Source organism: Sceloporus occidentalis, unplaced genomic scaffold (assembly GCF_023333645.1).
Source record: "Sceloporus occidentalis isolate IW3139 unplaced genomic scaffold, rSceOcc1.0.p SCAF_5, whole genome shotgun sequence".
NCBI lineage: Eukaryota > Metazoa > Chordata > Lepidosauria > Squamata > Phrynosomatidae > Sceloporus > Sceloporus occidentalis.
The window spans coordinates 115,464,988-115,609,166 of record NW_028316985.1 but is presented as its reverse complement, the minus strand read 5'-3'; the positions used below and the strand labels follow the sequence as shown (position 1 = coordinate 115,609,166).

General features: G+C 40.5%; 1 protein-coding gene across 1 annotated transcript; it reads left to right on the top strand.

Annotated features, from left to right (window-relative positions):
* Positions 1-34,806: 34,806 nt before the first annotated feature.
* Positions 34,807-104,381, top strand: LOC149312691 (BTB/POZ domain-containing protein KCTD8-like). Its single transcript, XM_089525184.1, has 2 exons — positions 34,807-35,876; positions 101,069-104,381. The coding sequence occupies exons 1-2, from the start codon at positions 34,886-34,888 to the stop codon at positions 101,527-101,529; spliced, it is 1,452 nt and encodes a 483-aa protein (XP_089381310.1). The 5' UTR covers positions 34,807-34,885; the 3' UTR covers positions 101,530-104,381.
* The last annotated feature ends 39,798 nt before the right edge of the window (positions 104,382-144,179 follow it).

The following is a 144,179-nucleotide window of genomic DNA, read 5'->3' as shown; positions in this document are numbered from 1 at the left end:
TGTAAGGGTAACTGTTTGCAGAAAATACATACGTTAATCAATACTGCATATAAAAATGTCTATATTAGGAGAGATGTGCCTGAAAAGTTAAACACATCTTCATGCAGATTTTAAAAGAAATTACAGTACAAGACAGAAATGGGACAAAACACCCAAGCCTGGAAAAATGGGAGAAGATAAGAAAGCAAAATAGATAAATCCGTCCATTTCCAGTTAAGGGCAATTCAGCAAAAAGGATGAGGTGAAAAGTGAGAACTGTGTCATATGATAGGGCCAGGACTTACCACTGTATCATATCTAAAACCTGAAGGTAAAACTCTATTTTCAGGTCCATGTTCTGGCCTGGACTGTGAGATACTTACAGAAAATTAAACTGTATTTTTTTCTTTTTAAAGTTTGGCAGGAAAAAGGATAAAGCATGATAGGAACACAGATGGTTTGGTTTGGTTCTCACAGATGTTTCTTTTACAAATGAAAATGAATATGGCTTGGCACAAAAGAGTGCAATCACATGAAGGAAGCACAATGGTCATTTTTGCAACCATGACCACATCCAGCCTCAGAGATTATAGCATCTGAGGCAGAGGAGCTAATGCTGGCTCTTGATCAAGATATATTGTACATAGAGCTGTGTGGCCCATTCCCACTACAGAATTATAGTGCTATTATTCCACTGTAACTGCCATAGTTCCATCCCATGGAATCCTGGAACTGGCATTTAGACTTCTCAGACAGAGTGCTCATGTGTCTCACCAGACAACTAGTCCCAGGATTCCATAGGATTGAACCATGGCAATTACGGTGGGGTAATAGCTCTACAATTCTGTAATGTGAATAAGCCCCAGGGTCAACATATTTTGGCACCTGAAATATGGAATGCTACAGATGCCTCTCCAACTTTCACTGAAATGAAAAATGTAGTTACAATGCACTAAATAACTAAACACTACTATTACTGCATTTTGATGATACCCAAAATCAACTAGCTATCTCAGTCCACCTCAGCCCTGCTGGCTGGCTTCAACAGCTGCTCTGAAAGACAAAAGAGATCTTTATGTTTTAAGATTGTCCTCTTAACAAGAAGAAATATGGCAGGTGAAGCCAGACTGGTCACCGGCTCTTCAAGGTTTGACACCAGTTCTCAAAGCTCTTCACTGGCTGCCGATTAGCTTCTGGGCGCAATACAAGGTGTTGGTTATTGTCTTTAAAGCCCTACATGGCTTGGGCCCAAGTTACTTGTGGGAACACCTCTCCCTACATAATCCACCTCGCACTCTCAGAACATCTGGGAAGAATTTGCTAGAACTACAAACGACTATATTACTCTCAACCTCCCCCAAGAACTTTCACTGTATCTGCTCCGAAATTGTGGAACAGTCTCCCAGAAGAGATCCGTCTTATCACCTCCTTGGATGCTTTTAAGAGGGCAGTTAAGACGAATCTCTTCCAGTGAGCTTACCCACCTGACCTAGTATAAGAAATATTGTTCCATTCTTGACTAAGATTTGAATATCTCTATTCCTCCCTCGCTTTTTGATAGAACCTGTTTTAAAGGAACTATTTGTAAGCTGTTATTGGCGGGTTACAGACCGCCATTTAGGCAACCGTGTAAATCAAGGGAACCTGTAATCTTATACACACGGACCTGGGATTAAATCCCAATGAATCTAATGGAATTTAACTTTTGAGTAGGCTTGTCTGTAGTTGTCCTGCTGAATTTGAGGTGGGTTCAGGCAATGTTTTCTGTGTTTCCCACAGAATGGCTTTATGAATGCTGTAGAGTGACCATAAAGCAAAGATTGTTTCACAATAGTGACCATTTTTTTGTTGTAGCCACTAGCAACTAAAGAGCATACTGTATGTTAACAGAAAACCAAATGGATTGTTTGCTGCTGTTCACTCCTAGCAGAGAGTAATGATTAAACTAAAGGCAACTATATTGCAAAACATGATAATCATACCAATATCCTTGCAACCTCCCTGATGTTTCTCAAATCTTCACAAGAAAGAAGCATTAAGGTTCTAGCCTACTCCTGTTGATTTTCCTCAAATTTACATTACTGCGATTAAAAAGATAATCACAAGAACAAAACCTGAGTGTGCTGAAGTGTGCCTGTGATAGGATTGTTGTTAGTTATCAATAGTGATGAAGTACACCAGGAAATAAAAGTTATAGATTTCTATAAATCCACCTCACAGAGCATACATGGGGCGGGGAAAAGAGAGACCTATTTGAAGTTACAGTGAGAAGTGGAAAATAAAGACCAATTTCTTACCTTTGTAATGGAAATTGATGGAAAGTAGACTCACAGGGGATAATGAGATTGATGTGAGTGTTTCATTTTAAATGGGCTAGACAGTTGTTTTCTGGGGAAAATGATTGCAGTAATTATAGGGAAACGTGACAGGCTAGCATCAGAAGGTGCTATTATAAGCAGGATAAACTAAAAAATAAAATGGGAGAGTTGAATAAACTGTGAATTACGTTCTATGTAAAAAATAGTTTGAGCACTGAGATGTGTTGTGTGTTTAGTTTTTTCCTCCTCTTTGCTACAATCTCTGGATGGAATTCTTTTCATTCCTTTAACAATATATGGAGTTTATCAGACAAGGGAAATTGGAAGTATAATCCAATGGCAATCCGAACGCAATCATGGGGTTTAGCGTTATTGCGTGATAGACTACCACACGCCTTTTTGGGCAATGGGAAGTCAGTCTGAACGCAATCATGGGGTTTCACGTTATTGTGTGAGAGGTGATCACACGCAATTTCGGGCAATGGCAAGCTATTTTCGGGCAATGGGAAGTCAGTTCAAACACAATTTGAATTCACGTAAATTCGTTGAACTAGCGAATTCACATGAATGTGTTTTGGCCCCACTTTCTTTTCATTCAAAATTAAGATAAATTCCTCCTGTGTGATAAACTCCATATGTTTAAATTCAAAACTTATGGAGGCAGAAAGAGTGAGCTGAACAGATATCAACCACTCAAGGCATCAATTTCTCTAGCAATAGGGCATTCAGCTCAACCAGATACAGCTTAAAGAGGAATCCTATGAAGCTTCTCCTATACATGTTTAACTCTATGCATTATGGAAACAAAGATCTAGGATGAAGTTGTTGAACTTTTGTCATAGGTGGCTTGTTGGATCACTTTTTAATTATTGTTTGTGCAATACAATGAGATACACTATTATTCAGTACTGGGAAGGGGGCAAAGAACATTTTCCCCACCTTGCAAGGTTTTTCCAACAAAATAGTGTTAAAGTGTGTGTTAATTAGTATTCAATCATCTATAAATTTTCATCTGTAAAACAGGAACAGTTTTTTTGTGGAGTTGTGTTTTTTTTTTTTTGGGGGGGGGCTATTTGGCCATGTTCTAGAAGAGTTTATTCCTGACATTTCACCAGCATCGGTGGCTGGCATCTTCAGAGAATGCTAACCTGGAAGAGAGTGGGTAAATATATATTCTCTGAAGATGCCAGTCACAGTTGCTGGCAAAACGTCAGGAAGAAACTCTTCTAGAACATGGCCACATAGCCTGAAAAACCCACACAAAAACTATGGATGTCATCCATGAAAGTAATTTTTCCACACTCTAAATGTTGGTTTCTTGTCAGAAGGAGGATGCATGTATTAACCTGCAGCCATTTTGTGGGGCAGGGCCAGCAGTGGAACTTGGACAACCATCTATGGTCATAAGCCAGTGTTGTCTTCTCAGGGGGCCATGCCAATGAGGTTTGAGTAGTGCCCAAACCACATTGGCTGTCTTGTGCAGCTGATTACAGTCAATGGGATTCAAATCCTTGCTAAAGCCCCATTGGCTGCTCTGTCCCGCCAGAGGAACTGCTTGCAGTCTCCACTCCGGCCAGGCAAAAAGGGATTTCTTTCCTGCTACCCTAACCACATGAGGCTTGTTCCTTGTTAGCTCCCCCACTCCACGCACACTGTTGCATTGTATTGGCTGTGTATGTCTGTAGCAGCTGTTATTATTCCATGTCTCTATCACACTTTGTAACAACTATTCATGGGATCTGGATCCAGGAATGTTGATAGGACCCTGGAAAGGGTTTGGATGGAAATCCCCTTAAGGAACCCAGGATGGGGAGCACATTTGAAATGGATTGCCCAGTCAGGGGCTGATGTATTTCCAACACTCCCTCAAGAGGAAGGCAAGGGATTCTCACTGAGCAGGGGCTCCTACCTGGTGGTTCCCCACTGCCCTACTTCTGTTTTCCTGGGGAGGTTGGGAATTGGTCACATCTAGCAGCATGTGGGCTGGCTGATTCCTGGATCTGATCCCATGAACATGCCAACATAACTGCAGCTGTAATCAGCAAATAGTTGTAGCCTTTTTCATTCCAACCATACATTATGTGTTTTGTTGGTAGAGTGGGGCTCGCTCTGGCCATGCAAGGGTAAATAAGTTGAGAGAAAGCCTGAACAAATCAAGACTACCAGGCTAGAAGAGATACTGTAATCTTCCCTGAGTCATGCTGAAAGTCACACCCCTCAACTTCTGCGAGTTGCATCAGGAGGAAAGTTCACTTTGTGCTAGTAGAGCAATGTTTCTATTGCTCAGGCTGTGCAACTACTGTTCAGATAACCAAAATAAATAAATAAGAAGGTGCATTGATTGCATCTGTCCAACTAACATCAAATCCAGTTTAAGCCTTTGGAGAGGTGGTTAGAGATGCTGTTGAGGCTATCTTTATCCAATAGCAAACCACTCTCTGGAGGAATGGTCAGCTACAAATGTGATAAATATATTTTTAACAAATGCTGGCGTGGAGAGAATCATGGCCTATCTCTGCAGGACTGGCTTTTTTTAAAAAATAAATTTTGTTCATTGCCCACTGCCCTAATCAATAAGATCACTTTTTACATTCTGTGTAACCTTTCCAGTCCTCTGTATGCTAATGCCTCTCTGGATGTAATGTGATACAGCTGAAATGTAATATGAGTAAAATACATGAATGACTGTAACATAATTCTCACTCAGCAATTCCTAATATATTTGCAGTTCCTAATATACATTAAAATATGATTTCTCTTTTAGATTGTACCGTATGTGCAGCATTATAAGGGAGACATATAGGGAGGCAAATATATTTGTATATTATTGGAAGACACCATCTAATTTCTCAGACTTTTCAAATGCAGGATACATCCTTACTTTCAACCTGCAACAAGTAAAATTTTTCTCTCTGTATTTCTCCTCTTTTTTCTCTCTCATTTCTTTCCCCTTCATCTTCCGGGGTGCCAACCATTGTCACTTTGACAATGGCAGCAGCTTAATACCTAGATGGTATGGAAGATTTAATCTCATTCTGGGTGGATTGGAGGCTACTTCTCTGAAAGATCTGTCCTTGGCCAAAACTAGTTACAACAACAGCCCCCCATCTATGCATATCTATGCAGATGCTATTTTCTTCTTCACACTTATTTTCAGTCACAGTCTTAGCAACTGATGTGGACTTGGCAATGGTAGCATGGTCAAAAACAGAACATCTGGAAGCATGAAACAGATGCTGTCTCACTCTCTAGGTCTGAAGTGAGCTGGGGTTGACCCTTCTTCCCTTATAGGTCTTTATACTGGTCCAAAGATTTGAATGCCAAGCAGGCAAAAGATGAAATCCAAGTAATTTTCTCCTCAATATCTGGTAATACTGTTCCTGAATACGTTGATTCTATATTTAGCCATGGAATGGATGTGGGGGTGGGATTTTTTTTTAAAGAACATAAAATAGTAACCTTCACAATCCTAAATATTTAAAGCAGCAGTAATAAAAGTAGTACAAACTCTGATGTTTGTATGAGTGCCATCTCTGAATAAAGAACATCTCCCTAAAATTAACAGAAAAATTGCACTATTTCCAGAATTTCTGTATGTAACTGAGATTTTAAGCATGTGTGGCTTTTGTTAGTCTTCTCTGCTACTGGTTTCTCTTCTTTCTTGTGAAGGCAAAAAGGATCTACTGCCAGTGATAGAAGAATTGATCTGGTGTGAGAGTGTAGAATTGGAGGTGGGTTAGTGGGGGACAGAGGCACTTCAAGTTTTAACTGAGGATTCATCAAGAAGGCTGTGAAAGTGACACCACACTAAAATGGATGGGTTTCAGCCATCATTAATAGGCGCACACACACACGCATGCACACACACACACAGAAAACACTATGCTTGGGAAAAGAGTGGACGGAAGATAAAATCCACAAGTGAATAATATTTTACAATAATCAATAAAAATGTTACAAAAAGTGTGCAAGCTTTGGAGTTCTCCAGGATGATTTGTTAATCAAAACAGTTCAAAAATTAAAGAATAGAAAAAGACAGGAAAGTCTAAAAATTTGCCTGATGTCATAGACATGAGGTCAGCCTTTGAACTCTGCCTTTGGGTGATGATTATAGACTGAAAAAGTTACTGGTCAGAGTGCTAGTGTCAGATTAAACAGAGCAATGCACTGGTGGTATAAAGAGGCCATGATGAATCTCCATTTCTGAGAATGTAAGGCTTGTTGCAACTTAAAATATCTGTTTCTTGCAAAACATGGAAGTCCCTCAGTTGCCATAGAGTAGAAGTACAGTGAAACACAATAGTGAGCAAAACTGGGGATTTAGTTTTAGCTGATGCATTAGGTTAAAATCAAGCCAAGGTCCAGCAATGATGCCTAGGCCTTCTTCCATCCTAATGGTCATGGCTGTGGCCTTGGAAGAGAGGAACAGGCAGGTACAGCTCCATCATGCCTAGGCCCAAAGGGAAAGGAAAGCCCCCCCCCCTTCATCCCAATTGCCACTTCTGTGGCGTTGGAGGGAGGAGAGAAGAGCAGGTAGGCAGAGCTCCATCATGACTGGGCCCAGCTGCTAATGAAAGCCCCTCCATCCATCCCACCTTTGACCATGCTGGATTCTGAAGGAGAGAACAGCAGGCAGTATCTGCTGGAATAAATCCCCTTTCCCACTGCCATGCCCTTTTCCTTATGTGTCTTGTCTTTTTAGATTGTAAGCATGAAGGCAGGGAACTGTCAAATTAACAATTGTAAACCACTCATGTAAAGTACTATGTACTCTGACGGTATTATATAAAATCATCATAATCATTGCCATCATCAGTTGAGCTTGAATTGTTACTGAGTTATTGGAGGGTACAGAACCCTCAGTGCAGTCCAATTTCAGGAGGTAAAAATATTCTTTGTGGAGGCTCTCCTGAATTGTTAAGATAAGTATTTATGGACTTGTCAGCTTGCAAATGTTTGTATAGGCTGCTTGACACAGCAGCCAAAACCCCCAATGCAATTCTATACTGCATCAACAAGAATATAGTGTCCAGATTGAGGGAAGTAATAGTGAAAATTTATTCCACTCTCATCAGAGTTATAAATACCATGTCCAGTTCTAGGCACCACAGTTCAAGAAGGATAAGGACAAGCTGGAACGTGTCCAGAGAAGAGCAACCAAGATAAACAAAGGTCTGGAAACCAAGCCTTATGAGGAATGACTGGGGGAGCTGCGTATGTTAATCTCAGAAAAGAGACGATTTAGGGGCTAAACAGACCATTGTTGAATGCCAGCCTCAGGACAGAGTGGAGGCATGGCATCTGCATGTTGCATGCCCCAAAGCCATGCTGTGCGTCCGCCTGTACAATGGGGGACATCACAGCACTACTTTGGTGCAGTGTTTAGACATGCTGTGCCAAAAGAGTGCCAAAAGCCACCGGTGCCATGGCCAGGGCCCCTTTTTGCTGGCACTAAAAGGAGAGGCATTTTGCCATTCTTTTTAGTGCCAGCAAAGCACTGGATTGAGGCAGTGGCATGCAGTTGCTGTGGCCCTAATCCAGCAGTGAAAGGGGTGGTGGGAAGCCGCTCCTTTGGGCCCATTTGTTGAGCTCTTTTGATTTTAACATGATAGCTATTTTTAAGTATCTGAAGGGATGTCATGTAGAATATGGAGCAAGCTTGTTTTATGCTGCTCCAGAGACCAGAACACAAACCAACAAGAAAACCAACAGAACACAAACCAACAAGAACAAAATTTCATTTAAACATCAGGAATATAAAATAATAATAATAATAATACTTAAATTTATATCCCGCTTTTTGTTTCCACAATCAAAGTGGTGTACAACCTTTAAAAAATACAATATATACAATTCCCCCCCCCCCCCCTTAAAAAAGGATCAAACAATTCCATCCGGATGATAAAAATCTAAAAACAATACTACAATAATAAAACAACGGTGGGCAGTCTTTGGTTATATATGTCTGTGGGGGGAGCATTACATGGCCAGGATCTATTCCGGGAAGACTTGCCAGAAGAGATCCGTCTTGACAGCTTTCTTGAAGCTCTCAAGGTTGGAATTTGACGGATCTCATCTGGCAGGCCATTCCATAAAGTGGGAGCGATCTACACACACATACACACACACTCTAAGAGCTGTTTGACAGTGGAATAGATTACCTCAGGGAGTGGTAGACTCCACATCTTTGAAGATCTTTAAACAGGTTAGATGGTCATTTCACATGAGTATATTCCTGCATGGCAGGAGGTTGGACTAGGTGGCCCTTGTGGATCCTTCTTACGCTGTGATCCTGTAGTAACATTTGTGGACTTGTTCACAACTGCTGCATACCACATTTAAGATGAGAAACATTTTGCACTGATTCACAGAGATCTGGCTAGCAACCACTTGTGAGCAGGTCTAGGTGGTGAGAATAATCTTTTGAAGAGGCTTTGCTAGGATTTCTAATGGGGCGAATTTAACTCACAAGGCATATTTATGGGTTTGTTCTAAAAGGTGGCTTATAAATCCTTTAAATGAATAAATTAGATTCCACTTAAACTTGGCACAGTGAGCCAGTTTAATGGGAAGTGGCAAGGCCCAGAAGAGAAGTGAATTTGCATTTACTGGACACAAAGATGTATTTGAGAATGACTGCTTGGAAAGCACATGATAAAAATGAGCTCACAGGTACAGTCTGTGATTCATGCATTTCATAAAGGCTCTAAGGCGTAGACTAGCAAAGCTGGGGGTGGGGAAGGAAACTGCATCACAGTGCTTGGGTTAGATTACATGCAACCTAATGCAAAAGGAGCCTGCATGAATTGTATGAAGCTAGAAACAAAATGCAGGTTAAGACCCTATGAGAAGATCAGATATTACATAGAGTGGGCTAGAACAAAGGATATTTTTTGTTTCTCATTAAAAGGCATCACGGGGAATGGATGGCCCACGATTTCTCCAAGAATTCTCAGAGCTCCAAAGGTGGTATATGTGTAATTCAAGTTTATATCATCCTACCTATACATGGAAAGCTAATACATCTTGAAGAATAATTGTTGTTGTTAACTGCCCTTGAGTTGACCTTGACTAGTGGCAACCCTGTGGATGAGACATCTCCAAGATCCCCTGTCCTCCGTTGCCCTGCTCAGGTCCTGAAGGCTCAAGCCCATGGCCGCCCTGATCAAATCTAACCATCAGATGTGCAGTCTTCCTCCTTTCCTATTCTCCTCTATGTTTCCCAGCATCATAGTCTTTTTAAATGAATCATGACTTCTCATGATGTGACCAAAATACAACAGTCTCAATTAAGTCACCCTGGCCTCTAGGGAGAGTTCAGGCTTGATCTATTCTAGAATACATTTTTTGTCTTCTTGGCCATCAATAGTATCCTCAGCGCTCTCCTCCAGCACTACATCACAATGAGTTGATTTTCTTTCTATCCGCTTTTTTCACTGTTCAATTCTCACATCTGGACATTGTGGTGGGGAATACAATGGCTTGGACTACCCTCACTTTAGTGTTCAGAATTATATCTTTGCAGTTTAGGATTTCGTGCAGTTCTTCCCAATCCTAGTCTTCTGATTTCTTGACTGCAGTCTCTTTTCTGCTCAAGAATTATTCTTGAATCAAGAAAAAGTATTTCCTAGTATTTCCTCAATGTGTGTTAGCTTTCTAAGGACAATGCACAGTTAACATGAAAGAATGTGGATATAACATTTCCCTTATTTGCATTCAGAAATAGTACCATCTAGGAGAACTAAATAATTTTCTCCAAATGTTTGCTGATATCCCAACCCTAGCATGACTGCTGCTTCCCACGCTGCTGAGATAAAGTTGGAAGTACAATGTCCTGTAGGAAGTATCACTGAAGAGGCATTTCTTTTACCAGTATGGTTCTTTCTCCCAAAAGAGGCAAGGGAACTAGACACAGTAGTAGACCATGCCATGTAAATGCAGACTAATTTTTAAGGGAACACACAGTGACATATTTATTCTATATCATAGGTGTACCATCAGGAGTGGAGGGGGGGGGGCAAAAACAAGATGTACTACAACATAATTTGGGTTAGTATAGCTCTTAAATTCCAAGAATGAGAGTTAAAAAAGGCTGAGCAGAAGCCTCACTTGTTGTTGTTGTTGTTGTTGTTGTTGTTGTTGTTGTGTGCCTTCAAGTAGTGTCCTATCTATGGCAACTGTATCTTTTAATGAGATATGACATTTCACACAGTTTGGAAAGGATTCCTTACATAAAAGTAGAGCCTGGAAAAGAACTGTGTTTTGTACTACAACTCCCAGAATCTCCCAGCCAGTGTGGGTACCAGTCATGATGGCGGGGGGATTCTGTGAACTACCGTCCAGAAAGTAACTGTTTATAAGCACTGACTAAATTATATTCCCATGTGTATCAGAATTCACACCATCTGTAGTATGAAATAATATCAGCCAAACAGCAGATAGGCATCATGTGGCAGATCTTAGAAACATACTGGTTATGCTGGCTGGGGGAGTGGAGTGGATTATGGGGGTTGTGGTCCGAAACAGTAACCTTTCTGAGTCATATGGGTATCTGCTCATCTGTTTTAGCTCTGAGTGCACATTTCCAACAGTTATATGCTGAGCTGAATTCTTATCAGATTCACATTGATAAAGTGCCCACATTGGCATGCCTTCCTACTCCTGAAACAATCACCACTTTCCAGCATTATCATTCATAGAACATCTATAAAACCGCTTTTCCTGCAAGTGCAATGTGTCATCAAGTCCACAGCTGTGCCTCCACACAGATCTCTTTTGATCTCCTTCCGCCTTTTCCCAGCCTTTCAATCACTATCAATTAGGTCCATCATTTTTCTCAGCTGAAAAGGCAATCTGTTGAAGACTGGAAGAAATCTTTTCAACCTCAGGCAAAATACTGGCAGCCAACATATTTCCTTTCAGAAGACATTATGTAAGTTATTGAGTCATTGATTGCAAATTTTAAATGGAGTTTTTACTAAGAAGCTGTCAGCTTGAGGGGTTTTTGGCAAGTGATACTGTGCTGTTCCATATTATTCCTGAATTATGTATGGGGACTTAGTTGTCTTCCTAGCATTTGAATTTGTAGGGTTTGAATGTAGGAGCTAATGGAGTGCTGAAGAATGAGGCAGTACTTTCCATCTATCCCTACCAAAAGCACTGTCTACTGTATGCTATCTATATCTTAATAGGCCAAAGATAAATTAATGATTATGTGAGTAAACTACATAGTATGGACCAGGCCAAATAAGGAACTTTGTGATGTTGCGAACCAGGGCCTGGATTACACTTGCCCTCTTTCAGCAATATTTCAAAACTCAGTAACTTCTGACTCAGTAACTTTTGACCATTTCCCATTTTGGCACCCCTAGCACTGCATAACATTATTCAGAAAGTGATTGACCAACTACCTGTTTCACTGTCCACGCTGACAGGGACCAATAGGAATTGGATGAGAATATCTGGAGGGTACCAGGTTGAGGCAGGCTGACCTAATGCAATTTAGCTGCCCTGCATTCAAATTCCGTGGGCACTCTCCATGGTCCTGATATCTCATCTCAGTCTTGGAAGTGTTTGTTTAGTCCTCTTGGGGGGTGTTCTCACTTGCTTATACTCCGTGTTACAAATCGAATCCAAGGTACATTGTTCCTATTAGAAATCAAATTACATCTAGAACAGTTCTAGAGCAACCCGCAATCGTCCCCACTAGAAATCGAATCGTACAGCAGTTTATAAATTTGATTCGTGTTTTTGTCATTTAATGCGGGTTAAAAAAATAGAAGGGTCTAACCTACATTTTTCCCTTGAATCGGGATAGGAACTAGAGCATTTAAATAGGAACGACAGCCTTTGAAATCGGGTTAACTGGATGGGAGGAGCGGAGTGCGATGGGGCTGGCCTTGGGGGAATTGCCCTTTCTGTCCCCATCCGTCGTGGCTGTCTCCATTTTTGCTACCCTCACCCCATTGTCCGCTGTGGTCTTTCAATAAGAGATAAGGATTTTTTTAAATTTTATTTTAATGGTTTACAGGTGCTTAATCTCTTCAGCGCTTTAAGCGCCTGAAGTCCCGGCTGCTCAAGCGCCTGCATCTGCCAAAGAACTACAAGGCTTCCCATGGTGGATTGCAACCTCCCCTCTGTGTGGGGAGAGCCCATGTCTAACGGAGGAGAGGCAGGAAGGGAAGCCTCCTCTCGAAGAGGCATTCCCTGCCCGCTTGGGCACTGATCTCGCCCAGGCAGGGAAGGGAAGCCTCCTCGCGAGGAGGCATCTGATCTCGCCCAGGCAGGGAAGGGAAGCCTCCTCGCGAGGAGGCATCTGATCTCGCCCAGGCAGGGAAGGGAAGCCTCCTTGCGAGGAGGCATCTGATCTCGCCCAGGCAGGGAAGGGAAGCCTCCTTGCGAGGAGGCATCTGATCTCGCCCAGGCAGGGAAGGGCTCTGATCAATGGGGGGGAATAGAGCCTTTCTCCCTCTCTTTCTCAAACGGAATCTGCCTTCTCCTCCAACCCTGGAAAGAGAATCTTTGGGAAGAGTGCTCCCTCCCTGCTTTGCCAGAAGCCTCTCCCATTGATCTCTGGGCTCTCTGAAGGGATTCTCCCTGGCTGTCTTGGGAGACATGAAGAGGGGATGCTGTCCTGCAAAACCCATCCCCATAGTTTCTCTGGAAACAGCTTGGGCTCCCCAAATTCGCTTTGCCAGCAGCCTCCTTCATTGATCTCTGGGCTCTCTGAAGGGATTCTCCCTGGCTGTCTTGGGAGACATCAAGAGAGGATGCTGTCCTGCAATACCCATCCCCATAGTTTCTCTGGAAACAGCTTGGGCTCCCCAAATTCGCTTTGCCAGAAGCCTCCCCCAGCCTGGGGTCTTTCTTCCAAGGCAGCAAAAGTGCTTTGGGCAGTTTTCTCTCCCTCAACCATCCTTCCCCACGAATAATTGCAGGACTCATAGGCACTTTAAGCGCCTCCTCATTGGTTCTTCTATAACAAACCGTGAAATTTAAAAGTGACGTTATGATGACATTGCTTTGATTGACAGCCCCAAAATGGTGAGTGGGAACAAAATAAGGCTAAAACCGATTTATATATACACCGTTTTATTTGAATAGGAACGAAAGCGGATCACTTAAAGCGAATCAATTGGTAAATGAGAACGAAGAAAAAAAAGCGATTCGGAACGTGGGATAAGACCAGGGTTATTTTGAATCGATTTAACTGATACCGGTGTATTTTAAAGCATTGTAAATCGCAAGTGGGAACAGGCTCTTGGACTCTGCCAGATTAATTCGAGATACCTTATAGATACCTTTCAGTATCCTGAGAAGTCTGTAGGACAGGATATATATTTGAAATACATGCATACCTGGACCTACCTAGTTCCTGGGCTTTAGTTTCTCCCTGACTTGCCATCCTGGGCAACAGTTTCTCTATGGTTCAACTCTTGTATCTAAAATAAGATACATGCAGATACGTGTACATCCAGTTCACATAGGATACAAAAAGAAAGATAGATGAAAAAGTAAAGATACATAAGAAGTAAAAAACTTTACTATACATTACAAGTCCTCAATGATGAGATGTTCTTAAAACCTGATAATTGTTGTTGGGATCACATCTCAGCTTTGTGATGGTAGTGCTGCAAACATCTATTCATTTTCCATACAGTTGGTGTAGAGTGGTGGGACAATAACAGAGGCACTTTCTACCCGGCAGAAATATTTTTGCATTTGTTATGTACAGGGACACATTTTATTTTAACTCTCTTCTATCCTATTTTCAGCTACATTTGTATAGTAACTCCTTATCTCTTTGTTAAACTAATTTGCACCACAATTTCCTCAGCTACTGCAGGTTGTCATAACTATATAGGTGAATATTTGAAGAACCCTTTTCCTCCCCAGTCTTAAAAAGTGCTCTAATAATTTACTGCCTCATTTACATTTGTTAAGCAAAGGATTTTATTGTGCAGCTTGGCTGCCCTTTGCAACTTGTTCTCCAGGGCTTACGCTCCATGAAACAGTCATGGGTAATTGTATAAAGACCTTCCTTCTTTTGTTTTGTGCAGATGTAGTGGCATTCATGTGAAGAAATGGCTTTTTAAAGACTGCTCTCTAGGAGATCAGGCAAAGTGGGACAATTAGGATTCTCAGATTACATACCCCTGGAAACTCATTACTTCAGTTTCATTTAGCAGATCTTTGTACTGATATCAGTGTATAAAATTTCCCTTTTTGGATGTTGTTTCAGATGCCATAGCTTAAAGTGTTCAGGGCTAATCCTTAGTGCAGCTCCAACTTTCTTTTATTTTCTCTTTTGACGTATGATCTAGATCGGTTTCCAGGAAAATGGAAAGAGGCTCAATTGTTTCCTCCTCCTTAAGCAGCTGCCCTCCTAGCTGGGTTGTTTATTTCAAATCAAAATTATGACTTTAATTTTTTATTTTATTTTATTTATTTTTTTGCATGATGACCAAGGCTGGCACTGAAATCAGCTTCTGGATGTTACAAAAAGACAAAAGTTGTTAAACCATAACAATACATCCCTAATCAGAGTATTCAGCACTACCAGAGGATCTCTTAAGTCAATCATAACTTGCTCATTTGAATTCAGGGGCAGCCTATCTTAGATAAACCACTTCATCATGAGAACATATTTGCCACATGCAGTTTAAAAAAGAAAAGAATAAAGATCAATTTCTGAAATGCAGATGATGACCGACAGTGGAGCACTGTTTGAAGTAGACTGTGTTAGAATGGTGATGACAATCCTTTGCATCTTCTCAAGATGAGATATACATTAATTGGGAATATTAGAAGGGGCCTTCGTAGGATGCCCAGAAATTTCCTCCAAGGGAGATTTTTAAGCATCCTGTCTGATGGCTCAGTGATGACAGGAAAAGTCTTTCCTCTCTGATTATGATTTCTTTTTGCTGAATGCTCTTCTATTTAGCTAGTAGCTTTTTATACATATATATAAAAAAGCAATTCCTACTTTTATCTTCTTGATTATGTATTTTGATACTTACTTTATCTTCTGTTATATTGGTACTAACACTGTAAAGGCACCAGATCCCGACTGACCTTGGAAGCTAAGCACGGTTAGCTGTGGTTAGTATTTAGGTGGGAGACTCCCAATGAATACCAGGTGCTGTAGGCTATATTGCAGAGGAAGGAACTGAACCACCTCTTGAGTATTCCTTGCTTCAGAAAAGCCTGTGAAATGCATGGGGTCACCATAAGTCAACAGACAACTTGAAGGCACACAACACTAAAGGCACCATTCTGTGAAAATGAGTTAAATAATCAGTAAATCACCATCAACCAATATTAGGCATTTAACATAGTCTTAGGGTTGCAGGAAAAGTGAATTTGTTGAATTGTGCTGAAAAAACAGTTGTACTGTTATTCTTTACTTCGATACAAGCTCTGTTCAGTTCAATCGGACTTTTTCTCCTTCCTCCCTGCTACATCAAAACAAATACCAACATTCACATTTTTGTAGCAAGATTTTTTTAAAAAAACACCTTGCAATATAACATACAAAATAGAAGACAGATGGACAAAGGTCATGACCACTCAAAGTATGTATCCGCATATATTCATGAGAATTTAAGAGATTGGATTTATTTCAGAGTAAACATATGTTGGCCCAAGCCTTAAAGTTGCAACTTGATGCACACCTCAAGAAAACGTAACCCCTCTGAAATCTAGGACTTACATTTCTAACATACTTATGACAGTGTTGCAGTTTTGAGAATTTTGACTAAAGCCTGTCATTAATAGTGCTTTGTATTCAGGGCTTATAATAAAATTCACAAGTGTACTTGTGGCCTCTCTCTCGCTCTCATCAAAGCATTTGCATATGGTCCCATTGAACACTGCCTTGAGATTTTAAGAGCAACTTAAAACCCCAAACCCTGTTTCTAATTATCATCACACAGGTGTGTATTTCACTCAGGAGACTAGTTTACAATCCCTCTTTTACCAAGGGAGATACAGTGAGGCTGATTATTTCCAACTCTTCCGGTAGAGTTGATTTGTACAAAGCTGGGAAGGGTTTTGCAGGTGAGATTTTCATTTCAGTTTCTGTTGTGAATACATTCCACTTTCTCATCTGAGCCTTTCTTTTGTATTTTAGTCAACATGTGGCAGCCGTAATCACAATCCTCTGAAAAGCTGCTCTCCCTCTTTCATGCCTTTTCCCCACTTGCTATCTCTTTTCTTTGTGTTTTCACAGAACCTTTTAAAAATATAGTTTCAAACATCTCCCTGAACCCTTTTAAAGTAGCGCATGGTTATACAGACATCCAGCTGGAGATCACTAATCATTCAAAGCCATCAAATATTCATTCATCTCCCCCATCCTTACCCCTTTGTATGCACTATAATCTTCTAGGAATCTATTTTGATCTAATGTGACTGAGTTGGAAAGAAAATGAACTGGATGAGAGATAAATTTCTCTTAATGCTACTACTTTTCCAATATCATGTACTACCTCAGGCAGCAGATCTTAAGAGACACAGAATTTTTAGAGCTCTCTGTGCCACATGATCAGTTCTACCCTCTTCCTCATTGACTCTGCTGGTGGCACAGGTTTGGTCATTTTTCCTTCCCGCTGCTTCATTCCTGCTTTTAAACATGACATCATCACTCAATGTGAAGAAGTACAACTGCCTTTACTTTGTAAGAATGTTGCTTCAAAGCAGTGTTAGAGTAAGGAGAAAAGTCATTGCTTGATTTTCTTTGTACAGAAATATAGATGAGTCCAGAAGGAATGACAAGAGACAAGATGGAAGGTGTGGGCAGTATCTTAGATGAGCAGAATGTAGTTAAAGCCTTCCCCAGACCCACAGTGCTTGTCACTTTGGACACTCCCAAAGGGTAACAAGGGACTAGCTAGATAAAAATTATATCCACCAAATCTTCATGGGGACTAAAATGGTGGGCAGAAGATAGGAAACGTTAATCCTTGCCCACCCCTCTGTAATGCTTCCAGGGCCCTTCCACACCTCACAATCACAGCACTACAATACTACTTTAAATGCCACAGCTGCTGCCTATGGTATGCCGGATGTGTACTTTGCTGAGGCACTGGAGTTACTGTCTGGTTCGAAATACCCATCCCTAAACTGCTAATTCCAATGTATAGGATGGAATATTGACAGTTATGTTGAATCATAGAGCTGTAACTGTGTAGTATGAAAGTGTCCCCAATTTAGACTAGAACTGTGCACACTTATTTGAATACACTGAGTTTAGTTCTAATCCTAAATACATATAACTGAAATATATCACAACATGTACCACATATTTCCCCTTGCCTAGTTAGTCAAGCCTCAATTTCCTTCCCCTGCTTCTATTGTGTTCTGTCTAAGATTGCAGGGACCTCCAGGGCAGGGACCTATCAAACCATTTTTAGTCAACGTGTTGTACATAGATGGTACTACTGTCAACCCTCCTTATCCACGAATATTTTTTATCCATGGATTCAATCATCCACAGCTTGAAAATATTCCAAAACATGTAAAATCCAAATAGCAAACTTTGATTTTTCCATTTTATATAAGGGACACCATTTTACTATGCCATTTTATTTAATGGGTCTCAAGCATCCATGGATTTTGTTATCCACGGGGGGGCCTAGAACCAAAGCCCAGCTGATAACAAGGGCCCACTGTATTTTAAATTGTCATATACATGGTTGAAACTTTATAAATTAGCAACATAATACAGTGCCATCCCTGTACCAGGTGTCACCTGGAATGGGGTGGGGCTTTTGGGGGCAGCACTCCCTCCCTCCCCCCATCCCGCCCCATCCTTTTCCTGATGAGGAAAAGAAAGGGCAGTACAGGGGAGAGCATGCGGTGGGAGACAGGGAAGGAGCACATGTGGGGATGGCATGCGGGGGGGGGGGGGAATGTCATCTTCCTTCTGAGGTGTCACCCAGCATGGGCCACACCACCGCCCTTTGTATAAGTGCATTTCACTTTTTCCTCACCTCTGCCCTATGAGAGGCTTATTCCTCCTGTTCCTAGCTTCAGTGGATGCCCCTTTCTCTCATTTATTTGAAAATATTCAAAATCCATCTGAAATTACCAAGATTAAAACCACCTACCTAAAAGAGATGGAGGGGGGTTAAAAGTAACAAATGGGTTTTTGAGACATCTGTGTCCCATATGAATGATTATACCTTAGGTCAAGAGCAACCTCCAGATTGGGCTATCACTCTCATCTGTCCCAGTTTAGCAATGATACGTTTTGTTTTCTTACATGCTAAGGGGTTGAATTTAGAGAAATAGCTGTGTTTGCCTGGAATATTAGTATGCAAAGGGACCTTGACAGTCTTAAAGGTGCTACAAGATCCCTTTGCATAATACTAAGTGATTGTTGGAGTTACCATGCAGCAACATCTGGAAGGGCATAAACTACCCATGCCAGTTTAGGTCCAATGTGCATTCTATTACAGGCAAATGTTCATACTGGAGGCTCATTGGTTAATTTAGAGGCCAATGGCTGTTTTTAGTGCATGCATCCCAGACAGAGAAATTACATTAGTCATTAACCCTTTCTCTCTTTTCCTGCCATCCTTCTCCACTCTAAGCTCAAAATGCTACCTGCCACAGGATTTTAAATTATATGAAGAAAAACAGGAGCCACTTGAGAGGTAACTTGAGGAACTGGCAGGCAAGGAAAGATGCTCACCATCCCCTGTTGTTTGCCACCTGTGCTGGGTTTTATACTTTAAAGGAGACTGAGTCTGACATGCCACACTTGTAGAGGCATTTCATGTAATGTAGTTTGGGTCTTAATGTATCCACAGCCATTTACCAGTTTTATAGATTGCAGAATCATATTCACATTCAACTCCTTTCCGTTTTGGTTGTTGTTGTGTTGTTAGCTGCCCTTGAGACAATCCTGACTAATGAAGAACCTGTGGATGAGGCATCTCCAAGTCCTGCTGTCCTCCACTGCTCTGCTTAGGTCTTGCAGACTCAGGTCTGTGACCTCCCTAACTGAGTCTCTCCGTCTAGCTTGCAGTCTTCCTCTTATTCTACTGCCTTTGATCTTTCCTAGCATTATTGTCTTTTATAATGAGTCAAGCCTTCTTGTAATGTGGCCAAAGTATGACAGCCTGAGTTTCGTCATCTTGGTTTCCAGGGAGAGTTCAGGCTTATTAGGTTACCTTTTAAACTGTGAAACTTAAATCTTGTGTATTTTATTTATTTCTATTTATTTCCCATTCTGAATGTTAGACCAAATGAATCTTATATTCTACCATCTAGGGATGTAAATCTTAGCTATTTCCTCCTCGCATGAGAAAAGAAATAATTACAGGAGAGGAATATCCCTCTGCTATATTCTTCTCACAATTGAAGGCCCTTGTGTTGTGGAGGAACTATTTTGTGTAAAAAAAAACCCCAACCCACAATGATGTGTGGGCGCATGTGTGCAAGCACGCACGCATGCAAAAAAGCTGTTTTCTGTGTAAAAAAACACTACTGCATAGGAAACTGTGTTTTCTGTGCAGAAATGTATTTGTGTGTGTGTGTGTGTGTGTGCTTTCGGCACAGAAAATAGGTTTTTGCAGAGGGGGGATGTGCTTCTCTATGCAGAACATTTCCCCTACAAAACTTTGGGATGTTCAAATAAGAAATAAGAACTCAAAATTGCAAGGTTCCTGCAAATTTATTGTTCTTCGTGGCAGGGTTTCCCAGCTGTTGGAGATCTATTTCCTAGACTTTGGAAAGAATAATAATTACCCCCACCCCAACCCCAATACCTTGTGTACACATGCATTTTTGTTAGTAGAATTTGTCACTCTCTTGACCATTATTCATGCTGAGAATTATTATGGGAATGAACCCTGTCCTGAAATGCAGTTTTGTGTTCTGTCTTGATACAACCATACACAGCTACCTTCATTCCTGCCACTTAACATTTGCACAGCTATCACCAGGTTAAGAAATGCACCCGTTACTATTGTGACATCTCTGACCTTTTCCTCTGCCTTTTTCATTTATTTCACAGTTCACCTGCTCTTTTTGAAGAATATGGGATGATTTCCCCCCCCCCCTTATATTAAGAAATTCCTTTTCAGTCCATTATAGAACATTACAATAAGCAATTATTGCTTTTTCCATCATCCTTCCCTAGCAAAGAAAGCTCATGTTTGCTCACACAGCTTAACCCAAAGCTTGGAACCCAAACACTACTGTAGCACTGTACAGGTTTGCAATATTAAGGTTGTCCCTGGGTATGTGTATTGAGACTCAACATGGCATAGTGGTTTGAGTGTTGGACTATGACTCTGGAGACCAAGATTTGAATTCCACCTCAGCCATGAAACCCACTGGGAGACCTTTAGCAAGTCACATGTTTTCAGCCTCAGGGGAAGGCACTGGCAAACTTCTGAATAAATCTTGCTAAGAAAACTCCATGATAGGTTTGCCTTGAGGTTGCAATTAGTCGGAAATGGCTTGAAGGCTACCAACAACAACAAGATTTGTTTTGGTTTCTTTTAAAACATAATTTGATGGCAGTAACATTCATGCATGAGTGAACGCACCAGACAGGGCTTTCTCTGTAATGGCACCCTGGCTGTGGACTTTTTTCCCCAAGGAAAGTCAGGCTGACTCCATCATTCTTGGACTTCTATCAGGCAGATGAAATGGTATTGTTTCATACTGGTCCTTAAAATCAGGGTGGCTTTTCTGATTGTTTTAATTATGTGTGCTTTTAAAAAAAATTAAAATAATATAGTGTAGTGTTATGTTACAGTAGAATACAATATAATAAACAAGTTGTTATTAACAGTTATATTCATTCTTCCAAAACAGGAAATTATTTTCTATTTCACATTCCCAATAATGGTTGCTTATAGCGAAATGATGCTTCACCAATTAAACACCATAGAATATAAATTGCAAGTGAAATGCTTTTGAATGGATACATGCCTATGCATGTAAGTTGTCATCAAACATATTTCCATGTATTAACTCGTATTATTACTTTCTGACTTCATAGATCAAGGAAAGCTTCCCATAATGGTGCTTGTCCTCAAGCCCATGTTTTCCAAACATGGGACATTGTCATGTTTTAACACTGTTATTGTTACACTATGATTTTATTGTTATTCCATATTATAACATTTTGGAGGAAGCTTGGGGTATAAAAACAAAAATAAATACTCATCAAGCAATTGTTCTCATATCTTGATTAAATTTTGTTGCCTAGAACGTTTGTCTTTCAGTACTTTTATCATTTTAATATAATTCACCATCCAATTTCAGATGTTATCCCTCTGCCTGGCTCTTTTATTTTTATTTCCCCTTTTTATTTTACTAAATTCATCAGGCCCTTCTCTGAGACATATTATCAAATGACAGCATAGGGACTGCTTTACAACTTGTCAGATTTCATTACCATTATTACTTACATTTTTGGCTGACAATGCTTTGCTTTTACAGTAGTCTTTTTTCCTTCTCAAACCTATTTAAGAAAACCATCTCATTCGTCACATTGTTTTCTGCCTCCAAACAATGTGAATCGTTTTGCACACACTAAGGAGTGATAGGCATTACTCTGTTCTTTCACATCACTCCAGGTGTCTAATGCATAATCTCTTGATACATTCTGTGTTTTTCTCTATAATCTGGACTACCTATAATCATTTTTGTTTAATAGCCCAATTTATATAATCTTTGAGTATGTTTAAGTTATAACCATATTACCTCACCTTTTATAACAAAGTCTCTCTTACGTCTACTTACTTCTAACTATTTTTCTGCTGGCATTTTAACAGCATCCTGTTATATAACTTAGATTCCTGGATATTAATGCCTATAAATCCCATCTTAATCCATAATATGGCACATTTTCACTTTAATATTGCCTTTCCCATTAATGTCCTTCACGGGCTCTTTTAGATTTTCATCATTTTATGTATGTATTTATAGAGCTACCATTCCATAAAAATTTGGGGATCCTTGAAATGTCTTATTATACCAATACACAGGCAAACGGTCTTATTTATCATGAAATGAGTTAGTTTTCTAAAAATGATCTCAATAGCACAGAAAAATGCTGAGCTGCTCATTGATTGATGTAGATTCTAAAAATACATTTCCCCCACTAAATATGCCAAGGGCTGGCAAGAATCAAAGAAGTTATTCACCAAACACATACACACATTCTTCAGTGACTGGCAATGCCTAATGTTTCTCTTTCTCCTCACTTACGATAGTTTTCCAGAGTTAATTTCTTGTAAACATGAGCTGCACTGTTACAGAGGTTAATGACAAATGTCACTAGAAATTTAAAACAAACATAAAACTTTAATGGCTTGCATTTCTTCCAGTCCAGAATTTGAGGTGAGCATCATCTTCTGGATAATACAGTGCACCCATGCCATATGTGGGCGCACTATACATGGCTTCAAGCTTACGCTGAAGCTACGCGACTATAATATATATGGCGGCGCAACCATGTGCCCCAAATCCTGTTGCTATGGTCACAATCTACCTCTGTTGTGTACAATTCGGGCTATAGTTCATAGCTGTTATTTTTTATGGGAGTACATAACAGGGAACTGAATCAAGACAGCAGTAAACCCTGGCTTCTGCCTCAGTATCATACAGAGGTATAAGAAGCTGCCTTATAGCAGGTCAGGCAATAAATCAGTCCAACCCAGTATTATCTACCTAAACTGACTGTCAATTACTGTCCAGGATCTCAGATATCTTTCTAATCACCAATGACCAAATTCCTTCAAGGGGAGATATAAATTAAAATTTCACCCCAAGCTTGTTCTTTACTACTAACCTGTGATCCCTTCTATACAAGCATATGAAAATGAAAGGCAAATCTGACTTCTCTCTCTCTTTCTATGCTAGCATCAATAACTCTAAGGCAGGCAATAGATCAACATCAGGACATATATTTTGCATGTAAGGATATCATAAAGGAGATGGTTTCCAATGGTTACTAGGCCTACGGCTATGTATTACATCCCAGTATCAGGCATCAATATGTCTCTCAATGATGGAGAAGACAGATGGGAGGATTTGGGAATATTTGAGTTCAGTTTGTGAATGACCCATAGGCATCTGATTGGTCACTGTGGATTCAGAATGGTGGATTAAATAGGCCATTGGTCTGGTCCAACAGGATTCTTGTAATGTTGTTAAGGTTCCAGTATTAATCCTGGGCATCATTCTGAGTGTTATATAGCCATAGGACTCTAGGGCAAAACTACTTTTGTAAAATTCGCCATTTTCTCCTTTCATATTTGCTAATGCTATAGTTTTCTCATTGCCAATCATATACTTGAAAATACACTTATATTGGCATTATTATGATGAAGACACCACTGGGTACCGTATTTACATATATTAGCTTATTAGATTGCTCTGTAATGCTTGTCACCTTTCACCTTACTCATGTATTGCTGTGCTATCATTAATTTATACTTATGATGCATTTGGGAGACTGCTGCTTTGAAATGCAGCCTCTTGCAAGGTGAAGATGTACTAGTTTTACATTTTGATTACATTGCTTCATGCAGTATCATGAGGAAAAGTCATTGCTTGCCATCTCTTTTCATATGTAAATGAACTTGCGCAAAGCTTATTTTTTTCTTGTTTACAAAATGTTTTTCTCCATGCACACATTCTGCATATTCTTAAGGCAAATTATATGTATCATTCTTAATAATGATGTCAATGAGATCTCGCTGCCAGGAACACTTAATCTTTCACCATGAAGCTGTATATAACACTGGGCAAATTATTCCATCAAGTAAGTATCCAACAATATTATTCTACTCCTGTAAGCAACATTGCATTTTTGCAGGTCTAGTTTTGGACCCTGAGCAAAAGAGGAACAGCACAGATGCCATCTGATGAACATTGTTGGGTAGTGCTGATTTTTTAAGGTTAACTAGATTAAACAATCTAGTAAACAATCAAAATCAAAATAATGTACAATCAAAATAAGACACTGGAGGAGGAAACAAGAAGAGAAAAATAAGAAACTAAATAAAATACATTCTTTTAAGATTAATTTTTATTAGTTTTTAGTATGAACAGTCTAATCTACAATCAGAATAATATATCAAAGATAAAGAAACAGAAGGAAGAAAAAGAGAAGAAGAAAAGAAGAAAAGGGAGGAACATACAACTAATATGCATGCATCTGAGGAGCTAGACCAAGTCTATGGGATGAAACCCAAGAGCAAAATAAAGTGGTTTCCAGTCACTTTGAAGATGGGGCATTTAGATGACACACAAGGCAAAAGTGCGTGGAAAGCTAAACAAAGCCATGCTCTGGGGTTAAGAACCAGAGCAAATAAAAGCTAGGATACTCAGACTCAAGAGAGAAAATTTACATTTCACATTAGTGTATAAACAGTCCGGCACGAGTGCAGGACTGCAGCAAAACAAAAAGGCGATCGCCAATAATTCCATGGATGTAATTACACCATACACAAACCAAATAGTCCAAATGGGAGTTATGGGGTGAAGGGGGCATGTATAGGGATCCTCCATGATTGAGATTTGCTACTGGGCACACTGGTTTCCAATCTTTCAAAAAGTTTTCACCTGGTTTATCACACAAAGTGAATTCTATATCTTTGGACCACATTTTCTTCCCATATGGAAATTATGTCCAAAATTTTGATCCCACTTTATCATGTGCAGCTCGCCCTCCATATTCGCAGGGGTTTGGGCACAAGAAAGTGTGGGAAAATGCAACATCTCTAATCCTCCACAACTCTTAATATTTAATACCAGCCACCCACTTCTGCCTTTGAAACAAATGAGCACAAGTACCTTTGAGACACTGCTGCAGCACTTGTGTTTTCTCATTCCTCGGGCAGAAGTGGATGGCTGTTGGCTACACTTCCTCTGGGGAACATGGCTGCCTCCACTTCTGCATTTGGAACAAGCAAGGAGAACAGAAAGATTTGATTGAGACTTCCTGCATGGCAGGGGATTGGACTGGATGGCCCTTTTGGTCTCTTCCAGCTCTACAATTCTATGATTGTGGTGGTCCATAGTTAGCTATATTCTTAAAAAATCCAGAACACACGTATCTATTATAGAAATGGATTAATACAATGTACTCTGTATGTTTTTAAAAGGTTCTAGATAGTCCCCCTTTGATCTTCCTTAATACCTTTATTGGAACCATTAGCTTTATTAGGATCAGCAACTCCTTTCCAATCATTCATGTAAATCAGATTTTTAAAGTCTTCTACAGATGTCTTTCTTAACAAATTTTCATGAACACTGATTTCTCATTATTGGGACCATAAATACCCATTCAATGAAATATCTTACTATTCCAGCTGAATTCCGACATTATAGAATCATAGAATCATAGAGTTGGAAGAGATCACAAGGGTCATCCAGTCCAACGCCATTCTGCCATGCAGGAACTCTCATTCAAAGCATCCCCGACAGATGGCCATCCAGGCTCTGTTTAAAGACCTCCAAGGAAGGAATCTCCACTACACTGCGAGAGAGTTTGTTCCACTGTTGAACAGCCCTCACTGTTAGGAAGTTCCTCTGAATGTTGAGGTGGAATCTCTTTTCCTGGAGCTTGCATCCATTGCTCCGTGTTCTCTTCTCTGGAACAGCAGAAACCAAGCTTGCTCCCTCCTCAATATGACATTCCTTCAAATATTTAAGCAGGGCTATCATATCACCACTTAACCTTCTCTTCTCCAGGCTAAACATCCCCAGCTCCCTAAGTCGTTTCTCATAGGGCATGGTTTCCAGGCCTTTCACCATTTTAATCGCCCTCCTTTGGACACACTCCAGTTTCTCAATGTCCTTTTTGAATTGTGGTGCCCAGAACTGGACACAATATTCCAGGTGGGGTCTGATCAAAGCAGAATAGAGTGGCACTATGACTTCCCTTGATCGAGACACTATACTTCTATTGATGCAGTCTAAAATCGCATTGGCCTTGTTAGCTGCCACATCACACTGTTGACTCATGTTCAACTTGTGGTCTACTTGGACTCCTAGATCCCTTTCACACGTATAAATCTCTCGTTCAGCCAGGTGTCACCCATCCTATATCTGTGCATTTCATTTTTCTGCCCTAAGTGCAGTACCTTACATTTCTGCGTGTTGAATTTCATTGTGTTAGCTTTGGCCCAGCTTTCTAGTCTATTCAGGTCATTTTGAATGTTGATCCTGTCCTCTGGAGTATTAGCTACTCCCCCTAATTTGGTGTCATCTGCAAATTTGATAGGTATGCCCCCAATTCTGTCATCCAAGTCATTGATAAAGAGGTTGAATAGCACTGGGCCCAGGACAGACCCCTTTGGGACCCCACTGGTCACTTCTCTCCAGGCTGAAAAAGAGCCATTGTTGAGCACCCTTTGGGTTCGTCTGGTCAACCAATTACAAATCCATTTAACAGTTACCTTGTCTAACCCACATTTGACTAGCTTGTTTGCAAGAACACATCTGCCTTGTCCATCTTCAAAAATCACTTTAGGTTTTAATGTTTGATTTATATAAGAGGCCACTCAATTTCTTCTATTCCTGTTTGCAGACACAAACTATAGGCCAATACTTCTTATTCTGGAAAAGTCTACACTCTCTTTTTCTTACATAAGTCTCTTGAAGACAAATAATTTTATATTTAGGATTTTTAAAAATGCCCTTTTTGCTTTCTTTTCTAGGACAAGTTCAGTCCATTTACTTTCTATATCATTATTTTCAGTTTTATTTTAATTGTTTTATTAAAATATCTTATTGTGTTATTATTAGTAGTAATAGTAGCAGTACTATTTCTTCTTAAAACTTTTTAACTGTTTAAATGTCTCCTTTTGGGGCCTCTGTCTTCAACATTTTAAACATCTCCCCCCCCCCCCATAGTTTGTTGTGTTGTTTTTTTTACCTGCATAAATGTTTATCAAACTATCTAGTGAAAAGGTATATCTTTTTTTCTGAGCACCTCCACCAACAATTTGTATGCTTTACATTTTTCCAGCACACTTTTAGAAATTTCTTTAAGCACAGTTACTTCATTCTCATTAATTTTAAATATTTTCTTAAAATGTGATCTCAATATTTCTTCTCTGATGTTCTTATATATGAAGCAAATTATCACATCTTTTGCAAGGTTTTATCCTCTGTGCACAAGTACTTTGCCCATATACTGTATGCTTCTATTTTCTTGTCTAATTTTTCATGAGAGATCTTTGTTAGGTGCACCTAACTGTCTGTTTTAAGTCAGGTGGCTCTTCTGGACCAGCACTTATTTTAATCTGTATTTCCTTTGATTTTAACTCAGTCATCTTAATTCTATTCTGTGCATTTTAAAATCCTGCTGTAAAATGTCCATTCCTTTTGAATTATCAGAGTTCTCCTGTTGTGTGTGTGTGTAACTATTGTGAAATTCTGAAATGATGCTGTGATCTCTTAGAACTGTTTTTCAGCAAGCTCTTTAAAATGATTTACTTGTCCTGTAATTTCTAATCTCCACAAGCTCATCTTCTTCTCTACATTCCCATTATTTTCTGTTAAACATGTATTCAAATATAAAATCTGGTTAAACATTTCAGTTATTATGGCTTGAATTTTTACCAGCACAGGATCACTTTTGTCTAGCCCAGCTCTGGACCTTTTTCTGGTGGCAGGTTTATGATGTCATGTAAATCCCTCTCTGTTTCAATTCCAGCATCAGAAGCCATATTTATTTCTCCTTTTCTCAATTTAGCTTCTCTATAGACCTTTTAATTGTTTATGTCTTGGAGACACTGATTCTGTTTCTTATTTCCATTCCAAATTGCCACTTAGTTTAATCTATGGTTTTTGAGAACTCTGCTATCAGTCTGTCTCAACTGTTAGCTTCACTTACTTTCACTTTCAAATACTTCTTAATGGAGATTGCACTTTGAATATTTATGATCCAAATTGTTTGTACTTACTTCATCAAAATAAATCACCAACTGAAAGAGGGTTTCTCTATGCCTGTTCAGCATGGGCCATCCAAGATTTTCCAGTAATGTGATAAATCTTTGTTTGGAGAAGTTTCCATCTGGCCAACTTTAATGAATCCTTGTGATTCTTCAGGTTCGCAGTGTGGAATATGGTAATTTCCAGGGCAGGCATCTCTACCAAACTTGGGAGGTTAACTGTGTTTCTGCCATTGTGAAATCCTTCCATATCTTTATACACTTAAATAATAAATACTGTAAAGCATATAAATCATGCTACTAACAGTCAGCCATCTTGAGCCACCTGAAGACCATTGTTGACAGTTTCCAACTGCACAACTGAGTCACTCAACACCTGTTGCTCAGATCATGAGGTGTTGCTGTCCACAAGCAGAAACAGGCTAGGACTGTAACATGTTGGAAAAGTGCCCATGGGGAGCATCAGCATATTCCTGGAGAACTACATACTCCTGTTTTTACAATCGGATTCCTTCACCCTCCCCATAAAAGGCACAATGGGCCATTTTTACCACATATTCAGACATTTAGTTACAGGTAACTGTCCTGTTATGCTGTTATGACCTTTGAAGCTGTACATAGCTGAGGTCCAGATTGTCTGAAAGACTGTGGCTGAAAACAGGTGGCCCTAAAGGGGTGGTGTCATGCCACCCCTTTGTGCGCCAGATGAGGCCTGTAGCAACTGCATGCTATGGCCCAAATCTAACCCTTTCCTGGTGCAAAGAGGAGTGGCAAAAAGCTGCCTCTTTTTGCGCCGGGGAAGGGTCTCTCCTTTCACTGCCGCCATGGCTCTTCTCCACTTCTGCAGTGTGCAGCATCTAATTGCTTTGCCGCAGGAAAGTTCCCACACTGCCAGCCTTCTGGTTGTCATGCCCTCACACCACCCCCAAATTGGCTCTTACTGCTGGTCTGTTTTGCCTCTGTATCTCCTTATACAAGACTGGCAAAATGCAATATCGCAATTAAGATTTTCACACACATCACTATTAAACAGCCAATAAACAGGCAATAAACAGCAAAAAAACATTTTCTGGATTTCCCCGTGAATGATTTGTTGCTGTTTATTGCCTGTTTATTAGTGGTGTTTTGTGAAAATCTTAATTGCGATATTGTGTTTTGCATGAGGCAATAGCTGTTTAAATCCCCCTTTTGCCCAATTTCCCCCGTGTGATAAGGTCCATAGCTATCTTTTAAATTATGGCCTGGAACAAATGGCCCAAGTGAAGCAGCTTTTGGGTGCTTCAGGGGCATGCTGTTTACATGATGATGCATGCCCTGAAAGCAGCCTGAAGCTGCTTCGACCCCATGCTCCGGACCTTTGGACTGGAGCAAAGAGGAGCTGGGATAATCCTGCTCCTGGCAGCATGGCCTGGTCTTGCAGCAGTGGCCCACTTGGGAGTGGACTGTGTGGTCCTTCCTGCCTGTCTGCTCAAGCCCAAAGTTTTAAATGTGCTTACAACTGTCTTACCTGTGTACAGTTGGCCCTTCTTATACAGTGATTTTTATACATGGATTCAAGCATCCACGGTTTGAAAATGTTCACAAATATCAAATTTCAAATATCAAACCTTGATTTTCCATTTTTTATAAGGAACACCATTTTGCTATGTTATTATATTTAATGGGATTTGAGCATCCACGGATTTGTTATCCACGGGAGATCTTGAACCAAACCCCAGCGTATAACAAGGGTCCGCTGTAATTTCAAAAAAAAATTGTTGTAAGCTGTCTTGGGTTTTGTAATGCAAAAAAGGCAGACAATATACACAATAAAATAAAATAGGTTTGAGGAATCCATGGCATTTGTTCAGCTTGGATATTGTTGTTTCTATTTTGAAACATGAAACGTTTTACCTTGGGAAGCATATTTTAGCCAAATTGCCCAACTTTGGTCAACAAGTGAGCAAGTGCACTTACATTTGCATTACTGGAAAACCAATGGAATTCTGCTGGCGCACTATTTTGCCCCAATTATGCTTCCTTGGATTCAGGACTCAGTTTGAGGCCCATGCTACTCTCTCCTGTGCGTGAATCAAGATGGAAATAAGCAAGTGAGATGATGTAGGGAAAGACTCTTCCAAAGACTTTCTGCAGCAGTGTGCAGAAGGTTGGTGAGTGTTTTACCTGTATCTTACCTGTCTGACTATAATCTCTGAAATCAATGAGCTGGTTTATATATAATTTCTGTACCAAACTGGTATGGTTCATAGAAAAGAAACAGAGTTTGAAGGCAAACCAAGGGCCATCTAATGCAATCCCTGTGCATGACTAAGAGTAAATAAATATTTTTAAAGATTGTGATATTCATTGTGATACTCATTGACTATATGCAATTGTTAACAAGTAGGCAGTTGCACTGACCTTCTGAAGCTGTGATTGTTCATTCTAGCAGTAAAGTTGCACAAAACCAAACAGGGATAATTTTACACCCCTTAGCATTGGGTTTATGGAGTATAGAAAAGAAGTCTTTTACTGATCAACAACTGTTGTTTGGCTGTGATGTGTGAATGCCATTTCCCCAGACAGAGTCAGAGTATCATTCAGAGATGCAGGAAAACATTGTAGCCTGTCTCTGCATTGAGAGAGCAGACTTAGGAAAACATTGTAGCTCTCCCCTGAAGCTTAATCTCTTCTCATCCATAAAAACTCAACAGACATTAAAGAAAGGTTGCCCTTTTCCACAACTCCGAGCTGAGTTTTTCAATGGAGCATGTTAATCTCTCACTGCTTCTTATGCTCCTGCTAGTTCTGGCCCTTCAGTTGATATACTGATTAATTCATTAAGATGATCAAGCAGAAGGCAACTTCTGGCTCAGCTTCCTACAGTCATAAAAAGTGTTTCCCTACACATGCATCCATTAGATGCCCTGCCACAATGGAAAAGAGAAAATACAGTCCATGGGCTGGATGTTTCTCAGGGAGGGGGCACATTTTGGGCCTCCAAGCCCCCCCCCCTTCTAAATCCCTGGTTTGGGTCTCCTGATCTTCATAAATTCTTCCTACTCTGAGATATGCTGGGAACTCCCTGTATTTTGAAAGAATTTTACCCATATAAGCCCCACCTGGCATTTGGCACATCAGTCCTGTGGAGGAAACTGCAAAGGTCCCTTCCTCTTGCAAAGCACACTCAGGAAAGGGGGATTTTTGCATGAGAAAATGTGAAATGGCATACATTCATGTTTCTCTAGTTGTTCTGCCACCAAGATTCTCATCTGAATCAGGACAAAACTAGGTTTCAGAGTTTCAATCCTTTTTAAAATATATTATTGTTATTATTATTATTATTATTATTATTATTATTATTATTAAACTACTGACATAACTTGACACAAACAGACAAACCAAAAAAATAAAACAACCGCCCCCCCCCCGAAACTATAATATACTCTATTGTACACTATCTTGCCTAACAAACAAACAAAACAAACAACTAGTATAACATGTGCTTCCTACTCTATCTTATCCCTTATTCTGGTATATTTATTTATATATTACTTCACCCAATAGTACTAATAAACTATCATCCCCATAATTATTGTTCATTTGCTGTGGTTATTTCTATTCTTATAAGTGTAATCTAATCTATATCTCTATTGGTACCTCCATGTTTAATATCATACCAATATTATAAGCATCTATAAGAAAACCTGTTAAGTCTTTATACACCGTCATTTTCATCAATCAATTCCTAATGTATATATGCCACCCTGGCTACTCTGTATATCAGATAATAGAGGATATTGCAATCCTAAACATGCCGATTAGTAAGTAAGCCCCGTGAGCCAGTGTGCGGTGAACTGGTTGGAGTGCTGGACTAGGACTCTGGGGTTGTATCCACTTTGCAGGATTAAAGGAGTTTGACACTCCTTGAATGACCATGACTTTATCCTACAGAATCGTGGGATTTGTAATCTGGTGAGGCATTCTGCCAGGCCTGTCAGAGAACTTTAGTGCTGGGTTCGAATCTCTGCTCAGCCATGGAAACCTAATGGGTGGCCTTTCAAACTATAATGGGAGCCAGCATGGTATAGTAGTTTGAGTGTTGGACTAAGACTATGGTGACCAGGGTTCAAATCTCCACTGGGCCATGGAAACCTATAGCCCAGCACTCAAACCACACAGTGGCTCTCCTTTAAAATACCCCCATTAAAGAGAGAGAGAAAGAGAGAGAGTCAGTGTCAGCCTTCCATATCCACGGATTCCTTATCCACAGACTCAATCATCCACGGTTTGGAAAAAAAATCTTAATATCTTCTCATCATTGAATCTCTTTATCATCCTGGGAAGGCACCGCCTTTCTTGCTTTTGGAGGGAAAGTCAGGCCTTTCTGGACTGACTCTTCTGCGTATAACATTGTGAGCCTAATATTGAGGACTGCCCTGAGTATATCCCATGAAGCCCTACTATGACTGTTTTAATGGTTTTTCTGGATTTCAGTGTTGTTATTGTGTGAGTTTTGTTATGTTTAAGGTTTTGGATTTTTAAGGGGACTTTAAAAGGGATTTAAATTTAGATGATTTTGTTTATTAAGGTCATAATATGTTGTGTTATATGTGTATCTATGTAAGCCGCCTCAATCTCTTGGGAGGGGTGGGGCATATATTATTATTATTAATATATATTCCAGAAACTAAACCTTGATTTTGCCATTTTATAGAAGGAGCATCATTTGACTATACCAAATGAATGTAACGGGACTTGAGCATCCAAGGAGTTAGATGTCCATGGAGGGGGCCTGGAACCACACCACACTGTTCCTACAAGGAGCATCTTCTATTTTCACCATTGACTCTCTTTCTCATCCCAGGAAGGAACTGCCTTTCCTGCTTTTGGAGTGAAAGAAAGTTAAGAGGTGACACGATAGCCCTGTTTAAATACTTGAAGGGATGTCATACTGAGGAGGGAGCTGACTTGTTTTCTGCTGCTCCAGAGACTAGAACATGGAGCAATGGATGCACGCTCCAGGAAAAGAGATTCCACCTCAACATTAGGAGGAACTTCCTGAAAGTAAGGGCTGTTCAACAGTGGAATACACTCCCTCAGAGTGTAGTGGAATCTCCCTCCTTGGAGGTCTTTAAACAGAGGCTGGATAGCTATCTGTCAAAGGGGATGCTTTGACTGAGAGTTCCTGCATGGCAGAATGGGGCTGGACTGGATGACCCTTGGGGTCCCTTCCAACTCTAACAGGGCGGACGCTGGCTTCCAAGGTCCTTTCGCTGGCGGAGAGCCTGACGTCAGCGCGGCTTTCCCGAGTTGGGTCCGGAGCTTGGTTGGTTGGTTGGTTGGAGGCAGCAGAGCGAAAGCGGTGCCCAGGCAGCCGGGCTGCTGCAGGAAGAGCCGAAGCAGCGGCGGGAAGACTGCGCCCTCCCAGGCCCCCGTTGCTCAAGGGGCCCGGTCAGGCCAGAGGGAAGAGGAAGAAAGGAAGGAAGGACCTCAGGACGAAGGAGCAGGAAGAATAAACTTGAAGGGGAAAAGGAGCTCAGGAAGAAGGACCATCCCTGAGGGGGGAAAGGACCCCAGGAAATTTGAGGGGTGGGGGGGAAAGGTCCTCAGGCAGGAGTATCCTCGAAGAGAAAAGGGGGCCTCAGGAGGAGCAGCTTTGAGAAGAAAAAGGGGGCCTCAGGAGGACCATCCTTGAGTGGGAAAAGGACCTCAGAAGAATAAATCTGAGGGGGGAGGAAAGGAGCTCAGGAAGGACCCTTGAGGAGAAAAAGGGGCCTCCGGGGGAGCAGCTTTGAGGGGAGAAGGGACCCCAGGAAGAACAGTAAACTTGAGGTGTGGGGGGAAGGACCCCAGGAAGGAGGGAAAAAGACTCCAGGAAGGAGCCGGGGCGATTAGTATGGGAGGCGAGCCCTCTGAGTCGGGGGCTCCAGAGCGAGAAAGGGGCTCCCCGCTGAAGCGCCCGCTAAAGCGAAGCCGCTCTTGACAAGAAGAGAGAGAAAGCGCCCACCGAGGGCAGCCCCAGGGAAAGAGAGGGAAAAGGGTCCGTGGGGCGCAGAGCCAGGGGCGCCTGTGGGGCGGGAAAGGGCGGGAGGAGCGGAGGGAAGGCGCGCTCGGCGGGGACTGAGAAGAAGGAGCGGCGCAGAGGGAAAGAGGAGGAGAGGAGCAGCTCTGGGGCGGGCTGAGGAGCAAAGAAAGGGGGCCTCAGGAAGAAGGAGCATCACTTGAGGAGGAGGAGGAGGAGGAAAAGGGGCCTTTGTCGAGGAGGAAGAGGAGAGGGAGAGGAGAGGAAGAGGAGAAGGAGAGGAGAGGAGAGGAGAGGAGGAAGAGAGGAGGAAGACGAGAAGGAGAGAGAAGAAGAGGAGGAAGAGGAGAGGAGGAGGAGAAGGAGAGGAGGAGGAGAGGAGGAAGACGAGAAGGAGAGAGGAGGAGAGGAAGAGGAGAGGAGAAAGAGAGAGGAGGAGAGGAAGGAGAGGAGGAAGAGTAGAAGGAGAGGAGGAGGAAGAGGAGGAGGAGGAGAAAGCGGAGAGGAAGAGGAGAGAAGGAGGAGGGAGAGGAAGGGAGAGGAGGAAGAGAGGAGGAGGAGGAGGAGGAGGAGGAGGAGGAGGAAGGGCTGCCTGGGAAGCCAGTGTCGGGGCCGCCGTCGGGTTTGGCTGAGCCGAGGCAAAGCTGCCCATCATGGCTCTGAAGGACAGCGGCCCTTCTTGCAGCCCGGCCGCTGCCCCCGCGGCCAGCATCCTGCCCATCAGCGCCGTGGTCTCCTCTTCCTCCTCCTCGCCGTGCTCCTCCTTGCCTGCCTCGGCTCCGTTCCCGGAGGTGGTGGAGCTGAACGTGGGCGGCCAGGTGTACGTGACCCGGCACTCGACGCTGCTCAGCGTCCCGGAGAGCACCTTGGCCCGGATGTTCTCGCCGCGGCGGAGGGCTTCTTCGCAGCCTCGGGAGCTGCCCCGGGACAGCCGCTCCCGCTTCTTCATCGACCGCGACGGCTTCCTCTTCAGGTACGTGCTGGACTACCTGCGGGACAAGACGCTGGCGCTGCCGGAGCACTTCCCGGAGAAGGAGCGGCTGCTGCGGGAGGCCGAGCACTTCCAGCTGGCGGAGCTGGCCAAGCTGCTGGCGGCCAAGGGCCCCCCGAAGCAGAGCTCCCTCCACGACGAGGGCTGCCAGAGCGACCTGGAGGAAGAAGAAGAAGAAGAAGAAGAAGAAGAAGCCAACTCTCCCGGGGGCAGCAACCACCAGGAGCAGCAGCAGCAGCAGCAGCAGCTCCTCCTCCTCCCGCAGCAGCAGCCTCCCCTGCAGAAGAGGGCCGGCTTCATCACCGTCGGCTACCGGGGCTCCTACACCGCCCTGCGGGACAACCAAGCCGCCGCCTCCGACGCCGCCAAGTTCCGCCGCGTGGCCCGCATCATGGTCTGCGGCCGGATCGCCCTGGCCAAGGAGATCTTCGGCGAGAGCCTCAACGAGAGCCGCGACCCGGACCGAGCCCCCGAAAAGTACACCTCCCGCTTCTACCTGAAGTTCACCTACCTGGAGCAAGCCTTCGACCGCCTCTCCGAAGCCGGCTTCCACATGGTGGCCTGCAACTCCACCGGCACCGCCGCCTCCGTCAACCTCAACCACTACAGGGAGGACAGGGTCTGGAGCAGCTACACCGAGTACATCTTCTACCGTGAGTCTCATTCCCAAATGATGCATTCAACCCAATGGAGTGTTAGGGACGAGTCGCAGCTGCTTTTCACACGACGCTGCAATGCAACCCGAAGAGAATCCAAAGAGAATGCGAGGTCAATCGGGGAATAAGTACATCAGCAAACTTAGTTTTTTGGAAAGGGAGCAGGAGCTGAAGGCGAGGAGGGCTTGGCTTTCAGGCCCTCAAAGGAGGGAGGGACTGTAGCGCTTACAGCTTGGCAATTCCATGTAGCAGTGGGTTCAGAACAAAGCATGCTTTCTAAACCTGCAGAGCTTTGGTATTATTATTATTATTACTGTTACTGTTATTATATATGTGGAGAGGTCTTGCACCCCTTTGAGATTCACTGGGGGAAAAAGAGGTTGGCAGCATGAGCTTTCCTAGACTTCAGTCTACTTCCTCAGATGTAGTTGGATATAATAATAATAATAATAATAATAATAATAATAATAATAATAATAATAATAATATAGAAAGAAAGAAGTTGGCAGCATGAGCTTTCCTAGGCTTTACTTCCTCAGCTGTATTTGGTATTATTATTATTATTAGATATGTAGAGAGATCTTGCAGCCCCTTTGAGACTCACTGAGGAAAGAAATTGGCAGCATGAGCTTTCCTAGACTTCAGTCCACTTCTTCAGATGCATTTCCTCCAAATGCATGACGTTTTGCTGTTTATTGCCTGGTTACTCACAGGATAATGGCTCTTGTGTTAATCTTATTTTAATCACATTGTAATGCCAATTTTCTTGGGTTAATGACAGTTTAAAGTCCCAGCCCCCAGTGATAAACTCCTCCTTGCTTCACCACTAAGCTTCCCAGCCAGGATAGATCTTCACTTTGAGTCCAGGTTTTGGGGGGAAATTGTGTTTGTTGTTACCTATCCTCGAACCCAGCCCACCCCTGGAGTCCCTCTGGATGAGACATTTGTCCTCCAATGCTCTGCAAATTCAGTGCAGTGTCTTCTCTGAAAGGAGTTGATTTTCTTCTTATATGGGGGAAAAGGCAGGGTATAAAGTTAATCCTCATTGCCAGCATGGGTAGAAAGCCTGCCTGATACAGAAGAATACTGCAGTCTTGTGCTCCGTTGTATCGTTCCCTGAAGAGGCTAGCCAGATGTCTAGGGGAACCCTGTAAACTTGGGTGTAACAACTAGGCAAGCTTCACTAGCCATATTTATTTTACTATTAATAGCTTCTGAGGAGCTTAAAGTGACATGAAAGTTTCCCTTTACAGTTTAGTTTGAGGATGCTATTGCCAGGTCGGTTAGACTGAGAGGTGAGATTGATCTAGGCCAGCAATGTCCAAGCTCTGGCCCTCCAGTTGTTTTGGACTTCAGCTCCCAGAAACCTCAGCCACTTTGGCCAATGGTTTGGGATTCTGGGAGCTGAACTCCAAAACACCTGGAGGACCAGAGTTTGGACATCACTGATCTGGGCCTTTGTGGTTGAGAGGGGACTTGACTCTGGATCAGGGAGCAGGATGTACTGTGCCAGTAAGGTTCCTATTTTCATTATTCAGCTTCTTTAATATATATGGTTCCAGGGCTGCAGGCATTTCTGTACAAAAAATGCACTTGTAAAATCCATTTAAGCTCATGCACAATGCAGAGTAAAGGAAGTCCTGCAATCTCTCTGTGTGAAAAGCAGCTATCCTACCAAATTGTGTACTGTCTAATAATGTCTTTTTGAAATGTTCAAAGGATCACACACACACACACACACACGCATATCTCCAAACCATCCATTTCAAATTTGCAATCTCATTTTAGCTCAGTTGGAATGTCCTTCTGGCCAAGCATTCAGTATTGAGGTGGATTCATACTGTAGAGTGAATGAAATCAATAGGATTTATTAGCCAGGACTAGCTTAAGTCCCATTGATTTCTATCAGTGTACTGTAAGTATGACTAAGTCTGAACCACAGCTGTTTTCAAAATACTCCTTGGAAGCATGTTCTGGGCAAATGTGTGAGATTTATGGGCAAGTAATGCTTTTTTTGGGGGGGCGGGGGCTAAATCCCCTAAAGGCCTCAGATCCTTTCTGATCTTGGAAGCTAAGCAGGATCAGCACTGGTTAGACTTGGATGGAAGACCATCAACAAATATCAGGTGCTGTGGGCTATATTTCAGAGGAAGGAACTGGCCAAACCACCTCTGAGTCTTCTTTCCTTGACTTGACCTTGGTTTATACAAAAGTTTGCTTTCTGCTGGTGCAAGTTATCACTCCGTGTTGGAGCAAAATGGGCATGTGTATGAGCATTCATCCGTATGTATCTTGTATACCCTAAAGACCTCATTGTTTGTTTGGTTTTGGCATCAAGAACTTAAATCTAGAGGAGTAAGTTGACATTTTCTGCTAGGGCACAAGGTCAGTAACCATTTGCTAGTGTGTAATTGTGAATCACGAGGAACTGGAAAGACGACTTTGAAGTTCAGTGATTTTCTAATTTTGAAATGTGGAGTTTCCTCTATTTCCCCTATTAAAATAATTGAAGGCCTGCAGACCTTTGCTTTGGCGTGAAGCACTTTTTTAAAGGTTTAGGAAGTGATGTGGTTTGACTCGGGTGTTACATGGGTTTTGCTGAACTGAATCTTTGCACAAGATTAAAAGAGGCAATGCTAGAAGTAAGGGTTTTTAATATTTTAGCACTACATTTCCTTCCGTTCTCATTAACTACAAAGTAAACAGACTCCATCTGGACACATTTCAGAGAAGGACAGAACAGCAAGAAGAGTCTCAATTTCCCAATGACTTGGAGAAGATCTGTTGTTGTTTTAAACTTCACAGTAGGTGAAGTTCTTTAAATAACTCTCTTTTTAGGTTAGGTATCCATGGATTTGCTGGCTTCACATTGTTCACAAGCGGAGAAATAAACTAGGCATGTGTTGCTAGACAGCATTCTTAAATCTCGCAAAATACACACTATGTTGGATGATAAGTAAAAAGTAATTTGGACTAATGAAAACACAGCTGGATTCAAATGGAAACATCATTTGGCAGAGATTTTTCTTTGCAAGATCTGGAATGCTTTAAATCTGTTTTTAATGTGTTTGGAAAGGTTCGAGTTCAGCTCTGTATGAGAGTATTTTTTCCTATTCACTTGAGGAGGGCTTCTGTTTGAGTCTAATTGGGTGGTATCTGTATTTTCCCTCCTTTCTTTCTTTTAAAATAACCAACATATAACAGAAAGTACTTTATGGATTTTCACAGAGTAGCATTTTAAGCAATATCTGAGGATAACTTGTACACATTAAGTTGCTGAGCTTTTGAAACTGTTGCAGGTCTGCTATCCATCTGTGGACTTGGAGTGTATCCACACTGCAGAATTAAAGCAGTTTGGCACCACTTTAACTGCCATGACTCTGTCCTACAGAATCTTGGGATTTGTAGTCTGGTGAGGTCTTCAGCCTGGGATGTCAGATCGCTCTGGTGCCTCACCAAACTACAAATCTATAAACTAAGAAGGTAAGCATAACCTTTTGTCATAGTTGTTTGCCTTCAAGTCATTTCTGACTTATGGTGATCCTACAAAGAACCGATTACAGGGTTGTCTTTGCACAATTTGTTCACAGGAGGTTTGCTTTTGCCTTCCTTTAAAGGTGAGAGAATATGACTTCCCCAGCCACTTTCCAGGGCTGAATGAAGAACCCATTGAGCATAGTCCAATGCTCAAACCACACTCTCATAGTGTTTTTCAAGGTTTTAAGAGAGTATATATATATTCTAGGCCTCCAGAGTCCATTCCAAATCATAGAGACTATGATGAGCTTAGAATATGTATCCACTACAAATGTAAATTTCAGGAGTAAAGTTAGAGCCATTTACATCAAGCTTCTCCCTCAGCAGTTAACTGGCCACAACCACTCCATCAGATTGCAACAGAGGGAGGGAAGAGAAGAGAAGCAGAAACATTACTCCAACTGTACAGGAATACCAACCCCATTGGAATCCCTCCTTTAACTGTCACCTGGAAGCTGCCCTTCTATCAAAAGAGAGAAAACCCATTCTACCACTTCTGTTTGGTTCCTCTTCTCTCTGAATTGTTTCAAGTTCATTGCTCATGATGAAAATACCTACCTTAACTTTTAGTAACAATTTTGGATTTACTTTGTTCCTCTTCCCTTCCCTTTCCATCCATCTCTTTTTCTTTTTCTGTCATATTGTTATGGATGCACATTTGTTTTATTGATTGTATGTGAACAGATCTAGCACTTTTCAGTTCAATACACTCATGAAAATGCTTTAAATAATAAATTTACTTTATTGCAATCAATATACACACACAATTTCAGGTTACCTTCACCTTTTCAGGGCTTCATGGGATTGAAGTGTGATGCTAGCAATGTCCTTTTGCATTCCATTCCTGTATTGGCTTCAGTTTTGTGCCTTTTTCTTTCAGCTTTCCTTTGATCAAATGTTCAGTCCTAATCCTGACCCCTCCATACCCAGACATGAGAGGAAATCTAGGTTTCCTGTCATCAGCTTGACCACAATCCAATAAAGCATTTGCCATGAGAAGTGTGGTAAAAATGATGACCTTCTCTTACCACTAATACAATTTAGAATGTTGGACATTTTCAGATAGCAAAATATTTTCATGATTTAGGAAGAATTGTCTAACTCTAAATATTTTAGTACCATTACAATTAATAATAAAGTAACTTTTTATAACATGGTGATTGTATCTATTGAGCACCCTCCTTTTAGAGGAAAACATTTTGCATATTGCTAGTGCTGGATGAAGAAATTATACATCAATGTGCCATTGTCTCTTTGTTCAGACTGGCAAATCAATGTGATTGGATTTGTGGAAATTACATAGCTTTCTCTTTATGTGTGACTCACCAAAGTGCCTAGCTTCCTCTGAGTTAGACCTTATTCATTTCACCCATACCATTAAGCTCTTTTCCTTATGTCCCACCCTCACACTTTGTCACTACGATGTCCCCACCCTGGTACCTGTTCAGTCTCTAGCACCTTTGCCTGGATTGGAAACTCTCTATAGTCTCCCCACAACTGCTGCTTCTTTTCTTTCTTCCACCACTCTTTCTTGATAGTCTCTGCCCCTCACACCCCAGACACAGTCAGCTTTTTCCTCTTCTAACTCTTCTCCCTTCCCTTACCAGGCTCCATAAATTTCTCTCCCACCATGCATTGGGGTTGTTACAATTCTAGGTCTCTAAGACCAGACAAGCTGAAGATGAGTTAACAGTGTGATTCAGCAGCTAAAGACCCAATTTGATTCTAATCTTCATCAAAAGGAGTATAGTGTCTAAATCGAGGTAATAGTACCATTCTATTCTGCTTTGGGCAGCCCCCAGCTGAAATACTATGTCCAGTTCTGGGCACCACAGTTCCAGAAGGATATTGACCAGTTGGATTGTGTCCAAAGGAGAGTCACCCAAATGGTGAAAGGTCTGAAAGCCATATGACGAGCAAGTTAAGGAGTACCAGGTAAGTTTAACCTGGGGAAGAGAAAGTTAAGAGGTGACATGGCAGCCTTGTTTCAGTAAACATTATGAAGAATTTCCTGGCAGTAAGAGCTGTTCAGCAGTGGAATATGCTCTTTGGAGGTTTATAAACAGAGGCTGGATGGCCATCTGTCAGGAGTGCTTTGACTATGTATTCCTGTACGGCAGGGGGTTGGATTGGGTGGCCCTTATAGTCTCTTCCTACTCTAGAATTCTATGACAGCCATATTTACATGTTATTAAAATTATTTCATGGGTGATGAAATATATGATCAGTAGAGACACACAAATACACACTCAACATTGCTTTCTTAGATACTTTGCATATAATGCAGTGATGCACACTTTTGTGACTCAAAAGTGTTTTGTGTACCCTCATGACCCCTTTTAAGAATTTTCTCTTCTCAAAGAACTCTTGTACTTTTAAGAGTTGCAGATGTTCAACTAGTATAGCTTTTTTAAGAGATTAAACAGAAAATTGTTAGATCAGAGAACCATAGATGTCCTATGCACAAACGGAGTGTATGTGCAGTTCAACTAAGAAAGAGTTGCTAAAATGCATTAACCGCTACCCACATTGATATTAAGTACAGAGTCTAAAATTACCCATTGTAGAAAAAGTGCTTTGAATATTAAAGACTCTTTTTAAATGACAACAATTCTTATTAGAAATGCTGTTGCATAACTATAGTAATGAAAGAATTAAAGAATGCCTTTCCACAGTAGTGGTTCTCTGAAAACAGAACTGGTTTCTATTTTCAAAAATTGGCCTGAGTGCAGAAAACTTTGCACGTGTTACATGAAATTACTTTATTTTTAGAAGGAGAGTTACCTGTGCTATCCTATATATGTCTATTGAGACGTTACTGCTACTGACTATAATGGGGCTTATTTCTGGGTTAGTAGATACAGGTGGACTTGCAGCCTGAAAGGTGGAGTCATAAAATACAGCATGCTCGCCATCTTCCATGCATACAGCTGAAAACTGTATACCTTAACCCTCTAATAAAGACACTGTTTAATAAGGCTGTACATTATGGATGTATAAGAAGGGCAGAAATTCTATAGTTTTAAATTTTTAGTGCCCTAAAATGTGATGTCAGTTCCAATTGTGCTTTCACTCATTGGCAAAGCATATTCAAAGGCAGCAGGAAGTTCATTTCCCACCCAAAAGAATTGGAGAGAATAGTAAGTGCAGAGTGAAGTCGAAAGCTTTCACGGCTGGTGTCCATAGTTTTCTGTGGGTTTTCCAGGCTATGTGGCCACATTCTGTAATAATTTATCCCTGGTGTTTTACCTGCATCTGTGGCTGGCATCTTCAGAGGGTGGTGGCATGGAGGTGAGTGGTGTGTGTGTGTGAATACACACACACACACACTTGTGACCCTTGGTTGGGAGGAAGTGATTTACATATTAATCTATATGTTGGTCTGTTCAACAATAGACCAACATATAGATTAACATGAAAATCACTTCCTCTCAACCAAGGGTTGCACAAGTATATATATTGCCCACACACTTCCATGCCACCACCTTCTGAAGATGCCAGACACAGATGTAAGCGAAACATTAGGAATACATTCTTCCAGAATGTGGCCTCATAGCCTGGAAAACCCTTAGAAAACTATAATAAGTGCAGACTTTGCCTCATAACTAGTTTCTATAGGATTAGAGACTTAGAGGCTGTACAGACCGCTCCATTAGAGCAGCTCCGTGCCACCCCTGGGAGCACTGGATTGGGCCCACAGCCTGCCCAATCTGGCACTCAATCCAGCGCCCAATCTGATGCTTTGTCAGTCCAAAAAGGGCTGGCAAAATGCCGCTCTTTCTTAAAGCAGCGAAAAGCTGCCTTTGCTGCTGCAGCGATGGCTTTTTGCCAATTCTTTAGTGCAACATGTTTAAATGCTGCGGCGAAGAAGGGGCATGACACCGCCCACCGTGTGGCTGGGTGGGCGGCATGATGCTGGCATTGGGGCAGAATTGGGGCATGCGATGTGCAACTGCCACGCCCCCACTCCACCCCGATGCCGATGTTTCTTGCCAGTCTGTACAGTCCCTTACTGAAGCAGAAAAAAAGCGGGCAATTGTGGCCAGCTAACAGGCACCAGATGATAACGCTAAAATTTAAGTTAAAAACCAAACTATTTTGGCATCTGTATTTTCCACTCTTGCTTTCTCACTATGTAGTTCTTCCTCTCCACTCCTCTGTCCTACCTCACTAGTCTTTTAGTTTTTCTGTCCCCTTATTCTCCAGTCCCACAATCAAGGAAACCTCTCATTCGGTCAAAAAGGCATGTTACTTCTTCCTTCCTACTACAAAGCCATAGAGAGTTATAAATTTCAGTGATACAGCTGAAAATGGAAATGGTGGTATCCACTGAGCAGTGGGTCATATGACTGTATTTAGGCCCTGAAAAATACAGTCATGGCAAACTTTGTTGCCAGTTGAGCATACCTAGAAATATAATAAATGTAATCATCAGTACATGAAGTCTAATCTATGTAAAAGCTTTGATTCAAAGTAACCTATTAGGGAATAAATCCTACTTGGCTCAGTGGGACTTGCCTTGAATTAAACATGCGTGCAATTGTACTGCATATATTTTGATTTTAGTTTCATTTTCCTAAGTTAATATAAGATTTTGCTGTTTTTGCTACCTACTCCATAGATGTTCTGGTTGAAGTGGGAAAAATTGTGGACCTTACTCACACAGAATTCATTTTTTGGTATTGTGCTTAACACAATCAAGCTTTACTCTTTGCATATGCTATTGCCATAAAAGAAGCTATAGCACCACTGTAATGAGCTTTTTAGAGAGCTCTGAATAGATGGAATGCACTTCTTGATACTGCTATATAATGACTTCTGAATTTATGCTGTAGTGTTTTCTCCAGTGAGAAAAAGCTACAGGGCTTATATCATCATTGTAAGAAAGGTCTTTGCTCGACAAGAAGCAGATGCTGCATGGTAAACAGCATCATACATAGTAATAAGGTTTCACTGCTGGAAAAATCAACAACTGATACTAAACTTATATGTTGGCACCTCAGATCTCTCTCTATTGCTCACTTCATAGAGAATATTTTGGCACCTTAGATCTCTCTCTCTCTGTGCTCACTTCATAGGGAATATACTGATAAGAAGGTGCACTGGGTGAGACAATAGATATATTTGAAATATGGGGACCCCTTTTGCAACTTGGAGCAGCCTGCAAGTAGAGAGAAAAATATCTACACAGCAAAGGCTATATCTATGTATCAGGTCCAACATTACAGTGGCAATGCAAACCCAGATGTATTTTTCTTATTTCAAACTTTATTGAGCTGGTTGTAAGCAATTAGTGACAAATTTGACTGAAGGAAGGAAGAGGTGTAGCTGGAACATAAGACTTCTTCCATGAACTGCCAGAGTGTCTTAATGGATTGGCAAAGAGTGGTTGAATTTTGTTGGCTGTGGCTGAGGCAAATATTTGGACCAAACTTTAGGAGGGGACCCTGCGATACAAGAAACCTGTTTGTGCCCATGGGCAGGCAGACTGAAATTAGTAATTGACTGCACTGTTACATAATCTGCCCTACTTATGGTTTTGGAGACTCACCATGAATAGCCCTAAACAAGCTGCTGTCTTTGCCTCAGCCCATATTTCTTTTCCACCTTTCTGAAATTTTGCTTCCTTATTTATTATTTATTTATGGTATTTATTCTCTGCCCTTCATCCCTGAAGGCTCTCAGAGTGGCTTACAATTATTATTATTATTTTTAATTAGACAGTTCCCTGCCCTCAGGCTTACAATCTAAAAAGACATGGCACGAAAGGAGAAGGGAATGGTGGTGGGGAAGGGGATCAGGTCCAGCAGTTCTTCTCTCCCTCTGAGGCCTGGACCAAGGCAAATGGACTGGTGGGAGGGCTTTTCTTCTTAGTTCAGGTCAGGCCCCATGGAGCTGGGCCTGCATCTCTCCCTCCATGGCTGGATGGCACCAGATGAACTGGAGGGAGGGCTCTGCTTCTTAGAAGACCCTTGGAAAGCAGAGGCCCAAGTAGCAGTATTTTTGGTGTTCAGTATTGCTGAACACCAATAACGTAATCAGGCTGGGGGCACAGTACCAGTGATGACTATTCATCCTGAAACTATGTGCAACTAAAACAGAGAAGATTGGGTTTGGGGGAGTTGTTATTGTTGTTTTTAGCATCATGGCCCAAACCCCTTCCATCCTAACTTTCCTTCTATATTTCTTTCCCATTTCCTCTTTTATTTTCTCTACTGCTTGACACTAATATTCTGTGGCTCAATTGGCAGTAGCACAGAGTTGGGTTTTTGTTCTCTACCTGCAGAAGGTCCTGGGTTCATACTATGGTTCCTGCATATAGGGTTAGATAACACCCTGCTTCAAAAAGTCACGGGGAAAAAAAATACTGGGGTGGACCATGGTCTGCTTCATAGATCCCTATATTTCCAAAACTTCATAGATTCTCGTAGATCCTTGTCAGGTTTTTTTTTTTTACAGTAATGTATTAAACCTACACATTTGCATACTTTTCTGGAAATGAGAGGAGTGATAGTTGGCTTTTTGAACTTTCTGACCTATTAGATATGGTACATTTTTATAAAGCTTAATTTTTCTAGTTTTCCTCCTAAATTTTAATGTTCTGAAAACAACACAGAAAATAAATTTGTACGTATAGTGAGAATTTATCACACCATTAAACATTGTCAACATAGTAGTACAGGTATTAGCAGATTCTAACTTGATTCAATTTAATTTGATTTCTCTTTTGACATGGGAAGTTATAGCTGACATCAATCTAGAAACAGATTTTTGACAGCTCAGTCCACTGAACAAAGGATTGTTTTTGTTGTTTTTAATAACCTTTTAGCATAATAAACACATACTATGCATTGGATATTGCTTAATAATCAACATTTTAAAAAACAACCCTATTAATTATATATTCTATCTTGCAGAAACTTTACCATAGTGGCTTGCACAGTCAAGTAAAATCCACAACATAGTCATTAGGAATGTGCACTAGTTGCAAGATTAAGTTCAGATCCCAGTTCCATAGTTTGGAAAACAGCTCTGTTCAACTTGATTTGAATAATGTCTGATTTGATTTGGTTTTAATTCTGAATCTCAGTTCAAAAATCCCCACCAAAACATTTTACTTCCCATAAATTATCATTAGAAATCAACCTGTATCCTTTTCTCAGAATTGTATGACATTTGTAGGCATCATACTGCTTTAGGAGGGGATCATATCTGTCAGATTTCAAACACACAAGCGTGTGACTATGTGGTTGTGCTACATGGCTTTGAAATTATGAGTTATTTTGTTTTTAAAGGGAACCCCTGATAACTTGTTTGATTTATTGGAAGAAACTAGATGCTCTTTTCAGGGTTAGTTACACTTTTGGAGGCCTGCCAACTATGGGTTTTAATCTGAAGTTCTGCCAGAAATATCTAAATCTTCCTAATTATGTTCTAGATTCAATATTCATTGAAATTTAAAACAGAAATGGTAATAATTAAAGACAAATTAAAAACAAGTTTCACAACTAAACTAGCAGTAGAAAATCAGAATAAGCTTCTCTATAATAGAGATAGGCAGTAAGAATGGCCTGTTACAGACTGCCAAAATAAAGCTGCTTCAGGTCTCTTTGGAGGTATGCTATTTAAATGATGCATGGGTCCTAGGTCGCACCAAAGCCACATTCTATTCCTAAGCACCGGAGTGCAGCTTTTGGTGCAGCTTCCGGATTCTTAGGATGCATGCATCATTAAAACAGCATAGCTCCAAAGAGACCCGAAGCAGCTTTATTTTGGCAGTCTGTAACAGGCCAATATGTTTTTTTCTCTTCCATTCCATGCAGAAATGTTTTGGAAGAGCTGTTTCATGATTTGTTTTTAACTAAACTCTAAATATTTGGCAGAGCTGTATTAACTAAACTAAATGATTTGGCATGAACTAAATTCTTTTTATCTAATGTGTGAGGTGGCTAATGCAAAAACTGACATTGATAATAGTCACATAGTGGAAATGGAAATAATGTGTTTCTACCATGTTTGTCCATAGTTGGTTAATTTCTTTAAAAGTGCTTTGGAGCTAGTGGCATCACTAGGGGGATGCAGGAAGTATGGCCTACACTGGCTGACACTCCAGAAGTTTTTTTTAAACTTGCAGAATAAGTTTTTGTATGAAAAATATACAGTGCGCCCTTCTTTTATGTGGGGATCCATTGCGCCCCCCCATAAAAGAAATAACGTGTATGATTGAGCCCCATTACATGTAATGGGGCTTGTGCTTGCGGCAGTGAGGGGCAGCGGCGGTGCATGCGTGCCATGGGCATGCGCTCTATTGTTTCTTTCGGCGTGTGCCACCACTCCTTCCGGCGCTGCTTTCAGCGTATAATGTGCCTGCGTAGGACGCAGGTGCACTGTAAATAGCAAAATTCCCAAATCTGCACTGGCCTGATACATTCTTATGAATCAAAAGCTATTACTTATATTATTTCATTTTATCCATTCATCTCTGAGTGGGACATCACCATGGAGGACCGTTGGATGAAACAGAAACTGCCTAGTACTTCTCTTGTGTAAACTCATGGTTTTCCTTCTCCACCTTTATGTTTTGCCAGTGTCTTGTACTGAAATTTCAGTTGTTTTAAAATATGTCTGAAGATTAATAAAACAGAGTTAATACAAAAGATAGGGCTGCCATGTTGACAGTTTCCGGCACAGATCATCATTTTTAAGCTCTTTCTTTTGTGCTGAGTTATAGAGATTGCTTTTGTCTACTCTAGATGGCAGTACACCAGTGTATGTGTATACCTTTACTAGAATGAAAGAAATAATCTCATTTACACTTTTCCCTTTGCATACAGGGAATGAAAGAACTGAAGTTTGTTTTTTACTATAATGAAACCAAATAAACTGGAAATAAGCTGCAATAGATCTCTTTCTCTTTCTTGCCTCTTCTCACTTTTTATTTATGGGCTAGCCAAGTATCCCCTGAAAAGAGTAGCTCCTATTAACAGTTAGCACTTAAATCCAAGCAGGATGTAGGTGAATCAGTTTTTGTTCTGAGAATTCTTGATCTCTATTGCCAAGCATCAGTTAAAAGGCATTAAATTGCTTCACTTCTGATGTGTTGCCTTCTTAATCACATATAAATGTTGTTGGATCAGACTGGGGGCATCTAGTCTAGGCTTGCCATATCCCGCCTGGGGGCGGGACTTTCCCGGTTTGGGGCGGGTCCACACAGTCCCACCCCGGTTTGGCCCCGCCCCCGGGACACCCGCCTCTCAGCGTGGGCCTGGAGGCTGGGGCTTGGGAGAAGCTCTCCCCAGGCCCCTTTGGAGGCCTTGGAAGAGGCTCCGTGGTTGGAGCTCCAGCTGTGGGGTCCTCCAAGGCCTCTGTGAGGCCGAGGAGAAGGCCGCTTGCCACAGCGGCGATGGCCGTGATGACAGGCGGCCCCCACGCTCCTTCCCGGCCTGGGAGCAGCCCAAGGCTTCCTCCCAAGCCAGGAAGGAGAAGGAGGACAAGGTTCAAAAATGTAGGACCTTTTTTTTTTAATTTCCTGGCCAGGAAATTAAAAAAAAAAGTCCTACATTTTTGAACCTTGTCCTACATTTGTCCCGGTTTGGAGGTCCTCAGCTATGGCAACCCTAATCTAGTCTTGCATCCTTTTGCAATTGTGGCAAATAAAAATGTAACTGGATCATTCTTATTCTGATCAAAAGATAGAGCTGGTGAACAGTAGGCTCTTGAGACCTTGAAATTAAATTGCTATGTGGGGTTGCCCTTGAAGACTACCTGGAAGCTTCAGTCAGTGTGGAATGCACTCCTGAGAATTGTAACTGATACAGCGATAAGGAATTGCATTTCACTAATTCTGAATGAGTTGCACTGATTCTTGTTTTTGCTTCTGAACCCAGATTAGAAAAAAGAAAACATCATTAAAGGGCAGTGATGATACAATAGTATAGACTGGCCAGATTAGACTATCTGGGTAAATACAGTGGAACCTCAGTATCGGCGGACTTACCATCCATGGATTTGAACATCCACGGACAGCAAGCCCATGCTTTCCCCAATGGTGGCATGTGCATACAGCTGTGTTGCCACTGAGGACAATGGGATTAAAGTCCTCCCTCCTTCCTTTCTTTCCTCCTTTTCTCCCATTTTCCTTTCTTCCTTCCTCCCCCTCCCTCCCACTCCAAGGCCTCTGTCCCAGGCTTGGCTTCAGGGGAGCTTTGGAGGCAGAGGCTGGAGCTCTGCTGGCTGGAGGGAGCCAGGGCCGGGGCTTGAGGCTGGGAACTCCCTGGCCCAGGCCCAACACTCAGGACAGAACCTCCAGGCTTTGGCTCCTTCCAAACAACAGGGCTCTAGTCTCTGCCTCTGAACCACCCCCGAAGCCAAGCTGGGGCAGAAGCCTTGAAGAGGAAGGGAGGGAGGGAGGGAGGACTTCAGTCCCATTGTCCCCAATGGTGGCATGGCTGCATGGCCATACTGCTATTTGGATCAATGGGATGTGAGCACCTGCGGATTTTGATATCCATGAAGGGAAGATCTGGAACATATCCCCTCAGATATGTTTTGGTCTGGTGGTGCCAAAATTATACACTTCTACAGCCACATTCCCAGAATAGAACAGGGTCTTTTCCTAGTTTGTCAACATAATGAATAGAAAATACATATAAAAGCACCAAAGCAAGACATAAATACATCAGCTTCCCCTGAGCTCCGATGATATTTGTCTTTAGCTCTTCCATAGCAAACAATAAACTATGCTTTTCACACATTCTGCTTTGCCCTGACCAGTTTATTTTTTTTTTCCCACCATGAATTTTTCTGGTTGTCAGTTTTGTTTTTCCATATGCTGCTGCCTTATCAACATAGACTGCTGTCTAATGCCTGAACTGGGTGCTGTTCCAAGCCTCTGCAAGGGTTCTTTTATTGTTGGACAGTGACACACTTTACTGCTATAGCATAAGTTTTATTGGTGGTAAATGATGCACTAGATAGAACACAGGAGAGAAGAATTCCAGCCCTTTCACAGACAAGGTCTAAGATCCCTTCACAGCCAAAATTGCTCCCCCACACAAATTCTTCATGAACTTATCCCTTGGCTGGCAAGCAAATAAAATCCCCATTGCTGGACATACAGAGCACCCAGGGAAGATGAGCTCTCAAGGGTTATAAAGTGAAGAAGCAAAGAAAATCAGAGTGTAAAAGCATAACTCTAATAGCTTTGAGAACTGTACAAGCAGCTTAGAAAGAGAGCAAATCACTTCCAAAGTTGGTTCTCAACTTTCATATCTTTTCCTGGCCCCAAACTGCAAAACCAGTGCAAAAAGTATCCAACAAGGTAATTAATTCAGGTTAATGCTTCCACACCACTGGACAGCTGTCATCTCTTGACCATGATGCTAACAAGGACTACAGAACACATTTACCATGTATACTCATGTATAAGCTGACCTCATGTATAAGTGAAGGGCAAGTTTTGGGACCAAATTTATGGATTTTGATATGACCCATGGATAAGTTAGGGGTAAAGCCTAGGACAGGCATCGGCAACCTACGGCCCGCGGGCCGGATCAGGCCCGCGGAGACCGTCAGAGCAGCCCCAGGCTGTCCCTGCCGCCGATTGCCGCCGCCGGCGCCCTCCTTCCCCCGCCCTGTGAGAAGGCTTCGGCCTTCCGAGGGGGCGGGGGAACCTCTGGGGCCGCCGGCAAACCCGCCAATCAGCGGCGTTTGCCGCCGGCGCCCTCCTTCCCCCCCACCCTGTGAGAAGGCTTCGGGCTTCCCAGGGGGCAGGGAGAGGCTGTGGGGCCGCGGGCTTCGCAAGAGGGAGGCGGGGGTCCCCCTCGTCCTTTTCCCCAAGCCTGCGGTTGCTGCAGAGCCGCGGGCCTGGCAAGAAGGAGGCGGGGTTCCCCTTGTCCTTTTCCCCAAGCCCGCAGTTGCTCCACAGCCACGGGCCTGAGGAGAAGGAGGCAGGGGTCCCCCTCGTCCTTTTCCCCAAAGCAAGAGGCAAAGCAAGGTGGGAAATCACCCTCCTCAGGGACTTGGGTGCAAAAGGCACGCTTCTTCTTTGCTGCTGCTGCTGCAGGCGCCTTTTTTCCCCTCTCAGAAGCTCCCGCGGGCGCGGGAGGAAGAGGAGAAAGGCAGAGAAAAAACGGAGGAGAAAGAAGGAAGGGAAACCCCTGCCTTTCCCTTCCTTCCTTGTCCTCTTTCTCCTCTGGTTTTTTCTGCTTTCCTCTTCCTCCAGCCTCCTTTACCCTTCTCTCCCGAGAGTTTGCTTACAACTCTCTCCTTCTCTCTCTCTGTCTCACACACACAAAACTCTGGCCCCACTTTTCTTCCCCTCCCTGCTTCCCCTCCTTTGAGTAAGAGTAGGAGAGAGAAGGCAGCCACGTGGTTGTTGTTGCTGTTGTTGTTGTGTGCCTCCATTTGCAACTTATGGAGACCTTGAGGCAAAACTATCATGGGGCTTTTAGGTCCAAAACACACTTTGCAGAAATAACCCACTCTGAGGCCGCTTTAACTGCCTTAGCTCAGTGCTAAGGAATCCTGGAAATTGTAGTTTATTGTGGCACCAGAGCTCTCTGCCAGAGGCTAAATGTCTCATGAAACTACAGTTCCCAGAATTCCCTAGCATTGATCCAGGGCAGTTAAAGCAAGCTCAAACTGGATTATTTCTGCTTTATGTTTTGGGCCTCAGAGGGGATTTTTTTCTCCCTTTGCCACTGTCTTCTCCTGAGGCCGAGAGAGTCTGATTTTCCCAAGAGGGAACCCAGTGGAGATTCAAACTTTCGAGGGCAGAGAGATTTGTTGTGTGCCTTCAAGTCATTTCGGACAATGGCATCTCTAAGGTGAACCTATCATGGAGGTTCCTTGGCAAAGTTTTTCAGAGTAGGTTTATCATGATTCCTCCTGAGGCTGAGAGAGTGTGGCTTGACCAAGAGCACCAAGTGGGTTTCCATGGATGAGCAAGGCTTCAAACTCTGGTCTCCAGGCACACAACTCAAACCACTGAACCATGCTGCCTCTCTGTATCTTCTGTGCTTTTAAAATGCTTGTTGTTGTATGCCTGCAAGTCGTTTCCAGTTTATATGTATATATCTGTGTGTGTGTGTGTGTGTGTGTATTATATATAAATAGATGTGTTGGTGTATATATGTGTATGTGTGGGATATATATATATATGGGTGTGGATGTATGCATGTGTGTTTCTGTGTATATATGTGTGGGTGGGCATGAATGTGTGAGTGTATATATCAGTGAGTAGGTGTGGATGTGTGTATGTATGTATATATGAGACAGACTCTGCATGCTAAGTCTAAGGGGGAGCTGTAAAGGGTTGTTGTTGTTATGTAGTTGTGTGCCTCCACTCTCCTCCCCCTCCAGCTCTCTGTTGGTGGTGAGGGGGTTGTTGTTGTTGTTGTTGCTGCTGCTGCTGCTGCTGTACACCTTCAGTCTATTTCCAACCCTGGCACCAAGTTTTTGGTGAGTTTCTCCAAAGGAGGTTTGCCAGTGTTTCTCTGAGGCTGAGAGAGTGTGATTTTCCCAAGGTCTCCCAGTGGGTTTCATGGGGTTTCCTTGGAGAGAGTTATATACAAAGAGATGTGTGGGTGTATAAGTGTGTGTGTGTGGGTGGGTGGGTATAAATGTGTGTGTGTAAATAGTGGCTGGGTATATATATGTCTATGTGTGTGTATGTATGTATTTGTGTGTGTGTGTGTATATATATATATATTGGGGCAGACTGTGCCCCACTACGTCCAAGGGGGAGTTATAGGGTTGTTGTTGTTATATAGTTGTGTGCCTTCAAGTCCTTTCTGACCTATGTGGCAACCCTATAGTGGGGTTTTCTTGGCCATTAACTTTAGAGGAGGTTTGCCCTTGCCATCCCTTGAGGCTGAGAGAGTGTGAGCCAGTGGGTTTCCATGACCAAGCTGGGATGAGAACCCCAGTCTACAAAGTTGGTTCCTTTTTATCATCCTCTATTCTACATTGTAGAACTAATCCAGTGTGACACCCATTTTTAAGTCCTGTAGTTCCATTCTTTGGAGTGCTGGGATTTGTAGTTTTACTTTGGCCTTCTTTGCAAAAGAGTGCTGGTGCCTCATAGAACTACTAATCTCAGGATTCTGTAGGATAGAGCCTTGGCAGTTAAAGTGGTCTCAAACAACGCTACTTCTACAGTGTAGTTGCAGCCTACATTAGAGCCACTGAATTGATGGAATCCTACTTGTTTATTCACTATTCATTCAGCAATTGATTGAATGTTTTTTTTCTTAGTTGGGAATAACCAACAGGAATTTATTTATTTGTTTGTATTTTATTTATTTTATTTGGTTTATATGTGGCTTTTCTGTCCAGGAAGCTGTCCAAAAGATGCCCGATTTTGAGCAGGATTGTGGTTGTTTCTGACTTACTGTGACCTAAGGGTTTTCTTGACAAGGCTTTATAAGTATTTTTCCTTTTTGTTATGGCATCCTCTGAGGCTGAGAGAGTGTGGCTTGCCTCTATTTTTGTGTGCTTTCAAGTCTTTCTCAACTTAGGGCAACCCTGATTTTCTTCACATGAGGTTTGGGTTTGCTGAAGGCTGAGAGAGTGTGACTTGTGTGTGTGGTGCCTACAAGTTGCTTCCAACTTATGGTGACCCTAAGCAGAAAATATTATGTGGTTTTCCTGGCAAATTTCATCAGGGGGATTTATTATTGCTAGTCTGAGGCTGAGAGCGTGTGCCTTGGGTTTTTACCTGGAAGTCCCACCCCCAGAAGGCAGAGGTCCTGCTCCCTAGAGGGCAGATGCCCCTCCCCAGAAGCCTTGCCCCCAGAGGGAGGAAGTCCCAGAGGGAGGAGGTCCCGCCCCTAGAGGGAGGAAGTCCCGCCCCCAGAGGGAGGAAGTCCCGCCCCTGGCACTCAGTGCCACCCAGTGAAGAGATACCTTTGAGTTTGGGCACTCAGCTTCAAAAAGGTTCGCTATCACTGGGCTAGAATAACTCTCTATTTATTTATTTATTTATTTATTTATTTGAAATTATTAAATTATTTATTTTTTTGCTTCGGCCCCCCAGTTGTCTGAGGGACAGGAACCCGGCCCCCGGCTCAAAAAGGTTGCCTACCCCTGGCCTAGGAGCATGCAACAAAGGATGTAAAGGATAAAATACATGCAAATGATGCCAAAGAATTTACAAAATTCTGGAAGGCATAACTGTTTGTGTTCACGCTACGGCTGGATGGATGAGGAGGGAACTACAGTGAATGGTCTTCATGCAATGTGTTGGGAAGGTGACCAGGTGCGAGTAGGGCTAAGAAAACATGCACGTCACAAAAAGGATGTAATGGCAAGAGTTAAGATACAGTATTATATATAAAAGGGGAACCGTTCCCTTCTTTGAGGTGAAAGGTGACAGCTTAGTCTGTCCTGGGAGTGAAAACTGAGACACATGGGGCTTTGCAATATCAGAGTGTGTGAAAAGGTTATCCAGGCAAAAGTTATTTATGAGAAAGATCAGCCCAAATGACTAATTTACAATCAGAGACATTGGAATTTTATGTACTGATTTTAGGAAAATCTGAAAAAGAGGAGAAAACCTAAATCAATAAATACAGTACCTCTATGTGTGCACATAATTAACAATAAAATACAGGCAATATAGAAAATTTTACTGTAAAATCAATTTTTTTTCTCAGACCTGCTGAAAATTACAGCTTTCTCTTAGCTCCATGATCACTGCATGAACTCTGGTCACACTCACCCCTCCGCTCAATGTGCATTACAGATCAAGTCAAATCCCAGCTTTCCCATAAGATAACACTAATGTGGTTAACTTGAGCCATCCATAGCTTTCCAGATTAACCTATTTCACAGGGTTGCTTTTAGGATAAAAATGTAGGTGGGGAGATAGATGGGGAAAAATAATGTGCATTACTTTTTGCTCCAGCAGATAAATGGAATGAAATTAATTAAGAAAGGTATAGTTAGAAAAACATGATTGTGACAAAGAAATGTGTGCTTTCAAATGACCCTTTAGAATGTCTCGTGTAAAAGTCCTGTATATATTTATCTAGGAGTAAGTTCCACTGAACTCATTTGGGTTCACATCTGATTTGGCTATGATTGCATTATTAATGTGAATAGAATATTTTTCTTCAGAAAGCCCAATTAAGCAGTCAATAAATCTTTCCCAGTTCTGGACATCTAATGTGCAGCCCCACATATGGAATATTACCAAATCAAAAGGAAAGGGGATAGCAAGAAGAAAGCCAGTAAAACTATGGTAGGCTTTAAAATGTGAAGTTTTATAGAAATGAAAATCAGAATTGAAAAAAGGAGAAATAATAATTTCTAATCAGGAATGCTTCTCTGTAACATTGATTCTGACTTTGGAAAATTAGAGTTGAGTGGGAAATCACTTTGTCTGTGACAGAGCCTGAGGGCTTGAGCAGAAACACAGAAAAGCATGGACCAAGCCCATGCTATCTTGTTCCTGGTTCTGACCTGAGTCAGTCCTTGGGCTGATAAAGCAACAGCTCAGTCTTGGCACCATGGAGCTGCTAATTACCTGCAGCCGATGTTGCATCTTCTCTAAAGGCCCCCATTCAGCCCTGTAAGGGTGGAAAAGTGACACCTGGCTAGAAAGAAGGAAGAAAAGGAATAATGAGCTGCAGCAGCATGATGGAGGAGGGAAGGGGAAGAGGAGAAAGGTGGAGAAGGTGAGGGAAGAGGATGAGGAGAAGGAAGAGTTGCAGCTGTGGTGACAGGGAAGAAGAGGAAGAGGAGAAAGAGTGAAAGAGGCGGGAAAGAGAAGGAGGAGGAGGAGAAAGAGCCATGGTAGTGGTGATGGGGGAAGAAGAGGAGGAGGAGGAGAGGGGGAAGAGGTGGAGAAGAGGAGGAAAAAGAGCCTGCTGCAGTGAAAACAGCGAGGCTGGCATTGGAGAGGGGGTGGTGGCAAAGTGCCATTGTCCTCAATTGTGGTGCGGGACTTGAACATCCGCAGATTTGGGTATCCATGGGGGTGTGTGGTAGAATGGATCCCCCATGGATACCGATGGTCCACTGTATTACCTTAAAGTAACAAACGTATGCAACATCTCAATAAGCAAAATACTGTTTAAACCCTCTTGTAAATAAAGTTTTATTCCTGTTTCAAATAGAGGCTTGTTTGGCACTTGAGTAATTTACCATGCTGCTGACATTTACAAATGAGGAAACAGTTTTACACCCATAAGTTGATGTTCAGAAATAAAGTAAAGTGACTGTCACAGACGGTGCCAGTAGTGGGATAATAAACCCCATTGTGCAGTCACTTGAATAAAAGAGTGGGGTGAGTGGGACTCATTGTGACAAGAGGTGACACCTCAAACATCTGCATTTTGTCAGAAACAGGCTGTGACATTTGCCTGTATCTCTTTAAAATGCTAAAGGAATGGTGTGAGTGGCGTGAGGGTGAGTGGGAGGAGAAAAAGAAGCCCCAGGTTTTTTTTAAAAAATGTTTTCAAATTTCACCTTTTTTAAAAAAAAAATTAAAAATTATTTTTAATTTAAATAAAATCTTTAAAAACATCACATTTTACCAAATTTTCACTTTAATCACATGAAACCATGTATATGTTAACACATTTATTCTGTGCATATGGTATTGTAATTTAAAGATCATTTTAATTTTGCCAGTTGTTTATGTCACCACTATTACCATTAGATTCAGTGATATATGGGAATTAAGATTTATGAGTAAATTAGTACAAAAACATTACTAAGGATTATGTATAGGTGTAGTATTGGAGGAGGTCAGTGGGGGAGGGAGGGTGTGAAACCATGAGTTACTGCATCGGATGACACCAACCCTAGGGACGCCATGGTGTGTGTGCATGTGTGTATGAGAGAGGGAGGGAGGGAGGGAAAGAAACATATGCTAAGTGGATTACTGTATATACTTGTGCATTAGTTTAGAAATTTTTGGCAAAAGATGAACCCCAAAAATCTGCATCAGGTCAATGTAAATAATGTACCTTAACTCTTATAAAAAAAAACCCCAGCCACCCTTTTGCTACCCATTTCTCTAAATAGAGTAGTGAAAGGTGAGAGCTTAGACCATCCTGGGAGAACATAAAAGAAGCACCAACCCCCTCTACTCTCTCCGCTGTGGCACCGCTTTTGGCCTTGTTGAACACCCAGGTGGGAAAATGGTGGTGGCTCTTTGATGCTTCCCATTAAAGGAGTGCTGAAAGGAATCAGGCTCTCAAGAATATGATTAAGATATTTGTGTAAGTTTGTCAGCTTTTCTGTGTTCAAATCAGGCAAAGGTATCAAATTAAAGTTAAAAGTTATAAACACTGCTAACATAGTTGCTATTTGCTTTGCTTTGCCGTTACATCATTTTTGACATATGCACATTTTCTTAGCACTACCCATGCCAGGTCACTTTTCCCACACATTGCACAGTCACCATTTACTGTTGTTTCCTCCTCATCCATCCAGCCTTTAGTGTGCCACAAAACAGTTATGCCTGTTTGTAAATTTTGTAAAATCTTTGGCATCATTTTTCTTTGCTTCATCCTTCACAGCCTTTGTTACATGCCCCTAAGTTTTACCCTCTCTTAACTTGTAGTGTAGAACGTTTTACCCTCTCTTGACTTGTAGTGTAGAACTGAAGGACTCCTTGATGGAGCTATTTAGGATTTTTTTTAAGTGAATAGAATTTTACCTCTTAAGTCTTAGGGCAAAACTAGACTTAGGGGCTGAACAGACCGACAAAAAGAGCTGGTGTCTTGGCGGCTTGGGCATGCCATATGCATGACACATGCCCCCAGGCTGCTGCTTTGTGCCACTTCTTTTTGTGCCAGAAAAATGCTGGATCGGGGCAGTAGCATGTGGTTGTTGTGGCCTCGATCTAGTGATCAAAGGGGCGGCCAGAAGTTGCTCCTTCGAGGCAGTCTGTTTTGCCCCTTACTGTTATAAAACAGACAGCAATTAAGAACATAACATCAGCTGGTGTGGGGACTTTTAACAATTGTCCTTCCGTTGTTTTCCTTCTCATGCATAGACACAGTTCAGCAAGTTGTGTTTCTTACCATGGGAGAAAAGAAAGAGGGTCCCCATATTTTCTCACCTGCAAATGGAAAAGCTAGTGGATTATACATGATTTTTTTTTTAATTTGACAAGTAGCAGGAAGTGAAAAGGAGTCATCAGCCCTTCCACCCATGTCTGTTCCAGTCTGCAGCCTTCCCAGGTTGCTTTTCATGAAACAGCAGTAGCAGCATTCTGGAGGACACAAAACTTGGTTTCACATTTAATTTGGGCCCCAGTTAACCTTACCATCTGTGTTGGCAAAGTACCTTACATAATTCTGGAATGAATCCCATGCTGTCTTGGCAATTAGTGACCATGTTGCTCAGATGGCATTTTTAATCTTGTGTCTGCCATAAACTGGAGAATATCCCAGTTGACCAGTCTTGGCACACACCAGGTGCCATAATTTTATAATTAAAGGGATTTTCAATCTTTCCTCATAGATGTCTTATGTATATTTATTTTGCTTATTCTAGCCTTCAAGTCTGTGCTTCTTTATAATGCCTAGTTTCTTTTTTATATTATATATGCAAACATATGTATGCACATCTATTGTTGTTTCAGTCTGTTGATACTCCTTTTCACCCTGATAGAATTTTACTGAATTTTAAAGCATGTTGTACTGTAAAAAGCACAAGTACCGTGCACAGAGCTTGTAGTTTGACATCTAGTTAGCATTTACTAATAAACAGTAAAGGTTTATGAAGTGTTTTTTATTCAAAATGTCAATGCAGATAAAAATTTATATTTGGATGTCATAGATTCCACCTGTCGGCCATCCTTTGCCTGTCTAATCAGAAGTAAAATTCTTTGAATCTGAAGGGGATAATGGCAGGCAAATGTGTAAGAAAAATGTAGATTCAGAGACTGCATGTGAGAGACACACCTCTCAGCACACTCTCTATTTTATTTCTTATTTAACAATTAAGCCTACAGCCTCTAGTGCCCATGAGATGAGGGAATGTTGTAATGATTAGGGAATACTACCAGTTTTAGGCCCAAAATAGGCCCCCCCCCCCCAAAAAAAAAAAAAAAAGTTTTGGGAATGCAACCAAGCTGAAATGGCATTTCAAGCATTTCCCAAGTCAATTGGAATAGAAAACCTTTAACTTACTGTTTCTGCTTCTGTTGCTACTGTGTCTGTTACTCATCCATGTTACTCAGCTTAATATAAAGTTCATGGTTTCCCACACTGATATGAAATAAAATGAAAATGAGTTTATAATTGAAATAAAATCACTCTATAATGAGTTTGCTTATAATGATTTTAATTCTAAATGAATTGTAATTAATGTAATAATATTTAATGCATTAAAATAAGTTGATTTGCTCAAAATCACTTAATTTTAGTGTGTGTGTGTGTGTGTGTGGGTTTATGTTCATTATAATGAAGCAAATATATTTTATGTTTACATTAAAATAAACATATATTTATTTTTGCATATTTATCTAAATTTATCATTTTTTCCTATTAAATAAAGCTGAGACAGTAGTATGACCTGACTATTTTGGGGGGAAAGTATATTTCATATATGTACATTGATATTGTAAAATATTCCTTCTTTCATTTAAATAAAAACTGAAACACTTTTGGTGAAAAATTAATCAGAGAGGATGGGTTTAATGGCAAGTAACATTTAAATGTTTATGCTTTTTATCATAAAAATAATAAAGTTGTTGCATGATCTGTATTTCCTTGAACTTAATTTCAGTCTTTCTGGTATATTCTAGATTTGATTTGTTCTTTAGTTATTAGCGCTCAGCAATATCCATTTATAAAGAAAAGTGAATTTCTAAACAAAATAGAACTACAATTTCAGTACCTGCTGTGAGTTTTCAGAGAACTGGATCTCCGCTGTGCTTATTAATATTGCATTGTTTATTAAGGAAAGTAACTGGGTGACCCCCCCCCCCAAAAAAAAAAACCCAACAAAAAAACCAAACCTAAAGACAAAGTCATGTCCCATTGAGATTGTGATGGAATATTTCCTTCTATAAATGTATTGGCATAATTATTTTTAACTAAATTAAGGAAATCAATATGGTTGCATATATTACAAGTTGTAGTGTTTTTAGACATTTTTGCTTATTTCTGATTCTCTGGTTTTATATATTATAACATTTATTTTTTATATTTCTGGTTTATATTGGATAAAACATCAATACTGTATTAGTATAATTTTCTGTGAGCATTTCATTATGCTTTAATTTTAACAACAAGAAGAATAGCCATCAGAATAAAATAATAAAAGAAAAATTAATGTTTCTCACAATGTATGTGTCAGGTATTTAAAGTGTTAAATATTTAATGTGTAATCCCTTTTAAGTGTAAATTGTAGACAGGCTTACTAATTGATTTAGCTTATTTATCATATGTAATGTCACTTGGGAATGAGAATACATAGACGTTATTTTAAAGTCCATAATTATGTGTGACTAGCTCTTGAAATTGCATTTGCTGGATCAGACTTTATAGGTTGCATGTAATCTGCATAAATTGGAAAGTATACACAGTAGTATAGTATATAAGTAGATACATTAGTGTACACTATATACAAATAATGTGGTATGCCTTAGATTATATTCAGTAAAACATGAACCAGAGTCTAAGAGCTTAGAGAGAAAGAGAGTAAAAGCTTTTTTCCCCTCATCGCCACATTTGCCTCTTTCACTAAGGACTGGAACAATAGCAGGGAAAAGTGGCTCAATCCTGGCTTTTCTGAAAGTGGGTCAAAACCCTGCTGTCTGGATGGTCCAATCCCAAGGCAGACCAAACACCCACGGGTGGTACACACCACATGGCATCAAGCTGCATGGTTTTTGTTGCCTCCCTAGAGTACATGCACACCATCACACAAACACACTGCCTGAAACCTCCAGTTACCTCCCTCTTCCTGCCCAGATGCTATTCCATTCCCGGATGTGCTTGAAGATAAAACTTTAAAACAGGAATGCAGTTTTTGAAGAAAGCTTGAATATTTTTTTCCAGAAATAGGACAGCTGTTTTGTTACAAAAAAGTTACTTTTATAGCTATCTTGGAATTTTTCTTTGCCTTCAGGCTTTTGGAGCAAAGTGAATTTAAATTATTACTGTAAAGTAATTCTGCAGAAAATTGATAAGGCCGTGTATTTCAGAATGTCATGCAGAGTAACTTCGCTTTGCAGTGCACAAGAAGAAGCATGAGATTTGGATTTCACACATTTTTACAAGGTACCTTCCTCAGCTAACTATTAATGGATGCTATAAAATGATGCTAGCAAGCTGGAAGTTCTGAGAAGTTGTTCTGAACAGATAATCCTTGTATCATAAACTTCATATGACTGGCTGCATCTAGTTATTAAAATGGCTGCACCAAGAATAGCCAGACACTCATCAAGTGAGTTTCATACATGTTCTCTCTTGGAATCTATTATTCCTCATACCTATAAAGCTATCTAAACTCTAGTGATATCTTTCATCTCTCTTTCTCCCTCCTTCCCTGTATTAGTAGCTCTAACTGCTTCACTGGGTTATGTGGCCATCTCTTGGAGAAGCATTGTTATGCTGATGGGCTCCATTTGTTCTCATTACATGGCACCACACAGCTCTGTTTATGTAGATTTTCAAATCATCCCCATGCCTACATTCCCATTCAGCATTAGTTCTGTAATGATTCCCTGCTTAACCTCTTTTTCATCTTCTTTCAATTTACAGTCTTAATAGTATACACACATTATTTCCCCCCCAAAGTAAATTGGAAAAGATTAACTGTGGTGTGATTACTACCTCGCTTGCCATTTCCCAGAGTCAGGCAGTATCTTCTACTCTGCTCTGTCCATTACTTGAAATGAAGTGGCTTTCCTTGGTGTCATTTAATTAGTTTCACAGTGTCCTACATTTCTTAGATGAAAAACAGGATGTATGTGGCTGGGCAACATAGGAGTATGGTCAAGACAAGTTAGGAAAGGCATTTGGTTGAGCCTGCTGGAAAATACAAATACTGTGTGGAAAATTATATTTCAATTAAAAATATTAATTTTTGCTCCCAAAATGCTGTTTTATGTACAGAAAATGCTATTTTTGTGTGCAAAACAACCACATGTAAATTTTGCAAAGAATAAGTCCTGAATTGCAAATAGCCTTTGAAAACTGTGGTTTTCAAAGGCTTTCTAGCAATGGGACATGTTTCTACTTTTGAGGAGAAAGTTAGTGTGGAGTTATGTCCCTAGAAGTGAATTTTTACTTGGAAAACAATTTCTTTAATTGTTGCTTAGGAATTTCAGCCACTTTTTCTCAGGAGGGTTTACTGGATCACAGATGGGCCTGAGTAGTTGAGAGACAGTGTGATAAAGTGGTTTGAGTGCAGAACTTGGACTGGGCTTTCTAACCCAACTTTTTTTCTAAAATCCATAGGACACTTTGGGTTAGATATTTTGTTTTAGCCTGCAAAATTGTTATGAGAATGATGGGTGGTAAGAGAGAGATCACCTCAAATATGGTGCCCTGGCTTCCTGCAGAAACAGTGGGATATGGATTTAGTAGCTATGTTACTTTGTCCCATTTCCAGTGTAGCTGTTACATTTACCAACACAATAGAATAGGCCTGTGTGATTTTAAAACTCAGTAGTAGAGTACAGATGTGTGATTTTAGAACTCTGCATCCAGAAATGTAGATGATTTAATAGTTGGTTCTCCCTAGAAACAGTTAATCAAGGACTTCAGGAGTATGAAAGCTAGCAAGATGTAGTGGTTTGAATATTGAATTACAGCTCTGGAGATTAGGGTTCGAATTCCCATGGGACATGGAAATCCAGTGAGTTACCTTGGGCAAATCATATACTCTTTAGGAGCTGTTCAGACAGGCCTGAAGGGGCTTCATCTTTCTAGGGCGCAAAAAGGAGCTGCAAAAAGCAGTTTCTTTTTGTGCCCTGAAAAGGGTGCCATAGCTGCATTGCCACAGCTTGCTGATGCTCCTTTGATGCTGCGCCATATGGCCACAGCAGCCAAGGAGTGCAATGATGTCACACACCATATAGAGTGGTGCACAGTGTCATGGTGCCCTGGGGCGGAGTCGGGGCGTGCATCATCTGGACGCATTACCCCGACTCCTCCCCCAGGCCAGTCTTAATGGCCGGTCTGAACAGGGCCTCAGCTTCAGAGGAAGGCAAAGGCAAACCCCTCTGAACAAATTGTGGCATAATAGGTTCATCTTAGGGTCACATAAGTCAGAAATGAAAGCACACAACAACTGTCAGGATTAGTGTTTAGCTGTACTTAGGGCGGAAAAATAAAATGCACAGATATAGGATGGGTGACACCTGGCTGAATGAAACTACGTGTGAAAGGGATCTAGGAGTCCAAGTAGACCACAAGTTGAACATGAGTGAACAGTGTGATGCGGCAGCTAAAAAGGCCAATGCTATTTTAGGCTGCATCAATAGAAGTATAGTGTCTAGATCAAGAGAAGTAATAGTGCCACTGTATTCTGCTCTGGTCAGGCCCCACCTAGAATATTGTGTCCAGTTCTGGGCACCACAATTCAGAAAGGACATTGAGAAACTGGAGCGTGTCCAAAGGAGGGCGACAAAAATGGTGAAGGGTCTGGAAACCATGCCCTATGAGGAACGACTTAGGGAGCTGGGGATGTTTAGCCTGGAGAAAAGAAGGTTAAGAGGTGATATGATAGCCCTGTTTAAATATTTGAAAGGATGTCATATTGAAGAGGGAGCAAGCTTGTTCTCTGCTGCTCCAGAGAACAGGACCCGGAACAATGGATGCAAGCTACAGGAAAAGAGATTCCACCTGAACATTAGGAGGAACTTCCTGACAGTAAGGGCTGTTCGACAGTGGAATGCACTCCCTCGGAGGGTGATAGAGTCTCCTTCCTTGGAGGTCTTTAAACAGAGGCTGGATGGCCATCTGTCAGGGATGCTTTGAATTGGATTTCCTGCATGGCAGGGAGTTGGACTGGATGGCCCTAGTGGTCTCTTCCAACTCTATGATTCTATGATTCTATGATTCTATGTAGGTTTTTCTGTTTAAGAGCACTGTTTTTAAAGAATACTTTTGATGTGTCTGGAAATAACTCTGAATCTCCTGGTGAAAAATTCAACACATTACATCTTGATTTAATTAAAAGCAAAGCATGACAGTCAAAGCTTCCCAAAAGTAAAACCAAGACTGCTGCATCCAGTTTTATAATACAAAATAGCCTGACACATTAACAATTCACTATGCCTAAAACATAGAAATAATGCACCTCTCAAAAGCAGAAGTCTAAGTTATATTTACATGAAAATGAAACCATTTGGGAAGGTAGGTCCCACAGATAAAATAAAAGACAGAAGGGAAGAAACCAGGATGGAGCAGGAAATCAACTGTTGTTAATCAATTATTTATACCTTTCTTTCTTGAAATTTGAAACGTTCTGGTTGAAAAAAAAAAAAACACTGACAGTTTGAGGTAGCTGGTAAGACATCAAAGGTAAAGAAATATTAACATCCAACAGGTTCATGTATTAGATCTTTAAATAAATCTCTATTCAGCATTTCATAGCATATGTTTTAAAACAGACACTGTAAGGTTTGTATAAAAGTACATATTTATTCTGTAGTAACTATCTGGAATAGTAGTGAACAAAGTGTGTCCCTCCAGGTGCTTTTGGATTGCAGTTCCCAGCAGCCCTCACTACTGTGTAGGTGAAATAGATATGGTTCATCCCCAATATCTCTTTACTTACAGGATTTGCAGTTTCATTGCACATTGTCAGTTCACCTGTATCTGTTAAGAGCTCTTTAGAGTCCTCCAGCTTGGTCAACTGAGCTTCCAAATTTGTGCACATAGTATTATCCTAACAGACAGGTGAAACATCAACATTCCCCTTAGGAAATATTAATCATTGGAGTTTCAGAATTTCAGGTATGGCAAAATACACACCCAGATTTATATATATATATATATATATATGTGTGTGTGTGTGTGTGTGTGTGTGTGTGTGTAACACACACACACACACATATAAAATCAAGGTATTTATAAATATAAACAAATCAGTATATGACAAATCAGGATGGATGGACATACAGTCAGATAGACAGATAGACATACAGAACAAGCACACACACAGAACAAACACACATACAGAACAAACACAGACGTGTGTGCGCGCGCACACACACACACACAGACATCCTCCTTCAGAAGGAATACAGACTTCTCATAATCTCATAACTTAGATTGACTTTTCATGTAAGGAGTCAAACATCTTACATCATATTGGAGCATAATCATCTGTTGAAAAACAGGCACCCATGAAGAAAATCATATTTTTCCATAAACATCTCAAGAGAGGCATCTGTTAGCTCTTTTTCATAGCAGTCATTGCACCAAAGTGCAGTCTTCAATAGTCTAACTGTACAGAATTGTCAGGTATGCTGCTTATCTTAGGAAAAACATAGCCAGTAGCTGTTAGAAACAGCTGTAGCTGCCATGGTAGAAGTAGTCAGTCATAGTTCTTCCTGACTTATCTGTCCAAGATGTTTTTGTATTATCTCAAACTCCTCATATTAGCTCCTATCTTCCTCTCAGGAGTGACTGTTAAATGGTCTTCTGTTTTTCACTAATTAGTGACATTTTATCGGTCTTTTGTTCTGATTTAATTAGATAATATTTGTAATAGTTGGTTTGTTCAAAGTTACACATCATCCAATTGGAAATGAAATTTTCCTGGTAATGTATAGAAAGTTACTGTTCACACAATCACAACAAAGTCTAACTGGTCCTTTCACAAGCCACAATCATATACATTTTATTTATTTATATCCTGCTTTTCTTCCAATATAGGCACTCAAAAATGAATAAAAACAAATTTTAAACAGTGGAAGTTAAAAATAATACAAAAGCTTTAAAATGTAGATACAAAGTATAAAATAACACACACACACACACATCTTTACTGGCTATTGTTATTCTCACTACCTGTAATGAGATGATTGCATCACAGTATTTATAAATATAAACAAATCAATATATGACAATTCAGGATGGATGGATAGACAGACAGCTAGATTCTCCTACACTTTTTCTTATATTATTATGAGTTAAGTGGCTGAATACCCATAACGGGCTTCATAGGTATTAAGGCCCTAGTCTCTCTTATCCAGAATTCTATAATTCAAAATATTCCAAAATCTGCAACATTTTTTAGTGTTGACATGAGAGGGCAGCAGTGGAGGTAAGGAGGGAGATGGCATGGCCTAGTTCCCAGCCAAACTTCCCACAAAGGACAGTTACAGTGGCTGCTGCTTCTTCTTCACTGCCACCTCCCAGCCAAAGTGAGGTCTAGAGTAGGATGTGGCAGCAGTGGCTGCTGGAAACTGTTGTCACCCTTGGGCCAGAAGAGAGACCCACACCAAAAAAGCCCCCCCCCCTCATCTCTCTGCTGCTTCTACCACTGGAGCCCAGAGTTCAGCCAACTACCCTGGTGGTGGTGATGGGGCTTCTCTCTCCTGCCTTCCTTCCCTGTGAGCATGTCCACCCACTCAATAACTGTAGGATGATGAAGCAGCTCTGAGGAGTGCCCTGCCACCACCTCTGGCATGTGGTGCCACAGCTGCTCCTATGTGGTCATCTGCCCCAGACACAATAGTGGCCATTAGCCACTGGTTGTGAGAGATGGATACCTCTTTCTCTGGAAACTAGCTCATTATGCCCTCGGGGAGCCAGAAGTGACATGGGCATCTTCAGGACACTTCTCAGAGCTGCTTACTCATCCCAAAGTTGCCAGGTGGTCAGATATAATAATAACAATAATAATAATAATAATAATAATAATAATAAAAAATTTTATTTATATCCCATCTCTCTACAAAATGCAATTGGGGCATCTTACAAGGTTAAAATATACACTCCAAAGTCTCAACCCACCCCCCACACCCTTAAAATAGAATTAAACAATGTGGCATTTAAAACAAAGCATACTTAAAAACAATTCAATAAACTGTGGGGTGAAGTCAGAGGTCAGCAATTAGATTTTCTTTCTGATGGCTAAGGGACTATTCAGGAAAGGCCTGCCGGAAGAGATCCCTTTTTATAGCTTTTTTATAGCTCTGCCCCCACTGTGGGAGGGATTTCAACTTACATTTCCATTTTTTCTTCATATCTTTTACTACTGCAAGATAAGCAGCAACAAATTTAAAATTAAAGCCTGTTGCACAGTGTGTTCATAATGTTCAAGAAAACATAAGCTGCTGTAATCAAAATGTTTACACAAGAACACAAAGGCTACAGGGACCAAAAATATTCTAGTTAAGACTACTAATCTGGATTTTTTTCTCCTCTTTTTTCTCCTCTCATATTTTCTATAATGTGTATATAGGAGAGGAAAGTCAAGGCTTCAGGGATCGATGGCAGGCCACAACCTGGCAGATATGTTTGTCAGCTCAGGATTCCTGAGTTCCAGAGGCAGTCAGTGGATCTGCTGTTTCAGGGGCAGTGAATCCAGCTCTGGTGTTCTTCCTGAAACTGCTCCTAGCTGCATGGGAACTCTCCTTGTACTGGCCTCCATCCCTATAGAGGAATAGCACTGGGAGAGCCATGTATCTCCTAGCTGTGGGAGAGAGAGATGATGAACATAAGAGTGGATTCCTTGCTCCATGCAACAGAGCCAACAGCTGCCTCTGCTGAGTTCAGTTGACAAAGCAGAAATATTTGAATTTAACCACAGGTGGAGCTTGATTGTTTTGTAGTGGTCAAATGGTTAGAATGAGTCATAACAGTTCTAGGTTCTACTACTTATGGGTGACCAGTTTGTCCTGATTCACAGGGTTGTAGTGAGGATAATATGTATGGTGAAGGGCCATATATGCTATCCTGAACTCATCAAGGGATAAAAGAGAAAAGACAGAGTCTGAATAAATGGCTAATCATGAAGTGCATCAGGTGGAAGTCTTTATGTATCAGACAAGTGCAGAAAGTCAAACCTCTGTACCTTCATTAGGTCTGTCCAATCTTGAGGCTTTTCATATTGTCAGTGTTGCATATCCCTCTTGCCTTCTGGGCCTGAAAGGGACTTGCTAGTCTACTGTTTGGCCTCACCTCATGCCAAACCTTAGTGGCCTAGGCAAGTGCAGTAGATGAGGTTGAAATCCAGGTCCATATCAGAGGCCTGGGCAGGAGATCGCTTTTGTTGTTCAGGTAGAAACTTTGCAAAGTGCCTGTTGACTCTATCCTTTGATTTTTAAATCTTTGGATAAAGCAGTACCAGTGAAATTATCTGGGATGTATACATTAAGGGAAATTTAACAACCGAATGAATAGATTTATTTAGTGCATTTTAGTAGGCATATCACAGATAACTTGTGCATAGTAAGCATTAAATGAACAAGGCTTTTTCTCCACACATATATTGGAAAGGCTATCATAATATGCCTTTAACACTAAAAGCTCAGCAAGTGAAATTTCAATGCATATGAAAAATTCATACTGCTCATATTTTTCTTTTAAGATAATAATACATTTTTCCTGATGTAGGTATTTGATAATTCAACCTTAGATATCAATGACAAACTTCCATTTGACTCATTATGTGTTACATGTACCTAAAATCCTCCCGTTTCAGCAGTATGGTATAAATAATTTATGATGATGATGTTATTCATACTTATGCAGGTGCAGAATTTGAATTTAAAATTCTGAAGCTCTATAGCAGCAGTTTTAATGTGAACATTATGTCCAATATAAGGTTAGTCATTTCAGTAAGGCATATGCACTATTTTGCCACAGTAATGAAAAAAAGAAAAAATGATGAATTAGGCAAACTTAAAATAGAATTTGATGTGAGTTAAAATAAATCTACTAATTTTTTGGTATACAACACATTTTCTAAACATATATACTGTTGTAGCATAGAACATTTTATAGTATCTTGTTATTAACATGGGAGATTTTAAGGCCAGTCAGAACTTATTCTACATTTTAGGTCTCTATCACTGCTTAATATGCTAAAGTGACCCTTCCTACTTCTTTATATTCAGTCACCTAACTGATGTGACTAGTTAACTGTTTCTGACTTGATGTGTGTAGGGTTGTACTGTGAACATGCTATGAAGATCAGTGGCACCAAAAATAATAAAAAGTGCTGAATTGCTACTTTCCCCTCATTAATTCCATAGGCAGCATTTATTTTTGCTCTATTGAAAAGCCTGAGCAAATCTTGCACTTTACCATCCCAGGATTTAATTTTTTCCTTCATGTGAATTTTTTCCACTTACATCTGTAGGAATTATTATGTATATGAATTGAAAGGTGTGTGTGTATTGCGTGCGTGTATGTGCATGTGTTTGAATGTGGGAGTTAATACAAGCCAGTTCACACGGTACAGTGCAGCTGCAAACAAAGCCGAAATCCTTTACTTTTACATTCTTCTTTCCTAGTTTAATCAGATCTGTATTACTCATTTATTCATTCGTGAGTAATGAATGCTTAATTACCTATAATTGGTGAAGATATAAAGGCAGTGCATAAAGCATGATTAAAACCATGGGGAAATAAATACAACTAAAAATGCTAGAACAACACAATAGTACATGGCAGGGGGTTGGACTGGATGGCCCTTGCGGTAACTTTCAGCTCTATGATTCTATGATTCCAAGGTAGCAAATGCAATCATATCAGCCCATTTGAATCAGGGCTGGGGAGTAATGATGGTTTTGGAGTTACTCCTTGTCCTACTCCGGAGTAGGATATTTTTTCTTAATGTTACTCCTACTCCTGTAAATACCTTTTACTCCTTTACTCCTTAATCCTACTCCTACTCCCCAGCCCAGAGGAAAAGCCTTGGTTGCTTTGCAAGGGGTGTGTGTGTGTGTAAGTGTCTGTATTTTCCTCCCGGTTCCTTCCCCAGTGCAATATAAAATTGTTTTTTTGGTGTTTGTATGTACAGTATAATAAAACAAATAAGAAATAACAAATATATTTTGTAACTCCTTATTCCTATTCTTACTCCTGTAAAAACCTCTTACTCCTTTACTCCCCAACCTTGGTTAGATTCAAGATTCCTGGCCAAACAAAAAGGTTTTGACTTCATCCCAAAAGTATGGTGACATTTATGCCAAATGCATCTCCACCGAGAAGTTATTCATAACTGAGGCACTAATAACAGAAATAGTTCCCCTCCTTGCTACATACTGTACTGGAGTTATGGGCGGTGAGACTTGGGTAGGCTGATACAGGGGGAGATATTTCTGCAAATAAGGTTTCAGTTTAAGAATTGACCTCAAATGCATAGATCTAAAAGTGCCTGTTGCAGTACTATGAAATGACATAGAAGTAGACTAGAGTAAGGCAGCAGAGGTAGGGAGGTTTGGTGCAGTGCCCAGTCCAGCCATGCCCAAACTAACCTCCACAGTTTCCAACATTCCCTATCAACATGATAAATAGAATGGTGAAAGGTGAGAACTTACTCTGTCCTGGAAGAACCTAAAAGAAGCACCAAACCCCTCTCTACCACAGTTCCATCTCTGGACTTTATGAATGCCTGAGTGGGAAAACAGCAGTAGTGGTGATGTCTCTTTGGTGCTTCCCCTCAAAGAAGCACTAAGAGAGTAGTGGGATTGGTTCTTCTTTTCAGTTCTCCTGGAATGGACTAAGCAGTAAGAGTTAATACTGTACCTTAACTCTTACCTTTGGCATCTTACCTTGTCTCATTTCCTTAGTCTCACCAACACCTGGTCGTATCTCACACACATTGCACAGCCACCATTTACTGTAGTTCCCTCCTTATCTATCTAGCCTTTAGGGTGAACACAAACAATTGTGTTCAAATGATGAAAATATAAGAACTGTGCATAATAATTAAGATGGCAACTTTAAAGCCAATTATAGATTTTTAAAAATCCAAGATGGTAGTTATAACATAATAGGTGTATGATGAAAAAACCATTTTTAATATTGTAGTTGTTTTTAATTTATTTTTAGGTGCTGAATTTGAAAAACAGAATAAAAATGTTGTACCATGCACAGTTCTTTCACAAACTCAGTATTTTTATCAATTCAGTTGTTATGCAGCTTTGATTAAGTATGGACAATGATCTTCCAGTGCAATTTATTTTACTGCTTTTGAATGGATTTTTGTGTTTTATATCAGCTAATTAAAGTGTTTTGGAAAGTCTATTAGAAGATTTTAACCTTTTTTTTTACTATTTGTATAAGTCTTTGCAGGATCATTTTGTTCGGTCATATATTACAGCACAGAAATGTCAAAGCCAGTTGTGAACAAACTGTGGACGACGAAGCAAGTCTTAGGGGCTTTTTTGGATTTAGAACACAAAATTCCTATGACACTAATATACTTACTTTTAAAAGTTTTGCAGGCTTGTGAAACAAAACAACAACACAACAACAATGCACATATAAAATATAAAATGCCTGCTACAATGTGTTCAAAGATATATCTGATACAGCACTCTTTCTGATTTTAAGAGCTAAGAAAAGAAAAAGAACCACTTGATAGTTCATATACGGGAGTGCATCTGCAGTAAATAGTTGATATATTCTTCTGAATGCCTCCGATAAATGAAAGAGTTTTGCCACTTAGGGAAGACAGGGAAAGAGTATCCTTAATGCTTTTCTTTAAGCTATTTTGGTGAGTATAAAAATTGTGTCCATATCTCTGAAATAGTTATTCTTTCTGTGAAGACATTATCTTGCATTTGAAACCTAGCTGAATGCTTTTCATTTTCTCCTTACATATTTACACATTTGTATCTCTCTGAAAAATTACAATTATTAAGTAAACCAATTCTGGTTTTAGTTTTAATTTTAAATTGGTTCCTGTTGACATAAATATTGATGGGTGTGTGTCTTACTGGACATCTCTGTGAATGAATAATTTCCCACTCTTCTTTTGTTTAATATGTGAAATTAGGTAATAATACAAGGAAGGGAAACCAGTCAAGGCAGCTGGAAAATGATTCCCCTTTGGTGGCCTATAATAAATTAGAGACACAATTTGACCAGAGTTAATAAAATCTAGAGACAGATAAGTGCATATTTAGCTTGGCCATTTAAATTAATAGACCTTAAAAGTGCTTACCTTTGGCTGGATTGTGCTAAATATGTATACAGAAGTAAATCTTCCTCTTGTAGTAGACCTGAATGAAATGTATATAATTAGGAGTTTGGTGTCTATACTTGACAAAAGACAAAGCTGTTTCATAATTTATAACTTCACTCTATTTAGTTCAAGCCTTTCAAAAATACATAGTAAATATGTAGTCTACAAACATCCCATCTTCTTCCATTTCAGTAAGTTGTAAAAACTGTTGGCTCTAAATGGATGTGTGCACAAAATCACCTTTCACAGGAAAAGAGGACAGTCAGCCTACATACCATTACAGGGCTCAGTTCAGGCCCATTTCATGCTAGATGTTCTGAACACAGTAAGGGGTAGTCCAAAGCTATTTAAATTAGATGGTACTATCTCTCAGTGGCTTTTAGTGGTGTTATCATGGATCTGTGGTTTTTTTCTACCAGTAAAAAGGTAATGGCAAAAAATTACCATGATCTGATAAGAATACCACTGTGTGTGCCTATGCATGAGAAAGTCATCACTGTTGTTATTGTTTTATTCCTACTTTACCAGGAATGTCTATGCTCACTTTACATGGTTCCTTTCTCTCTAGTGATCCTCATAGCAATTTTTAAAGTAAGGTAGGTTTGTTGTGATATAGTGATGGTTCAAGGTCACATGACAAATTCCATAGCCAAGCAAGAGACTAAACGTCTAATTATGTACCAACTGCTTTTCAAACTGTTCTAACGTTGTGTTTTAACACAATAGTTCTTAAACATCTGTATTAATAAGATTTTAGCTGTATGTTCTTTTAATTTGTTTAATTTATTCTAATCTACTTTAAGACCTGTGTCAGGGGAAAGTCGGGATATAGATTAAATATATAAGTAATAAATATAAATTTGGCTCTCCCTCTTCCAAGTTCTTCAGTTTAAACATTATAATAGATCTCTCAAATTAGTGGCAACTGTCAAAAATGGTTCCAGTGCTGATCCATAGTAGAAGAAAGAAATGCAAGAATTAATATACTAAATTTTCAAAGATACAGCTATGATTAGTCTGTGGAATCAGTATGTAGAGAGATATTGTAGCACCTTTGAGACTGAGAGAAAGAAATTGGCAGTATGAGCTTTCGTAAACTTCTGTCTACTTTCTCAGATGCATTTGGTGGAGTGGAAGCTAGGCAGACATATATATGTTATTGGTATGTGAGGATGTCAATTAAAATTACAAATCCTTTGTGTATGGAAATGAAGTTCAGTTTTAACAATGATTGTTAGTGCACAAAGACATTGGAAACTAGTCTTTGTTCATGTAGATCAGGAGATCCCAACCTGGGGGTTGTGACCCCTTTGGGGGTCGCTCGACCCTTTCTCGGGGGTCGCCAGGCTGGAATTAACCCCCCTCCTTCTCCTCCTCCTCCACCATGTGGCCAGGCCTCCTTTGGCCTGCCGCTTCCTCCTCCTCCATGTGGCTGCTTCCGCAGCCACCACTGTGTGGGGATGGGGCTGCCTCCTCCTCCTGCCCGCAGGCACCGCAACAGCTGGAAGTCCCGCCCCTTCTTCTGGCTGGCGGCCTCCTTGATTGGTTGGGAGGCTGGAAAGGGGCTGGACTTCTGACCGCAAAGGCCGCTGGGGCTTGTAGGTGGCTGGAAGCCCCACCCCTTCCTGGCCTTCCAACCAATCAGGGAGGCCACCGGGCGGCACCTTAGACCACAGTGGGGGTCACGACCCAGTTTGGCAATGGGACTAGCCTGTGAAGAAGACAATAGATGAATGTAGGGATCATGAGGATAGGGTCAGATAGTATTGAAGTTTGTGTAGTGAGTCAGGAAAGGTTGTGATATTAATTGATCCAAGCAGACTAGATGTAGGTGCTTGGCTTGATTATGTTCACACACAATTGGAGCATTACATCACAGTAGCTCTTCACATAAATATGTAGGCCATATATAAAGATAAACTTTGTGATTAAATCTACAAGTACATATTGATTCAGCTCAGTTCCTCGTATTACATGAACATCAGTTTGGCTTTTTAAAGGCATTTTTAAAATCACATTTGATTTCAAAAAAAGCTGAAAGCCTTAGGATTTTATCTGTTACAACATGGAATTCAGATTTATAACAAAATCTAGTGGTAAAAATGTACTACAAACCTTTTATTAAAGGGCAGTGCATTTCCCCACATTAGAGTGCTGATTCCACAAGATATATGGAAAATGTTGTAAATTACCATACCCAAAAAAAGAAAACAATATAGAAAAGGAAAAGAAATAAAAGAGAAAGGCAACACTGCACCTTCTAAGGACAGCCAGGTGCAGACATTGTCTTCTCAGGGCTGGGAGCAAGGAAGGGATGGGAAAATGCTGGTCAGAGCAGGTAAGTATAAATAAATCAAATAAATTAATAAATCAAGGTTATCATTTAGGTGTGAGAAGACTTCTAGATGGTTCAATCTGACAACAATAAAACTGAATCTGAAACAGATTGGTTTTACACAGAACTGCTCAGGAAGCAGATTATTCCCTAGTCCTGACATCATTACTGCCCTATTTAGTAGCAAAATATTAAAAGACATAATTCTTTGGAGGACACTGTGACTAATACAGAGGTCTCTAGGGCTTTTCTCATTTTTCTTTGTACCTTACAAGAAAATGACACCTTCTGTATTAAAAAGTATATATGTTTTTTATTTTATTTTTTGATTATTTTTTAAAGGATTCTGAGGCATTGGTTTCTTTGCACATAGAATTGGCTTGGTAGTAGTGGAACAACACAAGCATTGTGCACCACAAAAGGTGCCACCTTGTGCTGCAAAAAGTAAGATAACACTACAAAACTCTCTGAAACAATACACCATCACATTTAGTACTGGGAGGGACACCGCCAAGTGACAGTTTTCAAAACACTGGTCAGAGTAGCCATTTTCAGTCTGGAGAAAAGCCGAAAGAGAAGAAGTGACACCAACAATATAAATAAGTATAAAGAAAGCAAATAAAATAATAAATCAAGTTTATCATTTAGGCATGAGATGACATTGGTAAAATATGTAGATGATTCAGTTTAAAATGACCAGCAACAATAAAATTGAGTGGAAAATATTAGAGTTAATACAGGAGATATATTAGAGATTATATGACTGTTAATTCAGGAGACATATGATCCGAAGGTACTTCTTAGTAAGTAACAGTAAGGAAGACCTCATCATACCCCAAGGTTCATTTCAAGGCCCTTGAGATGTCAGCAGCTCTCTCCTTCTGTCATTTACAAAGAGGAAAGTTTGCATCATTTGCAGATGGGTCAAGATAAAATTGTCTACTAAATCTTACTAAGGATTTTGGCAACTTGGGGGGTATCCCACTGTTATTCCAGTTTACTTGGCTAATAGCCAAAATTATGTCACATCAGAAGTATAGCAATAAAAACTTTGGAGTATGATACTCCAAAACAGGAATACTCTAACCACACTGTGCTATATAATGCCCAGGAAAAGGTACAGTATCCATAGCAAAAAACAATATGTCAACTATACTAATGATATACCAAGATGTCTATTGTTCTAGTCTAATTATTACATCACAAAGAGTGGATGATATATTTTACCAATGGTTACTTTGCAGGAACAGACCAATATGTTAATGCAAGACAAATGAGTGACACTACCTTTCTCATAGACAAATAAGATTAGTGATCTGTTAACAACACACAAACAATGATTACAGTCATCCCTCAACATTTGTGGCTTTGACACTGGCGGTTTCAATTATTCACAAAGTCAAGGCCGCTGTGCAAGCATTCCTCCTCCCTCCCTCCCAGGCTTTTCCACTGGGGAGGAAAAAAGCCTAGGAAGGGTGCAAGCGAGCGCCAATCCTGGCCCTTCCCAGGACAGAGAGCTGCCTCTTTGCCCAAGCAGGTCTCTTCCTTGGGAAGGGGTTGGGGAAAACCATCCTTTTCTAGGACAGGGAGTTGCCTGGGAAAGGACAGCTCTCTTGCTTTGGGAAGGGGTTTGTGGAAAGTGAACATGCCCAACTTCCTGCTATTCCAAGACTTCAGAGAGCTCCCTGGAGCTCCCTGAAGCTTTGGAAGGGAAAGAAGGAGCAGTGAATGTGTGCTCCCCTGCCCTTCCAGTACCTCAGAGAACTTGCTAGAGCTGTTTGAGGCTTCAGAAGGGAGATGAGGGTGTGCATGCATGCACTGCTCTTACCCCTACTTTATTAACAAATTTTTACTTTCATGGGGAGTTTTGTGCCCCTAACCCCTGTGAATATCAAGGGTCGACTGTGTATTGAAGTCCAATATTATTTCCCTTTTTAAAAAATCACAAATTCCATACAATTGTGTTTAAAAACCATACACAATCTTCATATACAGGTCTTCAAAAAGGTCAGTCAATTTTTTTACTCAGAAGTGATCATACTTGACTCAGATGTAATCAAGCAGAGACATCAATAAAGCAGGTTGAAACTTTACTCAGGAATGGTCATAGTGTGAAAATGTGATTCAGGAGTAATCAAGCAGAGATAGTTCACTCGGAATGTTTTCAGCTGTTTTGTTACAGATTTCTTCAGTCTCAATCTTCAACATGTTGAATTCTTATATTAACATACATCTGGTAAGCATAATAATTTCACATGTTGATTAAAATTAAATTGTGATTTGTTGTGTTGAGTCATTTCTGGTAAAATTACAAAATCTAGCTTTAAATTTTTTTGGATTAATATCTGAATCTTAGACCAGTAACTTCTTGCCTTCTACAAGTTCATCACATATGAAAAAAGGAGACCTCCTTATTTTACCACACCCAATACTGATTTGAAACTTTCTGGACCATTTTTGACAACTTATTTGGGACAAGATACCATCCATACATCTTATACAGGTTTTCTTTTAAAATACTGTCCAAAGTAATTTTTATATCTTTGGGCCGTATTTTTTCTCTTATATCCATGTGGATTTTTATGACCACATTATCATGTACAGGTTCATATTCTGTCTCTAGTTTCAGATGCCACTTGTACACTTTTAAAAATGTGTCAGTAAGAGCCAGGAGCCAAACGTTGAGGTCAAACAGCCTCAAACCCTGAGCAGTGTGGGATGCTGTGGTCCTGAGGCTGACCATTACCACAGTCTGGAATGGATTGCCAGCAAGGAGCGGTTTCCCACCACTCCTTTTGTGGCTGGGTTTGGGCTGCATTCGCTGGCTTCAGCGTGGCTTTAGGCCAATCCAGGGGTGTGTTTCATCTGCACTCCACATCCTTGGATCGGCCCGAAGGTGATGCTTTTTGCCCATCTGTTTCAGACCTTAGTGTCATACTTGGCTGTGAGAACCCCAGGCATGCAAGACTTCACTACAAAAAGAGCATTAATAATAAATAATAATAAACTGTTTATTTATAGCTTGCTTTTCCTTTGCAGATCAAAGCGGGTTACACAGAAGTACAACAAATGTACAATTTTGCAAACAGTATGCATAAAAAACCCGAACATTACAATAATACAGATTAAAAACAAGATAAAAAGCTTACAGATTAAAATCACAACAATAGCTAGCATAAAGTGCAGGTGCAACGATGCAATGGGGAGAATTGAATTCAGCAATTCCCCTTCTCAGTGCCAAGTTGGGACTCACCAAGAGCAATGTGTTCAGCATGTGTCTTTCAGCCACACTTTACAGTTTGTTAACCAATTATGGCTTCAAGCATGCCAAATACTGTATGACATTAAGTCTGCTTTCTGGCTTTTGTTGATACACCCAGATGACATCTGCCTTTTAGGTTTCAAATTCAATGGTGCCAGGAATGTGGACAAGGTCATGCCTATGATCTGCTTTGTCTCATGTGAATCCTGTGATATCTTCAACTCTTTCTTGGAGTGGGCAATCAAGCAGAGAGTTGGCACTTGATCAGCCACCTGCTAACTAGATGATTCCCTGTTTGTGCAACTGGAAGATGTCAACAGCTGCTAGAACCTTTTGAACACTTCTCAGATGAACTAAGCACCCACAGGTCCAGGGTAAGATGGGGGAGTTTCCCAATTTGTCTACCTCAACATTAATCTTGACTCAGAGAAGCGATTTCCCTGCTGACAAGGGAGATGTTAGCCGTGCTCATATATGAATATAGATCAAATTGTCTCCAGAAAGGAATGCACTTGTAGGGAGCTATAGGCATTGCTGAGGCATCCAACATTTCATGCAGGGTAGGGCCTTTTGTGCTCATTTGATTACTGAAGGTATTTCTTCCCCTCACTAGGTGTATTCCCCATTGACAAGGTTGTCAAGCCGTGTCCGACCATAGGGAGCAGTGCTCATCTCTGTTACTAAGCTGAAGAACCAGTGTTGTCAGAGACTACTCTGTGATCATGTGGCCTGCATGATTGCACACAATGCTGTTTACCTTCCCTGTTTATCTACTTGCATTTGCATGCTTTTGATCTGCTAAGTTGGCAGAAGCTGGGACTAGTGATGGGAGCTTACCCCATCATGTGGTACCCGAGCCTCGAACTGCCAACCTGACGATCTTGCAATCAAGAGTCAGCATCTTCACCACTTGAGCCACTGCATACCTCACTGCCATGTGTTTAATATAAATGGTGTGAAAGAAGATCTTCAGACTTGGGAAATATTTTTGCATGATTTTAATGGCCCATCCATCTGGGCAGCAGCTCTTGGAGATAGATACAGAACTCTGATGCCTTGGCTAGTACTGGTATTGGAGACAGGAAATGCATAGCCTTCAGCAAAACATCTTCCAAATAACTTAGTTCAGCTGTCTCTTGCTTAGTAACACTCTTTAAAAAATTGCTATGCAAACTCTCACTAAATCTAAAGCCATTAGTGCCCCACCCCAAACTCTCATATCATGGCTTTCTGTCAGGTACTGCCAATGGGAGTCCTGCCAGCAGCAATTTTCCTCCCACATTGCCTTCTAAGCTCCCCTGAGCTGGCTTCAGAGTTTAGGATTATATTCTAATTTTGTCTGGATCCAACCCATTTTTGTTTGTCTGTTTGTTTTAGCTATCTCTATTGCTTGAAACTGTTCATTCAGCTAGCAGCTGCAAGAAATCTTAATTTTAATAGTGATATGCACAAAAACCAAGGGTTATTTAGTTCAAAGTGCACTTCATGAATGTTCCAAATCTCTTCACATGGCAGCTGGATTATTATAAGAAGGACAATATTTCTCCCAGCTACTTAAGAGTCTGTGATTTACATCTGGCCTTTAGTTATTGATGTTCTTTTCATACATGGTAAGGACATTTTTAAAAGGCCCTCTCTTGAAAGTGAGATCTATAATATTACTGTTTGCACAAAAGTTAGAGCATTGAGTTTGGATGTGGAAAACCTTAGAAACCTTTTAACCACTGATACTTTGTTGTCTTCCAGCCTGAATTACCCCATAGGGTGCTATTAGGGATGAGAGGATTAATGGATATAAATATTATAAATAAATTCTAGACACTCTCTATTCAATCAATACAGCTTTAATGATAAATACAATTAACAGGCAACCTGTAACAGAAGTTCTATCTGTTGTTTGCAAGATAAATTCAGTGGGGGAGGAAAATAAAATAATAATTATTGTAACATATATACAGTACTAGGGACCCAGTGGCTCAGTGGTTAAGGTGCTGACTGATGATTGTAATATGAGCAGGTTGGCAATTTGAAGCCCAAGGGCTGTGTGACAGAGTGAGCTTCCATCACTAGTCCCAGCTTCTGCCAACCTAGCAGTTCAGGAGCATATATTTGCAAGTAGATAAATAGGTACCACTTCAGTGGGAAGGTAACTGTGTTCTGTGCAGTCATACTGGCTTTTCCTTTTGACAAGGTTGTCAAGTCATGTCTGACAACTAGCAATGATAAGTGGATCAAGGAAAAATCAATGTTGGAAGTGTGATAAAAAAGAAGATACATTTTATCATATTTGGTGGACCTGTTGCTCAGCAATTGAATATTGGAAGAAAATACATGACTCAATACAAAAAAAATTTCAAATCCACATCAAATTTAAATTGGAAACCTTCTTGTTAAATATTATTGAAGAAGCAGAAGAAAGAAAACAATTAAAATATTATTATATTTAATTACTGCTGCAAGAGTAGTATATGCCAGAAAATGGAAACAAAAAGAAACTCCGACTAGAAGAATGGTTACAGAAGAGTCTTAAGATGACAGAAATAGGTAGATTGACGATGCTAATGAGAGGAAGATGGAAACAGGGATGGAAAAGAGATTGGTAACTATTAACAGATTTTTACAAAAAACACTCACAAATATGATCGCAATAACTATAAGGCATTAAGAAAACAAACAAGTCTGCCATGTTTTTAAGGATTATTGCAATATGCTATGAATTAGACACAATTGGGTTTGAAGAAAAGAAATCTTTCTAAGACTAAACTAATGTTATACTAATATAAATATACAGAATAATATAAGAAAAAATACTTATATGTGCCTATAGAAACAGGGTGTAGTTATAGAAGGAATGCAAATCAAAATTGAAAATCAGACCAAATCAAATATATATATATACACACACACACACACACACATATATATATACACACACATATATATATATTACTCTTAAGCAATCATTCTTCCATACAACCATGGGTACATATTAGAATGAAGGTTGCATTTTATTGTATATATGTTATAAAAGGTAAAGCTTTTCCTTTTGACAAGGTTGTCAAGTCATGTCTGACTAGAGAGCGGTGCTCATCTCCACTACTAAGCCAAACAGGCTGTCTTCTCAAAGACAACTTTAATATGTACCCATGGTTGTATGGAAGAATGATTGCTTAAGGGTGAGATTTGAACAGAAATTGTTCTGACTAGGATAAAATAAAAGAATTTTCAGATCACATTTCTCCTGCTAGCAGAAAAATTAAAATGTGTGTTTTGGGTCAATGTCATGTTGCTCACAGGATTTTCATAGTGGCTGTAGAATCCTTTGTCTTTCCCCCCAAAAATTTAGGGCATAGATGAGAAGTAATAATTCTTCAATGATCAGTCCAGATTCTCTACCTAGTTCTTCAAATATGTGACTATTATTTCAGTGACAGAATACCCTGGCCTTGAGCAAATGGGGCAAAAGAAGTAGCCAGAGGCTCCACCTGGAATACTGTGTCCAGTTCTGGGCACCACAATTCAAAAAGGATGTTGAGAAACTGGAGCATGTCCAAAGGAGGGTGACTAAAATAGTGAAGGGTCTGGAAACCATGTCCTATGAGGAATGATTTATGGAGCTGGGGATGTTTAGCCTGGAAAAGAGAAGGTTAAGAGGTGATATAATAGTCCTGTTTAAATATTTGAAGGGATGTCATATTGAGGGAGCAAGCTTGTTTTCTGCTGCTCCAGAGAACAGGACCCAGAACAATGGATGCAAGCTACATGAAAAGAGATTCCACCTCAACATTAGGAGGAACTTCCTGACAATAAGGGCTGTTCGACAGTGGAACACACTCCCTCAGAGTGTGGTGGAGTCTCCCTCCTTGGAAGTCTTTAAACAGAGGCTGGATGGCCATTTTTTGGGTGTGCTTTGATTGGGAGTTCCTGCATGGGAGGGGGTTGGACTGGATGGCCCTTGTGGTCACTTCCAACTCTATGATTCTATGCTCCTGCCCCAATTTCTCCCTGTTTCGCACAGGACCACGACAACCAGATGTCACAGTCCTGAAGCCGGCCACCGCTGTGGTCTGCAACAGACCACCAGTAAGGAGTACCTTTTTTGCTTTCCTTTTTGGATTTGGCTTTGAGCTGTCTTAGGCGGCTGCGGCGCAACTTTGACCTGATCCAGGGACATACCTCATCTGAACACTTGGATCGGTCCGAAGTTGGTGCCTTTGGCCCATCTGTTTCAGGCCCCTATGAAAATTGTATAATATGTCATACATATGAGACACAAGAAAAAGCAGATTTCAGTTGAAAAACCACTGGCATATTTGCTTTTCAAACATATACACTGTGGTTACCTGAGAAAAATTGATTTAAACAAGCCAAGTTAAAACTGTAATTTCTGATCTTGATTTATTTAAACTGACAAATTAGTTGCCTGATAGCAGACATAACACAGATCTGTGGTTTTTCGCCCCTCTCTTATTCTCATGCACAAGAAAGAAGTAAAGAGAAGGGTGGAAGCTCAGTATTCACCACAATTCATTTCTTATCAGAAAAAACATGCTTTGAGATATTCATTTGAGCTACACCCCAGAGATGAGTTAAAAATATTGGTGTTGTTGTTATTGTTATTATTATTGTTGTTATTATTAAATAGCAGATAGCTCACATTTAAGGGGATGTGGCATTAGGAGTCATTCATAAGTATTTACAGTGTTTAAAGAACACCACCAAAGCAGTATCCTGTTAGAGGCTACATTTTCATTTCAAGGATTAAGAGATTCCATTTCAGGCCATCTGCTCCTTGTCTCACTGATTTTCATTGTACATATCAAGATTTGTCTGTCCCCTTGTAATTAGGCTTCTATAACCAATTTTGTTTTCTGCATATAAAGACAAAGTCAGTCTAGAAATAATTTTGCTTTTTCAAGGACTGTTTATACATTTTCTTTGTAAAATGTGAAGGGTTTTTAATGTCAGCTTGTTGGGCTTTTATATATCAGCTGTTTCTAAAATCAAGATGCCTTTTTCTCTTGATCTGTTGTTCTAAAAATACTCTGCTGACATCCTAGCAGAAGCAGTTCTTGCTTTCACATTTAAGAAACTATTGAGGAATTTGTTTAAATTGGAGCAGCAGTTACTTAGCTTTTGAGAGTTTAGTAAATCGACGGATACTTGAAATGTTTAATTTCCATGCATGGAAATTTTACTTGCATGCTTGGACTGAAATTAGTTGCTCTCAGTGAAATATATTTATAGGTGGAAAATCTAGTCACAGTCAAATCTTCCAGACTTAGGGGGAAAAGGCAAAAAGGGCAATGGATATTTTCCTGCAAAATCCAAATGTTTTCAAGCTTGAAGGGCTATTTCTGATGAATTTCATGTTCTCATAGTCCTCTATGCCTTTAATAACGACTGGAGGATATATTAGTATTGGATGCTGTCTCCCATACAGCAGGAAATGTTTGCTAGAAATGTTTACAGAAAACCTGCCAAAAAGAGAGAGGCAGATCATATATAATTAATGTCCCATTTTAACATATTAATATTAAAGTTAAAAGCTATGGCCAGGACATGAATGCTCCCCTACACTGTAGCTCAGTGAGAGAGCACATGCTCCACTGGGAGGAGATCCTGGACTCAGATCCCAGCATTTCCAGTTAGAACTAGAGAAGAATTTTGCTTGAAACCTTGTAGAGCTGCTGCTGCCAGTCAGTCTCAATAGTACTTGGATTGAATAATCCCATGATCTATTTACAGACATGAAAATAAACAGCCATTATGTTGAAAAGGAGAATCTAAATTTGCAAGCCCTTTTAAGCATCTCCCTTAAAAAAACTTTTAAGTTGCAATATCAGATAATTCAATGAAGACTCCCTTGTGTAGTGTGAAGCCCATGTGGATTGACTTTATAAAGCTTGCATGTTCCCATAGCTGGGTCAGCCATGTAGCAAATATGAAGGTGACTTCTTAGGTTGCCATTTTTGTTCCTGGGCTTTTCTGCATTGTTATGGCTGTCAACAGCCCCAAGAGCAAGAGTAGGGAAAAGGTCCATTTTTGCTTCTTCCATTATTGTTGCACCCAGCTGTGGTTCTCTCTGTTCTTAAGGCAGTCCACCATGCTTTGAACTCCACACAGCCTCTTTAAAATGCTTTTAGTGCACTTTGAATGACTTCCATTGTAAAAATACAATTTGTTCTCAAGAAGATACCGTCGATACAGGAAGCTGTTTACCATAGCAATATTATAACTTGGTTGCCACTATCTAATTTACTTTTGAAAAAAGGTGGTACCATATTAAGTCAAGTGTCTGATCTTCCATGTGTATGTTACTCAGATTTTACAACAGCCTTTGAAGCAGTTTGCTGTACATGTAAATACACCCAATGCTTACCGTACCAGTTCAAAATCTAACTGCAGTGTAAAAAACAAAACAAAACAAAACCCTTTATGAAATGAATATAAATAAGGCTGCAAGCTTTAATCAGTAGATTAAGAAACTAAATCTCTAACTGAAAGATCAGTAAGGGCATATTCATGTACATAAAGAAGCCAAAGAGAGGAATAAGTCCTTGTTATTTCTAAGAAATTCACCTTTCTTGATAACATCCTAAAGGACAAGTGCTGTTTGTTTTCCGTCATGCAACACATTCTTCTTTTGGGTCTGGGTTAAATAATGCCTAGATATTGATACTTTTCTCCAGAAAACACAGATGATCAGCATCAATTGTTGCAAAGAAAAGTGGATTAGAAGATACAGCTAGGGATAATTGAAACATATTCAGTAATGCATACATACAATATTAGATAAGAAAAGACAAGGAGTAGCTAAGCAAATTTAAGACGTGTCACCAGCTATACGAATTTTGCAATGTTTGTATATGGTATATGCACAACAGTTTTGCTGGGTGATACTGAGAAGAAGCAGTGAAAGCAGAAAAGATGTACTTTATTTTTGTTACTACCTCTACCTCTGCCTCAGGGTAAGATTAATAATGAGGTCATTCACACTACGTTATAAACCGATTTGCATTCTGGTTTAAAATGGAGTAATTCACACTTGAATTGATTTGCAAACCAGTTTAAACGTGGGTCATTCACACTTGAATCAGGTTTTTCCAACCCGTATAGGGCTCAGCCCATGTCAAATCCCCTTTAGCACAAGTATTCCGATACTTAATTTTTCCCTGTTTCTTTTTCAAAAAGATGGGTTTTATCAGGATGTCTCCCTACTCATTTCTCCCACCCCCTACCAGGGTGCTAACTGGGCTCTGCTCAGTGAGAGAGGGCACTTAGGTGCACTCATAACCCTAAAGAACAGGCAGGGTTTCAACTGTAGCCATACAAGCTTCAAAATACCATAGAGTCCTCAGAAATACAACTGGATCAATTGGCTTTTTAATAAATCTCTGACCTTGGCACAAGGGAAATCTGTTGGTAGTGTAAAACTTCAACTGAAAAGGGTGATACCATGGCAAAGATCTAGTTACAAAGATCTGTATCTTTCACATCATTATCCCCTTGGCTCAACAGTATGGGAGTTAAATGCTGTAAGTGTCCGATAGTTGTCATGGTATATATAGACCTGAGCTCCCCGGAGGAAATATGCTGAAATCCTCCCAGAACAACTGTCCCTGGAGTTCTCATCCAACTCTAGGACCACTGCCATCAGTTCAAACCAAGATAATATTTTCCTAGCATGATGATGCACCAGAAATCCCAGTCATTCCTGAGTATCCAATACAATATATAATCAAGATTCACCCTTGAATGGATAGGAACCCTGAAGTGGGAGATAGTATCTGCACAGAGTACAGCAACCTTTGCCGTGACCCTGGCTTCTATGCTTATGCTATGCCAAGTACCCAGGAGGCTATAACAGGGAAAGATTTATTCCCCACAGCTTACCTAAGCAGGTTTCAGTTGAACTATCTGAGTGCTCAACTCATCCGTGATTAAATTGTGAATGATAAAAAACATTGACTTCGGATCTTCCTGGCAAAAACAGCAGCACCAAAAGCCTTGAGGTCAGAACAGTAAAGCAATCGTGTCTGTTTAATTAAAAAGAAGAAGTGTGGAAAGGCATGAGATAACTGTTCTTCTCTTGAATCGTCTTGTAAACCTACCTGCATCATACTTGTATGCATCTTCTCTGTGTCAGCCAGGCATATTACTTAATAAAGTACACATCCATAAAACAGACAGAGAAGAAAGCAAAGAGAAGCAAAAACAATTGAAAAACCAAGCCACCATATTAATGGTGTTTAAATATGTGTAAAGCTGACTTTCCCCTTGCATAACTCCTACACTCATATTTGGTGTATTCCCTTCAATGGCAACCCACCTCCAGTAATGGTCTTTGAAAGAACCTTTGTCTATTTCCATTTCCTCCATGTGTTCCCAGCTGTCTAATTTAAATTCCATAGTTAGTAGGAAAGTATGACACTTTGCCACCGAACCAATAAGCCAATTTATTTTTCACTTTTGTGTTCAGTTTCTCTTCAAAAACAATTTAATATTGACTTTGAGGGGAGGGGGTAAATTAACCAATATTATACTTTACAATCATATCTAAAGGCAGCATGTGCATTATCATTGAACTCTAGGAACAGACCATAGCGGAAAGTGAAATAAGTAAATAAGGTGAATGGATAAATTATATTAAATATCATTCTACTAGCAGATCAAGATGTTTATCATATTTTCTATACCTTTCCTCAGGAAATTATTCATTGTTTCCTCTTTAGTTTTGGAAAACTAGTATGTGATTGTTTCACAGCTGTCAGATTATTTATTTTGCAATTTCTCTTTTTCTTCAGTTACAGCTTCCAGTGTGTGTGTAGGGCGGGGGAGAGCCTAATTAAATCTAATTGACTTCTGGTGCACATTTATTGGAATATTGACATTTTATCACCAATTAGACTGTGGTCCTTAGCTCATTATCCTGTTAGCTTTGCTTTTTAAATCACTTTACTTTGTTGGGTGAGGAAAGGTTTCCTCCTTCTCCTCCTTCATTGTAGCTATGGTTATGAGGGAGGGAGGTAGCATAAAAAGAGATAAGAAGCCAGGTTGAGAATATATGGGTCATTTAAAATATAGGATCAGAAAATACTAAACATGCTGCATGAGAAAACTTTTGTAATGGAAGAGATAATGTTTACTTTTTGTCAGAAAATGTGTATTACGGTACTCACATAAATCCCTGTTTGTAATGGGATTGTTTGTATTATATCAACACAGTACTTGAATATGAGGCTGTTTAGGGCCAGGTTACACAAACAGCATATCACATATGAAAGCTGTATATGGGTCATACCTCTTCAGACTGCAAGTGAGGCATTGTGCAATCAGCCTTCTGTGTCCATGGATTCTGCATCTGGAGATTCATCCAACCAGTTTTAAAACATTCACACACACACACATCCAAAAAGCAAACCTTGATTTTACAATTTCATATAAATTTTAATCTGTATTGTTTTTAATACAGGTATAAGCTACCTTGCATCCCATTATGAGGAGAAAAGCAACATATAAATGAATAAATATTACTATTAATACTACTGCTGCTGCTGCTGCTACTAAATTCTGCCTCATATAGAAAGCGAGATACAAGTGAGAAGGATTTGAGTATATCCATCTCCTTAAAACTTGCTATATTACCATTTTGAATCTCTTTGATTTTCAATTGGCAAATGTTCAGATTGCAGTTCCCCACTACTGGTATCAAGTTGTGCAGTCCCAGAATAGTCTACTGTATGATGAGCTGTTTTGTGTATACCAGGTTTGATGATGAATGGAACTTGAAATGTCTTGTGAGAATTACTTCTTCATTCACATGGGTTCAGAGATGGAATATTAACCGCAGAAGGAGATAAGAATACACTAAAGGTCTCATTGATTTGGTATAAAATTATAAATATTAATGCATCCAGCAAAGCAGATGAATGCATGATGAACTCAGTATGCAGGTTTAGTCTACCTTATCTGGAATTCCAAAATCCAAAATATTCCAAAAAACCAAAACTTTTTTATGGGTTGCTGAGAATAGTGACATTGTTGGTTTCTGGTGGTTCAGTGTACTCAAACTCTGTTTCATGTACAAAATTAGTATAAATATTGTATAAAGTTACCTTAAGGCTATGTATATAAGGTGTATAAAACATAAATGAATTTGTGTTTAGACTTGTGTTTCATCTCCAAGTTGTCTCATTATGCAAACACAGGTATTCCGAAATCCTCCCAAAATATCCAAAAACCCAAACACTTCTGGTTTCAAGCATTTCCACTAAGGGAGATTCAACCTGTATTAGCAATAGAACATCTGAGCCCTTCCTTGCTATCGGGGTTATGAAGTTTCCACAAACTTTCATAAAACTATATTAGGATGCCCCTGTTAGCATTAACCCACTGTTTAGCCATTTCTTTGCCAAAAAGGCTATTAAGGCTTCGCTATAATCATTACAAATTTATTTATTTAATTAATTATCTACTTACTTCAGATAACTTACAGCCCACTTACCAGGTAATCTACAAGAGTCCTGGAATACTGTCTTGACAGAATACCAAACTCTAGCATAAGCTTTAACCAGCACCAGCATTAAAATTACTGATTGATTTCCATAGAGTAAACTGTCAATCAATCAAAAAGTGAGTAAGAGGAAGACTTAGGAGACTTAGGAGGAGGAATGCTCTAACAATCTAATCAGAATTCTGTCTGTTTTGATGATGAAGACTTTGGTGCATGCATTGGTGATATCACAACTGGATTATTGCAACTCATTGCTAATGATTCTATGACTGGTGACAGTGGTGGATGGACCAGGTGGCTCAGTGGGATGCCCATGCAGACAGCTGTTCCAACTTGGAAATGGGCTCTGGATTATGCCAGAAGATTTGAAGTAAGAGCTAGGTTATTTTTAACCAGTGTAAGGGTGTTATACCCTATTTCTGGTGCTGAATCTACCAGATGTGATCCAGAATGTTCACAGCATAATTGAGATTTGGGCTATAGATAATCCAAACAGGCTGATACCAGAACAGTGAGGTGTGGGGGAAGGAAAGGCCTTTGGGCCCATACAGACAAGGCCTTAGATTCTCTCAATTTGGTCATTTTTGGCTGCTATGCAAAGTGCAGGCTTCAATTGCTCTTGGGCCTTTAATAGTCATTTTGACAATTCATGATATCCACAGAAATCTCTCCAACACCACATTTCAAACGAGTTGATTCCCTTCCTTTTAGATTTCTTCATTGTTGTACTTTCATTACCATGCAGTGATATCAGAAATACTATGGTGTGAATGATGATCCTGATATATACCTTTGCACTTCAGGATCTTGTCTAATGCTTTTATAGTTGCCCTTCCAAGTCCCAGCCTTACTCTGATTTCTAGACTACAGTTTCCATTTTGACTTTTGATAGAACCAATGTATAGATTAAACGTCTTTGCTGATGTCTCATCATTCGCTTTTAAGTTACGTAAATCATCAGTAATTATTTTTGTTTTCTCGTAATTCCCAAGTTCAGTTGTAACTATGATTTTACTTTGTTCCTTAACTTTCCTCAATAGATGTTGCAAGTCCTTGCTGTTTTCTGCTAATAGCATGGTGTCATCTGGATATCCTAAACTGTTGATGTTCTTCCATTTCCTCCTTCCTCTTATAATATGTTCTATGGCCCTATCTTTCTGCGGTGGTGGGATTACATGTTCCGATGTGGCAAGATGCTATGCTTTTGGTAACACTGCTGCTGGTACAGTCTCCCAGATCCAACAGTCTTTTGCTGAGGAGCCAGACTAAATATGCCAAACAGCTACTGGGCAGCAATAGGCAGTGGCACACTGGCAGAGGATTTCCCAGAGAAAATGGCAGTAGCACTTTAGTATGAATGTAATTCTTCACTAATTTTCTTCTCAAAGGAAGCAGTGAGTAATTTTAGCAGATTTCTTCCCACTGTGATAAAGCCCTTGAAAATCACCTAGTTTCAAAGACAGTTCACAATTCTGGACTTAACTTTACACAGCATTCATATGTGGTTGTTTTGCACAGAAAGCAGCATTTTTCTGTGTTGCTCCTGGCAAAGAAAATTCTGTTTTCTCTGAATAATAACCATGTGTGAATTTGGCACAGAATAAATCCCCCATTAGAGCATTTTCTACGTAGGAAATATTTTTTTTCTGTGCAGAAGATGTTGTTTCTTGTTTAGAAAATGCTGTTTTCTGCACTAAAAATGTACTACTTTTCTGCAGAGTAAGAGTAAGTCCCAAATTGCAAAGATTCCCATCAGTCGAGAATTCTTCTTACCGGGGTTTCTTGATACTTTTTTTGACCATTTCCCCACTATTTTTGAACATTCTTTCCATCCCTGCACTAATTATTGTTAGCACTGAGCAGCAGACTGAACCAGCTAACCATTTCTGGATGTCTTTTACCATGAAAACAATATGATAACAGTATGATAACACAGAGGAAAACAGGTCAGCCGATTTTGGCTTCCATACCACCAAAAATTGCTGGGGAAAGCTCGGCTGGGGGACGAGTAATGGTCAGGCAGCAGCGCAGCAGCAATTTTATGTGCAATAAAACCTGTTTTCCCCCATTCTAGCCCGATCAGGCTGAAAAGTGCATGTGATAAACTCCATAGTGTGAAAAGTGGAAACTCCCAGGTTAGAAGACACTCACCTATCTAGTAGGGAAAAGCAGACAACATCTACAAGTGGCACTGTGTCTTATAGTGCAGCTGGCCCAAGGCAAAATGATGTTCAACTGTTCAGATACTCAGATGTGACAGGAACCTATAAAGCTGCACAACCCAGCCATTGCTAGAAAGTAAGAAATTTATCTAAAATTTTCCCTTTTCTGTTTTTCTAGTCTTCTTTTTTTCTGTTTCCCCTCTTGTTTCTTTTGTTTGTATTTTTTTTTTAAAAAAATTAATCTATTGGAAATATTTTAATATTTTTTTTAACATAACTTAAAGTTAAAGCATAAAGGCTTGGTCTCTAGATTAGGAATAGGAATAAAAATAAACAGAAGCCTGCATACAGAAATCTATACTGGGATCTTGCACTTACAGATAGAACCATCCGTGTGTTCTTTGTTAGACCAGGGTGATCTTATTCATTGTTTCTTTGTGGGCTTCATTGTTTCTTTAGGTTATTCTGTAAATCCCTATTCTTTATTGCAACACACATAACTTTTTAATATTTTTTAAATCAAGATCAGGTTACTTTCTTTAAACATTCTGTCTGTTTTAGGATTTTCACCTTATCATACAGCTAAAACTTTGGTGAAAAAGCGTTCTCAGATTATATGAAATCAGTGTTCTAATGAGAAGGAGGAGGGTATTACCATAAAAGAGCTTTCCTTAACTCTGAGCGGCTGCTTATAAATATGCAGTCAGGCAATACTGCTGTAGTATGCTGTCAATCTCTCCATGGCAATGTTCCCAGGCAATTATGTCTTACTGCAGGTCATACTTCCATTGTGCCTTTCTTGGTTGGGAGGGGAAAATAAGGCAAAATAAATTAGATTTGACATAACAAAATTATAGTAAAGTCAGTTGCTTGATATTTCTTTGGGCCAAATTTGCTTGGGATAGTTAGAATAGCAATAACGCAATTTATTTTAATTAACGGAAGGACTAAATGTGGTTATTGCAAATTGCTGGGATGCAAACATTCAGTTGTCTTCTTACACACAAGAAAAAGAAAAAAAGGAAAATATTTCTCTCGGTTGAACAGGTTACAAGAGTTTTTGCAAATTATTGAATAATATTTCTGTTTAAGGACTTTCTCTGCAAAGTTTACCTTTTTGTAAAAAATGTATTTTCACAAAGTACAGTGTTTAAAATACAACAAACTAAAATAATAGCAGAGGGAAAACACTGGCATTTTCTTCCTTGTGCAAGGCATTTTTTTGGTAGCAGGAGCTAATAATTTATTGTTTTTAGTGAGATGTCACTGAACAACTAAATAACAGTACGTGCAGTTTCAGTGATATTGATATCACTGTGTGATCCATCTGGGATTTTCATATGCATCTTCCCATATAATTCTCTTTAACAATTCCAAACACTCTTCCTCTTTTGCCATATTTTTTTTAGTCAGTGTTCATGGAGGCTTCTGCTATAAATAATGTCTGTGATTTGTCATGCCTTATTAAATATCTCCAGCCCTGGGAATTTTTTCAGCTTTTAGAAGCATCAGTCCAAGCATGCGTTTTTTACATATATTATTTTAACACAACTATATTTTTATATTTCTGTTCAGTGTCCTCCAGGCTTTATCATCTCCTTGCCTTCCTTCCCCAGAATCTGCTAAACCCAATGTTCCTATCAGGAACAGTGCCAATTCTAAATATCTGTACAAGACGGTGTGCAAAAGGCTGTGCTTTTGAGACCATGTCTTGAAGTAATGGGCACAGACTACACTACCTCTCTAATTAATGCTCTACTTTTGTATTTTATTCTGGAACAGTAAAAAGGGGCTTACACTGTGAGCTCCTGGAAGAGACATCACAAGGAACAGTGGTCATATTCTCTACACCTGTTCTACTGGGTAGTATCCTGCCATTTCAGCTGGGAAGCCCAACCACCTTCTGCCCTCCACTCATTCAGTGGCTTTTTAAGTAAACACCCCCAGCTTATGAGGAATGAGCAGATGCTATGTAGGAAATGTTTTTAAACATGTCAGCCTGGTCCATGATCAGTTACCACAAGAGACACTTTTCGGCACCACCACACTATCACCAAAGGGACAAAAGTGGGGATTAGAGAGGGAAAGACAGAAGCGTAAGAGAAACTGGGGCATTGTGAGGTTGAAGGCTTTCATGGCTGGCATCCATAGTTTTTTGTGAGTTTTTCGGGCTATGTGGCCATGTTCTAGAAGAGTTTATTCCTGACGTTTCACCAGCAACTGTGGCTGGCCATCTTCAAGAACATGGCCACATAGCCCGAAAAACCCACAAAAAACTAGGGCATTCTTTGTTTTGTGTTACTACAGCAAAAAGTCTTCCTGAATTGTGCTGGCATAAATAATCTATAGAAGTGACATAAATAACCAACAATATTAATGGGATGAAGAGGAATGTGAGAGGAATAAAGAGGTACATTACAACACAAATAACAACAAAAAATTTTTCAAGGATTTTTAAAACTGGTGCTATACTAAACATACTCTCAACTGGTTGCTCCTGTTCTGGCCACGGTATGTAACTGTTACTAGGCATCTGCCTTAAAGCTAGTTAAGTTAGTGCTATTGGATAGTGTCCTCATCCTGCTCCTATGCAGGCACTGAAATCCACATAGTGACATCAGGGTTTTGATTATGAGGTACAACAGAAGTCTAAATTAGCTCCTAGTTTGAGGCTACTTTCTTAAGCTTAATTTAGGAGCATTTAATATATAATCAAGTAAATGTGTATTTATTTATTACATATTAAAATTTCCCTCCAAAGAGATGTCAGACAAGGTTCTTTCCATTTTTGCATCCAACATAGAAGATTTTCATACCAGGCAGAAGCTCTGGTAAATTGTCCCTCAAACATTGAGGAAGTCTGTGTGTGTGAAAGTCAGGGAATCATAGGTTCCCTGTAGCATCACTGAATCATTCCAGGAGAGTGAATTTCATCTGACCACAAATTTTCCGTTCAGAGGCAGTTTGCTCTCTTAGGATGATTCAGTGATGCTAGAGGGAGTCGACGATTTCATGATGCCGAGGAAGTGCGCCAGGTGTCCACACACGCACACTTCCCAACGTTTGAGAGATGATTTGCCAGCGCTTCTGCTTGGTACGAAAATCTTCTGACACATTCATGTTATTGTCAAAACAACCACAAGAAGAATTTCAGCTACAGTGACAGGTCCAAATCCACTAACAATGCAGCAAAGAGATGACTTGAGGGCCAGACTCTGATGTGTAAGATATATTGTAACCATTGTATCACTTGAGGGTGGAGAAGTAAGGAGAAAGTACAAAATAGCATGGGCCAGACCTGTGGCAATTCATTGCAATTCATGTTGCTCAAGCAGGTCAGGAAGGACAGTGAATCGCTTCACACCTAAGTCCACCTGTGGAGCTACTCACCAGCACTGCTACCACCATTAGGCCAATGGCTCCCTAGATGCCCACTGGCTACAGCACTTCCTACTGGAAAAAAAAAGCGAATGGCAGTGCTCTCTGGACTGCTTGACCCATAGTTTAATAGAAAATATTTGAAAATTACTTTAAATTGAATTGCACTCCATCACTAAAGAACCCTTTCCTCAGAACACCAAAGGAAAGTAGTACAAGGTAACTCAAAAGAACCTGCTGCTACCAGAACCTGCTGCTAGAGGAATTCAAAAAGACAAACTGGGCAGTTTCAGCTGCCTCAGGCACTTGTCCAGCACTTTGTGCCGGCTCTGTTCACCCTGATCCTGAAGGCCAAGTTTCAGCCTATTTATTAGATCCAACTGGATGAGTAAAATGCTGGCAAATCACTACCACCCCCACCCACCCCCCCGGTGCCAGACAGTCTTACTCTGTACCCTTTATAAAACCAGGAAAGCATCTGTAGTCCTCAGCGGTTTGGAGCATTGCTCTAGAAACAGCTCACAGGCTTTCGGAGTCCTGTTCTCAGTGATAAATTGCCCCATTCAATTCAAGGTTCTGCCTAACCATTCACACACCATTGAACTCAATGCTTTTAAAGAGTAATTTCCCCTTATGGGAATTACACTCACCACAACGGAGCTTCTACACAGCAATATCTTGCCATCACCCCATAGAAGATGAAGAGATTTAAAGTGAAAAAATTCTTCCTTTTCATTGCAATCACATGGCTGTCCTTGATTTCAAAATGCACATCAGCCCAAGACTGTAATCAATATTCTTGAAAAACTCAACCATTTCAAGAAAACAGCCAAATCTAATTAGGAAATTGATGTTTTATATCCAGGCAAGTGAGATACCAGCACCACTGCTCATAACAACAGAGAAAAGCAGTTACTATGAGAAACAACTTTTCCCCATTTTACATTATTTTGTGCAGAATAAGTCCCAAATTGCAAATAGCCTTTGAAAACTGCATGGTTATTGAAGACTTTCTCACAGTGAGATGAAAAAAGCTGAAAGGACTCATTGCTACCTTGATAAGAAACTTGGAGGTGAAACAGACTGCCACTTTGCGCCACCGTCTGGGCAGCTTCAGAACACGGTGTTTTGATGCTGCATGCTCTGAAACTGCCTGGAAGCCAGCTTCCAGTTTCCTGGCTGCCCACATGTCGGCCAGCTTCCAGTGTCTTAGAGGCATGGCGGTTGCACACTGTAAACCCCCAACGTGCCAGGAAGCTGCTGCAGGGCCGTCAAAGATCCACTTAAGATGGCTTTTCTACGGCCGCTGCAAATTGGGGCCACAGTGTGTGGCTGACAGGACCCTTAGTGAAGAATTACATTCCTGGGTTACGGATACTCTGAGGTTACTGTTACAACCTCCCATTACTATTCTGACCTGCCAGAAAAGATTTGACAACTGAATATGCTGTCTGAATTAAGAGAACATTAACAAACATTTTCTTCCTGTGGGCTTATCCAGATAATTTTTAAATGATTGATTTTATATGTGGATTCATTTAATATGTGTATATCTTATTTGTCCTTTTAAATTGATGTGTGTTTTAAGGGATGTGTCTTTAACTGATGTTGAGAAACTGGAGCGTGTCCAAAGGAGGGCGACTAAAATGGTGAAGGGTCTGGAAACCATATCCTGTGAGGAATGACTTGGGGAGCTGGAGATGTTTAGCCTGGAGAAGAGAAGGTTAAGCGGTGGTATGATATCCCTGTTTAAATATTTGAAGGGATATCATATTGAGGAGGGAGCAAGCTTGTTTTCTGCTGTTCCAGAGAACAGGACCTGGAACAATGGATGCAAGCTACAGGAAAAGAGATTCCACCTCAACATGAGAAACATCTCAAAGTGTGAAGAAATATCAAAAATGTATACCCTCATAATCTTGCTCAATAGGGAGAAAACTTGTGAAATTATCCATTCTTGCATGTGAGAATAAAATAAAAAGACCTATACCCTTCATCTTGAGGTCTGGATTCTGCCATGCATGAACACTTCACTTCTGCATGGAAGTATGGCCTTATTTCTTAATTATAATCCGTAATGGTAATGTGATGATAGTAGATATGTTTTATTTATTATTATTTAATTAATTTGATAGATCTAAGACCAGGGCAGTTTATGCTATTCCTAAATATATGTAGATAGATAATATATTGTTAAACCAATTATATAAAAATATACAATATATCTATATCTATATTTATATCTATACCTATATCTATACAATGGGTTGGGATGGGGTGGGGAGAAGCTCATGATCTTCTTGGGGAAATGGCAGGATATAAAAATGTAACACTATCATTTTAAGGAGTATAATGTCCTAAATGTTCACCACCCTTTCTGACTAGTGAACCCAGAAGGTAGCATACAAAAAGAAAACTACAGTTGGGTTGGGTTCATACTAGAAAATAGTCTAAAACTATTCCCATTTTTAGAAATTATAAAGACCCTGTATTGATGCTAGGATGAATGGGAACTAATTGGAGCATTTTTTAAAGCCTGGTGAAGATTGGATAAGTGGATGCTCCTTTAGAATTTGGCCTGTTTCTGCAGAGCATGAATGAATGAATCAGTTTATTTTGGTCACAGACCAGAAATACAAAACATATGGGGTTTCTCTCCAATATTGTATTGCAATATTTCAATATTGCATTGTTTATTGCAGACATTCAGCTGCAAAAAAAAGTCAACATGGGTTTCAGAGAAGCAAGTCATGCCAGATAAATCTAATCTCTTTCTTTGATAAAATTACCAGCTTGGTAGATGAAGGGAATGCTGTGGATATAGTATATCTTGATTTCAGTAAGGCCTTTGACAAGGTTCCCCATGACATTCTTGAAAACAAGCTTGTAAAATGTAGGCTAGACAAGGCAACTATTACATGGATTTGTAAATTGGTTGACTGGCTAAACCCAAAGGGTGCTCAACAATGGCTTCTTTTCATCCTGGAGAGAAGTGACCAGTGGGGTCCCAAAGGGGTCTGTCCTGGGCCCAGTTCTATTTAACATCTTTATCAATGACTGGGATGACAGAATTGGGGGCATACTTATCAAATTTGCAGATGACCCCAAATTACAGGGAGTAGCTAATACCCCAGAAGACAGGATCAAGATTCAAAATGACCTGAATAGACTAGAAAGCTGGGCCAAACCTAACAAAATGAATTTCAACATAGAGAAATGCAAGGTACTGCACTTAGGGCGGAAAAATGAAATGCATAGATGTAGGATGGGGGAAACCTGGCTGAAGGAGACACTTATACGTGTGAAAGGGATCTAGGCGTCCAAGTTGAAATGAGTCAACAGTGCGATGCGGCAGCTAACAAGGCCAATGCGATTTTAGGCTGCATAAACTGAAGTATAGTGTCTAGATCAAGGGAAGTAATAGTGCCACTCTATTCTGCACTGGTCAGGCCCCACCTAGAATATTGCGTCCAGTTCTGGGCACCACAATTTTAAAAGGATGTTGAAAAACTGGAGCATGTCCAAAGAGGGTGACTGAAATGGTGAAAGGTCTGTAAACCATGTCCTGTGAGGAATGACTTAAGCAGCTGGGGATGTTTAGCCTGGAGAAGAGAAGGTTAAGAGGTGATACGATAGCCCTGTTTAAATACTTGAAGGGATGTCATATTGAGGAGGGAACAAGCTTGTTTTCTGCTGCTCTAGAGACTAGGACCCGGAACAATGGATGCAAGCTATAGGAAAAGAGATTCCACCTCAACATGAGGAGGAATTTCCTGACAGTAAGGGCTGTTCGACAGTGGAACACACTCCCTCAGAGTGTGGTGGAGTCTCCTTCTTTGGACGTCTTTAAGCAGAGGCTGGATGGCCATCTGTCAGCGATGCTTTGATTGAGAGCTCCTGCATGGCAGGGGGTTGGACTGGATGGCCCTTAAGGTCTCTTTCAACTCTATTATTCTGTGATTCTATGAACCAATAGTATTTCTTTAATATTTTTAGTTGTACATTTCAGAGGGAGCTTTGCAGAAATGAAAATGAGGGGTTATTAATCTTAAAATACTACATAAGGATTAAAATTGAAATAACAGTTCTTAAGCCTCAGATCTCTGCCAGGCAGACTAAAACCTATTCTTCATCACCTTATCTTAAGAGAGAGTTTGGATGAAAGTAGAGTGGGTGGAAAAAATTGAGTGTACAGTCAGAGCTAAAACAGATGGTTATTTCAGACAGGATTTGGATGAATTATTGTTTGGACTACAGTTCTCAGAATCCAAAGCCATGCTGTAGTCCAAAAAAACTGTAGTACCAGGCTCTGCAGTACCAAAGCAAAAGTTCTTTGGCTGTTCACTGGCTATTTTGGTCCCTTTTCTCTTTTCCTTCTACCAGGAGACAGATTTGTATATTTAGGCAGGTTAGGGTCGACGTACTGGCTATTGAGGAAAGAAGTTTTAGTGGAGGATGAAATAGTGTTAGTTTTAACATGATAATATGTTAAAATGAATTTTAATGTCTTAATTTATTGCATGTTTAGCAGTAGCTATTTTTTTCCATTTTGTGAGATACCTTGGATCCCAGTATTGGTGATCCAATAAAATGTAATAACTAAAATAAGTAATTTTTTAAAAAAACCAATTAGCCATTAGCATCATCTAAAAATCCAGCAAGGTGATTAATGAGAGTAATCTCTTCTTGGATTAGCAGAGGATTAACCAGGAGAGAGAAACAAGATCCTGCACCTCCCATGGGAAGGGGTTGTTCCAGACATGACTACAGGTGTATCTCAGCTAATGAAGTGGTTGTATTCCTGGACATTATTTCTTTAACAGAAAATTTGGTACCAGAGGTAGAAATAAAATGGAAAGAATAAGGATAGGCTTTTTTTGCACTAAAAGAAAAGCAGCTCAATTTCTCAAGCACAGTTTTTATCAAAAACTAAAAATATGTGCATGTGAAATGAAAAAACCAGGTTAGGAAATACTTGCATAAGCAAAAAAAAAAAAAAAAAAAAAACACTTTGCATCTTCTGGCGATTACTTCCAAAATGCATCCAGAGATACCTTTTTTTTCCTATTCTCACTAGGCTCCCACTTTTCTTATGATTTCCATTTTGATCTATCAAAATGGGCTTTTTAAAAATATGCTAGAGATAGGGAGTGAAGCAGTTTAATATATTTCCCCTTTTTCTCTAGATTCTGCTGTCCGTACATGTTTAGTAATGGATTCTGGAGGCAACTGATGTGTACGTTACCTGTTGTAAATAGGCTCAAACAGTTCCAGTGGGATTGGCTAGCATACAATCCCATTCTTCCCTAGCTCAAGCTCTTATTTCATTGTTTATTACTGACACACTACTACAACCTGACACAGGAAGCCTATGTTTCTCCAGCCCTCCTTTATCATCTTTCCAATGCTGATATTGTTTAAAAAACACACAACACTTCCATCCAGGCATGGCAGGTTGGGGTGGGGGTGTGGGGCTAAACAGTCATAAATGAGGTATACCTGTACTTGTTTTTATCGTAATGGGAACAGGCATCCTTGATCATAAGAAGCCTTAAAGATGCAGGAAAACAAGGGTTTTGCTTCTGCTATGCAGGCAATTCAAATTAGATGAAGTCCTTCCATTTATCTTCTAGTCTAGAGAAATCTGGCATCTTATCTTTTCCCAGGCTTGTCACGAGGCGATGTTTAAGAAACACAAGAATATCTGCATAGCCAATTGCCTGAAAAAAGAACAATCTGCCGAGCAGACACATAGGCCTGTTACAGACAGCCAAAATAAAGCTGCTTCGAGTCACAGTGGAGGTATGGTGTTTCAATGATGCATGCGTCCTAAGAGTCCAAAAGTCACACCAAAGCCACGCTCCAGTCCTTAGGGATGGAGTGTGGCTTTGGTGCGACTTCTGGACTCTAAGGACGCATGCATCATTGAAACACCATACCTCCACTGTGACTCGAAGCAGCTTTATTTTGGCTGTCTGTAACAGGCCATTGAAACATTATAAACGTGGTTTGTGGGAGTGATAGCACATCCTATTTCCCATGTATTTGGGATGTGGTATGAAATGTTTATCTATAAATACATTATGTTACTGTTATGCTATGGCCTAGGGTTCTGTTAATTTAGAATGGCACTTATTATTGAAAGGGAGAATTTAGCTTTTGCTGACCAAGCTAGGAAAAAGACAGGGGTTGAATGTTGGACTAGGATCTTGGGGGGAAAAGGGTTCAAATCCCTGCCTAGCCATGGAAATCCACTGGGCAAACTTATTATTGTTGTTGTTGTTGTTGTTGTTGTTAACCTTTATTTATATAGCGCTGTAAATTTACCCAGTGCTGTACAGACAATCTTTTTAGTTAGACGGTTCCCTGCCTTCAGGTTTACAATCTATAAAGACACGACACAAAAGGAGAAGACATTGGTCGTGGGGAAGGGGATCAGGTCCATCAGAAGAAGGCAGTGGCAAACATCCTCTGAATGAATCATTCCAAGAAAACACTTTGCTAGAGACATCATAATTTGGAACTGACTTGAAGACACATAAGAACAACAAGAATAACAAACAAAACTAGGGTTATCTGAATGTCGATCCTAATATGAAAAAGTATGTGAGTCATCATCATGAGTGAAAAATGTTTGGTGCTTTTTCTGCTGAAGTTTTATCCTCTCAACAGCTGCCTGACTTTTAGACTTTCAGGTGAAGCTTCCAGTTTCTATACAGTACAACCCCTTTGTTTGACATGAAGTTCTCCACATTCTAGGAATTCACTGTAGATTTTTAAAAACTCTATACAGGGTAATGAAAATAATCACTGATCATTTATCTTCTTAATGCATTTTGTACTAATGTTTTCTCTTCCTTCTTTTGACAGGACCACCTCAAAGAACAGTGTCTCCCAAACATGAACACGAAGATAGGAAGCATGAAAAGGTTACAGACAAAGGAAGTGAGAGTGGAACTTCCTGCAATGAGTTGTCCACCTCTAGTTGTGACAGCCACTCCGAAGGTAGCACACCCCAAGAGAATGCTGCTAGCGCTCAGCAGTCGTCAGGACACCAGCCAAACACTCTCACATTGGATCGCCCATCCAAGAAGGCCCCGGTGCAGTGGATGCCACCACCAGACAAGCGTAGAAACAGTGAACTTTTTCAAACTCTCATTAGCAAATCCAGAGAGACAAACCTCTCCAAAAGGAAGGTGTGTGAGAAGTTAAGTGCTGAAGAAGAGATGAAAAAATGTATTCAGGATTTTAAGAAAATCCACATTCCAGATTGTTTTCCTGAACGGAAACGCCCATGGCAGTCTGAACTGTTACAAAAATATGGGCTATAGTTTTTTCAGTATTTGATGACATGTCATTGGTGCATTAGTGTTTAATATGTTGCCAGTTTCTACTGATGTACTTCTTTCTGGTCTACTCGTTGGAGTGATTCCTGCTGCTTATTTCTTTCTGTGAACTGGATGTGGAATAGGACATGGGTTGACTTTCCCCTTTTCTTTCTTTTTTTAAAAAAAATAATAAAATGAAATGAAAACACTATGGATCCTTTTATAATAGTTATAATTTGCATGATCAAGACATTTTGTTTTTCAGACTTCTCAGTGATAACAAAATTCAACTTGATAAAGAAGAATGGGGCTTATGATAACTAAATTAAATGCAAACACTTTTTAAAAATGTTAATGCAATAAAGCAAATGTCTATTTTGCATGAACACAATAGTGACAAGTAGATCACACAAGAACAAGAGGTTTGTCTGCTGCTTGGATAAATATTTTGTTCAATACGAAGACTATAAATGTAAAATGTCTTTGGAATTGAACCTTGTGAGGATTTGTGTGTGGCTGTGTGTTTGTTTTGTAAGGATGGTGTAAATATGCCTTATACTGTTTTATGGTTGCACCAACATTCATCTGTTAATGTTTGCCAGGACTATTTCTGTCAAATGCAAAACTATCAGCAGATTGTGAAAAAGTGGTTTGATGGTCTGAAATTTTTCTGTTTTCATGTTAGTCAACAAAGGTGGAAAAATAAAAATACCTTAATGTATTTGTTAAAAGGGGCCTACTGTTAAATGTTCTTGATTGATTATGCTTCTGTTGTTATTAGTTTCTATCTGCATCTCCAAGTAGGTTTTAAGGAGAGTTTCTGCAGTGTTTTCATTATGCTTCAACTCTGCTACCAAATGGCAAACAACATGTTTCAGCAGAAAATGAATAATGCTTAGGGTGTGAGAGTTTTAATTAAAATGTTGAATAGAGATTCAGTATGATGGAAAAGAACAGTATTATTGATTACTGCTCAGTATAGTAGCGATAAAATCTCAACCAGAGTGTACAAAGAGTATTTTAGTTGACAAAGGAAATAATGCTTCTGACAACTGATGGAAATTTGCTGCTAAAGTACTAAATTTAAGATGTCATTAACAGGCACAAGACAAAATTGTTGCCAGTGAACAAAAACTAATATTTGCTCATAATGACACAAAATTAATCTGATTAAAAAGAGGCATGTTTGGGGATTAATAATGGATTTGCAGGGGCTTGTGTAATACTGTTGAACATTATGCCTTTATATACATCTCAAAAATTTGCCACCTTAATTCCATTTTCTGTTGCTTTTTCTTTACAATAGCATGAACATCTTTGCTGATTTAACAAAGCAGGTCACATTTGGAAGGGTTGCTTGCTACTACAAATTTAGTATAACCTTCAGAATTGCAGTTATGTCAGTTCACATATCAAAGCAGTCTTTGTATAATTACCTTAACATTATGTGAGGCTGCATTATTGATATGATTTTACAGAGATCATGTTCTAGTACCTAACTCATAAAGTTTCTAGAAATCATATAGCTGACTGTTTAATACAACCTTGGCCTAACTATAAGCATGCTGTCAATCCCGTTTGGTCTCAAAGTGTTTATGTAGGGCCACCATGTTGTATGAATGGCCATTGCTTTTTATTAGATTGGCTCCAGATTTAGTCATATGTACGTAAGAGTGAACCTAGTCAAATAAATGTGGCTTGACTTAATTATAGTTAATGTAAGGAGCAAAGCAAACTACCCCTTTGCACCGGCTTGGGGGCAGCATCTGAGTGCAGCATTGAGACACCGCACATTCTGATGCCACCCCCAAGCTGGCGTCATGCCACCCACCTGGCCACACAGCGGGCAACTTTGTGATGCTTCGAAGGTGTGGCATTTGTATGTTGCATGCTGCAGGAGTGCCACAAAGCCACAGTGGTGGTGGAAAAGCTGCCTTTTTCCAGCACAAAAAGGAGTGACATTTTGCCACTTCTTTTTGTGCCAGAAAAAAGCCAGAGTGTGGCCGTGGCGTGCGATTGCTGTGGCACTCACCCAGCTTTGTCAAGGGTGGCACTTGAGGGTGGTCTGTTTCTCTCCTAAGTGTGACTAAGCCTGGATCCAATCATTTATTTCTGACATTTGTGACCAACTTTTCTATTCAAAGGTTGACAACAGAAGTATGATGTAGAGGCCCCTAATGGCTAAAAATGTACAATGCAAGATCAGTAAATATAAAACTGACACCTGTTGGAGGGACATTATGGACATATGCCAGTAGTTTGTGCCAAACTCTCCTGTGGATGTTCCACACTAAAGTCCTTGATGTTTCTTTAAGACAGAGGATTGTGCTAATTTTGAGCACACTAAAATAGCCAGCAATGCCCATAGCTCAGTGGTAATCACCCCTGAGGCTTCCTGCTGGTCTACCACCCTGCCCAAAAAAAAACCTAGCAGAAAATGCTGTTGTCACCCCAAGACTGATGGTGAGTGGCCATGTTGCCTTATCTCCATAGTAGGAAGCCTCTATTCCTGGAGGTGCTCATTCCTCCAATGTTTTCTTTGGCTCTGTGAGTAATGTTCTGGTTACTATGGAAAGGGGTATTTCAAATCATTCTAAAACAAAAATGGGAGATGTATTGGGAGACCAGCAACATAAAAACTGGTCCTAGGTTGAAGCTTATTGCCAATAGTCTTTGATCTCATTTTCCATGGTGGTGTCCTTTTCAGTTTGTTGCAGCTAAAATAACAAAGAGTCTTGTGGTACATTTAAGCTTACTATGCCAGAAACATTTGTATACTGTAATCCGTTGCATCAGATGCCTTAATAAATGTTAGTCTTTAAAGTGCCACAAGGCTCTATGTTTTCTTTGTTCTGCCTGCCCATGTTTCACCGAATGTTTGCTTATTTCTGTTTACTTATTTATAAAAAGACAGTAGTATATTTTAATGTAAGCATTTGTAGCTTTCCCCTTTAAATTTTCAAAATGACTTACAACATAAAAGTTTAACACCATATAAAATATGATATAAAAAGATATAAACCACAGAGCTAAAAATGGCAGCTACTGAAGCACTTCTCAGGACATTGATCATTCAGTAGTGAGGAAGTGATACAGAGTAAGGCTTATTCCTTGCAACAGAGAGGAGAGAAAGACCCTGGCAAATTAGAATCCCAGAATCTGAAGGCATTAAACAGGACCTTGAATTGGCATGTAGAAACACTGATAGTGTGTAGGAACTTCAATGTGGGAGCACTGATAGTGGTTTGTAGAATGCAAAAGTATTTGCCATTTCTGCCATCACCTAGACGTAAACATATGATCCTGACCATAGCTGTACATCATAGAAGGGCATGATTGCTTGAGTACACCACTTTTCAAATAGCTAATGAGGGAACTCATGGCCTCAAAGGAGATGAAAAGCCTGCCTCTGAATCAAAACTGTATCAAAACCCATCAGTTGGTTAAGAGCCAAGCCCAAGTCCTCTGAAGTGGCAACGCTTGATCTGTTAATCCTCTCTGCTTTCCAGCAGTGTCTGTATTGCTTTGAGCCTTTTGCTCCTAAATCATTTACTAACACACTTCTGGGATATTTATGGAAGTCCCTGGCATCAATCATTATCATGGAGAAATTTAAAACAATAAGCTGGTAGACTGCTTCCAAATGCCACACGTGTCTCTTTCAGCAGCTTTTCTGTCCTGATGAAATTAGGGTGTTTTTGTTCATTTCTGCTCTGGATGCTGCCAAACAGTAAGACATCACTTACAGGCATCAGTCTGCATTTGAAGATGAAACCTGTCCCATGAGAGCTTGCTGAGGTTTAAAAACCCATTCCCATTGGATCTGGTGCTTTAATTTGGTTCACACTAAAATTCACACCCACAAATGCTGTTTGATATGAAAGCCTTTTCTTTGTTGCTTGTCTCTGGTAAAGAGCATCCCAAAGCTCAGAAGCGGTGCTCAGCGCTTGCCAAGTTTGAGACTATGCTAAGCTCACAATCAGAAAATTGTCTGCATAATTAGGGATTGCTTTAAAACTTGCATCTTCCTGTTTCTATGCAAAACAATAGTATATTCCAAGCATTAGTTTCCCATAATATGTTGCTATCACTATCTTCTAGTTCATATTAACATTGTAACAGGTGTTGGCTCCCAGTAGCTTGCACCACAAGATTGCAGAAAGAAGGCATCATGCACAGAGGGAGCATTAGAAATGTCTCATACTGTGCACATTCAGAATTTCATTTGCTAGAGCTCAGACATTATCTGAAGTCTCAAGCACCTGTCTCCAGGTTGGGAACAAGCAGCATTAAAGAAGGAAGCAGTTTTCCTTTCTGCTTTGCCCCCCACTTCAGTACCCTGTCAGTGGGCGGCAAAGTTCTCTGGCTCAGGGCAAAGGTGTGTCTCTACATGTCTTATGTTTGTGTTATATTTGTTATGTCTCTTCCCCCCCCCCCCCAAAAAAAAACCTGTCTGGATTTGGCATGGACAGTCCCAATCAGTCCTCTGTTTCTCCACCTTTTCATCAGTCTTTAAGATGTCCCAGTTTCTCTCTCCTCTTCCCTCTGCATACTTCAAATAATGCAAAATGAGTTCAAAACACAAAAGTAGTTTGCACTCAGCAGGGAGGAGGAGATGGGTCAGCATCTTGCTCTGTCCAGGAAACTCAGGCAAAAGCAAACTGCTGCAGCCTCTCCTGGCTTCTGTGTTCTTCATTATTAATAACTTTTCCCATTTTGACCGCAGTCTGTGATTGCTTGGTAACTTTTGTCCTGGTTTTCATCTGTGAGATGTTGAAGGGCACGATTTGTGCTGTGTCAGTGCACCAAAGAGCCATGTGCAAGGGGAAAGGACTGTGGAAAAAAATAATGGATGCATGCATTTGGGCCCAGCATGACATTTGGAGCAAGGCAGGGAGTCAAGAGCCACTGCTGTAAATCAGAAGCCTTATCGTACAAGTCCTGAAGGCAGAAGCTGCAACAGCAGCTCAGAGCTGGCAGTTAATCCTGCCACAAATCCCAACAGCCGCATGGGGCTTGAAACAAATTCTCCATAAACTGTCTGTGCTGTATGTGGGATGCAAACCCTAGTGGAAATCCCACTCAGTTACCTGATGCATTTGCGGTCTGCCTGGCCATGAAAAAATATTATTTTTCCTAGTCCTATTTCTAGCTCTGGGTTGTGATATTTCTTAGATCTTGCCCAGATTCTGGTGCCATTACCTTCATGATTTTTGCACAATCGGCTGAACCAGAATCAGTTTTGGACTACCACCCAACACTTGCTTGCTCTGCCCCTGCAACATCACATGGGCTCCTAAAATACCACAAGCACTCGCTCGTGTGGTGTCACAAGGATATAAAAGATTAACATGCTACTACTTATACAGCAACCCTGCTCTGGATGAAAACACTACACGCTTCTAGCAATACACATTTTACTTTCCTGATAGTTCTGAAATACTCAGAGAAGAAGCTGCCTTTCAACACACATGTAAATATTATGAAAAGCATCTGTGTGTATTTCTGGTCTGGGCCAATTACAGTCTTGGGAGGAGAAGCTTGTCTTGAGGAGGGAATGCATTAATCAAGTGAATGTCACAGCATCCTCAGTACCATCATGATGAAGAATGGGTTGCACTCTTTGACACAGAAATCTTCAGGGTCATTGGCAATATATGTAACCTGGCTGAGCCCTGCAGAATGAAAATCAAAATGGCACCCCTGGTAATTAGGCTCATGAATGAATCACAGAAGCTACCTAAACTTGCTGACCTTGGGTGCCATTGCATACTTTTCCTGGCCAGCTCTTGTGTTCTGAATTTACACATTATTTCTTCATTGGTTAGGCATATATTATAATTGTTAATGACTCCCTTTACCCTAGGTGGCTTTTCTAACATTGCATTTAGCATATCATGCAAGAAAAGTTAGAGGATTATATCCAAAAGGTTACATGCCCTACTATGGGAGCACCCAACAGAAGAAGTGTTTACAGTGCACCCACACCATTTGCAGGTGCACCATATGTGGGTTTCAGCTTATGCTGAAGCTGCACTGTATTAAAAAGAATGGTGTGCGCACCTCTGGCGCCCACAACATGCCGCACAACATGTATGAGCCCCAATGTTTTCAATGGGGCTCAAGCACACACATTGTTTGCCTTATGAGGGGGGTGGGTGGGTTCAGAATGGATCCCCCACATAAGGGAAGGGCCCACTGTACTGTATATACTCATGTATAAGTCTAGAAATTTTAGTCCAAAAATTGACTCCAAAACCCTGAGTTGACTTATTCACGGGTCATTGTAAATACTGTACTTTGAGGAACCATCTGGTGAAAGGCAAGAGCATAATCTGACTAAGAATTACTGACTGTGCCCCTGCTCTCTCATCCATCCTGCCTTTATTGTGACCACAAACACTTAGGCCTGCTGAACTTTTGTAAGTTATTTGGTATTTTTTCCTTTGCTTTTCTCCTAGAAACTTTGCTTTGTTACATGCCCCAAAGTTTTAACCTCAACGTATCCACAGGTCATATCAAAATCCATAATTTTGGTTCCAAAACCTGCCCTCAACTTATATGTGAGGTCTACTTATAGTTGAGTGTATACAGTAGTCATTAGTGGAGAACAAGTATCCCTCTGGATCAGAGACTCCTAAACTCTTATCCTGCAGGCAGTGGCATCACTAGGGTTGTGGGATACACACCAAGTGACACCCCAGAAGAGGGGGGACAGCAGATTGGGCCCTCCTCCTGCTGCGCCCCTCCTGGCTTTGCCATGGTGGTGGAGGCCTTCTTGCCAGGAGAAGAGCTTGCTACTGTGTGTGGGACATCCCAGTCCTAGTTGCCTGCATGTATATTTATTCAGGCAGGATATTTGGTTCATTTGGAGCTACTACTTACCCATAGAGACGGGATGTCCCCATACATCTTATGAGTATCTTTCCAAGATTGTTTCATTAGTTGTACATGACCACTGAGGAAGACACATATGTCGAAACGCGTTTGGTCAACATTTATTATTTTGTAATGGGCATACTGCATTATCCGTTTTAATTTGTTAGTCATTGTGCACTCTCTAACCTGTTGTATACCCTTTAATCTCATTCTGTGAGGCACAAATGAATTGATATTTCATGTACTGTATATGTTCCCATGGGATTTGCAGTTTTCTGGCCCAGTACTGATTGTTCATTTTATGTTTATGTCTGTAGGGCGTGGCCCACAGGCTTGAATTACCTTTTATAGATCGCATGCTTTGTATTTTAACATTTTTTAAAATACATTCATTGCATTTGAGTGCAACACACTGTTTAAATAAAATTGCCGAGTGTCCATCTCCCCTAAACTTTTTGCTCATTCACCTTCTTGCCAGGAGACCACCACAGCAGCAATGGAGAGGGCTAAGCACCTCTCTCTGCTTTGCTGTGTTAGTGGAGGCCTCCTCACAAGGAAACCTTCACTGCTGCCTCTGCAGAGAGGGCCAAATCATATCCTTTTGGCCATCTACTGGCAGCCAACATCCTTCAGTGGGGAACACCAAGTGTGGGGGCATTACTGCTTCCAGGTGTTTTGGACTACAGCTCCCAGAATCGCAGCCCATTGTCCAAGATAGCGGAGGCTTCTAGGACCTGAAGTCCAAAACACCTGGAGGATCAGAGTTTGGGAATCACTGCTCTAGATGTTGTTGGACTGCAACTCCAATGAGTTCTAGCCAGTACGGTATGGACTGCATCCCACAACCCTAGTGACACCATTGCCTGCAGTACAAGAGTCTACACCTCACTACATTTGACCACACCTCATATTTTCCGTTTTATGTAACCAGAAGCAAGCTGTCTTCTTGTCTTCTAAACAAAACTCTTATGCTTAATGTAAGAACTGCTTGTAGCCTTGTCAGTTTTGGGTAAACTAATTAATTGTCCATATGGAATATTGTCTCTCAGAAAAATAGGATCGCATCCTCCATTTGACCAATAAATAAATAAATTTGATATTTGCTTCTCTTCACATGGTGCATTTTACACACATTATCCATCCCAACATATGTCATAACAAAATTAGAATAATCCAAAACATTAAAAAAAATGGACATGAATATTCAGAATCTCTCAGAAACAAAAAAGGAATCATTTGTACCTTGTGTGGAATGTGTCAGACAGCCCCACCCTTCATAATTTAATTTGTGCATGAGGGAGTAATAATAATAATAATTTATTTATAGCCTGCCTTTTTCTTGGGGAATCAAGGAACCATCACATGCACCAGCTACATAGCCTGCTGGCAACATATTCAATAGCTGTATGAAGACGCCATATGTGAATATACACATAAGATTCTTCCACATTCCTTCTTGACATGCTTACCCAATGGCAGTGACAGCATTGCTGTGTAATAGTGGTTCTGCTGTCCCTCAGCTCTCATAGCATTAGTATTGCCAGTGGACAGTGAGAAGGGAGATTATTGCACATGTTTGTCTCCCGAGCTTGGCATGGGCTGTGCAAGGGCATAAAGTGCTTAAACATAGATGTTATCATACACTGCTGTACCCAGCTTGGCGACATCATGTACCCAATCCAGACTTCTCCCAGACTTCATAAAGAATGAGAAACTTCTTTGCAAAGTCCAGGAGAAGTCCAGTTCAGGTACATGATGTCTCCAAGCTGGGCACAGAGGTGTATTTCCCTATACTCTAACATAAATGATTTCCAAGGTCCATTCGTCCTAGCAGCTGTCATGGACTGCCCTGGGCCTGACTTAGAGACACAGTCAGAGGACTCAGACTCTGAAGAAATGGTGGAGGCTGAGACAAAGGCAGATCTGGGGCTGACTGGATCAGCAGTCCCAGAGCAAGCTCAGGAAGCTGCAAAGGGAAAAACAGACTCTATGGATTCTAGGCTGCAGGTGCTAGGACCTGTGGAGAGAAGACAGGTCAAGGAGTCTGTGAAACAATCTTCCAGGCTAGAAGCTAAGAGAAGAGCTAATAGGTTTTAGTTGAGAGAAGCTGAGGCCTTTTAAAAGACCTCCAGCTGCAGACATTCTTTACAGTCAACAACCAGTCTTGCAGCCTTGTTGTTCCTGTATTTCTTGCACTTGGATTCAAGTTACCTGACCTCTGGACTTGCCTTGTGACTACACTCTTGCCTCTGCCCTTTGCTGTGACTGACTGACTGGTATTGTGTGACCCTTGGACTGGACTCTGGACTACTCCTTTGCATATTCCCCTGTTGTGCTGCCCTCAGTAGAGGTAAGCAGAACAGCAGCTGTTTAAGTGGCCACATTACTGTCACTAGGTCTGGTTGGTAAAGATGGTCTGATTGAGCTGGCATATTTTTGATACATTTAAACATATTCATTCATCACTTTGTTTGCCAGCTAAAGAGTAGAACAAAATCTTCTGTGTATCTGAGAATATTAAACAAAAATGTTTTCTTTTTAATGCTGTTACTTATAGATCTAGTGACTAAGAATTTAAACCAAGTTGGCTATATGTTATTCATGCCAGGATTTTATATTGTGCTCTGCTCTTATGAATATCTGACACTCCTTCTGGCTATTCCTGTCAGGGGACATGGTGGGCCAGCTGTTTTCCCTACCCTAGTTTTCTACCATTAAAAATCTTGCCACTGAGTTCCTTCTGGGGACCTTCTGAAGAACCATAGGATTCTCTGGAACACAGTTTGCATCAAAATAAGCCATCCTTTATACATATAATTAGAGATGGGAAAAAATAAAAACAAACCTATTTAACCTTTATTTGGATTTGGAGTTTTCTTAACATTTTTTACCGCCTGCAAACACTTGAGACAGTCTGTTGCTATAAAACAACCACTTTAAATTTGGACACCATTGGCTGACTCAGAGACTAGGAAGGCTGCCGTAACTAAAACTCTGTGGATCCAGAACTAATATATGTGTTATTGACCATATGAAGAATCAGCTCTAGGGGAGATATTAGTTGATTCATTCAAATTCCATTCCTGTAGCAAGATCATCATATGCAAACATTCTGCTTAAGAGGTTCTGCCAGTTGGAACACTTGCCTGTTCATTAACAGGTATTACAGGTTTTAAAATCTGTTACTCAGTGAGTCAATACAGGATGAAAATAGCAAACCCAAGCTATGGCTAATTTCATTTGTTGCATGAAAATGCCAAGTGGGTCCACTTTAAGAGCCCATGTCAAAAATGCATTATATTCTCTTTGGTCACAGCTCTGCACAGATACTCCTAAAGCAGTTTGCTGATTATGTGTGCAAATACTTGTTGATAGTAGGGTCACTAAAATTTGGAGTATCATCATAGTTTTGAGTCTACCAGCAATTTCTGTTATAGAAGCCCCCTGCAAGAAAGGAACTGGACTTGTACATAGTCATTGACTTTATGCAATTATCCATTCAGATCATTATTTAAGAAACTTGTTCACTTTAGGGGGCTATTCACACTTACTTTGTTGAATAAAAAGATTCACATATCTGCACCGATTCAGAATCGGTTTGGTGTTCCCACTACATTTACCATGATGTTTATCACACTATACTCTTAAAGTGCTACTATTCCACTTTGACTCCTCTAGCTGCCTTCTGTTGCATTCTGGGATTGGCAGTTTTAAGGAGGGGTATTTAGAATTCTCAGGCAGAGAAAAAAAACATACAAAAAGTGAACATTAAGATAGAATTAAACTAGTCACAATATTTAAACACTTTCTACTTAAAAGAATAAAATGCAATTAAAAAGATGAAATTATTAAGAACAACTATTAAAAATAGTACAGATTAAAACAATACAGCACCCCAGCCCATTCTTTAAAAATGTTCTGTATTAAAAGCCTGTCAGAATTCAAAAACAAAACAAAACAGTTTTGCCAGGTGACAGGAAGATAGCAGGGATGGGACCATTCTGGCCTTCATTGGAAGGGTGTTCCAGAGCCTAGGAGTAGCCACTGAAAAGGCCCTCTCTCATGTCCCCATCACCTCCACCCATTTTGCTTCCCCTTGTCCGGAGTCATAGATTTCATTGGTTGAAGCTCACTATTGCTTGCTTGCTTTGATTCAATTTTTAAGGACTTTTCAAGACCATAGTCTTCCATTAAGCTTCTAGCATTAAAACAAAACAAAACAAAAAAACAGATCAACAAATATTTAGCTTCCACAAAGTCGAAGTGTGAAAGGCTGACCTCACCATCCTTACACGGCCAACTCCATATACTGAGGAAACAAGTATACAGGGGGGTTGTGGGCACCCCCAGTTCTTCTACAGATCTTAGTTAAATACACAAAGGCCTTAGAGCAGTAGGGAAACTATAATCCTCAAATGTTGCTGGAGTACAATACCTGTTTCAACAGGGGCATAATATTGATCCTGTAACCAGCATTCATTCTCTCCTGCCCCTTAAGATCTGTTGTGTGTGGCAGCATCCTCAGAGTGCTGAGGATACTGTGGGCAGCCAAAAAGTCAAACAAATGGGTCCTAGAACAGATTAAGCATGAACTGTCACTGGAAGTCAAGGTGATGAAGCTGAGTCTGTCATACTTTGGCATGATTCACTAGAAAAGATTTTTAACATGATTCACTAGAAAAGACAATAATGCTAGGAATGGTGGAGAGTAGCAGAAAGAGAGGAATACCACATACCTGGAAGCACTGGGTTGGGGACGCAGAAGCCGCACACCATGTCCCCAACCTGGTGTGAAACCTAGCTCCTATTTGTGCCCTAGAAGGGGTGCATAAGAGCTGTGGTGCGACCTTAAGATGCCCTTCATGCACAGTGCCATTACCTGACTTTCCCCAGGCAAACACATTTAGAAATTGTCATGTCAAAGAAAGGATTTTGGCATGTAGAGCAAGCAGAATTTATTCAGCTATTCAACAACCTTTAGCACACTGTAGTTAAGCGTGGCAAAAGGGATCAATCCTGCTCCTGAGATTTTTCAAAGGAAGTTGAACCAGCCACTCCATTCCGTGATTCTTATTCTTATCATAGAAAAAGATAACAAATAATATTGTCATTGTTTGGACTAACGCCATCCCATCAGTTCACATTTGAACACAGATTGGATGTCCAATCAGATAATAAACCATTAGAGCTCATAAAAAAGAAATCCTTGTTAAATTCCCCTATGAGACTGCAACACATGTTGTTGGGACTCCACAACTGTGATGTTAAGCATAAAGTATTATCCAGGGAAGTCTGTCCAACTGGCGGACACACTAAGTAGAACTATTCTTCAGAGGTGCAAACAGATGGCTTCGTACAACAGGAGACACAGTCCATTAATATGAAACCAAACCACTCCATTGCCAAAAGCAGTCCTGAAGAAAAACAACAGAGTACCCAACAGGAAGTTAAATAAAGAATTTTAGGGGGCTGATTGTAACACAAGGCACAAGTATCACCAGATGTTGCCTTATATTACAATAGATGGATGAACTATCTATCCAGAATGGAGTTTTATTTAAGGGATACAGAATATTGATTCCAGCAGCTCTGAGATGACACATTATGAGCTCGCTCCTTGATTTGCATATCCACATGAGAATCATGCCATAAACAAACATAGGAATGCATCTTCTGGCCACCTGATTCAAGAACATTAGTGGAGCAGTATAAGGTATGTCAAGAATTGTTGTTGTCATTAGCTACTCTTGAGTCGACCTCAACTCATGACAACCCTATGGATGAGACATCTTCAGGATCTCCTAGCCTCCGCTGCTCTGCTTAGGACTTGTAGATTCAGGCTCATGAGCTCCTTTACTGAGTCTATCCATCTGCCATATGGTCTTACTCTCTTTCTACTATCTTCTACCTTTCCAGCATTATTGTCCTTTCCAGTGATTCATGCCTTCTCATGATACCAATAGCAACAGCAAGTACATTTCTATACCAATTATCAGTGCACTTAGGAACTCACTAAATGGTTTACAATGTGTAAGCTAATTGCCCCCAACAAGAAGGGAACTTATTTTAGCAGCAACCTATAGAAGGATGCAAGGCTGAGTGGACCCTGGAGCCCTGTCTGGGATTGAACTCACAACCTTGTGGCTGAGATTGGCTGCAGCACTGGCGTTTAACCATGGCACCACCAGAGCTGCCTGGTATGATGTGGCCGAAGTACAACACCCTCAGTTTAATCCAGGAAAAGTTCAGGCTTGATGTCTTTAAGGACCCATTTGTTTGTCATTTTTGCTGTCCACAGTATTCTCAGCACTCTTCTTCAGCACCACATCTCAAATGAGTTTTGTTTTTATCATCTTTCTTCACTCTCCAGCAAGTGCAAAGCTGTCTTTCCACTTTCTTCCTTGACTTTCCTTAGTAATTGTTCCAAATCCACAATGTTTTCTGATAATAGCATGATTTCATCTGCATATCTTAGATCATTGATGTTCCTTCCTCCTATCTTTACTACTCCTTCTTCTAAGTCTAAACCTGCTCATACATTGAACGAGTAGGGTGACAGGATGCAGCCTTGCCTGACCCCTTGCCAATTGGAAAAGCATTTAGTTTCTCCATATTCTTTGTCAACAGTGACCTCTTGTCCTAAGTACAGATTTCTCATCAGGACTAAAAAACTTAGTGGCACTCCCATGTCTTTAAGAGCACCAAGAATGTATGCCAAGAATACAGCAATAAATAGCAAAAAGAATTGCTCATGACTTTCTGTCCTGGTCCTGAAAATTGGCTAGAATCTAGCCCACAAAATGATGGGGTTGACAGCACCAAATAAAGCAGAGCATTCCAAAACCAAAATGAATGAGGAGCTCAAAAAGAACATTACAGACCAGTGGTGAAGGCTGTGTTTCCACAGTGGACTCTATCAAATCCTCCAACATTTTGCAGATGAAAACTGGAACAGTGTGCCAAGCAAAATCAGAGTGTGGTCAAGATGGCAAAAATCATTAATGAGGAAGAACACAAAAGGTAAGAGACTGTAGCAGTTCACTTATGCCTGAGTCTACTGGCAAGAGCATGATATTGCCTCCTCCTTTAATTTCCCCCAATTGAGTTAAATAAGTGCAAACTATATTTGCACTTTGAACTGAGTTTGCAGCAACTGAAGTAAACTGAGGACAAAGGAGAAAAGTGGGAGGAAAAGAGAGAAACTGGGACATTTTAAAAGCATCTGGAAAGGTGAGATGGCAAACAATCAGTGGTGTAGCCACACTGCAGAAATAAAGCAGTGTGACATGACTTTAACTGCCATAATTCTATCCTTGGATTTGTAGATTGGGGAGACACCAATACTTTCTTACAGACCTGACTATAACTCCTGGCCCAAATCAACAAAAATATGTCTCTTGTTTTATTGTTGCAAATACACACACAAACACACATTCAAATAATTGAAAGAAAATGTGTGACCATATACACAGGCCTCAGAAGAAATTCATTGTCACACTGTGTGAGGGATAAGCAAGGAGAGGCCAGTAGACCCAATATTGTAGGAATTTATGCTTATTAAAGTACTCCATTTCTATTAAGGTGAGAATTGTTCTTTAACTGGACAAACTATGTCATAGGGGACAGTAAAGTAGTTATTTTTGGAGAGGACTCTTTAAAGAGTATTGAATTTCTTTTTTTCTTAAATTGGTGTTTTTTAAATACACACACACACCTCCTGCTCTTCAGTTTGCAAATTCCACAAAGTGAGCACATGCTTGGAAATTGTCTTAGGATTGTGCCCTGTATCCAGGGTGGAAGAATTTGGATCTGTCTCATTATATGAAACTTTGATTGCAGTGCTTTTACAAGGAAAGAATACAAACTTCAAAGATCACCCATGATTGCTTCTGCTCCTAGCAGCAAATACAAATTTTATGGCCCAAACTTGAGTCAAGCGTATATTGGATTCATCTCAATACTTGCAAACATGGTTTCATTTAATTGAAAATTGCACAGAAATGGTACCTTGAGATCAGCTTGACTCTTACAAGGAACAACATGGAGCAACAACTTTTCCACATTTAAAAGCATTTCTGCACTATGTTTACTTGTTTTGAAACCTAGCTTTCAAAGATGTTTTTGCTCGATTTCTTTTCTTTGACACAAGCAATTATTTTAGCACAGGAAACCGTCTCAGCTTTCCCATTTTCTGTCTGTCAAAGTGACCGCTTTCTTTTCTCTGTCATGTAATTAGTTTTGTGCTGTTTTATTTAGATGATACTACCAGTGAAAAATTGCACTGCAAGAGATGTATTGGACAAATCTGGATGCAGAATAACGTGAATGCAGGAAAAACAAACAAACAAAATATTTTGATAAAGGACCAAATGGCTTCTTTTTAAAAAGAAGCAGTGGTTTGGAATTTCAATTATAGGCAAGATAAACAAAACATTTATGTTATCGATAATCTACACTTGAAGTATGTTTAGATAAACACCTTTTCTTAAAGTTCACAAATTCCTAACAAACTTTAATTTTAGAAATAAATCTGATTGTTTCATTCCATTTTGAAAGATTTGGTAAGTCCCATGAAAGAACTTTGTGTGAAGCCTTTCTTGAACTTTGATCCACAGCATATATGGGGGTAAAGACAGTGGCAGATCCATTCCTTGATTCAGAATAGGATTGTCAGAATGTTGTCCTGGACTAAGAATAAGCAATCCAGCCCATGTTTTTTTGTTCATTCTGAAAAAAGGTAAGTGGGAACCTCTCAAAGCAGTTGGCATGTGGATCTAAGTAAGGAACTGCAGAACATTTTTTCAGCTTTGCATTTTCAGTGTGCATTTTTTCAGCTTTGTTTGACTCTGAATTCTTCTTTGGAAGAGTCCCAGGCATCCAAACATGAAAGTGAGTTGCAGAAAAGAAGAAGCCATTAGGGTGGTGATAGATGTGCTATTTGAAAAATAATCTTGGCAGGGCCATTCTCAATGAATCAATTTAATCTCTAGCATTAATTTGTGAGTGGTGGAGTTTCACAGACATTCCTACTTTCCCTAAGTAAAGCAACATGAAAATGAAATTCAACACGGAGAAATGTAAAGTACTGCACTTAGGGCAAAAAAAAAAAAAAAAAAAAAATGAAATGCACAGATATAGGATGGGGGACACTTGGCTGAATGAAAATACATGTGAAAGGGATCTTGGAGTCCAAGTAGACCATAAGTTGAACATGAGTCAACAGTGTGATGTGGCAGCTAACAAGGCCAATGCGATTTTAGGCTGCATCAATAGAAGTATAGTGTCTAGATCAAGGGAAGTAATAGTTCCATTCTATTCTGCTTTGGTCAGGCCCCACCTGGAATACTGTGTCCAGTTCTGGGCACCACAATTAAAAAAGGACATTGAGAAACTGGAGCATGTCCAAAGGAGGGCGACTAAAATGGTGAAAGGTCTGGAAACCATGCCTTATGAGGAACGACTTAGGGAGTTGGGGATGTTTAGCCTGGAGAAGAGAAGGTTAAGAGGTGATATGATAGCCCTATTTAAATATTTGAAGGGATGTCATGTTGAGGAGGGAGCAAGCTTGTTTTCTGCTGCTCCAGAGACTAGAACATGGAACAATGGATGCAAGCTCCAGGAAAATAGATTCCACCTCAACACTAGGAGGAACTTCCTGACAGTGAGGGCTGTTCGACAGTGGAACAAACTCCCTCGGAGTGTAGTGGACTCTCTTTCCTTAGAGGTCTTTACACAGAGGCTGGATGGCCATCTGTCAGGGATGCTTTGATTGTGATTTCCTGCATTGCAGGGGGTTGGACTGGATGGCCCTTGTGGTCTCTTCCAATTCTCCAATTCTATGATTCTATGAACGTCTCTTTTTGATGTACATTACCTTCATCTATGACCACCCCCTTGATTTTCAAATGTTTCCTTTTTGGAAGTAAAATATGACTGTTCTAGATCTCCTTGAATAATTTACACTTAGGTATGCATGAAATCAAAAAGCACTCTATTTCCAGTCAATTTAAAAACACATCTCATATTAGGTACTAGTCCTTTTTGGATTGGTTGTCATGCCTCTTTCCACCTCATCCTCATTTGTGTGACCAACCATTCCTATTTCTAAGGCAGTTCTTCTGATGTATTTTAATTTGTTTTGATTTTTATAATTTCATAAAGGGGCGGGATTTATCTTGATAATACTTTAAAGAAAGACTACATACATAGGTTACAAACAGAAGTATAAGGGTAATGGCAATAATTCAGCATTCAAATTCCTATTATCATCAGTACAATTGTTCATTGAGAGTGAATGCAGTTTGCTCCTCATGGGAAGAAAAACATCATTGAGCTGCTTCTCAACAGAGGTTATAAAAAAATCTGAGAAAGCATCACAAGGCAGACTCTAAAAGCCTCAAAATGACCACAAGGAGTTCTCTAATAAAGGGAGCTTGGGAGATGGATGTTTCTGGCCCTCTGAATAGCTGGTTGAGACTCGACAAGGGATTCCAGACTCCCATCTCCCTGAGCATCATGGACTACAAATCCCATCTGATCTGCAGTGCTAGAGACAGAAACTATCCCCAAAGTAACTTCCTACTTAGTTACTAGGAAGAAGGGAAGGTCAGTTCAGTAGATGGCAGCAGCTTAGTTCATTTAAGGGTGGTCTCCTGTCGAGCTCAGACATAACCAGGATGGGGACCTAGAGACCCTTCACAGTTACCCTGATAGCTAAAAGTGGAATATAGCACTATGTTGATGTAGTACAAAAGGGACTCTGGGCATTGTGGTTTGATGAGGCCTCACTAGAGCTCTCTGGCTGAGAGTTCAAAATGCCCCCTTTTAAACTTCAAATCCCAAGATTCCATAAGATATACCCACAACAGATAAGTTAGAATCATAGCACTATGATTCCTCCTCCCCACCCCCCCTTTTTTTTTTTTTACTTCTGGCCTTCAGTTTCAATATGGGGCAGGAATAGTGATCTGCCATACACTGTTATTTCAGCATCAGCGAAACAATTGAAATAGTAATTGAATTATCAAATTGGAAAGTGTCTTTTAGGTCATTTAGTGAAACCTGCTGCTCGATACATGAAATCCAGAGCAAGAGCATTCCTAAGAGACAGCTTACCAGACTGTGCTTGAAGAACACCAGCAAGGGAGAGTTCACTATTCCTCTAGAATAACTGGCTCCAACCCACCATTAATGTTGATAATACCTGTGATATGCTTTGAGCGTGTAAAAAAAATAAAAGGATTGTATAAACACTAAGCACCGTTGTTGTTTTCTCAGTATTTTTACATGCTCTGTGCTTCCCACTCATCTCCACAATACAAAATTTATAATCATAGATGCAGCACAGCTAGAATAGGCTGCTAGGCACCAATTAAGCCTGAACTAATCTCCTAGGCCAAGGGCTTTCATTAACCCTTTGTGACTCTGCGTGGACTGGTATGGCATTGTACTTTTATTTGCATCAAAATAGGCCAACTATTTAATGCCAAAGCAAAACAAATGATCAAACAACAACAAAATCCTGTACAGCCCTTACCACACTATATTATCAGTTCACTAAATCCCATTCCTGCAGAGCGAAGATAAATAAGAGAGTTGCAGGAAAAAAAAAAAAGTAATTCAGGCAGAGGGCTCAGAAAGCTTAAATACTATCTTGGCTGTGCTCAACAGCGCTTGTTGCAATCAATCCACATAACACCTCAGGGCATAACCTCTAGTGAAACTGAACATGCTGTAAGTAAGGCATGTGTAACAGTTTAAAGTTTCCCACCTCAAACATATGTAACGAACACATCTTATAGATGTCACAAAAGAAGACAATATAGTAACTGAGTCGGTGGATTACTACCACTGTTAATTGTTATTACTTTATGCCTTTAGGTTGACTTTGATGTATGGTGATCCTATCCTGGGATTTTTTTGGCAAGATTTCTTCGGAGGAGGATTGCTATTGCCTTCCTTTAAGGCTAACAGAGTATGATTTGACCATAGTCACTCAGGGTCTTTCCATGGCCAAGAAAGGATTAAAACCTTGTGTCCTACAGTCCTAGTTCAACCCGCAAATGATTACATTATTTGGGTACCAGAGCAAATACTCTGAACAATTAATATTTGTATTGTAAATTCAGAACATTGTACAGCAGGGGAAGGCAACCTGCGGCCCGCGGGCCAGATCCGGCCCAGCGAGGCCTTGGGACCGGCCCCAGCCCAGTCCTGCCGCCGATTGCCGCTGGGGCCTTTGGGGGGCAATTGTCTATAGAAGACTCAGAAACATGCATTTATGTTAACATTTTTTAAAAAAATCAGCAATTCTTTTCGTGTGTCCTCCATTTTTTAAAAAAAGTGTCCTCCATTAGAAAATTTTGTCCTACATTTATCCCGGTTTATTTATATAGTTATTTTTTTTAAAAGATTATATTTAATTATTTATTTTTTGGCTTCGGCCCCCCAGTTGTCTGAGGGACAGCAACCCGGCCCCCGGCTCAAAAAGGTTGCCTACCCCTGTTGTACAGTATACTCCAACCTCCTCCAACAAAAGCCAGGGTGGAGTAGTGGTTTGAGTATTGGAGGCCAGAATTCAAATCCCTGCTCAGCTATGGAAACCCAAATGGTGTTCATGGGCTAGTCACACTCTCTCAGCCTCAGAGGAGAACAAAGGCAAATAAAAAACCCTCAAACAAATCTTGCCAAGAAAACTCCATGATAGGGTTGCCTTAAGGTCACCATAAGTTGGAAATGATGTGAAGGTACACGATAGCAACAAAGAAACCTCTCCACCCGGATATTCCAGATATTTTGAAGTGCAGCTGCCATTATAACCTGCTTGTGGTTCTCACAATAATCCTTAAGATAGGGTAATATCTGGATCACTTTGAGCCTGTAAGTACCGAGGATGTGGACAGGATCCTTAGGAGTGTTAGGAAGACGACCTGCTCCCTCGATCCCTGTCCCTCATGGCTGGCGGCTCAGGGGGGACCGGTGGTAACTTTAATGTTACACCGGATTATCAATACATCTTTCAGGGAAGGGCAATTTCCATCGAAATTAAAATTGGCCACTGTAAGACCTTTACTAAAAAAGCCCTCCCTGGACCCCCTGATGCACAATAATTATCGGCCTGTATCGCTGTTGCCATTTTTGGGTAAGGTGATCGAGAGGGCGGTTGTGATCCAGCTCCAATCGATCCTGGATGATACGGATTATCTAGACCCATTTCAAACCGGCTTTCGGGCGGGTTACGGGGTTGAGACTGCCATGGTCGCCTTGGTCGATGACCTCCGTCTGAGCATCGACAGGGGAAGCGTGTCCCTGTTGGTGCTCTTGGACATCTCAGCGGCTTTCGATACCATAGACCATGGTATCCTTCTGGAGCGCCTGGAGGAGGTGGGGATCGGGGGCACTGTGCTTCAGTGGTTCCGGTCCTACCTCACTGGGAGGTTCCAGATGGTGCAGCTGGGAGACGTGTGCTCCGACAAGAGACCCCTAACATCTGGGGTCCCTCAAGGGGCCATTCTGTCTCCAATGCTTTTCAACATCTACATGAAACCGCTGGGAGAGATCATCCGGAGACATGGGGCGCGGGGTTATCAGTACGCTGATGACACCCAAATAATTTTCTCTATGTCTCCGACTGATGCAGTGACCGGGGAAGGCATCTCTCCTCTCGTGGCCTGTCTGGAGTCGGTAATGGGCTGGATGAGGGAAAACAGGCTCAGCTTGAATCCAGAGAAAACGGAAGTACTCGAGATAGGTTCTCCTGGCCCAGGGATGGCTGTGGTTCCACCTGTCCTGAACGGGATGACGCTCCCCGTGAAGGACTCTGTACGCAGTCTGGGGGTGCTCCTTGACTCGTCGCTCCACCTTACATCTCAGGTGGATGCGACGGTCAGGAGCACCTGTTATCAGCTTCGGCTGATACGCCAGCTGCGTCCCTACTTGAGCCGGGGGGACCTAGAAACAGTAGTACACGCTCTGGTAACCTCTCGGTTGGATTTTTGCAATGCGCTCTACATGGGGCAACCCTTGTACCATACCCGGAAGCTGCAATTAGTGCAGAATATGGCAGCGAGACTGGTCACTAATACACCTAGGACCAGTCATATAACACCGGTCTTAAAGGACCTACATTGGCTGCCTATTCGCTTCCGGGCGCAATACAAGGTGTTGGTTATAACCTATAAAGCCCTAAATGGCTTGGGCCCAGAGTACTTGAAGGACCGCCTCTCTCCGTACAATCCGCCCCGCACGCTCAGATCCAGCAGGCAGCAGCTACTAAAAGTTCCAGAGGCTAGATTGAACAACACCACCAGAAGGGCCTTTTCGACCTCGGCCCCCATCCTCTGGAACGCGCTGCCTATCGAGCTCCGTTCAGCAACCTCCCTGGCCCAATTCAAGAAGGAGCTAAAAACGCTTCTCTTTAGGCAGGCTTATCCCTAAGCCTCTGCCTTGTGAGCCCTTCCCCCCTCTGTTAAGTCCCTGTTAAGTCCCTTTGTTAGTTCCCCTGTTAGCCATTGGTGAGTCATCTGTGATTTGGCACAGACTATTTTTACTGTATTGATGGTTTTAATATGTTGTTTTAATAATTGTATGGATGTCTGCTGTGAACCGCCCTGATGTTTCGAAGGGCGGTATACAAATAAAGTTTATTTATTATTTATTTATAATATTTTTAAATTGTGTAAAACAAGTTGAAGCACAGTTACTGTGGCTTCCCTAAGGCCATCTAAGCTGGGAAAATACTAGCAAATCCTGAGTTTGGACATGTTACCTTTTTGAATTAAAACTCCCAGAATCCCCCCAGCTGTGATGTAGTCTGAAAAGCAAGTGTTCCAACTTCTAAAAAACATACCTGCCCCTTCCCAGTCCAGCAGAAGGGAAAATAGGAGATATCTGGTAGGTTATCATTTTGAGCCTTGTGGCACTGTGTTAACCACTTGCAGGTTAGGAGGGTGGACTATTGAACAGAGCTCAGACGTGTTACTGATTTGGATGGAACTCCCAAAATCCTCTAACCTGAAGTACACCAGACCACTGAAGCCTTCTCTTCTATGGTACTCTTTGAGGCTGCTGAGAGTGGGTTTGGGTTTTGGTGAAAAAAAGTGTGGGGGTAGACACTTGTTCTTTCCCTTAAGCTTTTCCAGTTTTTGTAGGGATGGGGGAATGCACAGACATTGTTATCCACAGCCAGCAGCCTCTCCCTTATCCAGCTACGTGCCCAACTTCATTCCTTGACCTGCACTTAGAGGTTGCCTCTTTCCCACATTACATATCCCCTCAATGGCCAATTTGGGCAAGCTAGAAAATTTTGGGGAGCTGCTTATGGAGTCAGAGGGGTTGGCAAAAAATTAGGAGAAATACTCTCCTGGACAGTGGAAGTGGAGATGATGATGCTGGTCCTCCTCCTCCAGGCATCTGAGCCCATAAAAGGTTGATATTCTCCAGATTTCTGTTTTCAGCCACTGTCATCATAAGTCTTGCATTTCACCTGTGTGTTCTTTTCAAACCTTTCCTCCCACTTGCTAGTGATACACCATCCTTTTGCTCACCCTGGACTTCCCCTCCCTGTTTGGGCCTCAGTCCTGTTCACTCTTGCAGCAAGGCTGGACAGGCCAAAAGTCTTTAGCAATTTTTAATAGGACATTATATATTTGATTACTATCAAATCTGAAATTTACCCATTTTATGATGTACAAAACAATGACAAATAATAATACTACCAAGAAAGGCAAATACTGGGTTACAGGACCCTTCCTGGACTGCCAGGCCCCAATAATTTGTACCAGCTTCCCTCTCACCTCATCTGTCCAGGCAACATATTCCCTCTTTTATCCCTTCTGCCTGGGAACCTTAGTCCCTAAGAGAGATTTTATAACCATCCATTTCAATAGTCATGAAGATGTTCTTAGAATGTCTAAATGTCATTATAGAAATTATCCCATATTTCTTGACTTTTTGATTCTTCCAGTATACCTGTTTTATTTCCCCACTGCACAGAATACATTATTGAACTGCTCTTTACTGTGTAATTGAAGGTTTTCCCTTTGCCTCCCGTTATTACTGCTTTTACTGTACATTTAGAGAAGTTCAATTTTCAATTTCTTTCTGGACAATGATTGTTCCCAGGGATATATTTGGGGGCTTTTTTGCTCCCACTTCAGGAAAAGAATTTTCAAAGGTAGACATCATTATAGATAAGAAAACTCCTTTTTCTTTCTTGAAATTTATTTGGCTGTATTGCATCTCCCACTGCTGCTGCTGTGCAATGACTAGAGTCCAAAGAACTGTAACTAATTTGGCCACACATTGGGCATTGTGAGGCATTGTTTCAGGGAGCAGATGCTGTGAGTTAGTAGTGGGTGGCAGCTTCCTTGCTATTCCTTTCTCTTGGGAGGACAGAATTATGTATGCCAGCTCTGCTGTGGACCCTCCCAACTAGTCTCATGCCTCAGGTGTTATGGTGGACACTTTCTTAACTGCCAGTCCAGTCAGCCTCCTTACAGGCTTATGGAGATAGGACACCATCTTGTCATTTTTCTCAGAAAGCTTGTTCTGAGTAGTTCCAAGTTCCATGCATCCAAGAGGCTTTGTATTTGTCTTGTTGCATGACCTTCAATACCAAGTGTTAGACCAGGGCTTATGAAATGACGAGCCCATACAGACAGGCCAAAATAAAGCTGCTTTGGGTCACTTTGGAGGTATGCTGTTTAAATGCAGTGTCCTAAGAGGCCAGGAGCTGCGCCAAAGCCACACTCCAGCCCAGCTTCTGGCCTCTTAAGATGCAGGTGTCATTTAAAAAGCATACCTCCAAAGTGACCTGAAGCAACTTTATTTTGGCCTGTCTGTATGGGCCCGATATACAGATATTATTGTTATGTGTCTTCAAGTCATTCCCAACTTATGGCGACCCAATCACAGGGTTTTCTTGGCTAGATTTCTTCAGAAGAAGTTTGCTATAGCCTTCCTCTGAGGCTGAGAGAGTATTACTTGCCCAAGGTTACCCAGTGGGTTTCATGGCTGTTCTGGGAAGCAAACCCTAGTCTCCAGAGTCATAGTCCAACACTCAAACCACGATATCACAATAACAATATTGTTACTGATATGTTGTCTGAGTTGTTCAATTTATTTAAATTGCTACCACAATTTAATAGAAAGTGATATATATGTAATTTCATAAGCCCTAGTCCAACACTTGCTATTGCATAGCTGAGTGGATTCTGGTGTTTTCTCCTTTTTGGTATGCTCTTCAATACTCTATTTGTTCCAAAGGTCTGTGTAACCTGCCTCGATGCACTTTTATTTGAAAGTACTGAGTTCTGTGGGCTCTCCATAAAATAGCTTATTTTTGAAGCAAAGGTTTTATCAACCCATCTGGGACCTCTACTAGATAATTTTTGGTTTCCTTTAAGGAGATAATTTACTTGAAAAATATATCTTTAAATATATAAGAGTAAAGGGACCATTACTTTGACTGTGGCCCATTTACTATCTACACTTATTTTGGTCCCAGTGTTCAGTGAATGTTAATGGATATTGATCAGTTGTTTTAAGAGTGGAATAACAGATTCCATTAAATGATCTTGTAATATCTTTATAATGGCTGGACTGTGAACAGAATACTTTCATTATTTTATAGGCAGTATTGAGATTACTTTGATATTTGCTGGAAGATTCAATTACTGTGGCAAAATTGGTTTAGAAACTAGAAAATTATATAAAAAAACAAATGGGAGTGTATGAGTGCCATAGCGGTAGAGTATATGCTTTGCATGCAACAAGTCCCAGGTTCAGTCTGCAGCATCTCAAACTAAAAAAGAGCAGCTGAAGTATAAGGCCTTACACTTGTGGCTCCAGAAAGAGCAACATTGAATAAGACAAGGAAATAATCCACAATATTTAATTTCATTATGATTTAAACCTATATGCTCTGTGCCATCTCAAGACTCTGTGCCATCTCAAAATCTATAAAGTCTGGGTCTCTCAAGTCTATTTTCACATGTCTATTTTCACCTGATCCAGGCATGGCCGGGCTTGAATGGGTGAAAACCATACTTTTTGAACCTATGATACTTTCCCGTCCTTTGAAAAGCATGCCAGGAGTCTGGACCGGATCCGTGATATGGCTGAGTTGGGCAAATAGGCGTACAATAAGATCCGTTTTCACCCATTCAAGCCCGTGCCCAGCCTGTGCCCAGATTGGGCTAAAAAAGACATGTGATAATCTCTTAAATATGTTAAGAATGTTCAAAACTATTTGAAAAATACTGGGGGAAAGTGTTTCTTAAGTATCAAGAAACCTTGATGTGACTGACAAGAATCTTCACAGTTTGAAGTGTATTCTATTTACAATTTGTATATGATTATTTTGTGCAGAAAACATTTTTTTCTCTTTCGCCTGAAACAGATTGGAAGAAAAAAGTGGCTTCCAGCTGCTTTGGGAGCAAAGTATGCATATGACACCCCCCCAAAATGCCTGGAAGCCATGCATGCAGCGCTTCAAGAGCACTCGAACCCAGAAGAGCCAGCACAGAAAGGAGCAACAAAAGGCTGCTCCTGTTGGTGGCCAGGTTGGAAGCGGTAGCAGTCACTGCGGTTCCACGGCAATTGGGGCACAAGTGCTGGAGTGACCAGAACCCACTCCAAGCTGCCAGTCTGCATGAACCCTTTGCTACATAAAACACCATGTACCGATTTGTGCAGGATAATTCTTGAATTGCAAATAGTCTTCAAAAAATTAGCACAGGCTCGAACACTTTCTCACTGTGAGAATGGCTAAATTACTTTGAAAAGAATACATGTGAAGAATTACACCCCTACCAAAGATCATAGGTCCAAACCACACTGCATAAATAATCCAGTTTGAAACCTCTTTAACAATCCTGGTTCAATGCTAGGTAATTCTGGGAATTGTAGTTTTGTGAGACATTTAGCCTTCTTTGCTAGAGAGCTTTGGTGCCACAGGATTCCCTAACTCTGAGCCAGGACAGTTAAAGCGGTCACAAACTGGATTATTTGTGCAGTGTGGTTTGGACTCAAGGCATCTGACAGGATAAATTCAGTTCTTGTGATGACTACAACCCCATCAGTTGAACTGGCTTCATCAAAATTAGCAGATTTCCCCCACCCAAATTTCTCCCATCTTGTCTGGATTAAGTTTTTATTGTTTTGCTCTCATCCAGCCCCAAACCAACTAGCCAGGTGAAATTGGATCCATTGTAGCACTGTGTGTTCCAAATATAGCCATGGTTGAAAAGTATAAGAGAATACTATAGACACGGGTATCAAAAGCTGTTGAGACATTCAGGCTGAAATATGGTTCCCTAGTTTAAGTAACCCACTAGGGCAGCTGTTTCTGTCATATAATTTGGCTTGAATGTAGATTAATCAGTGTAAAATGTTAGCTAAAGTTTTTACAAACCTTGTAAATATCTACCAATACATTTGAATTCCCATAGTTTGAAACACAAATTGAATTTAAGAGGTTACTATAAATCTGCTATCAGTAAAACATTTTATTGAATTGTTTGTTAATGGCTATTAGCCAGATAGCTAAATGGAATCAGACAGTACCATTCTCTTATTTCTGATTCAAATTTTCTTTTACTTATAGCAAGTACATTTCTATACAGCTTATCAGTGCACTTAAGCATTCCCTAAGTGGTTTTATAGTGTAAGCTAATTGCCCCCAACAAGCTGGGTACTCACATTTTAGTGACCTTGGAAGGATGCAAGCCTGAGTCAAGCTTGAGCCCTTGGCTGGTATTGAAATCACAACCTTGTGGTTTGTGAGTGAGTAGCTGTAGTACAGGCATTTAACCACTGAGCCACCAGGGCTCCTAGTTAGAGATAGAGTTAAAATATCACCTAGGGGATTATCGCATTGACAGATATCTAGACTGCTCCCTAACGGGATGCAGCCAGGTTGCGGTAGCACATAATTTCCTACTGCTGCTGCTGGTGGCTCCATCCCAGATCCCAGCTGCACTTTGGAGACCGCTTTTCAAAGATGGAAAGCTCCCGGCTTTGAAAAGCAGCCTCCGAAGTGTGGCTGGGACCAAGGATGCAGGCGGAAAGCAGCTACCTGGTGGAAGCAGCAGAAATTTACCTGCAACAATACCCACCTACATCCCACAACCCAGCCACATCCGGTTAGGGAGCAGTAATCTCCCTAGAAGGAGGCATGAGCAGAGTCCAGATAATCCTCAGGTTTTCAGAAATATGACAAATATTTGGGGAAAGAAAAAAAAATACCCAAAGAGGAACTTCCCCAAAGCCCAATGCAGTAAGGATTGCATTACCATGATGTTCAAAGAGGGGAAAATCTTTAAAATTGGATGGGAAGGAGAATCAAATAGAATGACTGGAAAATTATATAGATATAAAAGAATGAAGAGAACTATCTCATCATCTAGATATCCAAAGATGTGGAACTGAGAAGTTGGTTGAAAAATCAAAGATTTTAATGCAGCTGGGATGTGACCCTAGTATCTCCATCACTTGTACCATCAAAAATTCAAAGTGTAGGGAAAAACTAAAAAATGAGACAGGGAAAACCAGGAATGGCCAAAAGTGAAGTGAGCATGGACACAAAATATGGACTGACTAGACAAGTGAAAGGGCAATGGGAAGTGGAGAGGTGAAGTGGGTACCCTGACCAGAAGCACAGCACCTTTTAAAATCAGAGTCCAAGTTGTGTTTCTTTCTGTGGAGAACAAATATTGCCCTCCTTTGGGCTTCCTGATGCTGCTTGACACAGAACTAAATCGAACTTTGGTCTCATGCATCAGAACTCTTATTACATTCTTAATATATGTGCAATGGTTGCAGAAAAAACTGAACCAATAATAAAATGCAAGCAATTAATTTCCCCCCATTTCTTATGCTAGAAAAACCTACCAGTTTACTAGGTCAATTAATATGATGCACCAATGCACTGTTCCTTTCTCTCTTCCCCAATGAGTTATTTTCCTTTCATTACAGAAACTGGTAACCAAATCTTTTTAACACTATTTCTTCTTCATATCAAAGATGGATGGCATTTCACTGAATATCAGCCTCTCATTCCACTGAAGAGAATTAGGCTTTTTTTCCCCCAGGAGGTGCTATAATTTTTTTTTGTTGGCGAAACGTCAGGAAGAAACTCTTCTAGAAGATGGCCACATAGCCTGAAAAACCCACAAAAAACCAATAGACTACTGGCCCATAGTGTTGATGATAAGGTAAATAAAGAGTGATTATTAAAAACATACAAACAGCCAACATGGTGGTTGTTAAATATTTCAGGAATAAAAAATCAGACAGAAAGTGCTGAGATGATAAAGAGCTTAAAGTTATCAGAACTTGGAAGCAACTATGTACCATACTATGTTAGCGTACTAGTTGACCTCATGTATAAGTGGAGGGAAGGTTTTGGGGCCAAAATTAAATATTTTGATATGACCCATGGACATGTCAAGGGCAAAACTTTGGGGCATGTAACAAAGGATGTAAAGGACGAAGCAAAGGAAAACAGTACCAAAGAACTTACAAAATTGCAGGAGACATAACTGTTTGTGTTCACCCTAATGGTTTTATGGATGAGGATGAAATAATTGTAAATGATGGCTGTGTGATGTGTGGGGGAGGCAAACAGATATGGAAGGGGGTGAGAAAATATACACATCGAAAAGGATGTAAAGGCAAGAGTTAAGAGCCCTGGTTGCGCAGTGATTAAATGCCTGTACTGCAGCCACTCTGTCACAAACCATAAGGTTGCAAGTTCAATACCAGCCCAGGGGCTCAAGCTCGGCTCAGGCTTGCATCCTTCTGAGGTTGTTAAAATGAGTACCCACCTTGTTGGGGACAGTTAACTTACACTTTGTAAACCACTTAGGGAGTGCTTAAGTGCACTGATAAGCGGTATAGAAATGTAGTGTACTTGCTATCGCTATGTTAAGATACAGTATTAATTCAAATCAAAAAAGGAACCATCTCTTTTTCTGAGTAGAGTGGCAAAAAGTGAGAGCTTAGAGAACCTAAAAGAAACACCAACCCCCTGTATTCTCTTGGCACTTCTTTGAGGGGAAGTGTCAGAGCCACTGCCGCTGCCATTTTTCCATCCAAGCATTCAAAAAAGCCAGAAACAGAATGCCTGGGTAGGAAAATAGCATTCTGCAAATAGCAAAGGAATAGCAAAGGAATACTGAGCAAATAGCAAAGGAATAGCAAAGGAATACTGAGAGAATAGAAGGGGTTGGTGCTTCTCTTAGGTTATCTGAGGATGAACTAAATACTTGCCTTTTACTACTTTACTCAGAGAAGGGGATGGTTCCTTTTTTAATAAGAGTTAAAGAACAGTACTTACACTTTTTTGCTTACATTGGCCTGTAGTCATTTTCCCAATCATAACATTACAAAACCCTTGCATTATCACTGGCATTTAATAAGGGATAAATTTGCCTCATTTGTAGCATAATTGTAGCAACTAATTAATTATTAAAAATCATTTTTGAAACTCTGGGAGTGCAGGCAGACACCTTGTCATTGTAAAACCACCAGGCATCAGAAATATTTGGTGATCTGTTGTAAGCTAGGCAGCCATCTACAACAGGTGGAATTATTTCTTCCAAGACAGCTACTCATACACTTCTCCTATATAATGCCTTTATAATATATATTTTCTATTTGTGTTGTTGTATACAATATTCAAAGTTTTGGAAAGGTATTTTGGAGTATAATTTCTAGAGTCCCCAAACTACAATATTTTGAAAATTGTAGTCTGAAGATGTTTTAAAAATTATTGGATTTTTCTTATCTTTTACTGTTTTTCATTTATTTAATCACGTTGTGAGCCACTGTAGAAAGGTAGTATCAAATGTTTTCGCTTAATAAACCAATACATAAATGCAGTCAAAAACCAATGGATAGGGGTGCATCAAACTTGGGAATATGCTCAAAGTCTCTCATTTCATAGATATTTTAAGAGAATATGATCAGTTCCACTTGCAGAAAAATTGACCAGCCCTATTTTTGCACAATGAGAAGAGAAATAAGGGAGGGCAACTTTTGTGGGAACTTCATGGTTATTTGTATAATATTTGTTATTTGTTCAAGAACAGAATGATAAAGAAGGGACCTTTAACTAATCAATGCGGTTTTTGATGTGGCAGATTAACATTTTATAGAAATAAATGTTACATTAGCCAGTATTCTAGATCCTGTACTTATCTATATAACTACTCTTAGTTACAGTCTTCTGTGCCTTGACTGACAAGAGAACACGCCTCACTCTCAGCACCTGCTGCCTGGTAACTCAAAACTGGGGGGACTTTCATAATCCCATCATATTTCCTTCATTACTGAATATGTAAGGATTATTAACCCATTCATAACCATGATCATAAATTTCTGCCATTTTAAAATGTATAGTTACATAGACAGATATATTATTTATAGGTGATCTGATAATGTATGAGGCGAGATATAGATCTCTGGAAAGAGCCCAGAAAGTTTCATCAATACTTTGAGTTTGATTGCTTTGCGAGCAAATCACCATATGCGATGTGGAAGCATTTAAAATCCATATGCGGACCAGAGGAACCAATGGGCTACCTATGGGGAGTGAGGCACTGGGAGAACATGATTATCTTTCTTCCTTTCATTTCCTTGAGTAGTTCATCTCAATGGGCACCAGTGTATAAACTAAGATGCTTCTTACCTAATTCCTGACAGCTCCATCTGGACTGTTTCTTCACAAGAATCACAAGTGGAAAGATTGAGCCATTAGCAACTCTCCTCCAATCTTACCAATGATGTTTCTAAACATTCCAGACATGTGCACCGTGCCAGTCAGTTGAATATAGTAATTAAACCCATTACAGATGTGAGGACTAAGATTAATTAGGCAAACTCATCCATGCCCAACACATTTATCTTTCTCTTTTTGAGGTGTGTGTGTGTATAGAGGCAGCAGTGAGAGGCATTTATATCTTCTACCACAATGCCACGATTCCTGCTTTTTTAGTTCCAGTCCTGAACATTTTACACTAATTCTAAGGTCTTCATGCTGTTATGACAGTGGCTGATGGATTTGGTCAGGGCTCTCTAGAGGATTCTCTGGCTCGCAACATTAGCTCTGGAAAGAAAGATGGAGCATCCATTTCCACAGGGAGTGCTGTCATTGATTTGTATAAGCTATTTCCCATTGGCTGCCCTTACAACTTACTAAGATAGGAAGACATACATTAGATGATCATCTATATAGCCTCCTACAACTCTGCTCATCACCCTTGGAATAAGGTTATTTGACAATTTGTCACGAGGAGCAAAGGCTAATATATGTAATAGAAATTGTTGCTGTTACCAAAATAAGTATTATGTACTTAGGGATGCTGGGTTGGTCTTAATGCTATGCTTTTCTTAATGGCAGTAAACTACTCCACTCAAATGAGTGCAATTCTGCAGGAGTGCTGTTTGGTGGATTGTGCCAAGTAGTAAAAGCACGGCACTCTATTATTGGTACTAAAAGCATCTCTGTCTGTTATTGGATCAACAGCTATTGGGACAACAGTTTCTGAAAAGAGCCATCGCAGTCAATAAAGAAAGAGCTCTAAATGCCCATCAGTAAGGAAGTGACATTATCTGCTGATTGCCCTAAAGCAAACAACCTGATATGTATGATGAAGCATTTTCTCCTTCGTTGCTATCAAGTGGCACTTTAATTAGGTTATTTTTGAATGAGCTGGTTTTCTTCCAGCAAACTGAAAGCAAAGGCTCTGGCAATTTTTTAACTGGAGTATACTTGTGTTGGCCAGTTGGCTCATCTCCTCCTGGTGAAGTTCCCCAAAGTTTTGTATAGAAAATATAAAGACCCACTCCTATCATTTCCTTGCAGAGTATGCTCTAGCAGGATCAGAATCCAGAATGGGCTCTGCAGACAGGACTTGACTTGATTCTTGAAGTTTGGAAACCCAGAAAGTTGGAAGATAGTGTAGAACGACATATGTGCAATTGAAGGCTTTCATGGCTGACATCCAAAGTTTTTTTCTGGGTTTTTTGGGCTAAGTAGCCATGTCCTGAAAGAGTTTATTCCTGACGTTTTGCCATCTTCATTCTCTGAAGATGCCAGCTACAGATGCTGGCAAAACATCAGGAATAAACTCTTCCTGAACTTGGCCACATAGCACAAAAAACCCAACCACATACTTAACTGTTCCTCTTTCACACCCATAAATAACTAGTTGCATTTCAGGGCATGGGAGTCTCACATGGTGTTTGCAGTGGATCTTTTTGTTTGCAAATTGCCTCTAGAATCCTTGCACAAATCCAGGCTTTCAGTCGATATGCCCATCTAAGCAGCATTTTATGAAGATATATTCCAGTCGAATATAGATTAAGATGGGATCATTATGGGATGGAAAATGAGGCTACTAAAGGCATTTAAACATTGGGGAAAATACATGGCGAACTGAAATATTTAGAAAGGTGCTGAAGATCAAGGAATGCCACTAGTCATTCTTCCCTTCAACAGACAATAGTGTCCACAGAGTCTTTCTTTCTAAGGTTTTGGAACAGGTTGTTTATTCACGCTGTCTCGAGTTTCTTGAAGCCAACTCCATCCTCGATCCCTTTCAGTCTGGTTTCTGCCCAAGGCATTCTACAGAGACAGCTCTCACTAAGATCTCGAATGACCTTTTACAGGCCAAGGCTAATGGCCTTTACTCTGTTCTCATCCTTCTTGATTTGTCTTCAGCCTTTGACACTGTTGATCACTTTCTCCTAATTGACATACTCTCTGACCTTGGGTTCTCAGACTCTGTTCTTGACTGGTTTAGATCTTACTTGTCTGGCAGATCTTTTGCAGTGGTTGCAGGGGATCAGACTTCTTCTTCTGTTCCCTTATCGGTTGGAGTTCCCCAGGGCTCTGTTCTGGGTCCCCTTCTGTTTTCTCTCTACACACTGTCCTTAGGAAAACTCATCAGCTCTTTTGGTTTTTCCTACCACCTGTATGCCGATGACACCCAGCTGTATCATTCCGCCCCCGACCTTTCTCCAAGGCTTGAACAGCAAGTCTCGTCTTGCCTCACAGCTGTCTCGCAGTGGATGCGCCATCGGCGTTTGAAGCTCAACATGTCCAAGACAAAGCTTCTTGTCTTTCCTCCTAAGCCCACCCTTCAACACTCCTTTTCTGTCTCTGTGAACAACATTTCTATTCAACCAGTCCAGCAAGCCCGCAGTCTTGGTTTTATCTTTGACTCTGTTGTGTATCCCTCAGATCCAGACCACAGCCAAGGCTTGTAGATTCTTCTTGTACAATATTGCCAAAATCCGACCATATCTCTCTGCCTCTACTGCCAAGATCCTGGTCCATGCCCTAGTGATCTCACGACTTGATTACTGTAATGTCTTCTTAGCTGGGATTCCTCTTTCTCACCTCCGTCCTTTAATCTCTGTCCAGCATTCAGCTGCACGCATTATCACTTCCACCCACCACTCTGACCACATCTCTCCTGTGTTGGCATCCCTTCACTGGCTCCCCCTCCCTTTTCGTATTCAGTATAAGCTCCTGTTGTCGACATTTAAAGCCCTCCATGGACTGGCCCCTCCTTACTTATCAGACCTTCTTTCTCCTCACCTTCCCACCAGGGCCCTCCGTTCTGGTAGTCAAGGTCAGCTGTCTCAGCCCAGGATTTCCTCTGCCCCATCCCAGATTCGCCCCTTTTCACTTGCTGCCCCCCCACTCCTGGAACCTTCTTCCCCCACAAGCAAGAGCCATCACTTCTTTAACTAGCTTCAAAACGTAGTTGAAAACCATCCTGTTCAGAGTAGCCTTCCCAGGCATTGTCGCTTGCTATTTGGTGTTCTTTTGTTGTCTGTTTATCAAACCATTTCCTGTATTGCTATGTACTGTACAGTATATGCATTATCCTACTCGAGAGTATGTATTTTCCTTGGAAAATGATTAACCATCCATTGTGAAGCCAAGCCCTCCCTCCAGTCCATCTGCCTTGGTCCAGGCCTTGGAGGTAGAGAGGAACTGCTGGACCTCTTACCCTTTCCCTCCACCACTCTCTTCTCCTTCTGTGTCATGTCTTTTTAGATTGTAAGCCCGAGGGCAGGGAACCATCTAACTAAAAAGATTGTATGTACAGCGCTGTGTAAATTTACAGCGCTTCATAAATAAAGATTAATAATAATAATAATAAATTCTACATGAGCCCTGTTTTCACAGCAGTCACGCTAGTGAAAATAAAATGGAAACATACCACTTTCAAGGCAGCCATCATTGCACCTCCTTGCTATCATGAGACTGGCACATCATGTTATCTTTCTGACTTTCCCTTAGCCATACCTCCTTGCCTTATGCTCTACCCAGCATGTCTTTAGGTGTTTGCTTGCTTTTTAAATCCAGTTTCCCCACCACAGTTCTGGAGCTCTGTTACCAGAATTGAAGTTAAAAAAAAAAAGAGAGAGAGAAAGACAAGAATTCGAAAAATAAATAAATCGAAATAATAAAGCTAATCAGGAACAATGAGGGGGAGGGAGCAGGGGGAGGGGTGACACTGATACTGTGTGACTCGTGACGTGCATCTTACCCAGGAGTGACGTTTCTCACCTGGGGACTTTTGCACTTGCCAGGTCATTGATGTGTTTCCCTTGGCAACAAAAAGGGACTGGTCAGGGATAGAGCAACTACTGGTTGGAGATGTTTTTGTGCAATGAGTATGGCCAATTATGCTTCTTCCGGGTGCAAAAGTGGTTTAAAAACCACATGTACTAATGTACTACATTTTCTGGCAGTGGCTCTCTAGGAAGTGTATCGCACCCATTTACCCCCCATTATGGGCATGGGAAGGGGATGCTCGTGTGTGCGTGCGCGACCAAGAAAAAACAGATTTTATCGCACACCAAAGCATCCTCCAAAAGGCCCCATTCCGGCACCCAGCACCAAGCCTTCCCTGTTCAGTGCTGAGGAGCGCAGTTTTCCATCAGAGGAGGAGGTGGGGGTGAAGAGTCAATTGGGGGAGAGCCAAACGTAAAAGGAGCTAAGGCAGGGAGGGAGAGAAAGTGTCTGTATGCATGCTGGACTAGGGAAAGTGGGGAGGAAGGTGTGTGTGTGTTTGTGACTGGATCAGCTTTTGTTTCCTGAGAAATACAAAATGGCCCGCACCCTCTCTGCTTCCAACAGCCCATTATCAGGTGCGGAGGGAAAGTGGGGAGGAAGGTGTGTGTGTGTTTGTGGACTTTATCACGGGGGGGGGGGGATTGGGGATTTAAACAGACATTAGCCTGTGAAAATTGTGTGATCATGATGAATGATTTGTTGCTGGTTATTACCTGTTCATTGTCAGGATAAATCCTCTTTAACCATGATATCGTGTGAAAATCTTCACCACGAATGCACGATTTTCATGGGCTAATGTCCATTTAAATCTCTGCTTTTCCCTGCTTTTCCCCATGTGATAAAGTCCTGCTTTTCCCTGCTTTTCCCCATGTGATAAAGTCCTTCACAAACTACATTTTTGGTTCTGGCAGACTCTGGAAGTCCTGTGACTGGATCAGCTGTTGCTTCTCCCATAGAAATAAAAATTGCCCTGCATTCTCTTGACTTCCAGCAGCCCATTACCAGGCATGGTGGGAAAGAGGGGACGAAGGTGTGGGTTTGTGTTTGTGATGGGATCAGCTATTGCTCCCATAGAAATAAAAATTGCCCCGCACTCTCTTTGCTTTCAGCAGCCCATTCCCAAGCAGTTATATTTGTGTGTGTTTGTCACTGAATGAGCTGCCATCATCAGCATTACCATGCTGACCCATATATATGTTGACCCAGGATCTTGAGGTCAATTTTGGGCATACATTTCTCAACTTATAGACGAGTATATGCGGTAATACAGGAAGATTTGAAGAAAATGCAGACTATTGCTCTAAAGAAGTTGTGTTTGCAATGATGTAGTAAAATAACTTAAAGTTACAACACTCCAAAAGTTTACGTTTAAAATTAGTTTGTACATGTAATATATGATGCACATGATTAGTTCTCCAGAGTGATCTAATTATTTGGCAGATATAAAGCAGATCCAATCAAGATTGTTGCTTTTCTAACTGCCAAGTTTAATCCAAGCAAAAATAAGAAGAGGATTTGTAACAACTTAAAGACTAACTAAACGTAATTGTTAGATCCAAGTAGAGTAGACCCTTTTAATCAATGGGAGCTTGGTATGTCATCCCTTACATACATTTCATTGATTCATTAGGCCTAAGGGCATTATCACATGAGCCCTGTTCCTTCAGCAATTGTGTCAGTAAAAAGAAAGAAAGAAAAATAAAACATACCCGTTCCAGAGCTCATTAACAGATTTTTCCCATTAATGAAAAGAAATGCCTTAACTCCACTTAGTGTTGGAAGCATTGCTGTGCGATAAGTACTGTATCACTAAAACCATTTTTTCCAAGTGTAATTGCATGTAGTATGTAGTAATTTCCTAAAATAGTTAGGAATAAATTAGATTTAGGTCCAGAACAGACTGGCTCTAAAAACTGGCTTCCCGGAAGCTTGGAGCATGGCATTTAGACGCCACATGCTCCCCAGACATCTTGAAGTCACCCAGATGCCCAGACGTAGGTGGCTTCATGATGCTCCAGCAGAAAGGCGGTTACAAACTGCTCGCTGCCAGAGCATCATGAAACCGCCATGGGGCCACAGCAGGTTGGGAAATGCTGGCAGAAAAAAGGAGTAGATCTTTGCCACTCCTTTTTTGGCCATGTTCAAGGTGCATTAGGGCTGCGGTGTATGTTTGCCATGGCACCAATCCGTCTTCGGAAGAGGTGGCTTCAAGCTGCCCCCTCTGCCAGTCTGTTTTGCCCCTTAGATCCAATAAATATATTGTAGCATAACCTTCACAAACTACATTTTTGGTTCTGGCAGACTCTGGAAGTTGATCTAAGAAGTCATTCAAGATTCTAGAGCAAACACAAAACTTTCCCTTGCAATCTGTCTTCAAAAAAAGTGTACTAGAGATGCAATTGTGTGATGGTACTTCTTTGCTTTTTGTATCTGGAACTTGAAGGGAAAAAACCTAAATAGAATACATAAGGAGATCACTTAATAATTTATCCTCAAAGTAGGTAATAACAATGACCTATGGAACAAATGAAATGAGTTCTGAATCCCAGGTGAGATCAATCTGTTATCTGAAATACTACCATTATCTTTTATCATCATTTCAGACTTCAGGTGTATTATTTTTGATAAACAAAACTGAAATGCATAATAGTAAAATACCCAGATGAAAGTTTTGAACATGTACTCAAAAAAATATGTCACCATTTTAAAAAGAACAACTTTATTCATCTTCTTTAATAAAAGAAGACTGATTTACTTTGACTATGCAGTGGTTCCTTTTGCTGTGTTGCTTCTTTCCTCTTGGAAAGAAAATTGTTTTCTGAGCAGTTTAATTATGCTACATTTTGCCCTGGTGTAAACTTCCTTGAGTTCCAAACCCTTTGACATAGACAAACAAATAGTTGTTGCAGCAAATCAAGACAAACTTAATCTGGTATCTTGCATAGAAGTACATGTTAGGGACTCCCACAATGGCTGTTTGCTACAGGCAATGTTTTATAGTCTTAATTATATCACCACTGGAAAAATCAGTGGCCGTGTATCTAAATTCATTTGGGCACATTGTGGGTTCCCCCCTCCACCCATCCCTGAGGAGTAATATGGTAAATAACTATACATATCTGAGACTTAAACCACCAGTATGATTGATGTTTAGCAGGCTTTTTCTCTGTAAAATTGACTCCCAACAAGCTGTCCCATGCCTTGTAAAAAGGGCTGTGATCAGATAAGGTTGTAATGTCATTAAACTTAGGGCTGCAAATATTTTCCTCCTTTCTACTTATTTCAGAAGGTTGAGAAGCTGGTTAATGGGAACTTAAATGAGCTGCAAATGACTGTATAGGAATGTGCGTTGCGTAATTCAGTGACTGTCTCATTAGTGAAACTGAGCGGAAAAAAATTAATTGGGACAGAAGAAAATAACCCTTGGCAGCGTGTTTTGACTCCATAACCATTTGTGGAAAGCACAGTCCACTAAAAAAAAGAGGCTATGCCAATGAACGGAAATTGTACAAGAACTCTGTTGAAAGGTATATGGGTAGTGCTCTAGGTCCTGTTCCAGTCCAAGCTCATAAAAGATGCCTCTTCCTACATAAAGGCCATAACCCCATCTCATACCATACTGTTGGTTAGTCCCAACTAGAGATGAACCACTATCAGTACGTAGGCAAATGCAGTTGATTCAATGGCTCTACTCTGGATCAGACTGTCAATAGGATTTAGCCCAATGTTTAACTTCCTTATATTTCTGTCTGTGTGATTTTTATTTATTCCAGACTGTAATAGCAACCATGGAAAACCTGTTCAACAAAATTGCTCTCTTTCTTTCAAGTCAGATGTTGCTCTGAGTTTCAGGATATATATATATATATATATATATATATATATATATATATATATATTGAGGTTTGCATGTTGTGATATTTAAGATTGTCTCTCTATTTTTCTCTGTTTAGAAAGATAAAGCCTAAGAAATCACAAGAGACCATGTCTTATAATGAAGTCACATATCCCTGTCTCTCAAAGTACAGTATAAGCAGAGAGTGGCAACAAGAAGACTGTGGTCACTGGTCTTGCTGGCCAGGGATTTTTGGAGCTGTAGTTCAAGACAAGTAATGTTTCCCAGCCATCCAAATTTAAGTGCACAAAGATGTTCTTCTTTCTGTTCTAGACTAGGGCCTGGATCAACAGTAAACTGTTTAGGCTCCTGTTGGCTCTCTTCCAATAGGCTTCAGGAAATCTCATAGGATCCTGTGAATATGAGAATAAATGCAGGGAAATAGATTTATCCACATATCAAGCATAATCAATAATTTAGTCTTTATTTTTCCCCTCATGGTAATAGGATTGTATTCCAGTCTGCCCTCCTTCCTCCACTTTTCTAGGAACTGGTCACGTTTGTCAGCTCCCACCATCTTTTGGACAGACGTGGAAAGTTGGCTTGGTACTTACTTCCCAGTTTCTCTGACCTTTTGATGTACAAAGGTAGGATGTTGCCTTAGACAGAATCAGCCCATTGGTTCATCTTCTAGTGCAGTATCCCATGTCCTGGCTGTGCTCAGCTGCCCCCTTTTTGAAAACGAAAGCTCCCCAAGTTTTAAAACTGGCCGGATGAGCATAGCTGGGACAAGGGATGCTGGTGCCCAATGATTCGGCGGTGATTTACAATGCAATAATCCCCACCTTTGTGCCGCATCCCAGCTGCAGCCTGTTAGGTTGCTGCCAGGTTAAAAGGTAATACAATAAGGTCCTAAGATTTTCACACTACGTCGCAAGTAAAGAGCCATTATCCTGGGAATAACCAGGCAATAAAGAGCAACAAATAATTCACAGAGAAATTCCCTGAATGATTTGTTGCTATTTATTGCCTGGTTATTCCCTGGTTATTCCCAGAATAATGACTATTTAATCATGATGTGCATGAAAATTTTCATGGGATAATCATTGTTTAAACCCCCTATTTAGTCTCTTGTGTATATTGGTATGTATATGTTGCAAAAGGGGAAAAAATTTCCCCATGAATGATTTGTTGCTGTTTATTGCCTGGTTATTCCTGGGATAATGGCTCTTTAATCACAATGTGTGTGAAAATTTTAATCACCATTGCGCAATTTTCACGAGACAATAATTGTTTAAACCCCTAATTTATCCCTGATTTTCTCTGCGTGATAAAGTCCCCTAGTTTCAAAATCTGACAATAAGTTGGGTCTGCTGTTGTGGGAAGTTAGGCCTTATAATTAATTAATTAATATCCTGCTTTTCTCCCAACAGGGATCCAAGGCCACACCTAATGACCAAGCAGGCCATACCCATTGATGCAACAACCCCTAAAATGATACAATGTCCTTCAAGATTCATACAAAGACACTTGTGCTCCTGGATGGGTCTAGTTAGACTTAAATATAAGTACATTACTTCCATTTTTCAGATGCATGCAGATATCACAAATGGCCAATTTAGACTGTTGGATCTGTTTGTTCTCCCACAAGTAAGTAGGGAGACAAAGATAACCAGCCCTCTTTCCACTTTGCTTAAGGAAGCACCATTTGATCAGAGGTGGGGAAGACAGATGAAATAATGAGCTGATGCCAGAATGGTTCAAGAAGACATTTGAAAACAGGGTATGTGGAATGTGTGGTCTTTTAGAAGGTAGATTAGTGCTCGACTCAGCCTTTATAACTGGTTATTCTAACTATAGCTGATGCGAGATATAGTCCAACATCTGGATGGTCATATGTTTTCTTCTCTGTTTCAAAGTGTTGGTCCTAGTTGCGGGAGGAACGATCTGGTCTCTGCTTCAGGCAGATAAATATCTTGGACATACAAAACTGCACACTCTTCTCAACATTGTCTGAATGAGCGGTTTGGTGTGATCTATACCAACAGTTTGGAGCAGCCAGTGGCAGTCACAAACAATTAGCTAGGGTCCTGTTGTCCACTCTCCTGGTGAGGCAAACATGGGGAAAGAAATGGTGGAAGGGGAAGAAAACACTTACAGTGGGGTCTCCTTATCTGTGGGCTTGCCATCCACAGATTTCAGCATCTGCGGATGGCAAGTACCCAGTTGTGCCCAATGGTGGTGCAGGCAGACAGCCACGCCACCACTAGGGACATCTCCCAGTTGTCCTCAATGGTGGCGTGCACACACAGCTGCTCTGCCATTAGGGACAGCCTCCATTCTCCCTAATGGCGGCATGGCCACATGCATGCACTGCCATTGGGTACAACAAGACTTGAGTTCTCACAGATTTTGGTCTCCGCAGGGCGGTCTGGAACGGATCACCCCACAGATACCAAAATTCCACTGTATTTGTGTAACAAGGTCCAAAACAGATAAATCTAGTTTGAGACCGCTTTAACTCAGTGCCAGGGAATTCTGGGAACTGTAGTTTTGTGAGACATCTGTCAGAGAGCTCTGATACCACAATAAACTACAATTCCCAGGATTCTCTAGCATTGAGCCAGGGCAGTTAAAGTGGTCTCAAACTGGATGATATCTCAGTGTGTTTTGAACCTAATGAGCTGGCCAACAACAGTATTTCTTAAAATTTATTGAAATGTCTTTCCTGTTGTTTCCACTAGGTTAAATGTGGCCAAACCTATTAAATTTATGTGTATTTAATTTATCTAGTTAACAAGCTGTGTGCACAAAGGAAATCACTTCATATTTTTTTATACTGTGTTAACCTCTGCAGCTTGTAGATTTGTGTAGTTTTTATGGTATTGTTCTTCTCGTTTTATTGCTTTATCTGATTTTGTTAGCCATCAGGAAAGGTAAGATAAACTTGTTTTAAACAAACATATCTTTAAGTGCTTGTCTTTTCCTTAAAAACCAAGATGATTCACAGAAGTCATAAAGTGATCCTCTTTTATTTATGGAGTTATATTTATGTCTTTCAGTGAGAGGAAAAAAATGTCTAATACAGAGAAGGACATAAAAGAAGAAAAAACATGTTTCAAAGGCTTAGGAAAATAGGACACATCTAACTCAAAAAAAGAGAACAGGGTCTCTTTGGAAGGACTTGTAAAAGGGGGAATAGCCTTGAAAAAGAGCAGTAAAGCTCAAAACATGCCAGACCTTTTTATAAACTTAAAAACAGTCTTCTAAAGCCTTTCTCTATTTCTCCTTTTATTTTTTGTTGTTTTCTTATACCTAGCAGCCAGAAGAGACATCTCCCAGCCACTTTCAAGGTAAAGTGTATTTTTTAATGTAATTGTAATTTTAATGTAATTTGTAATTGTTGATTTGTAATTGATGTTTTATAATGTTGTACACCACCCTGGTTATTTAGAAGGGCGGTATAGAAATAATTTTTTATTATTATTTATTAAAGTGGAAACCCTTGGAAAGACAAATAAAGGATATCTCCCTCTAATGTACTCACAATCTCTGACATGGCCAGGTTAGAAGACTCACTATGCAGATGAAATGCTTCAACTGACACTGTGAAGTCAAAGGCTTTCATGGCCGGCATGCATAGTTTTATTTTTTTTTTTTTTGGGGGGGGGGTCGGGCTATGTGGCCATGTTCTAGAAGAGATTCTTCCTGACGTTTCACCAACATCTGTGCCTGGCATCTTCAGAGAATGCTTGCCTGGAAAAATTGGGAGTATATATACTGTGTGAGCCTGGGAAGGAAGGAGTGATTTGCATGTGTCTTGTTCTGTTGCTGATGGCAGGCCTCAGGCTGGGAGGCTAATGCAAAAGAGGATTAGTGTCTGCTAATTGGTGATCATTATCTGCTTGGAAAGCCCCTGACTCTGAGTGGTTTCCCATTTGCATCTGTTGAGTTGCATCTTGCTATTCCTCAGGACTGGTAGCCAAATTTTGTTCACTTTAAGGGTTTCTTCTTTCCGGTTGAAATTATCCAGATGTTTGTGGATTTCAATGGCTTCCCTGTGCATCCTGACATGGTTGTGGTTGGCATGGTCCAGAATTTCAGTGTTTTCAAACAGTATTTTATGCTCAGAATGGTTAATGCCCAGCAGGTGTTCTGCTACTGCTGATTTTTCTGGCTGGCCCAGTCTGCAGTGTCTCTCGTGTTCCTTGATTCTTGTTTGCAAACTGCATTTGGTGGTCCCTATGTAGACTTATCTGCAGCTGCATGGTATGTGGTAAACTCCTGAGGCTGTGAGAGGGTCTCTCTGGTCCTTGACTGAGCGAAGCATTTGCTGGATTT

What these genes read in the sequence shown, in the direction of transcription:
- LOC149312691 (XM_089525184.1), top strand. Translation starts at nt 34,886, where the DNA reads ATGGCTCTGAAGGACAGCGGCCCTTCTTGCAGCCCGGCCGCTGCCCCC. An exon ending in CACCGAGTACATCTTCTACC is followed by an intron (nt 35,877 to 101,068) that starts GTGAGTCTCATT and finishes TTCTTTTGACAG; the next exon opens with GACCACCTCAAAGAACAGTG.